The sequence below is a fragment of the Ambystoma mexicanum genome, chromosome 2q (assembly GCF_040938575.1).
Source record: "Ambystoma mexicanum isolate Mex_15411 chromosome 2q, UKY_AmexF1_1, whole genome shotgun sequence".
Classification (NCBI taxonomy): domain Eukaryota; kingdom Metazoa; phylum Chordata; class Amphibia; order Caudata; family Ambystomatidae; genus Ambystoma; species Ambystoma mexicanum.
Window position 1 is genome coordinate 983,433,916 of NC_090924.1, and position 144,179 is coordinate 983,578,094.

Sequence of the window (144,179 nt, forward strand, 5' to 3'; positions counted from 1 at the left end):
ACTTGAGGGAAACACGGGGCATGAGCGGGGGTTGGGGGGAACACGAGGGACACACAGGGCATGAGCAGGGGGGGCAACAGGAGACAGATACGGGGCATGAGCGGGGGGTGGTGCCAACAGGAGAGAGACACAGGGCATGAGCGGGGGGTGGGGAGAACAGGAGACAGACACGCGGCATGAGCGGGGGATGGGGAGAACAGGAGACAGACACGTGGCATGAGCGGGGATGGGGGAACAGGAGACAGATACGGGGCATGAGCGGGGGTGGGGAGAAGAGGAGACAGACACGGGGCATGAGCGGGGGGGTGGGGGGCAACAGGAGACAGACACGGGGCATGAGCGGTGGGGTGGGGGGCAACATGAGAGAGACATGGGGCATGAGCGCGGAGTGGGGGGAACAGGAGACAGACACGGGGCATGAGCGGGGGGTGGGGGGAACAGCAGAGACAGAAACGGGGCATGAGCGGGGAGTGGGGGGCAACAGGAAACAGACACGGGGCATGAGTGGGGGGCGGGGGGAACAGGAGACAGACATGGAGCATGAGCGGGGGTTGGGGAGAACAGGAGACAGACACGGGGCATGAGCGGGGGGTGGGGGGCAACAGGAGACAGACACGGGGCATGAGCAGGGGGTGGGGGGCAACAGGAGAGACACGGGGCATGAGTGGGGGTGAGGGGCAACAGGAGAGACACGGGGCATGAGCAGGGGGTGGGGGGCAACAGGAGACAGACACGGGGCATGAGTGGGGGGGTGGGGAGAACAGGAGACAGACACGGGGCATGAGCGGGGGGTGGGGCGCAACAGGAGAGACACGGGGCATGAGCAGGGGGTGGGGGGCAACAGGAGAGACACGGGGCATGAGCAGGGGGTGGGGGGCAACAGGAGAGACACGGGGCATGAGCGGGGGGTGGGGGCAACAGGAGAGACACGGGGCATGAGCGGGGGATGGGGGAACAGGAGACAGACACGGGGCATGAGCGGGGGGTGGGGAGAACAGACATGGGGCATGACCGGGGGGTGGGAGGAACAGGAGACAGGCACGGGGCATGAGCGGTGGTGGGGGGTACACGAGAGAAGCACAGGGCATGAGCAGCGGGTGGGGAGGAACATGAGGGAGACAAGGGGCATGAACGGGGGGAGGGAGGAACACGAGGGAGACACAGGGCATGAGCGGGGGGGTGGGGGTAACACGAGGGAAACACGGGGCATGAGCGGGGGTTGGGAGGAACACGAGGGACACACAGGGCATGAGCAGGGGGGGCAACAGGAGACAGACACGGGGCATGAGCGGGGGGTGGTGCCAACAGGAGAGAGACACAGGGCATGAGCGGGGGGTGGGGAGAACAGGAGACAGACACAGGGCATGAGCGGGGGATGGGGAGAACAGGAGACAGACATGGGGCATGAGTGGGGATGGGGGGAACAGGAGACAGATACGGGGCATGAGCGGGGGTGGGGAGAAGAGGAGACAGACACGGGGCATGAGCGGGGGGGTGGAGGGCAACAGGAGACAGACGCGGGGCATGAGCGGGGGGGTGGGGGGCAACATGAGAGAGATATGGGGCATGAGCGCGGAGTGGGGGCAACAGGAGAGAGACACGGGGCATGAGCGGGGGGTGGGGAGAACTGGAGACAGAAACGGGGCATGAGCGGGGGTGGGGGAACAACAGAGACAGACACAGGGCATGAGTGGGGGATGGGGGGCAACAGGAGACAGACACGGGGCATGAGCGGGGGGTGGGGGGCAACAGGAGAGACACGAGGCATGAGCAGGGGTTGGGGGGCAACAGGAGAGACACAGGGCATGAGCAGGGGGTGGGGGGCAACAGGAGAGACATGGGGCATGAGCGGAGGGTGGGGGGCAACAGGAGACAGACACGGGGCATGAGCGGGCGGTGGGGGATACAGGAGACAGACACGGGGCATGAGTGGAGGGTGGGGAGAACAGGAGACAGACACGGGGCATGAGCAGGGGGTGGGGGGCAACAGGAGAGACACAGGGCATGAGCGGGGGTGGGGGCAACAGGAGAGACACGGGGTATGAGCGGGGGATGGGGGAACAGGAGACAGACACAGGGCTTGAGCGGGGGGGTGGGGAGAACAGACATGGGGCATGAGCGGGGGGTGGGAGGAACAGGAGACAGGCACGGGGCATGAGCGGTGGTGGGGGGAACACGGGGGGGAACACGAGAGAGACACAGGGCATGAGCAGCGGGTGGGGAGGAACATGAGGGAGACACGGGGTATGAGCGGGGGGTGCGGGGGAACATGAGGGAGACATGGGGCATGAGCGGGGGGGTACAGGGCACACACGGGACATGAGCGGGGGTGGGGGGGAAAGGAGAGAGACAAGGGGCATGAGCGGGGGGTGGGGGGAACACGAGGGAGACACAGGGCATGAGCGGGGGGTTGGGGTGTAACTTGAGGGAAACACGGGGCATGAGCGGGGGTTGGGGGGAACACGAGGGACACACAGGGCATGAGCAGGGGGGCAACAGGAGACAGATACGGGGCATGAGCGGGGGGTGGTGCCAACAGGAGAGAGACACAGGGCATGAGCGGGGGGTGGGGAGAACAGGAGACAGACACGCGGCATGAGCGGGGGATGGGGAGAACAGGAGACAGACACGTGGCATGAGCGGGGATGGGGGAACAGGAGACAGATACGGGGCATGAGCGGGGGTGGGGAGAAGAGGAGACAGACACGGGGCATGAGCGGGGGGGTGGGGGGCAACAGGAGACAGACACGGGGCATGAGCGGTGGGGTGGGGGGCAACATGAGAGAGACATGGGGCATGAGCGCGGAGTGGGGGGAACAGGAGACAGACACGGGGCATGAGCGGGGGGTGGGGGGAACAGCAGAGACAGAAACGGGGCATGAGCGGGGAGTGGGGGGCAACAGGAAACAGACACGGGGCATGAGTGGGGGGCGGGGGGAACAGGAGACAGACATGGAGCATGAGCGGGGGTTGGGGAGAACAGGAGACAGACACGGGGCATGAGCGGGGGGTGGGGGGCAACAGGAGACAGACACGGGGCATGAGCAGGGGGTGGGGGGCAACAGGAGAGACACGGGGCATGAGTGGGGGTGGGGGGCAACAGGAGAGACACGGGGCATGAGCAGGGGGTGGGGGGCAACAGGAGACAGACACGGGGCATGAGTGGGGGGGTGGGGAGAACAGGAGACAGACACGGGGCATGAGCGGGGGGTGGGGCGCAACAGGAGAGACACGGGGCATGAGCAGGGGGTGGGGGGCAACAGGAGAGACACGGGGCATGAGCAGGGGGTGGGGGGCAACAGGAGAGACACGGGGCATGAGCGGGGGGTGGGGGCAACAGGAGAGACACGGGGCATGAGCGGGGGATGGGGGAACAGGAGACAGACACGGGGCATGAGCGGGGGGTGGGGAGAACAGACATGGGGCATGACCGGGGGGTGGGAGGAACAGGAGACAGGCACGGGGCATGAGCGGTGGTGGGGGGTACACGAGAGAAGCACAGGGCATGAGCAGCGGGTGGGGAGGAACATGAGGGAGACAAGGGGCATGAACGGGGGGAGGGAGGAACACGAGGGAGACACAGGGCATGAGCGGGGGGGTGGGGGTAACACGAGGGAAACACGGGGCATGAGCGGGGGTTGGGAGGAACACGAGGGACACACAGGGCATGAGCAGGGGGGGCAACAGGAGACAGACACGGGGCATGAGCGGGGGGTGGTGCCAACAGGAGAGAGACACAGGGCATGAGCGGGGGGTGGGGAGAACAGGAGACAGACACAGGGCATGAGCGGGGGATGGGGAGAACAGGAGACAGACATGGGGCATGAGTGGGGATGGGGGGAACAGGAGACAGATACGGGGCATGAGCGGGGGTGGGGAGAAGAGGAGACAGACACGGGGCATGAGCGGGGGGGTGGAGGGCAACAGGAGACAGACGCGGGGCATGAGCGGGGGGGTGGGGGGCAACATGAGAGAGATATGGGGCATGAGCGCGGAGTGGGGGGAACAGGAGACAGACACGGGGCATGAGCGGGGGGTGGGGGGAACAACAGAGACAGAAACGGGGCATGAGCGGGGAGTGGGGGGCAACAGGAAACAGACACGGGGCATGAGCGGGGGGTGGGGGTCAACAGGAGACAGACACAGGGCATGAGCGGGGGGTGGGGGCAACAGGAGACAGACACGGGGCATGAGCAGGGGGTGGGCGGTACAGGAGACAGACACGGGGCATGAGTGGGGGGTGGGGGGAACAGGAGACAGACACAGAGCATGAGCGGGGGAGGGGAGAACAGAACACAGACACGGGGCATGAGCGGGGGTGGGGAGAACAGGAGACAAACACGGGGCATGAGTGGGGGGTATGGGGGCCAACAGGAGACAGACACGGCACATGAGGGGAACAGGAGACAGAAACGGGACATGAGCGGGGGGTGGGGAGAACAGAAGACAGACACGGGGCATGAGCGGGGGGAACAGAAGACAGACACGGGGCATGAGCAGGGGGTGGGGGGAAGGGGAGAGAGACACACGGGGCATGAGCAGGGGGTGGGGGGAGGAAGAGAGACACACACGGGGCATGAGCGGGGGGTGGGCATTTGGGAGAGACAAACACGGGGCATGAGCGGGGGGTGGGCAGGAGGGAGAGACACACACGGGGCATGAGCAGGGGGTGGGCCGGAGGTAGAAACACACACGGGGCATGAGCGGGGGTGGGCGGGAGGGAGAGACACACACGGGGCATGAGGAGCGGGGGGTGGGCGGGAGGGAGAGACACACACGGGGCATGAGCGGGGGGTGGGGGGAACAGGAGACAGACACGGGGCATGAGCGGGGGGTGGGGGGAACAGAAGACAGACATGGGGCATGAGCGGGGGAGTGGGGGCAACAGGAGAGAGAGCAGGGGCATGAGTGGGGGGTGAGGGGGAACAGGAGACAGACACAGAGCATGAGCGGGGGTGGGGAGAACAGGAGACAGACACGGGGCATGAGCGGGGGGTGGGGGGCAACAGGAGAGACACAGGGCATGAGCGGGGGGTGGGGGGCAACAGGAGAGACACAGGGCATGAGCAGGGGTCGGGGGCAATAGGAGAGACACGGGGCATGAGCGGGGGGTGGGGGATACAGGAGACAGACACAAGGCATGAGTGGGGGGTTGGAGGGGACAGGAGACAGACACGGAGCATGAGCCGGGGGTGGGGAGAACAGGAGACAGACACGGAGCATGAGCGGGGGGTGGGGGGCAACAGAAGAGACACAGGGAATGAGCGGGGGTGGGGGGCAACAGGAGAGACACGGGGCATGAGCGGGGGGTGGGGGCAACAGGAGAGACACGGGGCATGAGCTGGGGGTGGGGGGAACAGGAGACAGACACGGGGCATGAGCGGGGGATGGGGGAACAGGAGACAGACACGGGGCATGAGCGGGGGGTGGGGAGAACAGACATGGGGCATGAGCGGGGGGTGGGAGGAACAGGAAACAGGCATGGGGCATGAGCGGTGGTGGGAGGAACACGAGAGAGACACAGGGCATGAGCAGCGGGTGGGGAGGAACATGAGGGAGACACGGGGTATGAGCAGGTGGGTGGGGAGGAACACGAGGGAGACATGGGGCATGAGCGGGTGGGGTACAGGACACACACGGGACATGAGCGGGGGTGGGGGGGAAAGGAGAGAGACAAGGGGCATGAGCGGGGGTTGGGGGAACACGAAGGAGACACAGGGCATGAGCGGGGGGTGGGGGTAACACGAGGGAAACACGGGGCATGAGTGGGGGTTGGGGGGAACACGAGGGACACACGGGGCATGAGCAGGGGGGGCAACAGGAGACAGATACGGGGCATGAGCGGGGGGTGGTGCCAACAGGAGAGAGACACAGGGCATGAGCGGGGGGTGGGGAGAACAGGAGACAGACACGGGGCATGAGCGGGGGGATGGGGAGAACAGGAGACAGACACGGGGCATGAGCGGGGATGGGGGGGAACAGGAGACAGATACGGGGCATGAGCGGGGGTGGGGAGAAGAGGAGACAGACACGGGGCATGAGCGGGGGGGTGGGGGTCAACAGGAGACAGACGCGGGGCATGAGTGGGGGGGTGGGGGCAACAGGAGACAGACACGGGGCATGAGCAGGGGGTGGGGGTCAACAGGAGACAGACACGGGGCATGAGCGGGGGTGGGGGCAACAGGAGACAGACACGGGGCATGAGCAGGGGGTGGGCGGTACAGGAGACAGACACGGGGCATGAGTGGGGGGTGGGGGAAACAGGAGACAGACACAGAGCATGAGCGGGGGTGGGGAGAACAGGAGACAGACATGGGGCATGAGCAGGGGGTGGGGGCAACAGGAGACAGACACAGGCCATGAGTGGTGGGTGGGGGGCAACAGGAGAGACACGGGCATGAGCGGGGGTGGGGGGCAACAGGAGAGACACGGGGCATGAGCAGAGGGTGGGGGAACAGGAGACAGACATGGGGCATGAGCGGGGGGTGGGGGGAACAGGAGACAGACATGGGGCATGAGCGGGGGGTGGGGAGAACAGACATGGGGAATGAGCAGGGGGTGGGGGGAACACGAGAGAGACACGGGGCATGAGCAGCGGGTGGGGAGGAACATGAGGGAGACACGGGGTATGAGCGGGGGTGGGGAGGAACACGAGGGAGACATGGGGCATGAGCGGGGGTACAGGGCACACACGGGACATGAGCGGGGGTGGGGGAGAAAGGAGAGAGACAAGGGGCATGAGCAGGGGTTGGGGGAACACGAGGGAGACACAGGGCATGAATGGGGAGGTGGGGGGTAACACGAGGGAAACACGGGGCATGAGCGGGGGGTGGGGGGAACACGAGGGAGACACAGGGCATGAGCGGGGGGTGGGGGGCAACAGGAGACAGACACGGGGCATGAGCGGGGGCTGGGGGCCAACAAGAGAGAGACACGGGGAATGAGCTGGGGGTGGGGAGAACAGGAGACAGACACGGGGCATGAGCGGGGGGTGGGGAGAACAGGAGACAGACACGGGGCATGAGCGGGGGATGGGGGAACAGGAGACAGATACGGGGCATGAGTGGGGGTGGGGAGAACAGGAGAAAGACACGGGGCATGAGCAGGGGGGTGGGGGGCAACAGGAGACAGACACAGGGCATGAGCGGGGGTGGGGGGCAACAGGAGGAGACACGGGGCATGAGCGCGGAGTGGGGGGTACAGGAGACAGACACGGGGCATGGGTGGGGGCAACAGGAGACAGACACGGGGCATGAGCAGGGGGAGTGGGGAACAGGAGACAGACACGGGGCATGAGCGGGGGGTGGGGGGAACAGAAGACAGACATGGGGCATGAGCGGGGGAGTGGGGGGCAACAGGAGAGAGACACGGGGCATGAGCAGGGGGTGGGGGTACAGGAGACAGACACGGGGCATGAGCAGGGGGTGGCGGCAACAGGAGAGAGACACGGGACATGAGCGGGTTGGTGGAACAGTATATAGACACGGGGCATGAGTGGGGGGGCAACAGGAGACAGACACGGGGCATGAGCGGGTGGGGGAACAGGAGACAGACACGGGGCATGAGCGGGGGGTGGGGGGCAACAGGAGATAGACACGGAACATGAGCGGGGGTGGGAGGAACAGAACACAGACACGAGGCATGAGCGGGGGTGGGGAGAACAGGAGACAGACACGGGGCATGAGCGGGAGGTGTGGGGGGCAACAGGAGACAGACACGGCACATGAGGGGAACAGGAGACAGATACGGGGCATGAGCGGGGGTGGGGAGAACAGAAGACAGACACGGGGCATGAGGGGAGGGAACAGAAGACAGACACGGGGCATGAGCGGGGGGTGGGGGGAAGGGGAGAGAGACACATGGGGCAGGAGCGGGGGGTGGGGGGAGGGAGAGAGACACACACGGGGCATGAGCGGGGGGTGGGTGGGAGGGAGAGACACACACAGGGCATGAGCAGGGGGTGGGCGGGAGGGAGAGACACACACGGGGCATGAGCAGGGGGTGGGCGGGAGGGAGAGACACACACGGGGCATGAGCGGGGGTGGGCGGAGGGAGAGACACACACGGGGCATGAGCGGGGGATGGGCGGGAGGGAGAGAGACACACGGGGCATGAGCGGGGGGTGGGTGGGAGGGAGAGACACACACGGTGCATGAGCGGGGGGTGGGGGGAAGGGGAGAGACACACACGGGGCATGAGCGGGGGGTTGGGGGAAGGGGAGAGACACACACGGGGCATTAGCGGGGGGTGGGGGGAAGGGGAGAGAGACACACGGGGCATGAGCGGGGGGTGGGGGGAAGGGGAGAGAGACACACGGGGCATGAGCAGGGGTGGGGGGAGAGAGAGAGACAAACATGGCATGAGCGGGAGGGGGAGAGACACACAGGACATGAGCGGGGGTGGGCGGGAGGGGGAGAGACACACGGGGCATGAGCGGGGGTGGGCGGGAGGGGGAGAGACACACAGGGCATGAGCGGGGGTGGGCGGGAGGGGGAAAGACACGGGGCAAGAGCGGGGGTGGGCGGGATGGGGCAAGAGACACGGGGCAAGAGCGGGGGTGGGCGGGAGGGGGAAAGAGACACGGGGCAAGAGCGGGGGTGGGCAGGAGGGGGAAGAGACACGGGGCAAGAGCGGGGGTGGGCGAGAGTTTGCAAGAGCGGGTAAGAGACACGGGGCAAGAGTGGGGGTGGGCGGGGGGGGAAAGAGACACGGGGCAAGAGCGGGGGTGGGCGGGAGGGGGAAAGACACACGTGGCAACAAGAGCAGGGGTGGGGGGGAGGGAGACAGACACACGGGGCAAGAGCGGGGGTGTGGAGGAGGGAGACAGACACACGGGGCAAGAGCGGGGGTGGGGGGTAGGGAGAGAGACACACGAGGCATGAGTCGGGGGTGGGGGGAAGGGGAGAGAGAAACGGGGCATAAGCGGGGGTGGAGGGGAGGGAGAGAGAGAGACACACGGGGCATGAGCGGGGGTGGGGGGGAGGGAGAGAGACACACGGGGCATGGGCGGGAGGGGGAGAGACACACGGGGCAGGGGGGGTGGGCGGGAGGGGGAGAAACACACGGGACATGAGCGGGGGGTGGGCAGCGAGTGGGGAGAGACACACGGACATGAGCGGGGGGTGGGCGGCGGGTGGGGAGAGACACACGGACATGAGCGGGGGGTAGCCGGCAGGTGGGGAGAGACACACGAACATGAGCGGGGGTGGGCAGCGGGTGGGGAGAGACACACGGACATGAGCAGGGGGTGGGCGGTGGGTGGGGAGAGACACACGGACATGAGCGGGGGGTGGGCGGGAGGGGGAAAGAGACACGGGGCAAGAGCGGGGGTGGGCGGGAGGGGGGAAGAGACACGGGGCAAGAGCGGGGGTGGGCAGGAGGGGGAAGAGACACGGGGCAAGAGCGGGGGTGGGCGAGAGTTTGCAAGAGCGGGTAAGAGACACGGGGCAAGAGTGGGGGTGGGCGGGGGGGGAAAGAGACACGGGGCAAGAGCGGGGGTGGGCGGGAGGGGGAAAGACACACGTGGCAACAAGAGCAGGGGTGGGGGGGAGGGAGACAGACACACGGGGCAAGAGCGGGGGTGTGGAGGAGGGAGACAGACACACGGGGCAAGAGCGGGGGTGGGGGGTAGGGAGAGAGACACACGAGGCATGAGTCGGGGGTGGGGGGAAGGGGAGAGAGAAACGGGGCATAAGCGGGGGTGGAGGGGAGGGAGAGAGAGAGACACACGGGGCATGAGCGGGGGTGGGGGGGAGGGAGAGAGACACACGGGGCATGGGCGGGAGGGGGAGAGACACACGGGGCAGGGGGGGTGGGCGGGAGGGGGAGAAACACACGGGACATGAGCGGGGGGTGGGCAGCGGGTGGGGAGAGACACACGGACATGAGCGGGGGGTGGGCGGCGGGTGGGGAGAGACACACGGACATGAGCGGGGGGTAGCCGGCAGGTGGGGAGAGACACACGAACATGAGCGGGGGTGGGCAGCGGGTGGGGAGAGACACACGGACATGAGCAGGGGGTGGGCGGTGGGTGGGGAGAGACACACGGACATGAGCGGGGGGTGGGCGGCGGGTGGGGAGAGACACACGGACATGAGCGGGGGTGGGCGGCGGGTGGGGAGAGACACACGGACATGAGCAGGGGGTGGGCGGCGGGTGGGGAGAGACACACGGACATGAGCGGGGGGTGGGCGGCGGATGGGGAGAGACACACGGACATGAGCGGGGGGTGGGAGAGACACACAGGGGGTGGGAGAGATACACGGGGCATGAGAGGGGGGTGGGCGGGTGGGAGAGACGAGCAGGGCATGAGTGGGGCATGAGCGGGGGGTGGGCGGGAGGGAGAAAGACACACAGACATGAGCGGGGGGTGGGCGGGAGGGAGAAAGACACACGTACATGAGCGAGGGGTGGAAGGAACAGGAGACAGACACGGGCATGAGCAGGGGTGGGGGACTTACTGTGCAGGCGGGATACAAAGCCTCTCATGCGAGGAACAAAGATGGCGGCGTCTCTGAAGCCAGACGCACTGCACGCTTTCACACATCCAATGAGAGAGCACGTCAGATGTCCGCGGACATCATGCAAGCTGCTTGCCCAATCACCGTCCTGTCCGCGGAGCGAACAGGGAAGTGTGTCCGTGAAGCGAACACAGATATCACTAATTTTTTTCACTTACATTTTTGTCATTTTTTTAAAAACTACTGGACGGATTTACACCAAATAAAGCAGAGCATGCTTTTGGGACCAAGCCGCCGCTCCTGCCGCAAATTTGGTGTAAATCCGTCCAGCGGTTTGGGCTGTAGGCGCGAGCAAAGTTTTTTCCCATTCAGTCTATGGGGGGAAAAAAAGTTTTGGGACCCCCCCTATAACTTTGCCCCCCCTGGACGAATCCTCAAAATAATTCAGAGTGACCCAAATACTTTTTTTGCAAAGTTTGGTGAGGATTCGTCCAGGGAGAGCAAAGTTATAAGCCGCCCAAAAAGTGCTCTTCCTATGGAAACAGCAACTTAACCATAACTACAAGGCCACTACCGTGGCCATGTAATATGTGTGTGTGTGTTTTCAAATTCTTTTTTTTTTTACATTGAGGCTTATGGGTTGTGGCCAGCAGCATGTGGCTCTTTATTTCTGGAGTGGCTTGTTTTCTAGCTCAGTGGGTTTAGCGCTGCTGGTGCCATGTGTGTGTGATCTGCAGGTTCGACTCCCAGCAAGGTCAACTCAGCCTTTCATCCTGCTGAGGTTGATAAGTGAGTACCAACACAGGTTGGCTGATACTGTGTGTATATTTGTTCTAAATGAAGCGCTTAAGCATAAGTGCTATATAATAACACTCTATTATCATTTGGCCTTGGACGTCTGCTTGCATTCACAGTCATTTGGTAAAAGGGCATGTTCACACTGATATTAACAATACATTTGTTGATCCATTCTTGCATGCAATGTATATCACTTTACAGTGATATCATAACCATATTTTTAGTAGTGTACTCAGAAACCATGCCACTTCCTGTTTGTCATGGGGTGAAAGATTGTGTTCCATCACTTCCTGTGATGTCACTTCGGGGTGGGGTCAAATGGCATCACTTCCTGTGATGTCATCACAGGTCAAGGGTTAATGTGATGTCACTTCCGCTACCCCTGGCATTTCGGTGAAATGACGTCCCTGGCTCTATGCGTTTGTCATGGTGTGAGAATATGAAAATATGTGTGTATTAGCCCCACACATTTTCCTGAGGTTTGTCTATCATCATTCCAGGTAATACAAATATTTTAAAAAGCCCAGGCGAGTGCACATCCACCACGAGGACTCAAAATCCTCACAGGGAGCAGAGATATCTTTAAGTGAGGGCAAAAGAGGCTCATGTCCAGGTACCCACCCTGCTAGCCATCCTCCAGCGGCATGATACAAAGAAGTCAGTGCATATATTTTGCCATGACGTTGTATAGTGCACTGTTGAAGATCGCACACTGCTTCATGGCTGTTGTTGTCAACTAAAGGCTGACATGAGCAATTCATCCTCTAATGTACGCTGTATTCACTCTATTACATATAATGTGTGCCTTCATCATAGCACAACTCTTGTAGCATACTCACCTTTCTTGGGGGATGTTTTGATCAGGTGCAATAACCGACGGTGAAATGCATTTTGTAATGTTTACGTGTCTAGGTGGTTCAGAAGTTACCTCAGTGGATGAGTACTTGTTGAAAAGATCATGCCAGATCTCCATTCCCACTCCTGGCAAGGCAGACTCAGCATCCCCTCTCCATATAGGTAATAAACTTGAGTATATCAGTTTTTGTGCTAGTAACACATACTCTGCTACAAAACAATGTACCGGCACCAGAAAGCCCTCTTAAGAAACAAACATTGCTGCAACACGGTGCAGTTCTAGAGCTCACGTCTTCCGAACCCTGGTTATAAAAAGTGGGCACCTCAATAAAGAGCATAATGCCTTTTTTGAGAGAGGTGATTAGGTAGCCAAATTCAAGGCTTTAAAGTCAAATCGCACAGGCTCTTATGGTGGCTTAGCCAGTGGGCGATCCTATGATACTGCATAGGGCATTTTATCTCAATGTATGGTACTGTGCTATCTTTGGTTAAAAGGTTTGCCTTCTAACGTTCTGGTGGCATTGCTTAGCACGCTGCTCGCTCTTTATTGTCCTGTCAGCCATTTGAGATTTGAGCAGAAAGGCTCCTAGACAGAAGAGAGCCAACCAAATTCCACAGACCTCTGGCAAGCTAATTTTCAGGTCTGCTTACTTGACACAAAAGAGCTCTGCTTTTTTCCTACGAGTTCAAATGTTCACATCATGAATAACAATATGCAGGTATGTGTGAAGCAATAACAGGTTTAACATCTGTTGTCAGTGGCATGAGGCCCCCTGAAGGGTGAAAGTGCACTCTATAAATGTACATTGATAATTCTCCTTTTGAAAAGCATGTTTCTATAAGGATTTATTTCTTAAATATCGGCCTATTCTCTTATCATGAGATGTGTGTGCTTTCCAAGTGAGTGCTACAAAACAGGATGTTGTTTTAGTTAATACAATTCAATCATTCATACATATGTACACATTGATATATGACAAACACTGGAAAGCAATGTGGTCAAGTGCTGAACTTGCAGACTGGGCTCAAACCCCAGCTTCACCACTCAACCAGATGGTATGATCCTGGCTAGCAGGTTTAATCTCAAAGCACCAAATCTGTCAAAATTGCTGGTCCCTAAATATTTCAAAATGGTTATCCCCTAAAGTGCTTTAGTTATCAGGGTAATTCTTGCAAAAAGCCCCCCACGTGGTTTGCTGGCTGTACTGTTCTTTCATATATAATAATAGGTGCCATGAATATGTTGCACAACAAAGAAGTAATTTGCTTCTTGACTCATTTTCAAGTGTTGGACTGCCTCATCCATGTCCAATTGAGGAAGTACCTTTACTGTCTCTTCCTCAGTACTACAAAAACACAGTTCCTGCTATAGTAATCTAAAGTGCCATTCGTAATCTTAGCAACATCAGTTTGCAAACCATGGCCCTCTTCTAACCTCAGTCTATGTTCGGATATGTGCAGCTTCCTGGTAACCTCTAACTTGCATCCTTATCAGGGGGTCTGCAACCTTTGGCTCCCCGGCCGTTTTGGACTTTGGCTATCATGATCCTTCACCATTGACTATGCTAGCGAGGACTGATAGGAGTTGAAGTCCAAAACATCTGAAAAGCCAATTCCAGACCACCTTTTCATGTCTTGGTCTGTGTACCTTCATTGGTGTTTCTGATTTGTCACTTTAGTCAATTTGTAAATTCTGTGAGGCTGATGTTTGTGTCTATGCTGGGGTATGTGTTCCTTCATCATATGGCTACTGATAGCTACTGATATGCGTCATGCTTGTAGCCGACGTATGTATTCCTTCCGCATGACTTGGACTGTTAAAATGTGTCTTGCTAGATCAGAAGTACCCTCATTGTGGACTGCTAATGTTGCCCTTAAAAATGTCACTTGCTTGTTAATGTGATTCCATCATGAGGAATAGGTTAAAGGAACCTCAAGGGAATTATAATGCTTATTTTTATTACTACCATTACAATATTTCAAGTTATGAGTTCTGCTTGTGTCAAAGTGGGGTCGGAAATTCATGGTCTGGGTGAGACTCCATATTGGTATGTTCCTGGGCTTAGGACTCCTTGCTCCCCTCACCGACCACTGCTTACTTGTCTCTCATGCGCCCTACTCCCTGCTTCTCCCTCCATCCCTGCCTTCTCTTCCATTTGTCTGTGACTACTTTGATGTGGCAGACTGGGAACCAAGTCATGGAAATAGATTTCCCCCATGATGGCAGAGCTCTACGTTGCCCTATGCCAGACGGAAGTAGATCATCCAGTTGCACTACTATTTTCATTCTTAAGTGAAAAAATGAAGGAGGGCGAGGCGCGCACTCCAGGTCCTGGTCAATCAAACCTGTTGCAAAAAATATACATCTGGGTTAAATCCCAAAATGGACAAGTATTCACCAGGGTTAAATCCCATCTGCTGCAAATCCCAAAAGATGAACAAATATTAACAGGGTTTGATCCCTTCTGCTGCAATTCAGTTGCTCAGTATCAACAGGGTTAGATCCCATCAGCTGCAGTTCTGCTGTCTGTAGTTGTTCTCCTCCATTCTTACCCTTGCCTACATGTCCCAAATATCATTTGGGAGAGGGTCATTCATTTCCTTCGTAGAGTTCTGGATGTACAACGGGAAAAATGAACAGGCCCCAGAACCAAAACAAACCAGTAGGACTGTATCAGTATCACTCTAATGGCGTGGTGCACTTTTAGCCTTTCAAGTGTGTGTCTGCTTCAAGTCTTTTTGTGAGAGAAGGACATAGAAGTGTTGCACATGAAGTGATAATGCAAGGAAGCCTTCCCCAGCAATAAGTAAGTATGTAATGGGAGGCAAGTGTTTCTGTATTTTAAAATCATTGCCATAGTGGACTATATCTCACTGCAAAGTCCATGCGCGCACAGTGTGGCACTGCCGTCTGACCCCCCATCTTCGTGTATGCAGTTTTGGCCACCGTGCAACTCCCATGCCATCTTTCTCCACGTTCAAGCTCAAAGCTCCATCACTGGACAACCTCTTATGTCTCTATTGCATCCTATCCAGGGACACATAATGCACAGCGTTCTACTTGCCAGGGTCAATATCCTCTAAGGTGCCTCAAATAATGAGCCTGAGTGTGTTTGTCCATACAATGAAATGGCACGCTGTTTTCCCCCAGAGAACACACAAGCGTTGGCAAAACCACTAGAGTTGGCTTTTGTGTAGGTGTAGGCATTGAATAGGCACTTACCAGGCACTGCCATTGTGGTACTAACTGGCACACAGACAGCATCAGCTGGAATAAGATAGCAGGGGTGGCAAATGCCTATCAAATACTTATACAACTCTTGGCTTTGTCAATGTGTTTTTCCCCCACAGGACTTCTGTGTGAGGAACATATTTAAATCACATGTCTGGAGGCACATTTGGTTATGACATTTATTACACCAAAAGCGTTTTTACAACTGCAGTTAATTCAATATCTCTCAGTAGACTGTTTAGAAATAACAAAAACAGTCTTGGTTTGATGTTACTTCTGGATATATGTTGCTCATAGAGATCCCCAGAGGATTTGTTTTGGGAGGGGTGGGGGCGGGCAGCAAGTGGGTGGAAATATTCATTGCCATGAGCAGTCAATGGCTGGGAAAATGGCTAATTTACCAAACGACACCCACACACAGTGTGTCCCTCCACACATGATATCTATTTCCTAGCTTTACTCCAATGAGTCCCATTCCTCCTTGCTTGCAACACTTTCCATGGATCAATCCAAACATATGCTATACCAGTGAACAACTGATCCCCGGCCACAAGATGCCCGATCATCTGGAAATACAGCAGCATAGTAGTATGGTTGTCCCTCAATACTGTTTTGTCTTGCGGGTGGGTGGAATAAATAAAAAAACATATGTATGGTAAATATACATAGAAAGACTTCTTAGCCAAACTCTCAGCGAAGCACAAGTGGTGTTCTCCTATGCCTTGGTTTGGTGAACGTGTAATTTGCTATGCTAACGGCCTCATCTGAGACTATGTTCGGAGCTGGCATGATGAAATAGCTTTGGGAAGACTTTAGCTAGGAATGCGCAACGTCCAGTGATATCATATGTCAACAGCAATGGCAGTGACCTCCATAGTTCTTCTCGAGGGTTCTGCATCTCCCCCTTCGGGGTCTCATTGGTCAAATAACACGGAATGGCAGAAGCACAAACTTTCAGTTATTCACTTGAACAAACCGCTGAGATTATAGGAGGTCCTTCTATATTTGATCAATCAGGATTCGGTGCGGGAGTGGCCCAATCAACGAGTTGTGATGACATATTGAAACTTAAAAAAAAGAATTTCAGGACAGAACTGCATGGACATTTCCTTCGGGAATATTTAAGAGCGGACACCATTCCGGCAGGTTTAATTGTCCGTAATGAACCCTGTCTATTTTTGACCGACAAGGAATACACAACCACTTTTAGCCACATCACCATCAAATGCAGTAGGGACCTTATGGTCCATACAATTACAACCGCTCAGAGACTTGGGGCCGAAATACAGAAAGAGCTTGAAAGGGAAGAAAAACTGTTCTTAGAAAACACAACTATCTCCAATGAACAATTACAAAAAACTAACAAAATTTTTGAAGACTTTAAGTCAACTACTTTAAGCAAATAAACAAAGAAATTACAGTTTGATATACAGGAATTTAAAGTGGATACAATCTTTCCATATACTACCGACGAATACATTGAAGCTGCTAAAAAACAGGCTACATCTCAACCATGGAACAAAGGCAGACGTAGGTGGGTGTCCTTTTCAAACTCAAGCAGTAGCAGCTCAGACGATCAGGCTAGAAAGAACCGGCAACAACAAGAAGCCTTTGGGAATTTCTTACCTCAGCAACCATTTTTACCACCACAGCCTTTTTTAGGCAGATGCAGGCCAGGAGGCCCACTCTGGGGACAACCATGGTTCCCCCCTTATCAACAACCCCGCCGCCAATTTCGGGGACGGCGCCGCCAGAACAGGTAACTAATCAAACTGACTTACCAATTTTTAATCTAGCAAAAATTGACCTTACCCCTTCTCAGATCAAAGTCCTTTCGAAAGGGCTTTCATTTGTGCCCAAACAGAACTTGAGATCCGTCGGTTTTTGAGAACAGTACGTCTCAAGGTCTTTTTCAATGAACATGGTGAGAACGAGCAAGAAACAGACACAGGCCTACGAGTCCCTTCAAATTTCAAACCACAAGATAATGAGGTTACGAAAGAAATTCTGACATTTGAGAAATGTGTCTTTCGAGATCTGGACAAACTAAAAACCAAACACAAACCCATTAGACACAATCTCTCTAAACTAGAAAATTCAGCTCTGACTGAATTATCCAAGAATTCCTCTATCATTATTAAACCTGCAGATAAGGGAGGAGGAATTGTCGTGATGTCTAAAACCCAATACATTTCCATGATGGATGCTTTATTACAAGATGATGTCAGCTATAAAAAACTTGGCAAGCACCCCACCCATGACATCAGCACAGAGATTGAGAGCGTAGTACAATTCGCTCTAGACCGTAAATGGATCACAGAAAAAGAATCTAAATTTCTTATCACTAGTCAAAACCGCATTCCAACTATGTACGCGTTACCCAAGATACATAAGAATTTGGAAAATCCACCAGGGAGACCAATTGTGTCCGGCTGTGGTTCCATACTAGAACCGTTGTGTACATTTATTGACAAATTTTTGAAACCCATTAGCGTAAAAACTGAGACTTATCTCAGAGACACGACTGACACCATCACGATCTTTGAAAATCTTGAGTTTGACAGCACAACTCAATTGCTGCTGACGATGGATATTCAATCTCTTTACACCAGCATACCCCAGGATCAGGCCATTGAGTGCATGCGAGAAGTTCTCCTGGAGTATGATACCCAGGACCGCGTTCCGCATAACTTCATCTTGGAACTCATGGCCATAGCCCTAAATAAAAACTACTTTGAATTTAATGGCCAATTTTTCTTGCAAACAAAGGGTACGGCAATGGGGGCCGCCTTTGCGCCAAGCTTAGCAATACTTTTTATGTTTAAATTTGAATCTCTCCACATTCTATCCCAAACTAATCCCTTTTGTTATTCAATAACGAAATGGAAAAGGTATATTGACGATATCATCTTCATCTGGACTGGACCTAAAACTGATTTAACACTTTTTCACAACTTGCTGAACAATGTGGATCCCAATATTAACTTCACCATGCAATCCAGCAATATTCAAATTCCATTTTTAGATCTAATAATAAAAGATGAATCAGGAAAATTGATTTGTTCAATTTATCGCAAAACAGCAGCCCGAAATACTCTTCTACATTATTCTAGCAACCACCCCCGGCATCTCCGGGACAATTTACCTTACGGACAGTTTCTCCAGATACAGAGGAATTGTTCTAACTTACATGATTTCTTTGAGCAATCAGACAAACTGAGTAGTCGTCTCAAAGAGAGAGGTTATCCCAAAAGATTGATCACTCAGGCATTTAAAAGGGCCTGTTTTACTGATCGTGACATTTTGCTTATGCCCAAAAAAACTCCAACTCAAAATCTGACATCAATAATTCACAAATGACATGTGTATTAACCCATGGGCCCCAAACTTTTGAGATTAAAAAACTCATCTCGAAATATTGGCCAATTGTTAAAATCAGCTGCCTGAAGTGCCCCTACCACGTTTTGCCTTCAAGAGGGCGAGCAACATCCGTGACAAACTTGTCCACTCCACTTTCAAAAAAGACTCACCCAGAATGAGACTTTGGGACCTTAGGACCACTGTAGGACATTTCCCTTGTGGATCCTGTTCTGTATGCCAATTTACTAAGAAACTAAAGGAGTTCAAAATTGGGCAAAAAACCTGGACTCTCTCTACTATGACAAACTGCAAAACAAAACAGGCAGTGTACTGCATCCAATGTCCTTGCGGACTCCGCTATGTCGGTCAAACTTCTCGACCTGTTCACACCAGAATATCGGAACATTGCTCGAGAATCAGGTGCAGAACAATATCTGCACCTTTAGTAAGTCACTACCTTGAACTCCAACATTCCGCCAATGACATATTCTGGTGGATCTTGGATGTGGTTAAGAATACCCTGAATGTCTCTCAATGTCTCCTTCAGAAGGAGGCAGGTTGGATCTATCGCTTATCTACCCACACAAGTGGACTTAATGAATATTTTATTCCAATCTAGATCACTGTTGCTTCCCTCTCATTCCCCTTTCTGGTTTGTGCTCCTTTCCCGCTCCACACACTCATAGTCTGGGAACCTTGATTCATATTCATTTGTTCCCTCGATCACTTTTAACATAATTTTTTCACGTATCAGTCACGATCGTGACGTTGCCGCTTACTCATCAGCTGACCCTGCAGCGCGAGTCATGCTCGCCACGTTTTTTCTTTCCGGCTGTTTGCAACCTGACTTAGTGCCACAGCTGCAGCTGCCCTGCAGCGCCACAGCTGCAGCCGCCCTCCAGCGCGAGCTATGCCCGCTCACGCTTCTCTTTCCTCTTTTCTCTCCAGCGGTTCGCAGACTGATTCAGCGGCACAGCAGCAACCGACGTATAGTCAGTTTCTAACTCAACCGCATGATCCGAGCACAGGCACGGCATCCTGCTCCTTCTTGAGACCTGCTTTGTAACTCAGAGTTACAGAAGCAGCCGCCACGAAAGTACTTTACTTTCACTCTTGTGAGTGACACGGAGGCACGGCTATCCTTAGCCAATCCGTGCGCTCTCCTGAACAAACTCCAATGGCATGAGGCTACTCAGCCACACGCCCCCTGCCGTCACTGATGACGCACAAGCACATATCTTTAGAAGCCTCATTCGAGCCCCGCAGCAGCAGTGAATCAGGAGCTGCTGGGCTTTCGCTTCTACAGCTATCAATTAGGTAAGACGCCGTGAGTCATGGGCAGTGCATCTTAGTATGTTAGCATGTTATTATACAACAATTGTTAATACGCCAGCCTGTGAATGCACTTAGCAACATCTTTCTGCCTCTATTATTTTTCCTAGTGGCAGCATATTCTCTATGCAAATGTGAGGTGACTAAACAGTGGCTTTCACCTACCTGTAGTTTTAAAGCGATTATTGGGCTGGTTAGACCCCAGGCATCCATTTGATGGTACATCACGGACTTCATTGATAACTCCGCACGCCGCTGTGCAGGATCATCCATTCTGGATACTCGAATGTGAGTACTCTCTCTACAAAGATATTGCTATTTCCACGCTTCTCCCCAATAAGTTTTATCTTCACACTAACCCCATCCTTTTTTATTTCCAGTGAGTTTTTTCTCCAATGTGACCTTAAATTCGATGCAGCTTCCCCGAGGATTACCCTGGTTCCACCTTTCAGGTGCCCATTTCTGGGCTTCCGAGCCCTTTTCACGCCTGTTTTTCTTCCAATTTACCCTCAGCCTACAAACTAGGTAATTTGTTTCCCTCTTTCTCTTTTAAGCAAGAAGGGCAATTTTTACTTTGTGATTTGGGGATTGCCCCTATCATGTTTTAATTATTCTTTTCATGTCTGCTTCCCCACAGGGTCAAATTGTTGTGAGGTATATCGCCCTGAGGAAGGCAACTTTCAACTATGTTATGAACTTATGGCCAGACAAGTGGCACCTTTGCCGAAACATTGTTTTGATGATGTCAATTTGAGCTTTTTCAGTCCATTATATTCTTTTGACACTTACACATAGGCAGACCTGTCAATGGAATACAGGAAACAGAGCAAATTTGGACTTGACTGCTTTCAGAAAAGGAAATTTCTAAAACTCAATTGGTTGGCTTACAATAAGGCCATTTTTTTCACTATTTGCAGTCCATGTATCTAGTTTCCACGAGTATTCCCCTTTTCTTTTGCAATTAAAACTGACAATTGCTTCTTCTGTTTGTTCTTTCTTTAAAACCAAGATGAATCAATAATTGTACTTGTGTGCTTTTTCCAAACTTTCAAACCACTCATGTTTGCAGCTATTTGTTTGTTGTTTTTTGTACCATGTTTTTTATGTTATTGTTGATAAAACATTGATTCACAGTCAATTCAAATTTCTCTCTGTAAAATAAACATCAAAAACTTCTTTTACAAACTTGTCCTCCTTGTTTCTAGAGAAACTCCTAAAAATTGTGTGATACCAGTTTCGGTACATTATTTAAAACATAATTACTTATAAGAATCATTGCAACTTGAGTTTACAGCAGTAGGGACTTCCTTGTTATAATTACACTGTGTTTGTAAGCATACGTCTTTGTATACACACGTTTTACGAAAGAATTGTTTACCGTATTACGCAAAGCATTTTTGTATTCCATTTAGCAAACAATTTGCAACCTGCCAGCATTGGATGCTAGGCATGATCTCAGTAGAGCTTAGACATAGCATTTACAGAATAAGAAAACATTACTAAAACGTGTATTATGTCTAATGAACACCTCAATCAATAGCTCAGTAGGTTAAGCAATCACCTGTGATATGTGTGTGCGACTTGCAATAACAGGTTCGAACACCAAAAGGCCTGACTCATTCCTTTCCAAGGTCAATAACTGAAGTGCCATGACAATTGGATAATAATTCCATTATTAAAGGACTCGAAGTGGCAGGAAATCAATATGAAACACTATTTAAAAGCTTTATATACACATTATTGTCAATATTATTAACACCATTGATCAAGTAAAGAGATGACGAACTGTAGTTGAGGTGTAAGACTCCTTTTGTTGTTTCCTTTACAGGTCTGGCTAGAGGGAGTTGCAGCTCTTTGCGCAGTTCCAGTTGTAGCTCTCTGCACAGTTCCCGCTGCAGCTCTCTGCGCAGTTCCTGCTGCACCACTCTGCGCAGTTCCCGCTGCTGCTGCTCTCTGCGCAGTTCCCGCTGCCGCTTGTTGGGTGTCCTGACCCACGTTTAAGCTATCCTGCTACAACATTTGGTGCTGTGGGCTTAGGAAATTCAAGATGGCGGAAAACCCACATGTGCGCCGAAATCCAGGAAAGCTGCGCAGTTTGTGCGCCCACCAAAATGGTTGCCTCACTTGCCACCCACCAGTGCGAGAATGAAAGGCCGGGTTGCCATGAGGGAAATGGGTTGCCAAAGGAAAAACAGTAGCGCCGGTTAGCTTCAAAGCGCTTTAAAACCACCATTGGACTACCCGCACAGTAGTCTGAAACCATTGGGAATGGCAATGCTGATTGCCAAATGCAACCTAGAAGTGTGGGGAATTCATTTCTTAAATCCCAAAAATGAGTGCAGTACCAGTACTCACCACTATCCAAAAGCCGGCGTTTTAAAACCACTCTGTGTGTTTCTGAAGGCAAGTCAAAATGCCTATTTCTAACAGTGCAACATGTGCAAAATATTTACTGAACACCAGCAGGCATTGGCAGAATGGAGTTTTGTGTGCCTACAGAATCTGGGAAATGAAGATCATAAGACAAGGTTTATAACAAGACTGGCTGAGCTGTGGATTGCAGCAGTTTAAGTTGCACTGGATTTAAAGACACTAAAATCGAAAATGTTTAGATTAAATGAGTGACCTATGTTTGGTGTCACATGCCTTTGTAACTGTTGAAATGTCATAGTTTTGCACTTAGAATCAGCATTCTAGCTGCATGTGTAAAATTGCAAGTTAAGTTAAAAAGCAACAAAAAAACCTGCCAGTTAGCTGAAGGTCTGGCTTAAGGAACTTGATTTTGCCTAGCAACTACCCATCAGGAGTGAAACTTGAGTCACCACTGTTTTCCCAGGCCAACCTTCCTTTTGCTGCCCAAGCTAAGGATATGCCATCTATCTGATAATTGAATTATCTGTGCTCTGCAAGAGAGTGAACAAAGCCCTCTTCACTCAGGCAAAGGTTTTTATTACCGCAGTCGTAAATTGTAGCTTCCTCTTGGCAGGAGCTGGGAGGAGCACTGCCTGTGAGAGCAAGCTGGCTTGGCAGAACTGGAAAGAACCAGAAATTCAACCTTGTGCTGAGGGTAAACCACACCCCTTTGGAGCCAGAACATAACTTTAAAAAGATGAATAACTCATAGTGCGGACATGTGAAAATTTTATAAATGATACCATAATTCTTGTGATTTTTCTGCCCACAGTTTAAGACGTGGTAGGAACCGGTGGTATGTTCAGGGGGGTTTTAGCGGAAAAGTGGATATTACTCTAAATGTGTGCATGTTAAAAATCTGAAACTTCATCAGTTAATGTCCCTACCCCCTGCACACATGTATGTAAAGTTGGGTCCATGTCGGAAATTGAAAAAGCAGTTAAAAAGTGAAATATGTGCCAGTTCTGAATGCAAGCTCCCAGGAAGAGCAGAGTTTGAACAGGGGATACCTCCTGTAATGCATGATGAGTGCATATGATTTTAAAACAATATGTACCTCTGCAAATATGTATTTGTTTCAAATCTAGATTTGTGTGTAAGTTGACAGGAGGAGTGGACTTTCTGCAGGCTGTAAAATGACATCAATCTGACTCACAGTTCAGTTTGCCAATCAAGCGGAGGAATGGAAGCCTGACCAATGACGAATGAGAGGGACAAGTCTAGTGATGCAACACACACACCCATTCTCAAGAAACAGATAAAAGCAGAGAGTCAGGACACATAGAGACATTCAATTTCATCTGCCGCTGGAAGCCCTGCCGGAAAAATCCATACTTACCTCCATCAAACTCCAGAAAGCCAAACTAGAGACTTCAATCTATCCAGAGCAGAGACCAGACCAGAGAGAAAGCAGTGCTGTGCCTAGCAGAGACCAGACCAGAGAGAAAGCAGTGCTGTGCCTAGCAGAGACCAGACCAGAGAGAAAGCAGTGCTGTGCCTAGCCGAGACCAGACCAGGCGCTGTGAGCAGAATCCGGAAAGACCTGACCAGACTGAAGATCGTGACCAAGTCGCTTTCCTGTTCAAAATCTCTTGTGAGTACTTAGCAAAACTCAGAACACATCTCTTAGTTTAAATTCATCTAATTCAATCTATTTAACCTAAGTAGAACTGCCTCCTATCTGTCACCTGTCATTTCTAGTAAAATTTGTCATTTTGAAAAAGTGTGCGTTTAAAATTTACAAAACCAAAAACGACCTTTACTAAATTACTCATATCTCCGCAACCGTTTGGGCTAGAGACTTGCAATAACTTTCATTTGGAAGCTGAGATCCCAGGCTTTCCTAGGACCCCAAAACGGTAGAGATAGTCCTTGCGGTTCCTTTGTAATAGCGCTCGGCGCATCCGCGAATTTTGCCGCGATTTGCAATTTCTTCACATGTAAAAAAACTGCTGCTGCCTGATTTCATTTGCCAGAAATTCGTTTAACCTGCTAACTATCCCTGCATCATTGCTAGTGTGAGCCTGGACCAATATTAACTAGATACCACTCATCCTGAACCTCTAAAAGGGAATTAAGAGCGTTTCCAGCATATTTCTCATTCATTGCTAGCACCTATCAAAGCATTTGCCTGTGTTTTCAAAACTCCTATCTGTTTTCTGTAAGCTTGCTGGGATTGAACTGAATCACATTTGATTGCATTTCTGAGAACTGTGTGATTCCTTCCATTTCCTTGCATTGCATAAAGAGGGGGGGAGTGAATAGCCAGAGAAAAGTGATTACATTGTTTTGTTGAAATCATATTGAGTATTTCTATACTGCATTTCATTCATTCAACCTTGCATCCATTTGAACTCTATAAAGCATTTTGTACCACATTATACTTTTGTTCCTATTTACCAGTGTGATATTCAATTATTAATTTATTAAAAAGTGTGATATATATTTTAATTTATCAAATAAACCTTTTAAACTTGCAAAACAGAATTACTTCTTGGCTCAGTGGGGTCAGGGGGATTCCAAGAGAGGGGTGTTATACAAGGGTAGCCATCCAGAACGCATGAACTGGACCTAAAGATATATCAATAAGGGTTTTCATTCAGTATTATAGACTAGGCGTTGACTTAGCTGTAGTGTTGAATTGAATCCTCTTACAAATTGGGGGCTCGAGCCGAGACGTTGGGTTAGATTTACCAGTTGTGCAGCTTAATACAGTGTGCTAACTGACGGGATACATACACCCGGTCGGATCACCACGCTGCATTACGCTGTGAAGCATTCCTCAAAAGGGACACTCCAAGAAAAGTTCTGTTCTGCAAAAATAAAATACTAACTTCTGTAAGTCAGGACAGAGACCAATCTCTAGAATGACGACCTTAGTAGACATGAAAATAGCCAGAGAGCACCTCTTGCATAAGCTATTTGTGAGAGGTGAATGGACCGAACAGGGCCAGGATGTGTGGTTGCAGGCCATCACACAACAGGTCACTGAAACAGGGTCAGATATATATAGAGATCAGGGTCCCTTACATGTGGCCCTGAGTGAACTATATATGGCTCCTAAAGCCAAAGAGGAACACAATAAGATCGCCAGGATAGCAGCATACCTGTACCTATATATGGGAGACATGCAGGATAGATGTGCTGAAAGCCAAAATCTGGCAAATAGGCAACAGATGGCATTACAGAAGGTCCAATCTGATCTGGACTCTTCTGAGCAGAGGCTGCAGAGGAGCCAGGAGTCAGAAAATGACAGCAGACTGTACATTACTAAAATAAAGGAGGATATGGATGTGCTGCAAAAGGAAAAGTCAGAACAGGATACTAGATTTCTGGCCCTGCAGAAGGAGCACCAAGACAGTTTGGACTCCTTACTGCAGAGCCAGAAAAAGCTGGAGTAACAGATCAATTTCAACAGGGCATGCACAGAGCAGGTAGCCACCCTGCAAATCCAACTAGACAGAGAGAAAGAGGAGAGCAATAAACTGATCCTGAAAGACCTGGATACCCAGGCAGAGTTTGATCAGGAGCGCCAGAAAGCTGGTGCCTTCCAAAGGCAAAGGGACGACCTGGCGGCATAAATGCAGGCTCTTAGTCAGGAAAGAGACGCCTTAGGCCAGGAAGTCTGCCATTTAAAAAGGAAAATGGAAGAAAATCACCTGGCCCACCAGGGACTGGGTGACCTCCAAAAAGAAAACCAGAACTTGCTAGAGCACACCAGGAGGGTGGAGGATGCTCTAGCAAGAAAGGAGCAGGCCAATAGGGACACAGCTCAGGAGGTAACCCTCCTGCAGCAAAGACTGGCCCAGTTCTCCAGGACCAACCAGGAAGCACAGAGGGAAAATGAGGCCCTCTGTCAACACAATGATAGGCTCCAACAGCAGGTAGCGATGCAGGAGAGACTGATAGAGTCGAGTAAGGCCTTAACTGAGGAACTGAAGGCACAAATGCAGGCTCTTGCATTGCAACAGGGAGCAGGGGCGGATAGAGATGAGGTTCGCTGGGAAATGGAAACTCCGGAGCATAACCTCAGGAGCCCTAGTACCAGAGGCCCTCATACCTCTCAGTCCCTGGACTCTGCCACCCCCATGTCCCCTGGCGCACATGAGCACAGGGCCACAGGGATGGCAGATTACTATCCAGCCAGAAGCATGGGGCTCATAGGCCAGTACCATCCAGGAATGGAGGGGTGGGCATCCGGGTATGGGCACCCAAGTACAATACAGTTCAGTGGGGAACCCCAGGAGAGTAGGCCCATTAAGGGCATCCTGAAAACCTCTGCCCAGTTAGGTCAGTGGAGGGGGTACCCATCAAATCCTGACAGCAAGGAGGAATCTGAAGACTCCTCTGAACTGCGCAGGACACAGGAGACCAGGTCCCCACATTCTGCCAGCCATTCCCAGGCTCGCAGAATCCGGGAAAACCTGGAAGAACAGACGGGAACCTCTGGGAGCAGTGCCTCTGAGTCCGACGAAGAATGGACAAGGGTTACCCGAACCAAAAAGGCCAATAAGGCAAAAAGGGCCTTGCTCAAGGACCCCTTAAAGCAGATTAAGGCGATCAGGAGCGTCATCACGCCTTACCATAAGAACGCTAAGTATTCTGTTTGGGAGCACTTAGAGTTGTTTGAACAAATGATGGAGACTTTCCATTTGAAGGACAGCCAAAGCTGCATTCAATATGTAAAGTGGACCTTCTCCCCGGAATACTCCAGTTTCTTTGCGGGGCTGGAGGACCAAAATCATTTAAGATGGTCCACCTATAAGGCGGCCATCCTGAAACATTTTTCTGTTCACAGAAATCCTCAAGAGGCTCGCAAGGCAGCCTACAATTTGCAATGTGGGGAGGATCAGGCCCCACAAGAATTTGTGCAGGAGTTAAAGCGGGCTTTTGCACAGACCACAAGAAGGGTGCGCACGGATAGCCGTGAATTTATAAACACGTTTTTCCATGCCTTGCCCAAATATATCATGACCCAGCTCGTGAGGGATTTTCACGAGAAAAGATCTTTAGACTGGGTCATTGAACAGGCTACCCGCATCTATGAGGTGCAGAAGCCCATAGAAAATAAAAGCAATGCCCAGAAAAACCCCAAAGCCAACAGCACCCCTGCTGCTGCCAAGGTGGCAGAGGTAAAGGTCACCCCCGTTTTGGATTTGGAGATGGGGGGGCCTAAAAACCTACCTGCACCTAATAATGCTAGGCCCAGAAGGTCCTCGGGCCAGTCGCAGACAGGGAGCCAGGGAGGCAGCCCCACAAATGGGGTCCCTCGCTCTCCTGACTATGTAAGTCCTCGCTACAAAGGTAACAGACCCATCCTGGGTTATGTGTGGACTCCTCCAGCCCAAGGGGGGGGATCCAGCCAAGCACCTAACCCAGGGAACTTCCCTCCAAACTTCCCACAGGAGGGCAGAAATTTACCAAACCCTGGGCAGAACTTTTTCCCCAGATATCCACCCGACTTCCAACCCCAAAATCATCCATCCTTCTTTCCTCAATTCCCTGAGCCCAGACCACTGAATCCGGGAGAGGGGAGGCCAAGGGTGGAGGGGTACCAAAATCTTCCCAACCAGGGGTACTACCAGAGGAGGGACAGCTACCCTTCCCGGGATCAGCCCAGGGGAGAAAACAGGGCCCCGTATCAGCCTGAGCGGGTTTCCCAGTTAGAGCGCCAGGTTCAAAACATGGCGCGGGATATGGGTCATATACTGAGGGCACAGCAGAACCCTCAGATCAGCATGCCGGCGCAGAACGCACCCAACTCTGGACCTGGTGCTCCAGAACAATGACGGGGGCAGCACCCCGATAAATCACCGGTTCCCAGGGAGGAGGCACAAAGGGAAGGGGGGTGTAAAGCCTTGGAGGAAGCTTCCTTCCTCACTTGTAAACAGCCCCTGGAAACCCAGGAACCGGAAACAAAATCTCTTGCCCCTGAAAGTCTGCCTCCTAAGGAGCAGAGGGGGGGTAGGAGAAACAAAAGACCCAAACAGACTCAGTTTGAGGAGGAGGTACAGATCTTCCAATTTGAGGGAGAGGGATCCTCAGAGGATCCTGGGAAAATGATCTTCTCCTTCAGAGAGGGGGGAACTCCTCCCAAAGAAAAATGGGTCCCTAGGGATGCAAATCCAGACTGGGGAGATGTGGAGACTGAGCTACCGCCGCCCACCATCTCATCCCAGAACCAACAGCAAGAAAATCCCCTGGTTCAAACCCATCCTGGCGACTGCCTCCAAAAAGGGGGGGGCGGCCCAGAAACGGAGCCAGGGGAACCCACAATGGCTCTGATCTCCAGTTGCAAATTTTTTCTTTCAGATTCCCAAGACTCTCCACAGAATTCTGCCCAAATCTCCTCGCTAGCGATGTCCAAAACCAGAAAATTAGCCCACCAGTTGTCCAAAAATGTACATTATCTGTGCCCCCTTGAGGAGAAGGAGGGAAGATATTATGCCCCGGTACAAGTACAGGGGCAGGGTACAATCTCAGCACTGGTGGACACTGGATCTCAAGCTACCCTTCTGTCCAGAAGGGCCTTTGACGAACTGAATGCAGGAAGGGGAGAGAATTACCAAATTCCTCTCACCTCTCTTCCTGGACAACTGCAGAACTTTGACGGGAAGGAAATTCCCGTCGAGGGGACGGCAGACTTGGACATTAAGATCGGGCGACATAAGTTGAAACACCCGGTCATAGTTGTGACCCCAGAGGGCACCCCTTGTTTACTAGGGAATGACCTCCTGAGAAGGTTGTCACCCCTAATAGATTGCGTAAACAAGGTCCTCTGGACTCAGACTAGCCGACCCATAAAATTAAAACAGAGTGTCAACCATGTTAGTTTAAACGGCACATGCCACATGGTTGAACAAAAATCTGACAAAGTAGAATTTCACTTCCAGAACAACCAAATTCCAGACGTGACGGTAATAGCAGTAGGACAACAGACTGGTGATGGGGGGTCCTCTCTATTTCTGAAAATCAACCTTCCTTCCAGTCTAAAGTGGTATTCCACGCTGGAAGGAAACACTCTGAAATTCTATACTAATCCACAATCAGAAACCCCCACTCCTATAGTCCAGAAAGATGTGAAATCAGCTCAAAGCCTGGCTGATATTCAGCAAATTGGAGAGCAGTTGTTCATCCCTGTTCAGTTAAATGATGGGAAGGACTCTGTTCTCGCTCGAGTGTGTATGAACAACGGTAAGAGCTTCATCAGCGAAGCCATGTTCCACCAACTCCCAAAAGATCCAGCCATTCCCACCTTCAAACTGATAGACAAATGGGAAATGGACCTGGAAGCACCTGACTCCAAACATCTCCTGCCAAGCAGGTGTATGCTCAAAATCTCCATTGGCAACAAGAGCATAGTCCATAATTGTTGGGTCGTGCGAGACGTCACTGCCGCCTTTTACTTAGGCAGTGACATTCTCAATCGCTTTGCCATTAGTTTGGACCTAATAAACTTCAAAGCTTGGTCCCGATTAGCGGATAATCCCATGGGCTTTGATGATCCAGAGAAAGCATTTAGGTCAGCTCAATTGCTACCTTATGCAGTTGAAATTCAGGTTAAAGAGGAAGTCACCATCCCAGAAAGGACCCGACGATTCTCCCTGGAAGTGAAAGTTAAAAGGGGACAAGAGTTGAAAAACCCTGATGCTTACATACATCTAAATGCTTCTCTCCAACAGCAAGGGTTGGGGGTAAACCCGACTCCATTAGTCAACATAGAACATGACCCCATTCTAATAGAGGTGGATAACAGCGACTTAAAGAGTATTACTCTAGCCGCAGGCACCATTATTGGAATGGCGGTTGATGACCGACATTTCTCCATTGATCTTAGAAATTAACTGTTAGGACCAATCCCCAAGGACTGTTTTGACAGTGACAGTGAGGACAATACAACACCAGACAGGATTTTTACCCGGCATGGGGGGAACTTCCTGGTGTACACTTCCTGCCCCTATGGTAAGGAAGATGTGACCTGTGACTCCAGGAGGGATGAGGTGATTTCCCAGGTCCATGAGGGCTGCCTTTCCCACCTGAAGCCTCCGGTCCAAATCAGCACTCTGACCAGGGACTTCTCCACCCAGCTGGAGGAGGCCGCGGAGATAGCCAAACCAGAAGTCTTTCCAGGCTTCAGGCAGATGGTGGAAGAGAGAGTCAACCTAGCTGATGCCTGTGTGACTCTGGAACAAAAGCAAAAGTTGGAACAAGTTTTCTTGGATTTCCAAGATCTCTTTGCGGTAGACTCATATGACTGTGGTCGCACTGACATCCACACAACAACAATCCCCACGGACCCTGGCATGACTCCTGTGTTTGTGAAGCAATATCGCTTGCCTCTCGCATCAATGGAGTCCCTTACTGAAATAATTAAGAACCTTGAGTCCCGGGGAATAATCCGTCCAGTCCACAGCACCTTCAATAATCCGGTGCTGGGAATATTGAAGCCAAACGGCCAGTGGAGACTCTGTGCCGACCTCAGGGAGCTCAACAAACGGGTCCACACTTCCCGATGGCCTCTTCCCTACATTGACCAAGGGCTGGCCCAGATTCAGGGGTCACAGGTATTCACTGCAATAGACCTGACCAATGGATACTGGACCGTGCCTGTCAGTAGGGAGGACCAATACAAGCTGGCTTTTACCTTTGGGGGCCAGCAGTACACATGGACCCGGACTCCCTTCGGATACCTTAACTCCGGTAATGAGTTCAATATTTTCCTACATAAGGCCATGCCCGACCTGGGTACGAGGGGTAACCTGGCTTATGTAGATGATGTCCTCATCAAAAGTTCATCTGTGGAGGAACACATAGCAGAGATCCGTTATGTTCTGACACAGTTGAGGGCCGCCGGAGCAAAACTTTCCTTTCAGAAAGCACAGTGGTGTAGAACCCGTGTTAATTTCTTGGGGCATGAGATTACTCCTCAGGGTCTCTGTCCCCAGGAAAAGAAAGTGGAAGCACTTCAGAAACTGAAAGACCCCACAACTCTGCGGGAACTAAGGAGCCTCCTTGGACTGACTAATTACAGCAGAAAGTTCATTGAGGGCTACGCAGAGATCACCAGACCCCTGATTCATCTCCTGAAGGGGGGGGTCAAGTGGGAATGGGGTCCAGAACAAGCCGAGGCAGTAAAACAACTCAAAAGAAGCCTCTCACAAGCGCCTTGCCTAGCTTACCCTGTCAGAAACAAGGATTCTTCCTGGAGACGGGGTTCTCTAATACGTGCTTGACGGCAGTATTATATCAAAAGCATGACAAGGTCAATAAAGTAATCTCCTATGCGAGCAAAACTTTATCCTCTGTGGAGGAAAAATTCAACGATTGTGAGAAGGCACTCCTGGCAACGGTGTGGGCATTGAAGAATTACCGCCCGTTTATCCAGGGGGAACACATCATAGTGGAGACTCCACACCAGCCTCTGCAATATCTCCAAAGTGACAGAATCCGGGCCGGAAATGTGAGTAATTCCCGAATTACTTCCTGGATTCTGTCAATGCAAGGCTTTCCTGTGGAGGTCAGATATGGCCAAAACAAGAAGAGTCCCCTCGCGCAAGGTCTGGCTGACTTGCATGATTGTGCCAGAGAAAACTGTCTCGAGGACGAAAGTCTAAAAATAAAGGACAACATGGAGGCATACCTTAATTCCCCCCACAAAGTCTTTGAAGAAGACAAGTGTGAGGGAATGCCCACTGTGTATGTGGATGGATGCTCTTACCATGTCGACAACAACGGGGAGAAAGAACTGGTGGCCGGCGTAGGGAATGCATGGGTGAATGAGTCCCCAGAACCCTCCGCTGGATACAAAATTGGTCCCCGAAGTAGTCAGGTGGCAGAATTGATGGCTGTGCATCAGGCCATCCTCACTGCTGTCCAGCATCAACTCCACGAACTGGTCATAATCACAGATTCGGATTATGTACGGAACGGGTTCGTGGAGCACCTGGTTAATTGGAAGACCAGAGGCATGGTATGTGCTAACAACAAACCCTTGAAACATGGGAAGTTGATCCAAAACATTGATGATCTGGTCACCTCGAAAGGGATGACCATCTATTGGAAGAAGATCAAGGGTCATTCCAAAGTAGAGGGACCAGACAAAACTGGAAATGACTTAGCTGATCAGCTGGCCAAAACCGGGGCCATCCAAGGGGATCTAATTGAGATTGAGTCCCTGTTGGGGGAAATCCAGGTCACTGCCATCACTAGGTCCCAGACAAATGCTCACAACGACCTCTCAATTGCACAATGGAGTAAGGAGACCCCTGATGCTGATTTGATTACTGCTCAGAAGGGGGATCCAATAATTGGTAAATTTTACCAGCACCTTGAGGACCCTGAGAACTTTCCCCTGACGGATACCGATTACATTGGGAAAGAGGACCTAAGAGTGTTGATGAAATGTCCCAAAATGTTCCGGATCCAAGACGGTTTGTTGGTAAGGAAATCCAAAGCTGGCCACGATCAGTGGGTGGTTCCTACCTCATTCCGAAGCCTGATGTTAAGTCACGCCCATGATGCGGCCACTGCCGGTCATAGGGGGTTTCACACAACATTGGAAATCTTAAGAGAGGTTGCATACTGGCCACACATGGGGCAGGACCTCGACCAGTACCTGAAGGGTTGCCTTGTGTGTGCACAATTTCAGCCATCATCCCTCACACACCGGGCGCCTTTACAAAAGAGGGGAATGACACTGCCATGGTCAGATTTACAAATCGACTTTGTAGGCCCTGTGATTCGCTCGGCTAGGGGGAATAAGTACATGTTGACCGTGACATGCTTGTTTACCAAGTGGGTGGAATGTCTCCCAGCCCCAAATTGCAAGGCAGAAACTGCAGCGGCCTTGATGATTAACCACATCTTTTCCCGTTTTGGTCTACCTCAAAGGATTGAGTCAGACAGAGGTAGCCACTTCACCAGTGAAGTAATGACAAAGATGTGGGAGATACTGGGGGTCAAGAGAAAGCTGCATATTGCTTATAGACCAGCTTCTTCTGGGGCAGTAGAGAGATATAACCGGACAATTGTGAGCATATTAAAGAAGTTTGTGGCAGATTCTGGGCCAAGTTGGGATATCCGATTACCTCTGGTCCTAATGGCCATCAGATCTACCCCTTCATCTGCAACCAAAATGTCACCATTTGAGTTGATGACTGGGCGCAAGATGGTGCTTCCGCAGCATTTGCTCTACAGGACCCAAGAGCAGACACTGATAAATGCCTCCACTACTCATGAGTATGTAGAGAATTTAAGGAAACACCTCCAACATGCTTTTGCTTATGCTCAGCGGAATCTAGAAAGATCGACTGATAGCATGAAGACCCATTATGACCTGAAAACTTCCAGGAAGGAATATCAGGTGGGAGACCGGGTCTATCTATACAACTTCCAAAGGAACCAGGCCAAGCAGCGCAAATTTTTGCCTACATGGAAGGGACCCTTTGAGATCGTCGATAAGATCTCCCCTGTGGCCTACAAGATCCGCATCCCCAAAGGCGGTTCGGCAGAGGGGGAAGACAAGTGGGTCCACATAAACCAGTTGAAATGTTGCCATCCCAGGCACACTCTGCAACAACTGGAGGAATCCTCTGGAATCCTAGCGGGTACTGTATCAGACTAATTCAGTTCCAATCATAAAACCTACCACATCTAGTCTCTAAAATATTGTGATTTACATGAAACTGTCTCTAGTGATACTGTTTTTTTTTCAAAATAAGAATGTAATGTTTCGTTATGATGAAATGCATATGCCGCCCCACTACCTCAACAGTGGTGGAAAAACGTCTATGAGTAGATATTGCCGCTTTTGCTTTATCATCCTAGGAGAGATGAAACCATGAAGGATGACCAAGAAGGACGATCCGGAGACCGGGAGCAAAGACACAACGGGCCCGGGGTACCGCCCAATCTTCCCATCAGGACCGGCGAGGAGAACTGATCGATCTGACCGGATGGAGAAGAAGATGCTGAACTGTGCCATCTACAGAAGAGGAAGAAGATTATGCGGACAGACCGGTGCATGGGTCAAAACCCTTGTGCACGCGACTCCCCATCGACTCAAATTCAAAGTGCAGTCGCGTGGGGGGGACTTGTTGGGTGTCCTGACCCACGTTTAAGCTATCCTGCTACAACATTTGGTGCTGTGGGCTTAGGAAATTCAAGATGGCGGAAAACCCACATGTGCGCCGAAATCCAGGAAAGCTGCGCAGTTTGTGCGCCCACCAAAATGGTTGCCTCACTTGCCACCCACCAGTGCGAGAATGAAAGGCCGGGTTGCCATGAGGGAAATGGGTTGCCAAAGGAAAAACAGTAGCGCCGGTTAGCTTCAAAGCGCTTTAAAACCACCATTGGACTACCCGCACAGTAGTCTGAAACCATTGGGAATGGCAATGCTGATTGCCAAATGCAACCTAGAAGTGTGGGGAATTCATTTCTTAAATCCCAAAAATGAGTGCAGTACCAGTACTCACCACTATCCAAAAGCCGGCGTTTTAAAACCACTCTGTGTGTTTCTGAAGGCAAGTCAAAATGCCTATTTCTAACAGTGCAACATGTGCAAAATATTTACTGAACACCAGCAGACATTGGCAGAATGGAGTTTTGTGTGCCTACAGAATCTGGGAAATGAAGATCATAAGACAAGGTTTATAACAAGACTGGCTGAGCTGTGGATTGCAGCAGTTTAAGTTGCACTGGATTTAAAGACACTAAAATCGAAAATGTTTAGATTAAATGAGTGACCTATGTTTGGTGTCACATGCCTTTGTAACTGTTGAAATGTCATAGTTTTGCACTTAGAATCAGCATTCTAGCTGCATGTGTAAAATTGCAAGTTAAGTTAAAAAGCAACAAAAAAACCTGCCAGTTAGCTGAAGGTCTGGCTTAAGGAACTTGATTTTGCCTAGCAACTACCCATCAGGAGTGAAACTTGAGTCACCACTGTGTTCCCAGGCCAACCTTCCTTTTGCTGCCCAAGCTAAGGATATGCCATCTATCTGATAATTGAATTATCTGTGCTCTGCAAGAGAGTGAACAAAGCCCTCTTCACTCAGGCAAAGGTTTTTATTACCGCAGTCGTAAATTGTAGCTTCCTCTTGGCAGGAGCTGGGAGGAGCACTGCCTGTGAGAGCAAGCTGGCTTGGCAGAACTGGAAAGAACCAGAAATTCAACCTTGTGCTGAGGGTAAACCACACCCCTTTGGAGCCAGAACATAACTTTAAAAAGATGAATAACTCATAGTGCGGACATGTGAAAATTTTATAAATGATACCATAATTCTTGTGATTTTTCTGCCCACAGTTTAAGACGTGGTAGGAACCGGTGGTATGTTCAGGGGGGTTTTAGCGGAAAAGTGGATATTACTCTAAATGTGTGCATGTTAAAAATCTGAAACTTCATCAGTTAATGTCCCTACCCCCTGCACACATGTATGTAAAGTTGGGTCCATGTCGGAAATTGAAAAAGCAGTTAAAAAGTGAAATATGTGCCAGTTCTGAATGCAAGCTCCCAGGAAGAGCAGAGTTTGAACAGGGGATACCTCCTGTAATGCATGATGAGTGCATATGATTTTAAAACAATATGTACCTCTGCAAATATGTATTTGTTTCAAATCTAGATTTGTGTGTAAGTTGACAGGAGGAGTGGACTTTCTGCAGGCTGTAAAATGACATCAATCTGACTCACAGTTCAGTTTGCCAATCAAGCGGAGGAATGGAAGCCTGACCAATGACGAATGAGAGGGGCAAGTCTAGTGATGCAACACACACACCCATTCTCAAGAAACAGATAAAAGCAGAGAGTCAGGACACATAGAGACATTCAATTTCATCTGCCGCTGGAAGCCCTGCCGGAAAAATCCATACTTACCTCCATCAAACTCCAGAAAGCCAAACTAGAGACTTCAATCTATCCAGAGCAGAGACCAGACCAGAGAGAAAGCAGTGCTGTGCCTAGCAGAGACCAGACCAGAGAGAAAGCAGTGCTGTGCCTAGCAGAGACCAGACCAGAGAGAAAGCAGTGCTGTGCCTAGCCGAGACCAGACCAGGCGCTGTGAGCAGAATCCGGAAAGACCTGACCAGACTGAAGATCGTGACCAAGTCGCTTTCCTGTTCAAAATCTCTTGTGAGTACTTAGCAAAACTCAGAACACATCTCTTAGTTTAAATTCATCTAATTCAATCTATTTAACCTAAGTAGAACTGCCTCCTATCTGTCACCTGTCATTTCTAGTAAAATTTGTCATTTTGAAAAAGTGTGCGTTTAAAATTTACAAAACCAAAAACGACCTTTACTAAATTACTCATATCTCCGCAACCGTTTGGGCTAGAGACTTGCAATAACTTTCATTTGGAAGCTGAGATCCCAGGCTTTCCTAGGACCCCAAAACGGTAGAGATAGTCCTTGCGGTTCCTTTGTAATAGCGCTCGGCGCATCCGCGAATTTTGCCGCGATTTGCAATTTCTTCACATGTAAAAAAACTGCTGCTGCCTGATTTCATTTGCCAGAAATTCGTTTAACCTGCTAACTATCCCTGCATCATTGCTAGTGTGAGCCTGGACCAATATTAACTAGATACCACTCATCCTGAACCTCTAAAAGGGAATTAAGAGCGTTTCCAGCATATTTCTCATTCATTGCTAGCACCTATCAAAGCATTTGCCTGTGTTTTCAAAACTCCTATCTGTTTTCTGTAAGCTTGCTGGGATTGAACTGAATCACATTTGATTGCATTTCTGAGAACTGTGTGATTCCTTCCATTTCCTTGCATTGCATAAAGAGGGGGGGAGTGAATAGCCAGAGAAAAGTGATTACATTGTTTTGTTGAAATCATATTGAGTATTTCTATACTGCATTTCATTCATTCAACCTTGCATCCATTTGAACTCTATAAAGCATTTTGTACCACATTATACTTTTGTTCCTATTTACCAGTGTGATATTCAATTATTAATTTATTAAAAAGTGTGATATATATTTTAATTTATCAAATAAACCTTTTAAACTTGCAAAACAGAATTACTTCTTGGCTCAGTGGGGTCAGGGGGATTCCAAGAGAGGGGTGTTATACAAGGGTAGCCATCCAGAACGCATGAACTGGACCTAAAGATATATCAATAAGGGTTTTCATTCAGTATTATAGACTAGGCGTTGACTTAGCTGTAGTGTTGAATTGAATCCTCTTACACGCTCTCTGCGCAGTTCCTGCTGCACCTCTCTGCGCAGTTCCTGCTGCAGCTCTCAATGATCAAACTCTGTTTTTAAAAGCTTCATTTGTTTTCCTGCTATTTGATGCACTGACTAGTTGTTCCACTTTTCACATGCATTACAGTGTGGTTAAGGACTATAATAACAATGCTCCCTACGTGATTGTTGATGGAGAGAGTGCTTTCCTTTCATTAGGCGATGGTATCTCAACGTCAGCAACATCATGAAGTGTGTGTATGCGTGTTTTATGTGTGACAGCTTTCACCTGCAACACACATTATAGTGAATGACTCACTGCATTCTATTACAGGAGAATATTAGAACTATGCGAGTTTTAACTTTGAGCTGTGATGTAACAATACATTATAGTAAATGACAGACTTCATTATATTTTAGACAGCATTTCTGCCTCCGGTAGTGCACAGCTCATGTATTGTGAGCTCTTGGATTTAGGGGAGAAAAAGGGAAGCAATCAGCACTGCAGAGGGAGGGATTCAATGCAGCGCAGCCTTGTGATCGTGGGCAAACTGCATAGACACTTAGGGGGTAATTCATAGAACTCAGCACAAGTGGCGCACGCGGCTGGCGCACAGTGTGCGCGCGTGGCAGTCTGCGCCAGCCGCGTGCGCCAAAACCCATTTCGGCGCATAGCGTATTCATGGATTTTAACATCCCTAAGCAGCCGTGGCGCAGAGTGGCGCAGCGACCCTGCAGCAGCGCCAGTTATGCCCCCAACCCGCCCTGTGCACCATGAACAGCGCACAAATCCAGTACATGGTGCACGGGCCAGTGGACCAGCATACTGCCCCCCAACCACGAAAATGCGTGTAAAACTCCCTGCGCACCCCTCGGAATACACATATCCCGCTCGCACTAGGCCAATCACGTGTAAAACTCCCCGCGCACCCCTCAAAATACATGTACCCCGCTCATTTGCGGGAAGTTTCAGGTTGGCCCTGTGCGAGCGGGGCACATGTATTTCTGGGGCTCGCGGGGAGTTTCACACGCTGTAGGCCCTGTGCGAGCGGGGCATGTGTATTTCTGGGGTTCGCGGGGAGTTTCACACGATGTAGGCCCTGTGCGAGCGGGGCATGTGTATTTCTGGGGTTTGTGGGGAGTTTCATACACTGTAGGCCCTGTGCGAGTGGGGCACGTGTAATTCTGGGGTTCGCAGGGAGTTTCACATGCAGTAGGCCCTGTGCGAGTGGGGTACGTGTATTACTGGGGTTCGTGGGAATTTTCACACGCGGTAGGCCTGTGCGAGTGGGGTACATGTATAACTGGGGTTCGCGGGAATTATCACACACGATAGGCCCTGTGCGAGTGGGGTACTTGTATTACTGGAGTTCGCGGAAAGTTTCACACGCGATTGGCCATGTGCAAGTGGGGTACGTGTATTACTGGGGTTCACAGGAAGTTTCACACGTGAAAGGCCCTGTGCGAGTGGGGTACGTGTATAACTGGGGTGTGCGCGAAGTTTCACACGCGATAGGCCCTGTGCGAGTGGGGTACGTTTATAACTGGGGTTTGTGGTAAGTTTCACACACGATTGGGGCGGGGTACGTGTATTTAGGCGCGGGGAGTCCTACACGTGAATTGGCAGTGTGGGTCCTCCCAGGTGTGCCCTCTACCCCCTCCACAGCCCCTGCATGCAGCCCACACCACAGGGGACTACCCTGCACCCCTGGTCATGTCCCGCAGGCAGCCCATCCACCATGGGCATGCCCCCCAGCCAAGTCACATGTCACCTTGCACTAGTGATCACCAACTCATGTCCCCCAGCACCCCCACCCAGCATTGACGGGCACCTGCCAGCAGGCCCCCACTCATGTCCCCCAGCACCCCCACCCCCCATCAGTGAGGGGCACCTGCCAGCAGGCCCCCACTCATGCCCCGTAGCACCCCCACCCCCCAGCAGTGAGGGGCACCTGCCAGCAGGCCCCCACTCATGTCCCCCCTACATGAAGTAAAGATGCACAATCATGGCCCACTTCTAAACCAAAATACCACAGCACGCCACCCCATACTTGAGACGCAATGATTTCCCAAACCACCCCACACTGACATGTCTATCTCAAGACACAAACCAAAAGTCAACTATGTACATCAACACATGTCCGTCTCACACACACACACTGGTGGTCATTGATTGTGTAACCCCACATTTTCATATGCATTAACCCAATGAGCGAATCCCACACATGGAACTAAAATATGAAAATGTATTATATACAAAAATAAAGCAATGAAATGAAAGCATAACAAAATAGCAAACATGAAATGAAAAGCATGTGCAAAAGATGAGTAAATGAAACATACAACCAATCCAAAGTAATCCTAAAGAAAAATAGTCAAAACTCTCCCTCCACCTACGCAAATCCAAAGGAAACGTAAAAAGAAAAATCCATTGATCCATGGTGAAATCAAAAGAAAATGTTCAAAATAAGCCATTGTCCAACTATGTACAATCCATTGTCCAAAAGAAAAACCCATTAATCCATGTTCAAAATCAAATAAAAATTTCAAATAAATCCATTGTCCAACTATGTACAATCCATTGTCAAGGGTCCATGAGCCCAACGAAAGAAATGAAACCTACCTAAGAAACTACCTAATAAAAAAAATATATACAAATGTGTGTGGCATAGTCCATTCACCACAAATCAAAGGAAAAGGAAAAGGAAACCTAACTCTAAAAACTATTTACAATGGCAGCGGGCTAGTCGAACGGCTCACTTTTCGATGTCCCGGGCCAGGGCATCATCAAACTCCCGCTCAATGTCCTGGTGGCGGTCCTCTTCCATGGCCCCGAGGGTTTGCATGGATGATGACATGTTCACCTCCAACTCCCTGCAAATTGCCTCGAGGCACTCGGCCTGCCTCAGTACCCTCTGCATGGAGTTCTCCACCCTGACCATCATGAGCCGTGCCTCTTCCGCCCGCTGCCGCTCCGCATCTATGGCGTGGCCCAACTGCTGCCACACGGAAAACACTTCCAATCCTAGGTCCTCCTGCCCTCTGGCCGATGCCTGACCCTCCGATGTTGAAGGCCCCGAGCCATCATGGCTCCCACCTTGTTGCTGCTGCTGTGCCTGTGCCCTGGCTCTTGCTGCCTGCACGTCCTCCTCCGGCTGGGGTGCAGTTGTTGAGGTGGCCACCCCTGCTGGACGTCCGACTCCTGACTGTGGCAGGGATGTGTCCTCCACCAGCCTGGCCGCAGGGTCAGAGGCAGCTCCACAGGGTACCCAGGTGATACATGGGTGGGAAGATGACATGGAGGATGACTGGCGCATAGGGGGTTCAGGTGAGGAGGGGTCGGAACAAGGTCCAGCAAACGGAGGAATCCGGCCCTGGTGGCCTGTCCCAGTAGGTCAACGCAGTCAACGAGGCATTCGAGATGACGTGCAGTGTCCTTGCGAAAACACTGCTGGTCACCTCGCATGCCCTGTTGAAGCAACACCATCCCACTCAGGACAGGCTCAACCCGGTCTCGGATAGCCACGTCCGCAGGGAGAGGAAGGCCAGTTGTTGTAAGCGGATCCCCTACGGGTCTGGACGTAGGCATCCCTGCTGGTGCAGGATGATGCAGTCACAGGATCGGGGACAGGATCACACACAGGCACCGCCGCGGCGGCCTGTGCTGCCTCCTGTACCTGCCCGTGCACTACACCACTAGAACCAGTGGAATCCCCACCTCCAGACCCCGTGTCTGTCCCTTCCACGGCCTCCTCCTCCACCAAACCCCCCTACCAACCTGGATGACTCCGTGCCATCTTCCTCCGTCGGACCCTGTGGGGTCTCAGCTGCCCCTTCTGCAGCCGAGGAGTCCAACTCTGACCTCCACCTCTTGGACCTACCCCCGGCAGCTGCGGCCTGGGACGCGGCACTGGACTCCTCACTCCCTGACGAGATGACAACCTGGGAGGGGAGCCGGGCCTTGCGTCTCCGGCTGGCAGTGCGATCCCTGCCGCCTTTCTCCACAGCACCCTCTCAGCCCTCTTCATCAGTTGACTCTGCAGACAGGTAGAGATAGGACACAGGCATCCGGGCACTGTACAATGGACTGATACACACATGACAGTTGCACATGAGTGGCAGTCACAATCCCCAATACACATGTCATTTCAACTCACACACATGAGCAATTCCACAGCAATATTGCACCAGGCAGCACCATCCATACACATACAACAGCATGAGCAGCCGAAGGTGAGCCTTACATCACATGAAACACTGGGAGTGCACAAGATATGCACACACGCCACCACACTTGCATACATGTGTACATCTCCACCAACTGTCGCAGTGATGAGATCGCCATCCATGTCACATCTGGCATTCAGCCTTCTACATATCAGTGTCACATGCATCCATGTTGCATCACAGTTGCACACTTGACAAATACACACACATGCACATGTACACAGTGCAGATACATGAAGCTGGAACCACCATCCATCCATGTGTGACACCACAACCATGGCAACATACATACACAGAAATTCAAACATGTGTGCTCCCACATCTGCATTCGGCCTGCATGCTTACCAACGCATACACCATCGATGTGTCTCACACCTGAGAGGACTCACATGTGGCAGCCACACGCCCCTGTTCATACACATCCCTACATGGCCCTACAAAAACACATGTGCAACCTGCACACTACTGGCACACCACGACACGCACAGCGTCCAATCAGTATACATGTACACTTACCGCTCGACTCCAGATGGGTCTGCCTCTCAAGGACCTGGACATGGAGCGCTGGGCGTATGCGTTCCAGGACCCTCATTTGGTGGTCGGACAGGTGGCCCCTGCGCCCCTTGGCATCCGCTGCCTTCAAGTGGCACCGGGCCTTGTTGAGGGTCCTGGACCTGAAGCCCTCCCAGCGCTTCTTGACATGTTGTAAGTCGCGGACTGCCACCCCCTCTGCGTTGATGGCAGTCACAATGTCCATCCAGATCCTGGTCCGTCCTTCATAGTCAGCGCGCAAACTTCCAAAGAGGGCATCATACTGCTCCAGGACTTGCTCCACCAGGACACCAACTTCCCTGGCAGTGAAGCTGGCGGCCCTCTGCTTCTCTGCCTGGGGGTTGACAGTGGTGCCAGATGGTGTTGTGCCCCACATGGCAACCCCAGAGGCAGGAGTGGGTGGGCAACTGGGTCCTGGGGCTGGGCTGTGGAGCGATGGTATCCCAGTCGGGAGTCTTCGGTTCCAGCAGGGGTGGTCACAGCAACTGCACCCCTGGCTGACGTGCAGGCAACAAATAGCAGGGCACGTGGGCAGCAGGCAGTCAGGCAGCAGCAGATGGCAGGTGGGAGCGTGCTCAGGGCTCTGGGGGGCAGTAATTCGGCCTTCTGGGCGGGAGCGTGGTCTTCCGTGTGTTGTTGCATGGCCAGCTTGATACGGAGTGATTTGGCACGTGAAAAAATTGCACGTCAGCGTGTAATTGGAGGAAAGGCCCTTAGCACGTAAGCGCGTCAGCACACGTATGCGATTTCATTGGACCAAAGGCCTTTAGCGCGTAAGCGCTTCTGTGATGTTATGCGTGCGGGCGTTTCCCTCGTGACGTGTGCATAGTGCTTCAGCGTGCGTGAAAAAACTGCACGTGTGAATGCGTGTAATCCGAGGAAAGGGCCTACGCGCATAAGTGATGTGACACGTGCTGTCGTTTCCCTCAGCACGGGTTAAAGGTGAGCAGGGCCAGAAGTTCGCTGTACGTGCCTTTCGTGGAGACAGACGTGTGTTGCTGCTTCGTTTTGTTTCGCGCGCCATCACAACTTCACAGCTATCAAGGACGCATCTCTTCTTTTGGCGGGGGTATTGGCTATGCGTGTTTTTCTGCATTGCGCTAGTCAGACAGTGAGTCGCGCACGCTATTTTTCCCACTGCGGGTGCCCCTGTGTATCGCACCCGTTTTCGACGTCATAGTAGCCTGCGTGTCCCACGCGTACGCATTTTTTGTGTTACTGGGTGAGCATTGCCTGACCCGTCACTACATCACCAGGGTCACATACAGCCTTGCAGGTGCAGGGGGGCTGTTAACATCTTGCATCCCACCCCCTTAACCCCAATTGCCCAGGTCAATTGTGGTGTACACCTCCCATTGGCACTACTCCATCTGTGCCGGCACTACTACATCTGTGCCATGGTTGGGAGGCCACCAAAGGTGAGGGGCGCCTCAGCTGGGCATCCTCCTCGGGGCGGGTGCGGTCAGGGACGTAGCCGGGGTGACCAGGGAGTAGGGGGACTCCAGGGTGTCCAGGGTGGCCGCAGAGGGGGAAGAGGCAGGGGTGCGCCATTGAGCACAATGTTGTGGCATGTGTCGGTGCAGTCATGCCACCACCCCTTGTGGTTCTGGGAGATGCAGCTTCTGCATCTGGCACTGGCACCCGTGTGACCCAGCAGTCCGTTTCATCGACTGCCACGGGCCCAAGGATAGTGGTAGCTGCAGGTGCAGCTGTGGACACCACCACCCAGGCTCAGGGTCTGCCAGCGCAGGCTGCGTTGGCACTTGAAGAGCCCTTGGAAGATTTCCAACAGGCCAGGAGGGAAACCGTAGGGGCACGCAGGGCTGCCCTGACCAAGACACGTATCCCTGGGGCAGTTATGTCATCTGCTGCCTCGAACAGCCGGGTGTTGGCAAGTGCAGGGGCAGATGCACCCAACAACACCCCGGTTGTGAGTCTGCCAACCAGGACAGTTGCGGTCAATGACCCTGCCACAGCGGATGTTGTTGTCCATTAGAGGGCACCCAGCTGCCACTGACACAAGTCAGGCCTTTGGTCGTCCCTCCACCTGCCACTCCCTTGGCTCAATCCACCGAACCCACTGGCCATACTGATCAGGGCAGCATTAGCCAGCCAGGGTCTGTGCCACAATCCAAGAAGAGGAAGGTTGCACCTGCAGCACAGGCTGGGACCCCCCACACAGCCACGACCTCCTGCACGTCAAGAAAGAAGCCTTTCTGCTAACAAGAACTGTACTTCCTCATGGACTACGTGTGGGACCACAGCTGTGACATGCTAGTGGGTGCTAATTGTCAGACTACGGCTGCCCTTCATGATACCCACTGGAAGCAAGTTGCGGAACATGTGAGTGCATTCGGCCATGAGGTGCGCATGGTGCAAGAGTGCAAAAAGCGTTGGAATGACCTCAAACGCAGCGCTAAGGCTAAGCGTGCCTCAAATTACAACTTCACTCTGGTTACTGGTAGTGGGCCTGCACCAGAGGAGGAAGACCTCACTCCGCATGAGTCACTCGTTGTCAGAATCGGAAACTACCACCCCTGAAAACTCCTCACCTGACTCCTTAGAAGAATCCTCCTGGGTAGATGTCTTTGGTCTTCTTCTCCCCTCCTTCTTGGTCTCCTGCGGTTCTTCGTCCGTCTTGGTGCTCTTTCTTCCCTTTTTGTCCTTCTTACGCTCGTAGAGATAGGGACGAGCTCCGCTTGAGGCCACCCTGACAGTGGTGGGAGCAAGCTGTCAGGTGGACCCAGGGGAGCCAGTCCCGTTACGCCAGGGAAAAAGCCAGTGATGGCAGAAAAAACCATGTTAGATGGCGAGTCCTTGCTGGCAGGGAGAGTGTCTGAAGTGGAAGAGGCCGGTGAATGGTACGCTGCAATGGTACTAGACTCCAAGTATCACCAGATGAGAACTGCAACAAGGAAACCTACAGCGGAGGCTGCACATGAGCAGTCAAGAGGGAAGGTGAGGCAATACTGCAAGTAAGTGAGAGAGGAAGAGAGGGAAGGCCGGTACAGGAGGGAGAGAGTGAGGAGAACGAGAGAGCGAACAGAAGCGGGAGCGAGCAAAGAAGAGAAAGAGAGGGGAATAGTAAGGGAGAGCGAGCGGGAGCGAGCGGGAGCAAAAGGCGGGTGAACAAGAGTAGGGAATCAAACGCCAGGGAGAAAGTCCAAGAAAGGCAAAGCGGAGGCTGCACAAGAGCAGTCAGATTATACTGCAGGTAAGAGTGAGAGAGGGAGAGAGAGAGAGAGAAAGAACGAACAAAGGCGGGAGCGAGCAAGGAAGGGGAAGAGAGAGAGAGATAGTACAGGAGAGCTAGCGGAGCAAAGGCGGGTGAACAGGAGTAAGGGATCAAGCGCCAGGGAGGAAGAGAACAAAAACCCGGAGTGAAATCGCCAAGGGGCGCGAAGGGAAGCTTGAAGGTACGGAACCCCGTACAACAGGAAAGCGCTGAGGAATAGGGAAGGCTGAAGCGGGCTGAGTACAAGGTAGATAGTAACAAAGGTCCAAGCTCAAGGAGCGGCACTGCAAGCGTAGTTAGCAAAAGCTGACAATGAGAGTTGCAACGCACAGCGTTATGGGCGTGGCTACCTTTTAAAGGAAAAGGACCAAAAAGACTAGAACGGTAAGGACCGCAAGGTACCTAAGTAAGCCTCCATCTTTTCCACAGTGTCCAGGGTCGCGTTGTGACAGTATGCCCCCTTCTCATCTGGGATTCCCCGGGCTTACCCGGATGAAGGCGGTGAAATAGACGTAACAAGCGAGAGGCATGGATGTGACTTCTAGGTTCCCAGGTACGCTCTGCATTGGAGTACCCCTTCCAATGTACCAGGTACTGAACTGTACCATGTCTGTAGCGAGAATCCACCAGCCTCTCCACCTCGTATTCCTCAGGTTCTGGAATATCGGGAATTGAAGATCGTGGCACTGTCCGACCATGCGGATCTGATAGATAGGCCTTGAGAAGGGACGAGTGGAACACAGGATGGATGCGCTTCATACTGTGAGGAAGTTTCAGTCGAAAGGCCACCGGATTGATCCGTGCAGAAATGGGGAAAGGCCCAATGAATCTGGCAGAAAACTTCCCTGGGTGTAACCAGCGTGGCAAGAATTTAGTAGACAACCAGACTTTAGTGCCAACAGTCCATTTGGGGTTTTGAGATCTCTTCCTATCCGCGTACTTCTTTTGGAGCTCCCTGCTAGTCTCCAAGTTCTTCTTAGCCTCCCCTTGTATACGTTTTAGTTCACTAAGCCTTTGGTCAACCGCTGGGACAGCAGTCGAAGGTATACCAACCAAGGGGATATGCATGGGATGAAAGCCATAGGAGAAAAAGAATGGACTAGTTCCTAGGGAAGAGTGAACAGTATTATTGTAGGCGAATTCCGCTGTGGAGAGAAATGACTTCCAACTCTCCTGTTCTTGACCACAGAAACAACGAAGGTATTGTTCTAAAGTGGAGTTCAGACGCTCAGTTTGTCCGTTGCTTTGGGGGTGATAACCAGAAGAGAGAGCTCTACTGATTCCCAGAGTCCTGCACAGTGTAGACCAGAAACGAGAAGTGAATTGGGAGCCTCTGTCGGAAACTATTGTTTGGGGTAGACTGTGAAGCCTCACCACATCTTTCAGAAAAACCTCAGCTAATTCTGGAGCCGAAGGTAGGCCAGGTAGAGGAGAAAAGTGTGCCATCTTACTCAGGGAATCCACGGTAACCATGATGGCGGTAGCACCCATAGAGAGAGGAAGATCCACGATAAAATCAGTGGAAATGTGTTCCCAAGGACGTGCTGGCAATGGTCCTTGTTGAAGGAGACCCAAAGGGCGATGCGTAGAGGGCTTACTGGAGGCGCAAATAGGACAGGCGGCTACATAAGCCTTGACATCCTTGGATAAAGTGGGCCACCAGAAATACCTTGATACCAAATTGGTCGTGGCTCCTTGCCCCTTGTGGCCAGCAGAAGGTAGATCGTGACACCAAGACATTGCTTGAATTTGAAGCTCTTTAGACGGAAGGAACAGGGTGTCCTTGTAGAAATACAATGTCCCTCTTTTCTCCAGCGGAGACAGACGGTCGTTGGGTATCTGGGTAGAACTAGTTGTATGTTCGACCTCTTGTAGAAATGAATTGACCGGCCCTAAGATCCTTTTCCCTGAAAGTATCTCTTCAGGTTTGAGTCCGTCTACAGGGCATTCTTCTCCTCGACTCCGGGATAAGGCATCAGCCAACACATTCTCCTTCCCTGGAAGATACGTGATGTCAAAGTCAAATTGGGAGAAGAAATAGGCCCACCGGGCATGTCTGGAATTGCGACACTCCATTTGTTGGAGCACCTTAAGGTTCCTATGATCCGTTCTCACCAGAAATGAATGGGCAGCTCCCTGTAACAGATGTCTCCACTCGACACAAGCCTGGCGGATGGCCAACAATTCCCGTTCCAACACCGAGTAGTTTTGTTCACTCGGGGTGAGAGTACGGGAGTAATACGCCACCGGGTGTTCGATACCGTCCTTACCAGACTGTAATAAGGCTGCTCCTATGGCACCTCCAGAGGCATCCGTTTCAACCACAAAAGGAAGGGACTGATCGGGTTGAATGAGGATGGGCGCAGTAGTGAAGGCTTCTTTGAGTGCCTGGAAAGCTTGTTCTGCCTTCGAGTCCCATACAAATTCTTGACCCTTCTTTAATAGATTGGTAATGGGTAGCACGATCTCCGAGAAATTTGGGATAAATCGTCTGTAAAAATTTGAGAGACCCAAGAACCTCTGTATATCCTTAGGACAGCTGGGAGTGGGCCATAGGAGTACCGCCTTCACCTTCTCGGGATCCATCTGGACACCTTCCTTGGAAAGAATAAAGCCTAGGTAGGGAACAGACGAGGATTCGAAGATGCACTTTTCTGGCTTTAGCAATAGATGGTTATCTTGTAGTCTTCTTAACACCTGTTCAACGTGTCTGTGGTGTTCGGCCGGAGAAGAAGAGAAGACAAGAATGTCGACAAGATAGACTACTACAAAAGAGTAAAGCAGATCTGAGAATATCTTGTCCACAAACCGTTGGAAAACCGCCGGGGCGTTTACCAGTCGGAAGGGCATCACCCGATATTCAAAGTGTCCCAGAGGAGTTCTGAAGGCGGTCTTCCACTCATCTCCCTCCTTGATTCTCAATAAATGATAGGCTCCTCGAAGATCGAGTTTGGTGAAAATGTTTGCCCCTTCTACTGCTTCCAGTACTTCCTTTATAAGAGGCATGGGATATCTGTCTCTTATAGTCATACTGTTCAAACCTCGATACACGGTCTCAATTCGGAGGTCCCTTTCTTGGGTACAAAGAACATCGACGCTCCGGCAGAAGAGCGTGATTCTCTGATGAGACCGTTCTGAAGGTTTGCATCCAGATACTCCTTAAGAGCCCTTCTTTCTGGGAGAGACATGGGATACATTCGGCCGAAGGGAACAGAAGCATCTGGTTTTAACTCAATGGAGCAGTCTTCAGGCCGATGAGGAGGCAAAGAGCGTGGTAATTTGTCTTCAAAAAGTTCAGCGTATTGTTGGTAGCAGAGCGGCACCATCTGCACCACTGAGGCAAACTTCGGAGTAGGAATTCCCTTACCAGGAACCGGATTGGTCTGGAGAAGACAGGTAGAAGTACACAAAGATGATGAAAAGCATATGGTGTTGGCTGACCAGTCTATAGTAGGATTATGCTTACGCAGCCACGGTACTCCCAATATTATCGGGAAGTGCGCGGCTCTTATCACATCGAATATGATCTGTTCTTGATGTTGAAAAAGAAGCATAGTAGCGGGTATGGTTTCTTGTACAATGGGCCCGGAGGAGAGTGGAGTTCCATCCACTCCTTCTACGGGTAAGGAACAGCTCTTTTGAAGAAAAGGCACCCCCTGATCTTGAGCCCACTGGACATCGATGAAGTTACCCGCAGCACCACAGTCCAACATAGCCAAGACCTCAACGGTGGGATTGGGCTCGAAAGTGAGATGAATGGTGAACACCAACAGTCTGTTATCATCTTCTATAGCCTTCTGACAAGTAATGTTGCAGGGATTGATCGTCTCTGCTCGGTTCTTATCCCTGCTCAAGACCGAGGAGAGGCGTTTCCCGAACGTCTTAGAGGTACTTCGGGACAGTTCCGGAGCAAATGCTTAGAGGATCCACAGTACATGCAGAGACCCAGATCTCTACGTCTCTTTCTCTCCTCTGGAGTCAGGGGGCCTCTAGTAGTTCCGATCTGCATCGGTTCTTCAGTCTGGCTCCGATTAGGAAGAGGAACTGGAGTAGAACCGGCAGCAGGAAGGTTTCGGAATCTCCGCCTTTCTTGTCTTCGCTCTTGAAGACAGTATTCCAGCTGAAGAGTCAGAGTCACTAGTTCTTGAAAGGAGGTTGGATTAGCCACTCTGGCTAATTCGTCTTTGAGATCGTCATGAAGTCCCCGGCGAAAGAGGGTTTGTTGAGCAGAGTCAGGCCATCCTGCATCCTTAGCCAGTCTGATGAAAGCAGAAGCAAAAGTTTGAACATCTTGATTCCCTTGACGAATATCCAAGAGGGCTTCATAAGAGGAAAACTGAACCTCAGGTCTGTCGAATCTGGCTCTCATCTGTTGGGTAAACAGGGAATAATCGTTGACTGCAGGATCGGATTGGGATATCAACGGGGTGGCCAAGCCAAGGCGTTTCCAACGAGATTAGCAACAAGGAAACCAACCTTGGACCGGTCTAGTTCGTAAGCCTTCGGTCTAAAAGTGAAATAGACCATGCAAGCATCCAGGAATTCTTTCAAATGCTTAGGATTGCCATCATATTTTCCAAAAGAGAATGTCTGTGGAGGTAAGTCGCCCTGAGTATCATCTCGTACTGCGATCTGGTGTCGTAGACTGACGTTTTCGGTTCGGAGATTCTGTACTTCAGTCTGAAGGCCTTGGATAGCAGCTACCATCTCCTGGAACTGTTCTAGGGAGGCCATGTTGACTTGTTGGCGTTGCAAACTGTCAGAATCGGAAACTACCACCCCTGAAAACTCCTCACCTGACTCCTTAGAGGAATCCTCCTGGGTAGATGTCTTTGGTCTTCTTCTCCCCTCCTTCTTGGTCTCCTGCGGTTCTTCGTCCGTCTTGGTGCTCTTTCTTCCCTTTTTGTCCTTCTTACGCTCGTAGAGATAGGGACGAGCTCCGCTTGAGGCCACCCTGACAGTGGTGGGAACAAGCTGTCAGGTGGACCCAGGGGAGCCAGTCCCGTTACGCCAGGGAAAAAGCCAGTGATGGCAGAAAAAACCCTGTTAGATGGCGAGTCCTTGCTGGCAGGGAGAGTGTCTGAAGTGGAAGAGGCCGGTGAATGGTACGCTGCAATGGTACTAGACTCCAAGTATCACCAGATGAGAACTGCAACAAGGAAACCTACAGCGGAGGCTGCACATGAGCAGTCAAGAGGGAAGGTGAGGCAATACTGCAAGTAAGTGAGAGAGGAAGAGAGGGAAGGCCGGTACAGGAGGGAGAGAGTGAGGAGAACAAGAGAGCGAACAGAAGCGGGAGCGAGCAAAGAAGAGAAAGAGAGGGGAATAGTAAGGGAGAGCAAGCGGGAGCGAGCGGGAGCAAAAGGCGGGTGAACAAGAGTAGGGAATCAAACGCCAGGGAGAAAGTCCAAGAAAGGCAAAGCGGAGGCTGCACAAGAGCAGTCAGATTATACTGCAGGTAAGAGTGAGAGAGGGAGAGAGAGAGAGAGAAAGAACGAACAAAGGCGGGAGCGAGCAAGGAAGGGGAAGAGAGAGAGAGATAGTACAGGAGAGCTAGCGGAGCAAAGGCGGGTGAACAGGAGTAAGGGATCAAGCGCCAGGGAGGAAGAGAACAAAAACCCGGAGTGAAATCGCCAAGGGGCGCGAAGGGAAGCTTGAAGGTACGGAACCCCGTACAACAGGAAAGCGCCGAGGAATAGGGAAGGCTGAAGCGGGCTGAGTACAAGTTAGATAGTAACAAAGGTCCAAGCTCAAGGAGCGGCACTGCAAGCGTAGTTAGCAAAAGCTGACAATGAGAGTTGCAACGCACAGCGTTATGGGCGTGGCTACCTTTTAAAGGAAAAGGACCAAAAAGACTAGAACGGTAAGGACCGCAAGGTACCTAACTAAGCCTCCATCTTTTCCACAGTGTCCAGGGTCGCGTTGTGACACTTGTTGCGGAGTTCATACCATCTGAATCAGTCAAAGGAGTGGGAGAGATGCCGGACTTTGATGCCCAGTCCAGTGAGTCTTGATGCGTGTTTGTTGAGGACGTGTGTGTTTTACTTGTGTGATGTGTTGTGCATGACTGCCACTACATGTCACGAGAACATGGTTCTGATGTGCAAGTAATGCAATGCTTCACTGATGCATGTCTGCTCTGCTGGATGTTGGACATGTGGAGCAGACGGGGAATGTCCGCATAACCACTATTGCACCCTACTCACTTGCTGGTTACCAGTATGCCCCTCCGGTCCATGTTCCAGCTCACTGGCCCTTCCTCATGTAGCATGGGGTGGCCTTCCTCTCAGCCCAGAGACAATGTCATAGCATGACTGAGGTGCATGTGTCCTCTGCCTGCATGCAGGTACTCCATGTAGGCATGCTCCCTTGCCCCTCCACCCCCCGCTCTGCACCCCAATTCCACCTTTGCACTGGTCTGCTTCAATATTGGCGTTGGGTACTTCTCTGTTCATGCGCCCTGTGTACATGCTAACTTCCAGCGGCCAATCTGCCAGACATATGCTGTGTGGTACATCCTTAGTACTTGATGCAGGGTATCTCACTTGTACTGTGCAGAGGTCAGATGCCCCGCAGGGACATGAGCGCCCATTCATGCTCCATGTGCATTCCACGCATGCCCCTATGTGTCCATGACTGGATGATCACTATAATACAAGTCCTGGGTCACTCATCCCCCTGCAGAAAGTGCATGAAACACATGATTAAGATCAAGAAGAGGTCCCAGATCACCTGAACAGAACTCCATGCCATATAAGAGGATAGCTTCTACCTTTTTACCATAGAATTCAAAAAGAGGCGTAAGAGAAAAACTGCAAAATTTGTGATATATTAATTTAATTTGACCTTTCAAGGGCAACAATTTCGCCATTAGTAATTCCTTCACTCTTTTGAAGGAGATGTCATTTGTCAGCGTGAAACCCAAATATGACAGATTCTTCGAGATGTTTATGGGCATAGAATCAATCGACCAGATAAAATTACAAACTTTTTTACGATTACAAAAAATAATGAGGTTTGATTTTTGCGGATTGACCGTGAGGTTATTTTGCTGACTGTAAAATAAGAAGCTTTCCAATTTCATTTGGAGTCCAGATTGGGTTCTATCAAAGAGAAGGACATCATCGGCATAGGTTAGCCATGATAGATTCTGCAATCCTAGACGGGCTGCAAAGGATTTCTCTTTGTTCTAGATGTTATCAAGGTCAGCCATATAGAGATTAAACAATATGGCTATCCAACTAGGAATAGCTTCAGTCAAAGTCCCTTCACGGTTAATCTGTACTTTGAAATTGGTGTTAAAATGTAGCATAGCAACCAAAGCAATCAGGCAGGATAAAGCATTTTCTGCCACGAAATGCCTCTGATTATGCTTTCAAAGGCAGCTTTGAGATCTCAGGATGCTACAAAAATTGGGCTTTTATCCGAAAGATTAGCAGAGCCTATCAAATGTGCCAGAATACAAGCATTAAGGGGGGTGCCCATAGCTTTACGGAAACATACTTGCGCTTTGCTTAAACATTCATTATTACAAAATATGATTTCTACCTCTTGGAGAATAAGGGATGCAAATATTTTGGCAGCTACATCTAAAAGAGCTATGGTTCTAAAGTTATTGGGATTGTTAATGGGTCCTTTTTTGTGTAAAGAAATGATTATTGAGGTGAGCCAGGATGGAGGAATCATTTTAGTTCAAAACATTTCCTGAAATATTTCAAGGAAGATAGTAGCACAAAAGTGTGGGTCGTATTTGATGACACATGGAGGTAAACCATCGGGCCCTGCACATTTAGATCCTTTTAGTTTATGAATTACAACTAGGATGTCAGTTATCCCTCAGGGACAAATATTTGGAATTCTATAGCATTCAGGTGGCCTTTCAAATGCTGATAGTGCTGCAGGCATAGCAAATTTGTTAAGAAAAAATGAAGTCCATGTTGGGCCATCAACTGCAGAATCAAATTCTAGCTTCAGAACTTTATCTGAGATATTTCCAAATATCTTTAGTTTTGCGTTTGCATAACAATCCAACTAGCTCCTGAATATGTTTCAATGAAATTTGAGCACGTGTTCTGAGCATATCGCTCTTATACTTTAGCAGAATTTGTTTTTTGTATGCAAGTATGAGTTTATACTGATGGCCAAGATGGACTTCCTTGCTCTTCGTAGATCACGTTTTATTTTTTTTTGTTTGATGATAGTAAGCTCCTGAGAGAACGGCAATGCAGAATTTTTGTGTGACTCTTGCACTTTATGTGAGGAAGCCATTGCATGTAGGTGAGTCACGATAATCTTCATGTTCCACTTTAGTATACATTCAGCATCAACTGTGGGAGCAATATGATTCTTCCAAAGATCCTGATTAAAAAGAAATGTGAATTTTCTACATGTAGGGTCATTCCAATTGATCAAAAGCCTAGGCCTATCAGCCTGGATTAAAGAAAGACAAGAATCCTGTTGCAGATGTTTAAACTGCCCTAACATTGATGTTACAATCATTAAATGGTCCCCCAAGTGTGGATCTATGGTACTTACAACAGAAAGCACTCAGGATAAGGTCTTAGAAGTGAACATGTAATCAATCCACGATGAGTATTTTCCTCTTTTCCAAGTGAAAGACTTTTGTTTGATGTCGGGTTGTACCAGATGAACATCCCAACCTTTTAGAAAATTCCTCCGCACGTTTCCTTTTTGTATGGCCAAGTATGAATGGTTTGGTTTGTGAGGTTTGACATTTCTTGCAGACCTGAAAGAGGCATTGGGCCTCATTACGACCCAGGCGGTAAGGGGTTTACGGCGGCGTAAAAGCGCCGACCCTTACCGCCTGATTCCGAGGTCCCTTAGCGCCATGGAGGATTTAACACCTGCTTTTAGCAGGTGTTAAAATCCATGGCGCTAAGGGACCTTGTTGTTAATTACGCCACCGTAATTTACGGTGGCGTAATTAACGCCTTCCCCACTCCCATTATGCCCTATGGGGCAAAAATGGGAATGGGGAAGGGTAAATGGGGATTGGGGACTTACCGCCCCGCCAACCTCGGAATGGGGCGGTAAGTCCGCCAACCACCATGGCGTAAACGTAGTTTACGCCATGGTGGTAAAGGTACGACCCAGGCGGTAACTTACCGCCTGGGTCGTAATGAGGCCCATTGAATTCTCCCCCAATAAGGATTTCAGCATGCAGCGTCAGTTTAAAGGCCTCTAGAAGGGTGCTATCTAAAGCTTCAGATGCTTGATGGACTGCCAACGGAGAAGGATTCCAATATAGAGAAATTAAGAACAAATTGGTGACATGAAATGAATCGAATTTTAGGTCAACAAAAAGATATTAGTCAGATTCATAAATCTGATTCATGGTGAAATGCAGTTTGTTATTAATGAGAATAGCTATGTTAAACGGGAAATCATATTGTGGCTCCTTCTGATATATATATTGGCACAAGCCTAGTCGCTCTGCGAAGAAAACCACGTTGCAAAGTTCCGATTTTAGATCGGCTCCACCACCATTTTAGGGTCATCCGCCATTTTGATTTCTGTTCATATGTGAGTCTGTGTTCTAAAATGGTGAACTGTGTTTCCAACTTGTAACCGAGCATTCCCGATCTTTCAGTCTAGTTAATGGTTACACTATCCGAGGGCCGAATATTTAGACTAGGTAATGAGACCTTGTCCCACGCATGACTTGTGGTCTAAGGATTGTCTGCACTAACAAGCCTCATCCACAAACACATATTGAGGACAATGTAATGCAAATGTCGAGCGTAGACACTGGCAGAATTACATTGAGAAGGGATATGTGCTAAGGCTTACTGCTAAATCCAGGAATACACTTTGCCATTGGAACTTGTTGGAAATGCAAACCTATGTAATCCATGAGCATATTATTGTATGAGCCATAAGTGAACTCGGCACGAACTCTAGACCACAGATTATTAACCTGTGGAGGGGCTGGACAATATTACTGAATTGTATAGAAAGCCGAATGTCTAGATGTCCAGCACTCTCACTCCTCACTCTGAAGGGCTGGTACTCATTGTGATGTATTGAGAGCCAGATATCTATCTGTGTTTCTGTTTCTTTGTAACTGTACAGTAGATTAAAGATCTGTTAATCTTTATAGCCCGTGTTTGGTGTATTTCCTTTTGTGGTACTCAGCCTCGATATTTCCTTGCTTTTACAGTTGGCGCCCGAATAGGGACCCTCAAGATTGATGCCATCTCGTTGAAGTGTTGACGCGGCTATCGGACCGGGATCGGACAGTGAGAAAGGGGGCCCCTTCTTGGATGAGCACGATACCTCAACAGTACTGCACGACCCGATCCCTGGGCGGTGAGCCCACGGTCCGAGGCGGCATCTTGACGAGGGTCCATATATCGAGGCAGGCAGTTTTACTGAAATCACCAACCACGAGGGTTCTTTGTTGTCCTTAGTTATCCGATCGGACCTCCTTTAGTTCTTTGATCAGGTGAGTCGTGACCTGATTCTTAAGTATCCTGATCATTTGTTTTGGCGCATTGTTCTCACGAGCACAATTATTGACCAGGTAACACCAGGAATCTGATATGCCTGAGAAATTGTCTGCCTGCTTTAGGGAATTATTCCGCAGAGACAGAATTTAGCCATCCGGTGCCATTGGAGGGGTCGCCGGCTTGTACTATGTACTGTAATCATGGCATTGGTAGTGTAGTGTTTAATGATATTTGGCACAGACAAACTAGACATGCTTCCGAACTTCAATGGCCAACCAATGGTAGCTTTGAAATTCCTCGTATAGAATATTTAGAGTCTATATTGTTAAAGAAAAAGGCTAGACCTGCAGCATCCGATGTATTACAAAATTGGAAGAAGGAAGCTATGCAGCAACTTAAAAGTAGAGAGAAACATGCACGTCCTCACATGTACAACGCCGAAAAAGCATTGTTGCATGGTCAAAGTAAACAGTCAGAGTCAGTTAGAAATATGGATAGGGCTTTTCAACTTGGTATTCAGAAAATGTATCCATCTAAAGATTTTCATGTGTCTGATGAATTAATTGACAAACTTCTAAATGAACGAAGGCCTGGTGCCACTGCGCCACCTCCGTATGTACCTATTCCTGCTGCTTTACCTCTTTCTGCTGTCGTTCTTCCTCCTGTAGTAATTCCTGCTCCTCCTATCGTTCCTCCTATTGCTCCTCTTCCTCTGGTTATTGTTCCTCCTCCTCTCGTTGCTCCTCCACTTTCACCTAAGCCTTTGCCTACTGTTACGGGTCTGGTAGATTTGCCTTCTGCACCAGTGATAGCACCCTTATTACCAATTGTACGAGATTTGTCTACTCTTCCTTTTCTGAGTGGTTCTGTTCCGCTTGTAGTTGATAAGGGAGCAGAATCAAAGATTGTAACTCGCAATACTGTGTCTAAAGAGAGAAAGCACAATTTTACTGCATGGGCTAGACAGTGCATGGAGAGGGGTGAACAATCTGATGTCTTTGCCACACTCTCTATTTCAGAAAATGTTCCTGAGAAAAATGTTTTATCGAAGGGCTGGGAATTCATTTATGTGTAATATGGAACAGACTGGATGATGTAGGTCTCCCACAAGGGTTAAGGGATATGAATGTTTTAGCATATTCAAGAGATACTGCGGCGAAAGTATATGAGCACGTCGAGAGTGTTTTTGAGTATATAGAGTTGGAAAAGTTACGGAATGAAGAAATTGATAGTGATAGTTTGAGCGCTATTTTTGTTCAGAAAGGGTTCCTTCCTCTTTGTAAGTCGATGAGTGAGGAAACACGAATTTGCACAAGGACAGTGGATGATGTATCAGGGTTAGGGGACACATGGGATAATATGGTTAGACAAGATAGAGATAGACCAGCTGGCGAGAGACCGGCACAGGTAATACTGACTTTGCCTGATAGAATAGTGACGAAACTAAAAGCCATAATTACTGAGAGAAGGATTATTTAGGACAAACTTACTGCTTGTGTCCAAGGGAAGTCTGAGGGTGCTACCGAATTCTTTAATCGGTTTGAACAAGTGTTTTCAGATTTCAGGGGACAAGATTTGAGCACAGAGTCTGGAAAACGATTGTTTGTAGACAAATTTGTGCATGGATTGTTGCCTGACATCCAGTCGCAAATTATGACTTCTGAGAGCGCTTGGCAGGCTAAATCTCAGTCTGAAGTATTGCATATGGCTCAGTACTATGAAAACCGAGTCAATAATGAAAAAGAGAGAATCGAAAAGAGAAAGGGAGACCTGAAAACTAAAGTTCTATTGCAACAGATTGTAAGAGGCCCTAGAGGGGGTAATTCACAATTTAGGGGACAGTATGCTCCACAGGGTAATGTGCCGTTGGGTCCTGTACACGCAAACCAATGTGCTTATTGCAGACAAGAGGGTCATTGGCGAGCACAATGCCCGATCCTCCAGCAGAGGTCGAATAACACATTTGGTACCATGGGTAGACGATCCAGAGGCCGCCCTGGGGCAGAAGGTCCTGGTAGAAGTCAGTTTTCTCAGAATTCACAACCTTTTTCACAGGATAATCAGTCACCGATTTTTGATGACATTTTGTTTCACTAGGATTGCCCGAAGCAGGGTTTGGAACCGATGCCTATTCCCGTTAATCAGAAAGGTCCTTACATTGAAATGATAGTGGGAAATAGGAAACATCTATTCTTGATAGATACAGGAGCGCAGAAGTGTTCCATTGACCATTCACGGGTTCCAAACATTCCACTGTCAGGGCAAACCAATGTTTCTGTAGGGTTTTCTGGTAGACCAGTGGTTAGTCCAGTTTCTTCACCAGTACCGATTACAATGGGTCCATTTACCGATCATTGTCCATTTCTTTTGACAGCGAACTGTGGAGAGAATTTGTTGGGGTTTAATCTGTTGAAAGAATTAAATGCGATAATTCATTGCTCTTTGGATGGAGTGCGTTTCACGATTTCACCACAACAACTTTCTGTCTCTCAGTTCCTGACTAGACCTTTGCTGCTGGAATTTAGTGATGTTCCGGAGTGTTTCTGGGCGATTGATGACAGTGATGTCGGTGTTCTACAAATTGAGCCCGTTAAAATCATTTTGAAACACAGAGTAAAATTGCCACGTATTCCTCAGTATAAGATTTGGTTGATGGTGAGCAAGCTTTGAAGTGTATAGTTTCTGATTTTGTACACCGGGGGTAATTGAGGAAATTGCAGGTAGTTTGTGCAATAGTCTGATTTTGCCTGTGTATAAGAAAGGCGCTAATGCAATTATTTTTCGTTTTATCATTGACTTACGCGCTACCAATAAGATTGGTGCTCCACAATTTCCTATTGTGCCTGATGTGATGATGACACTAACCATGATCCCAACTTCTGCTACTCACTTTAGTTTTGTAGACCTTAAGAATGCTTTCTTTAGCATTCCTATACACAAGTGAAGTGGGAGAATAGGACAAGACCCTCCCCCCAATCTCATCCAGACCATGGCCTAGAGGATCACGGCCCAGACACCCCTCATGAGACGAGTTTGTCTATTTACCAGATGATAAAATACCCTGGTTCAGAAACGTACACATAAGAGGAGCATGCCCACCAGCACGCCAAGCTCAAGCCGATGACTGCGACATGGATGAGCTCGACTAAGAACAACAGCCACAAGTATCCACATCGTTAGAGATGCCATAACGACATAGCCAACAGACGAGAACACACGTGCCACCATGCACAATGGTCACTCACACACCAACCTACACCAACTGACGTGCATTATTGTTATTTTTTTTTACATAGGCCTTTTTACAGCACCGCAGAAATGCAAGACGCCGAAGAGCTTGTGTACATGCTTGCTGACGCTTCTTCCGCCACCCATCCCTATGACGACACCACCATGTATATCTAATGCTACATGTGACACTCTGTCGCCCCGTGATCTCCATGCTATGGATTATGTACTGCCACCCATGAACTAGGCCCGAGTAGGCCACAAGCAAGAGTCCCCCAGGCAGGAGCCTCGCAATGAAAATCCTCTCAGAACAAGAGTACAAGTGTTGACAATGCAGGACGAGCCCCCAGCGAGAGCTCACAGCCAAGGCCACGATGTTGCAACTCGCATGCCGCGAGCCCAGGGCCAAGGTTACACCTGTAAGTGCCAAGCCCTCAGAGACAAAATACAAATCTAATGCTCATAATTCTGCTCCAGCTACGGTCTCTCCACACGTGACCAAGCCAAACTAACAAGGTGCCAAGCTCATGAGACAGGTAGCCGCCAGGATCCCACTTCTGGGACACAGGTTGCAACAACAAAGCGGCAAGATGGATACCTACAGTGATGGGAAAGACCTGTCCCACAAGCCCATGAGCGGACCTGTCCATTGTCTGCACAAACACATAGTTGCACATTGTTGCTAATGACAGGTACACTGCAAGCTGGGAACAGCAATGGTCCCAGGCTTGGGGGCTCACAGGAGGACCAATCAGATACAGGGGGGCTTATTACTGACACCATTACCAAGGGTCCCTACGTAACAATTCTAAAGTAACAACTGCAAGGGACAACCCAAGCGTACCACATGACCCATCCTCGTCCACTAATATTTCTTTCCATATGTTACCTATACTAACCCTACCACTTGGGGAACCAATCCAGAGTGGCGATAGGTTTTGTGCTAACTTTCCCAGGTGATGCGAGTAGCGCATCATCCTGCCGTAAAAAGGGCCTGCGAGCCCCACTACGAGTGAGAGTCCCGTCGGATGCATACGAACCAAGACTCATCCCTGCCGTTATTATAATAAACTGCAGTACCGCCTTGCTTATTGTGTGTGTCTCATACTCCTTTTGGGTACACGGGAGGAGTTGGGGCCTCCCCTGCCCAGAGGTCCGCGGACGGCTCTGCCGGCCCCGGGAGAATCACCCCGACAAGTTGGAGGCACTGCTGAGATCGGTTGATGTCAGTTGGCCTGGTAATACAAGTCAAAGGCCCTTGCAGCGAGGCGACCCGGCAGCGCGGCCCCCTCTGCCGTTGCCCCCTTTGAGGACTACAGGACCATCGCGGAACTGTGAGAAGATCGGACAGCGCAATTCAGATATTGGTCCTCGGGAGCCGATTCAGAAGTATCCCGCCCGCGGTTGGCGAGTGTCCAGACGTGGTCCAGACGAGGTAGGTGGCGAGCCGCTTGGAGGGGTGAACGCAGTCAAGCGGCCCAGCATCAAGGGGATTTGGTGAGTATGACACACTCAACAAGCAATGTGACATTGTGAGGGAGGGTGGAGGAATTGTAATAAGGGCGGCGGGAGGTGTTTTTACGGTGTGTTGCAAGGATTTGATTGATAAGTGTTGACAGACGAGGGAGCGGTAGCAGGACAGGCATGAAGGCCGTCTTCTATCGCGTCACAGAGCAGGGTGGGTGGAGCCAAAAGTCACCACATGCGGTTGTTCGAAGGAACTGATTTGTCTAGATCGCGGGCACCTGTAAAAGGGGTGTGTGGCTTTCCTATGAATTGGCGTTTTGATCAATGAATAAACGAGGATCCCTACTGATTGAGTGTAAAACTTGTTAGGTAGATGACGTTTTCCCGTAGGTGGTAGCTAGGTTGTTGGCAAGTGCGGAGGATGATTGGCTGGTTAAGCTCTCCTGGCGAGGGGCGTACCACATGCGAGGCGACGCAGGGTGTGCAGTCCGATTATAAGAGTTTTTGTTGAGTACCTTGCTCCAGGCGTAGCGAGAGGACAGCGATGGGGTCAACAAGGGCAAAATTATAAAACATATTGCGCGCTCCATTAATGTTGTAAGAGGTTCTTACCGGTAATAGTTTGAAGAAGTTGGTGACTTCACCCATAGGGCTTCAATAGGAAACCGCGGCCACACCGTATTGACCAAGGGGTGGCCAGGGGATAAGTATCGGGATAAGGGTGGCATAGAAGAGGTGGGGAGGCCGCGTATGGAGAATGCCAGCAACCCTCGATAAGGGGAGGGAGAAAAGGGGAAAAGTGGAGGCGCACGGAGAACTCTGTCACGTTGAGCAAGGTGGTTGAAAAGAGGAGGGAGAAGGCTGGTAAAAAAAAAAGAGGTGGGGTGGCCGTATCAGCACGTCACACAGGGCATGCAGCTGCAGGGGGCTCCGTGCACCGCGGCCGTAGGGGGCCATACGAGTGATATCAGAGGAGGAAAAACAATAGAGGAAAAGAACTGTATATCAGCAATTGTGTTACCTTTCAGCGGACGGTCGGAAGTCCCCAATTTACAGGGCCAGGTAAAGACAGTGGTTGCTGAAAAAAGTTGAAGTATAACATAACAATGTCCCACGGGTCAGGGTCCGGATGGTAGAGAAACACTCTAACTACCCCCCTCCAACATATTTGCAAGACACTATCACCTTACAAGGAGAAGCTTATCAAGTATAGTATAGACTGGACACAAGGAACAGACAACAAAATGATGACACCATGGCCGCCTAACGGCAGTGTTGACCCATACGTCCAACACTCGCTATTGACATACATACATAACACGTACAAGGGGAAGAAATTAGCTCATCATGTAGAGATATTTAACTTGTGGAGGATGTTCCAGGGATCTAAGCCAGGAGCAACAGAGATGTTTACTTTGGAAGGGGAAAGAGAGGAGAAGGGGAGCAAAGAAACAAAGGAAGGTAAAGAGGTGAAGGAAGAAGAAGGGGACATGGGCACGGCGAGCAGCAATTCACCACGAGTGAAGGAGGGCATGAAGGAGGAAGGAGGATCGGTTGCAGTGTCAGAAGTAAAGATGGAGAAGGAAGGGACAGACGACACACCTCTGACGAAAGTAGTGGAAGAAGGAGGAAGGAGGATTGTACCCAGTGACGGAATTAAGTGAAGCCGCCAGGCCACAATTAACAGCTGCTGAGGGATATTCAAACTCTGCGTACAGCCCTCCACCTTACGCTCCTAATGATACCTACCAGAGGGGGGCGGCGGCAGAGGCGGACACATTAGGATTGAACACAATACAGGTCGGCACAGGGGGAGGGAAGGAAAGTGGAGAAAACTTTGCAAGCATAGGACCAGATGAGTGGATAGCAGCACAGGTACTCCTAAAGCTCTGAGGGACACTAACAAGGGAGGAGGAGGACACAGTGAGGAAAATGAAAGAGGAAGAAATGGACAGAACACAGACAGGGACTGAGGTGAGTAACGCAGAGGAAGGGTGACTGTCACAAGCAGAGGAAGAGATGTTGGAGGAAAGGTTGGCCGAGCTGAGAGAAGTACAAAGTGACCTGATTCGACAGTACGAGCAAGAAACACGGGGAAGGAAGAAGGAAAGAAAAGAGAGTAAGGAGGAGCAGGAGAGGATGAGGGAGAGTTTGGAGAAGAGAAAGAAGGAAGCAGAAAGGATGAAAGCGATAGCAGAGAGGGTGTCATGTATGGAGCAGCGGGAAATGAAAAGGAAGGTGGAGGAAAAGGAAAAGGAAATGGAAATGTGGAAAAAGAAAATGTTGTTTGAAAGCGCCTGGAAATATGAAGAAGGTAAAGTAATAGAGAGCATATTGAAAAGAGGAGGGCAAACTGGGGAAGACGGGAAGAAGACGAAAAGATACTGGCAAAGGTAAGTAATGAAGTAATGAAGGAATTACGCAAGAAAAGAGAGGAAATAGGGGGTGAAGTATTGGGAAACGAGGGGAGGGAGAGAGAAGATAGGAGAATGGAGCATGAAGTAAGAACTTACACTCGCCGGGACTTGGAGGTACCTACAACATCAACACAGGGAACAACTGTTAAAAGAGGAGAACATAACGAAGGGAACTTGATTGATTTAAAGACGGTTACAATGGGGGGAAAACTGACAGACTGGAGATTGTCTTTCCTTGATGAGTTTTGCAGCGAGGAGGAAGGATGTTCGGGAAAGAGTGGAGGAGATGACAATAGGGAAATCTTAGATAAACTGTACATCACACAGGTAAATTGCGAGTCACCTTGGGCATGCGGGAAAAGGGAGGAGGAAAAGATGAGCGAAGAACAGGTAAGAGTAGTAGCAGGGAGAACCCCACATTCACTAACACCAACGCCGCGCCCACCTCGCCCACCAACACCACGCCTACAGCACACTCCATATGTTGACAGACTCAGAGATCTCCCGGGACGTAGACAGGAAGAAAGGACGAGCATGCCCGCGGTGAAACACGAGGGTAACACAAGAGGGAGGGAGAAAGAACAGGACGACAGAACAGATAACTGTAATGATCTAATGATAGGATCACATGACACGGAGGAAGAGGATGAGTACACTGATATAGCCCCACAAGCACTAGGGGAAACGAGGGGGGGGACTTAATGCCACTCCTAGAAAAGGGAGGGGCCAGACCACAATATGCCCCATGGAAGCATGCCGACAAGGAAAACATAAAGTGCAGACTCCCTTCCCTAAGTGGGGGAGCTGGGAAATGGATATATGAAATGGAGAAACACACTGCAGGACAAAAACTAGCGGTGGGAGACGTGAAAGGGCTCATAATATCAATATTAGGGGATGCTGCAGATGACATCTGGAGAAAGGCAGGCTTCCCAGGGGTCACAGTAACAGATACGTCGCATGATGGGGCACCATTTGCCAACTGCAGGCACGCGCTGTGGCAGGCATTAAGGGTTCAGTATCCAGACACATCAGACATAGGAGCAATTAAGTCGCAAAAAATTAGTGAGAATGAAGATCCTATTGATTAGATCCAGGAGATTCAGGAGAAGGGGCGCTTGGAAACCCGGGAGCCGTGGGATAAAACATTAGCAATTTTCTACCACATACTAATACAAGGTCTCCCTGAACCAGTTCAGAAACAGCTGAAGGGGGGGCACTGTTGCCCACGGGAGAAAACGGCCACTCGTGTGTGAGGTCCGGAGTGAACCAGGGCCGTAGTGCAGATATAACTGTTCAACGGGTCCGGTTCTACTTCTATGAAACATGGATTGAATGGCATCCACTACTGAACGGGACTGCGAAACCTGGAAGGCAACGGTGAACGACTCTCCGAGATAAAGCATTATACGAACTCCACAGAAAGCGGGGAACAGAGCCTGAAGTCAAGCCAGAACGCGAGGGGAGGAGGCCGGAAGAAGTAGGCGGAAGTAGGCGTGCTCGGCGCCCAAAATACTGGAGGCCCATCGATATTGAGGCCTGCTGCGGGTGCTCCGCTCCTCGTAGAGCGCATGTGGGGACCCCCCACTGGCTCCCGCCATCCCCCTCCTTCAAGCACCGCTGAACAACCGGTGCTCGGCCCGTGCCCGGCCATGAGAATCCACCAGGAGTGGTACCCCCTTGGGGAGCACAACGCAGATAAATGGGGCGGCGAGGGGGAGGTGGCAGCACTGCACTAGGCGCGAACCCCATGGCCCCCGCAATATATTTGGGGTGAATTACAAACATACACGGCAGACAGAAATGATTAGAAAGAATTTCGGTTTGTACGTGGCGGACAGTGTGTACGAAGGCGGGAAGTGAGGCCTTTCAGGGACACTCTAGAACCGCATCCTCACAACAAGCGACCAGGGGGCTTTTGCGGCAGACCGTATCGAGCTCCTTCCACAGCACCGGTGCCACGACACCGAATTCGCACTACCTGCAACAAGTATATTGACACCGACCCCCCTCCTCTGATAAGACTTGCCGCGAAACGATTGGTGTGTTAACCTGATCAAGCCTGCTGTGTGCTGTGCACACCGGGGGCCACGACCACACATTGCAATTGCTGCCGTACTTCGATCAGAGAAGTCAGAGCTCGTTAATCCTGCTGAACAATCAACCAGAAAAGGGGGATAATGCCCAAGAATTTTGGTCACAAGAAGAGCAAGGGGGCTATCAACAAATACACCACGACTATCCAGAAAGATTCAAAACCCGAGATGGAGGAGGTAACGATCCCGCTCGACCAGCAAGCTCCGCCGACCACGTTGATGGACCCTCATGCGGTCTTCCTCGCAATGCAACAGGGTTTTGCAGCACTCAATGACAAACTTGACGGGATCACCGCAAAGGTGGCCTCCATTAAAACAAAATTGGACAAAACAACAACACGTATAACGGAGGCAGAAACAAGAATATCGGGCACTGAAGATGCCCTTGAAGCCCTGAAAAGTACGGTAACCACGATGGCAATCGAATTAGGAACTGTGAAGACTAAATGCGAGGATTTAGAAGCGGGTCAAGACGCAACAATATTCGCATAGTGGGGGTGCCGGAGGAAGCGATGAAGGGCTCCATGGAAAAGGGAGTTGAGGCCCTCCTGCGCACACTGCTGGGGGACCCTGGGTGGTCACCAATGTTCATTATTGAGCGGGCTCATAGGTCTCTGGCCCCGAAACCGAAGCCGGGAGCATACCCTAGACCAATCATAGCCCGTGTGATGAACTACAGGGACAGGGACCTGATACTGAGGGCGGCGAGGGAAAAGCAGGAGCTGAGATGGGAAGCCAACGTTATACGGATCTTTCCAGACTTCATACTGGCGGTGCAACAAGAAAGGAAGCTATTCAATGGGGTTAAGAAACTGCTCCGGGAACGGCAGGTTCAGTACGCCATGCTTTACCCGGCAAGACTTAAAATTCAATATCAAAACAAGATCCACTTCTTCACCTTTCCTGACGAAGCCGCCAGCTTCATAGAGACACATATCCTCATTCCGTCGAGGAGCACTGAAGTTAATGAACAGGAGTAGTCTTCACGGGTGCACATTAACAGAATGTTCAACTAATGATGCATAAATCCTGTAACGTCGGCTCCCCCTTTTGGGGGCAGCTCTATGTGGGGGCGGGAATGTTTCAATAAGTGTGATATGCTGGATTGCAATGTCCCCCGCAGACAATAACAAGTGTGAGAGCAACATATGGAACCGGTTACCCTTATTCAAGGTTTAGAAAGGCACAGGCCCTGGGAATCGCCACAGGCCCCCCTGTAGCAGGTGCACATGCAGTTGGAGGGGGGAAGGGTTGGGATCCTAAAAGCAGAGTTGAAGTTAGGGAAACTCTGAGGGTGGGGGGAGAGGGAGAGTTTAACACGTTGGGCGGCAGTTATGTTATGATGGGGAAGAAAATAAAAAGCACACAGGTAATGTACACTGGAAATTCTGAAAGTATTGTAAAGAAATATTCGCAAACACATGTTCATGATCACTTCATGTGGAATGGCTGAAACAGGCATTGATGATATTAAAGTAATGAGCTGGAATGTTCGAGGTCTAGGCTCCAGAGTTAAGAAACAGAAAATTATAGCATACATTAACAGACAGACCCCCAAGATTCTCTTCCTACAAGAGATGCACATTGGGCCACAACGGGAGGGGCAGCTGGCTCTGAATTGGGGAACACACCAATATTACACAACTTATTCGAAAAGGGCTAGAGGTACAGTCATCTTGTTACACAAGACCTTGCGGTTTACGTGCAAAGAAGTGGAATGTGATTCTGGGGGGAGATATGTGTTAGTACATGGTACTCTACGAGATAAAGAGATAGTCCTCCTTAACATATACGGGCCGAACATAGACGACCCGGAATTCTACTCCACAATCTTCGAGAAACTGGCAAACTTCCCCACGGCCCATTTGATATGCGGGGGGGACTTTAATACCATTCTTGATGTGAATATCGACCGTACTTCAACACAAGTGAGAGCGCTAACCAAAGCAGCACAGACAATTATCACACACATGGCAGATTTGAAACTGAAGGATGCATGGAGGACGCTACACCCCTCTGCGAGAGGATACACATATTACTCGACAGTACACAACATGCACTCCAGGATAGATGTTTGGTTGGTGGATAACACAGTATTATCATGGGTCACAGACACTCAGATACTCCCCAGGACATACTCAGATCATTCCCCCATACTGATAGCATTGCGAATACCCGGCACCACGGTGGGCAGGCCCCCATGGAGATTCAAACCGGCTGCACTACGAGATCTGGCCTATAGAAACGCAATGGACCAGCACATTCAAGAATACTTTGATCTCAATGATAACTCAGTGTCCTCTCTCGCGATAATGTGGCAAGCATTTAAGGTGTTTATAAGGGGCGCATCCATATCAAAAGAAAGTGGCATCCTCAAGATTGCAACGATTAGAAGCGCAAATAGCATCAATACAAGCCCAATACGTGCTTACTCCAACACCACAACTCACTTTAGATATAAAGAACAAGCTAGATGAATATACGGAGACAGCGGACCAAGAGATCCGCTACTTTGCCAAACCGGCGGCTGCACGTCGCTACGGAGAAAGCGAATGCCCGGGGAGGTTGTTAGCCAGAGCAGTGAGGGGAGAAAAGGATCAACAGATATCCCATGCATACAAACAGTGGATGGCTTGGTCACCACCGATCAGGGTAAGATACGCGACACATTCCACGAATTCTATGAAGAACTTTACTCACCTCAATCCGACGCTACGGATGCGGAGATTGAACATTATCTCTCCCAAATCCCAATGAAATTACTGGCAGAGGATACCAGGGAGTTGTTGGAGACTCCGATAACTGAGGCGGAAGTTGTGGAGGCAATTGAGGCACTCCCCAACGGGAAGGCCCCAGGCACCCTTAGCATTAGTGCAGAGTTCTACAAGGAGTTTAAACATCTGTTAGTACCCAGACAACTGGCGGTGTGGACCGAAGCCCTAGATAAGGGAGAGCTCCCCGAGACCACAAGAGAAGCAGTAATAACACTACTGCTCAAATCAGGGAAGCCCCAGATGACTGCAGGTCTTATAGACCACTATCATTAATTAATACGGATGCAAAGGTCCTGGCAAAGATACTCGCCACTAGGTTAACACCTTTGATGCCATATATGGTCCATAGGGATCAGGCAGGGTTCATTCTTGGCAGGTCCATGGCCACTAACATCATAAGATGCCATGAGATCCTGACTACAACACCCTCAGATCAGCAGGCTATAGCCGTGTCACTAGATATGCGTAAAGCATTTGATACGGTATCCTGGCCCTTCCTATTTGGGGTTTTGTGAAATTATGGGTTCGGTCCATACTTCCTGAAAGGGATACAATTACTAAACACAGGCCCCCAGGCCAGAGTTAGAGTCAATGGCATCCTAACAGAAAAGCGCGAACTACGAGGGGGCACTAGACAGGGTTGCCTGTTGTCACCATTACTGTTCGCCCTAATAATAGAACCACTGGCGGACATATTGAGGACTCGTTACAGCGCATATGGGCTGAGGATACGGAGTAAACTGCACATTATAAATCTATACGCAGATGACATTTTGCTATACCTAAGAGATCCAGACAGAACATTGGGGAGGGTCCTGGCAGAAGAAGAACGGTTTGGTAGATTCTCGGGCCTACGACTTAACCCCAACAAATCAGAAGTGTTCCCCATTACTGAAAACACGAGTAAACCCCATGACCTGCATGGCCTACTGTGGTGCCCGACACATATTCTGTATCTGGGAGCATGTATTGCTAGGACGGCTCATTTATCGCGAGCACTAAACTACAACCTGCTGGCTGATGCTCTATGTATTAAGTTGAAGCGTTGGAGTGCTCTCCCCATTTCAATGATGGGTAGGATCGCATTAGTAAAAATGATAATTCTCCCAAAGCTTTTTTATCTATTTAAGTACGGTGCTGGTCTGGCCGGGGCGAGCCTTGTTTACCAAGATGTCGAGCGCATGTGTCTCATTTGTATGGGGTGGTCACCCTAGGGTGTGCTGGAGGGTACTAACTGATGTCTAGCCAAAGGGTGGTTTGATGGCACCGGACCTCGAACTATACTACTTGGCTGCACAGGTACAATATGCCGCCCAGTGGGCTACAATATTTCTTAACCCGGCGGGCCCTGTACTGAGCCAGCCCGAAAAAGAGGCCGTGTTGGCGCTCCACCAACTTACGAGGCCAACTCCCAAGCATTACAACGCCATGAAACCATCAAAGGTGGTGACTACGGCATGGGCCAAAATAGTTGAGATATTTGACACGGATAAAATATACCACCCGAGTATGCCACTCTGGGGCGACCCCCAAACACCCTTCAGTATAGATGGGGAAGTAGCCCGCCACTGATCCTCCAGGGGCATATCACAATGGGGTCAACTGTTCACGGATGGGCACTTTATTCAGTGGGATGATATCAAGGGCGTAGTGGGGAATACGCACGGGACCAGACAACAATATACCCGTATACTAGCAGTCATACAAAGTATATGTCCGAATTTTCCTAATAAACCACCGCAGAATATGGGATTGGGATATATGTTCACGGGGGGATCTCAAAAGATAACGGCGTCAGTACTGTATAAGATTATACTCCAAACACGCCCGATAGGGCAACGCACAACTAAGACCAAGTGGGAACAAGACCTGGGAGAGAAAATTGAAGACGATGAATGGTCCCGACACTGTGCACTTACCAAACAGATTTCATGTAATTCTAGATACAGGCTGATTCACTATAAGATAATACAAAGAACACACTACACTCCTATGAAGCTCAAACGCATATATCCGACCATGACCGGGAACTGCCCGAGATGCAATGCTGAAAATGCAAACATTTACTATATGTTATGGGCATGTGTAAAACTGAGGGGATATTGGGAGGAGGTGTGTCTGGCCCTAGATGGGATGGCAGATCAACCAGTGGAATGGACCCCACGGATGTGCATGTGCCTGTTGGGGGTAGTCGAGAAAATGAACCCGATATGGCGGAAACTGTTGAACTTAAGTCTGCTCCTAGCCAAAAGGGCGATTCTGATCAAATGGAAAAGTGCAAATCCCCCAACCAAGGCGGACTGGGATAGAGACATGGTATGGGCAAACGATATGGAGGAACTATACATAGACTCGGTATTGCCTGTTTCCTACTTGAAAAGGCCGACCAAGAACACTGTGACTCTGAAAAGTAATTGAAATTGTATAATGCATGAAAATATCAGTACTATAGCTAAGTGTTTGTATTAATTGTGTGCAACAAAAATAAAGAATATTAAAAAAAAAAGAAACAGCTGAAGAAAATTGTGGGGATGGAAGTTAAAGCTTGGCCAGAAATAGAGCTAACTATAGTGCATCACTGTAGGATGTGGCAGGAAAAGATGAAACAAAAGGAGGAAGGTAGGAAGGCAGAGGAGGCATAACTGGTACTGAAGAAGCTATCCAAATATGCCATGGAGGGAGCACTGTTGACAACACCTGTGGTAGCCACACCAGCACCTACTCAGGCCATAGCTGCACAAGGCACGACACAACAACATGTAGCACAAATTCAGGAGCCAGTGCAATTGACAACACAACAAATGCCCCCACCCCTACCCTACACGGCAAACACAGCAGGGGGATACATGCAAATGGGAAATGGATACTATAACAACTACAGAGGGAGGGGCGGACTGATGAGAGGAAGGGGCTATGGCCAGCATGCACAGCAACAAGGGGGGACATTCTGGGGATACTACTCAACAGGGCAGCAAGGGTATCAGTATAACACGGGGAACTTTCCATGGCAGGCCATGGAGCCACCAACATGTTGGGTTTGTGGAATGGTGGGACACATGTCGCGCACATGTAAAATGAGACCCACCCCACCAGCTTGGGGGGGGCGGGGAAACAAGGGCATATGGGGGAGCAACTAGTTTACCAACAGCAGCAAGGAACAAAACAGTGCACCCCGCAACAACAAGCGTCCACGCAACAACCACAGCAACAGACACAACAGCATATTGCACCACAACCACAGGCACAACCACACGCTGCACCGCAACAACAGGTACAGGCATACACACCGCCACAACAACAGGTAGTAGTAACACAACAGCACCAGGTACAACCAACACAGCAGCTTGCCCAGATACAAGACTATGATGCTGGAAATGCATCTGAGGGACAGGGCCTCTGAATCCTTGTCCTTTTACTGCTTTTTACCGTGTGTTCTGTTATGTTTTCTGCCCCGGAGTCCATGTGGGACTCCTGGCAGTGCAGCTCCCTCTTTTGTTTTGGTGAACAGACCCATGGGATACCCTTATGGCACCCATGGGTAGGGGTACAACCCTGTGCCCCTAGTGTATGTTTTTGGGCACCTGTGGGTAGCCCCAGAGTAGGGTATGGGCTGGTGGCAGCTCCATGCTGAAATTGACAGGTGCTCCGGGTGTCCTCCATTTTGGGATACCCAGGCCCTGCCATTGGGATCTGTTGATTCCTGATAGGAAACAAGATGGCCCCTATGGCCTCTTGCTTTCTATTGCCTGTTATCTTGTTTTCCCAAAGTCCTGGGAAGCCCTGTCTCTGTCCCTTCCCCCTGACTGGCTGTTGGGTGGAAGTTCCATATATGGTGTTGTTGTGAAGGCCCAGCTAGACTGACTGGAGCCTTCCCAGTGACTGTATGTTGTGAGTACCTCCTGTGGGTGGGACCTGGGTGAATGGAGTGTGTGACCAATATACACTCCTTGTTGTGGTTGTCTGGTTTCTGGCATGAGAGACAAAGACTGAGACAGCCCTGCCCGAAACTGGCCTGAATGCAGTGTGTAGTGTTGAATGGCTGGGTACTTGTCCCAATCCACATTCCTTGTTGTGAGTGTCTGGAAGGGAGGAGTGTGGCCTGAATGCACTGTGTGCCTGATTGGCTGACTGACTGCATGAATGCCCTTCTGTATGATTGGCTGCTGAGTGTGTACCCGCAGTGTGGATGAGAGGCAGGATAGTATATCTGGGGACCTCTCACCACTGGTAATGAGTTCAGAAGCAGCCAGGTGTTCAGGAACGTTCAGAAGCATCCTGGAGTGGAGTCTCCACTCTAAGAGTAACTGGAACTGCTGATCCTCGACGTCCAGCTGGAAGAAGAAGACTTGCTGTGGCATTTGCTTCGACCGATCCGAAGGCTGACGAGTTCGTCGAGGGCTGACCCGAGAGAGGACCTGGTAAGGCGCCCTCTTCCCGTGCACCGAGGGACCATCAAGCACCGCTCCATCTTCGCTGAAGCGCCCTGGAAGACAGACCCTCGAAAGGCTGTCGACCCGAGACGGGACCGCCGAGGAGATCGAAGTGAAGCACCCGGACATCGACGCCGTCGAAGTCCATTGCCGTCGACCAGGGTTCGCAGATTTGTGTAACCGCTGGAGGCCCGTCGAAGTTGTGTTGCCCAGCCGTGGGAACCACTTGACGCCGTGCCGCTGACGACCGGAGCCGTCCGCTCCTCTGCCTAAGAACATTCAATCGAAGGACTCTCTCGACCGCATCGTCGACCGCTTATCCTGCCGGAGAAAGTCGAGGACGAGCAACGCGCCGAGGAGAAACCTGCTGGTGGGTTTCCCACCACCAGAAGACCCCAAAGACTCGAACGACTCGACGCCCTTGCTGGGCCTCCGTCTCCACAATCTTTGCGGTCCAGAACTATTGTCACCGAGGTGCCCCGCACGCCTCTGCCTTGCAGGACGCCGACGCTCCGACGCCGACGAGCACCGCTCGGACGAAGCTGCCACCTCATCGACGCCGTTCTACCTTGTTTGTCGACGGACGTTCGACGTCCCGTGCCTCCCGCTTGAAAGGGAAGGCATTCAAGAAGGGCCGTCGATTCCCCGTCGCCGAACAGCGAGTTCCTCGACGTTTGTCGACGCCTCTTCAAGGAGCTCGACTCCACCAGGTACATTGGGGGGGTAAAAACATTATAGGAGGGAATAAGACTTGCAGAGCAATATATGGACTGGGCGTGCGCTATATCTTTGTTTTACAGGTTGCCCAGGTGGGGGGATCGCCACACAGAACTGTGCCTAGTGGTAGGGGCCAGTATTCTGCCTATTGCTCAACCATCTTATTTTCTCTCCTCTCTCTATTGCTGGTTTCACTCTATTGGTCTGTGTGACATTGTTACAGTATTGTTCATGCACTTTAATGAGATCTAATACAAAGGGTGGTACCACTTTAGAGTTGTATATATTTGCCATTGTTGATTTTTCCGGAGTACAAAGTGAGTTATTATGATAAGTGTACATAACCTTGAATATTGATTATATAAAGACTGTGTTCTAACCAATACAGAGTGTGGATATTCCTTTGTGGGGGCTTGGGGACTACACTGTACTTAAGAACCAGCCTGCATCACCTCCTGAGAAGCTAGGCCTTGATTGCTCGACCATTGCTACCGTAATAGAGAATCTTGGCTGGGGTCTTCTGTGCCTCTCCTCTACCATATAGGGAGCAGAAGTACAGACACCCCCCACCGGTCGTTGAGGCCCTTCTCTCACACTGGTGGCAAGCGGTGGGATGCTTATGGTTTTAAGAATCAGTGTATAACCGTGCCACTTACAAAGGATATTTGCCCTTTATTAAATTAAGGTTTAGTTGTGTACAAGATAACTGCATTACAAACAATGGAGTCTATTGCAAATAGCAAATTAACTCGGATGAGCTTGGAGGCTCTCCAGAGTGCTTGTGAAGCCAAGGAGTTAGACTTTGTGGATAAGTCTAGGGCTGAGCTGATAGCTGCCCTGGTGGACTACCAGACTGATAGTGAAACTCTTGATGGGGGGGAATGCAACCAATGAGGACTCTGCCCCTGGGGTTTCTGCTGAATCTGTTTCTGGGAATGCCGCCATTCCTGCTGCCTCAGTTCCAAACCCCAGCAATTCCTTGGAGCTTGAGTTATTAAGGATGAAATTGGCCTTTGAATACCGCAAGTTGGAAATAGATGCTGAACTTAAGAAAGAGGAGTTGGCTCAACAAGTGGAGCTCAAGAATAGGGATCTTGAATTCAAAAATAAGGACCTCGAACTCAAGAGCCAGGACACTGAATGTCAGAGAATCCAGCTAGAGAAAGCTAGAGTGGAGACTTCAGCTAAAACCAGTGAGAGTGTCAGGTCCCCAGCCACCAAGTTTATGAAAGATTTGGTGGGTGTATTTGTGGAGGGTTCAGATATCCTCCAATGGATCGAAGCGTTTGAAATGGCTTGTGCGATTCATGATGTTGATAAAAGAGATTGGGCTAAGTGTTTGTTAAGCAGAGTGCCTCAAACCGGATATGACTGTATTCTGAAGCTGAGTGTGGAAGAAAGGGGTCAGTATGAGTGTATGAAGTCTGCTTTGATTGCCAAGTTTGGAAAGACACCTACCCAATACCTTAGAAGGTTCCGGGATTTTAGGAAAAGAGAGAATGTGTCTTGGGTTGACTGGGTGAGTGCTGCGCACATGAACATGATGGGGTGGATCGATGGATACAAGGTTAAGAATTTTGTTGAATTGTCCCACCTCTTGTTTTTTGAGCATTTCTCTGAAGCCTGTTCACCAGAGCTGCGTCAGTATGTGGCTGACCAGAACATTTTGGACCCCTTTAAGCTGGCTAGGTTGGCTGACAAGTGGGTCTCCCACCGGGTGTCCCCTAAGGATCCCAGTGGGAAGGACAAGGACAAAGAGAAGGGGGCCTCTCAGAAAGCTGAGGAGTCCCCCAAGCAGTCACAGTCGGGTAAACCAAAACCTTCCTCTCCTAAGACCCAAAAACCTAGTGGGGATAAGTCATTTGGGGGTGGGAATAAGAGTAGTGGTCCACCTGCTGCAAAGCAGGCTCCCAGTGGTTCCAGTACCGTACCCCGCACTCCTGGCGCTTGTTGGGACTGTGGGGCTCTGGATCACAAAAGGGGTGACCCCAAGTGTAAAGGTAAGGCACTTGGAGTACAGGCTGTCAGCCTGACCTACCCTTACTCCGTGTCTGAGGTGGAGGCCACTGTCCTCCCCTCCTCTGCCGGGATCACATTTGGTGCTCCGGTGGAGATTTCCTTAGTGTCCCTTGGGGCCTGGGACCAGTATGCAGAAGTACTGGCGACTATCCCACAGAACACCCGTAGGTTTTTGAGAAGTGTCCTCTTGAATGGCCAGCCTTCTACTGGTTTGAGAGACACTGGGGCAAGCATGACAGTGGTGGACAGGACCCTGCTCAAGCCAGAGGACTATGAAGGTGCTCCTCTGCAAACCACCATGTTAGCTGGTGGGCCTCCCAAATTATCACCTGTAGCCTTAGTCACACTCATGATTGGAGACAAGACAGCAAAGCTTCCTGTCCTGGTTCAGGACAATGTCCCTGCTAACATTTTGTTAGGAAACAATCTAGTAGAGTTGGGGTTGATCTCGGATGGTCTTCCCATGACTGCTGCTGCAGTCACTAGGTCACAGGTGACACCGGGTCTGGCTGTGGGTCAGGTACCCGAGCCAAAGGCGAGGCCTAAGGCAAGAAGAAGGAAGACCAAGAAGGCCACCTCTGTGGAGGGAGCATCTTCTCTTCCTGCTGTTCCGACAGCACCCATTGGGATCCATGCTCCGGACGGGCTGGGTCCAGTGGGAAACCCAAACTCAACTCCTGTGGGAGAAGAGACAGAAGACTCTCCTGTGGGAGAGGTTCTCAACCCGGAGGATCATCCTGACCTTCAATGCTTGTTAGCTGAAGGGGGACCCTCTCGGGCAGACTTCTGTAAGGGACAGAGAGAGTGCCACTCTCTCGAGGGACTGAGGAAACAGGCCCTGGCCCAGGCACAAGGAGAAGTGCCTAGGACATTCCGGATTTATTGGGAGGGTGAGCTCCTTGTTAGTGAGCCCACTAAGCCTGAACATGGTGCCCGCAAGAGGTTGGTGGTACCCCAGGTTTATAGGCCCTTCCTACTGCAGTTGGCGCATGAGGTGCCCTTGGCTGGTCATCTTGGGACCAAGAAGACTAAGCAGAGGCTCTCTGCCCATTTCTACTGGCCACGGATGGGAGTAGAGGTGGAGTCCCACTGCAGGACCTGCCCAACTTGTCAGTTGTCTGGCAAGACTGGAGGCAGTGTCATTGCCCCACTGCAGCCATTGCCAGTGGTTGGCACACCATTTGAGAGGGTGGGCATCGACATCGTCGGTCCCCTTGACCCTCCCACTTCAGGTGGACATCGGTTCATCCTGGTCTTGGTAGATCATGCCACCAGGTACCCTGAGGCGATACCCCTTCGGACTGTTACTGCCAAGGTGGTTGCCAGGGCTCTCCTGGGCATTTTCACCCATGTTGGATTCCCCAAGGAGGTTGTCTCTGACAGAGGATCCAACTTCATGTCTAGTTACATGAAAACCATGTGGAAAGAGTGCGGGGTAACCTACAAGTTCTCCACCTCTTACCACCCCCAGACCAATGGTCTGGTTGAGAGATTTAATAAAACTCTCAAGGGCATGCTAGGGGCTTTGGAAGAACCCCTAAGGAGGAAATGGGATCTCCTCCTGCCATGCCTGCTGTTTGCTTACAGGGAGGTACCTCAAGAGGGTGTTGGTTTCAGCCCCTTTGAGTTACTCTTTGGACATCCCGTGAGGGGGCCCCTCGCCTTGATCAGGGAAGGCTTGGAAGCCACCCCTCCGGGTCCCGCCAAGCAAGTGGGGGACTATGTGTTAGGCCTCAGACGGAGGATGACACAGATGATGGGTCAGGCAACAGCACATCTCAAGGCCAGCCAGGAATTGAATAAGTACTGGCATGACCTTAAAGCCTCTCAAGTGGATTGGACTCCGGGACAGGAAATCCTTGTGATGGAGCCTACCAAGCCTAGAGCTTTGGCAGACAAGTGGACGGGACCCTTCAGGATCATCTCCAAGATGGGCGAAGTCAATTATCTGGTTGACATGGGAGCCTCTGGGATAGCCCCTCAGATATTCCATGTCAACAGGCTCAAGCCTTTCCACCGGCGAGCAGAAGTCTCATGTCTCTTGCTAGCATCCGGGCAAGAAGAGGATGAGAGTGAGCCCCTTCCTGATTTGCTGCATAGCAACCCTCAGGATGGCTCAGTGGAGGGAGTACATCTCTCTCCAGATTTGTCAACCGAGCAACAGAGGGCCTGTAGGGCTTTGCTCCAACAGTATGCCTCTCTGTTTTCACTGAAGCCAGGCCTTACACCGTGGTGTAAGCATGAAATTGACACTGGTGACAGTGTGCCTGTCAAAAGCAGGTGCTACCGTATGTCAGATACCGTCAAGAACCACATCCAGGCTGAGGTCGCCAAGATGTTGGATCTGGGTGTTATTGAACCCTCAACCAGTCCCTGGTCCAGTCCATTGGTCCTTGTCCCCAAGGCAAGTTCCCAGGCGGGTACCAAGGATTGGAGGTTCTGTGTGGACTACCGAGGAGTCAATGCCGTCACCAAAACTGACGCGCACCCATTGCCCAGGGCTGATGAGCTCGTGGACACCATAGGTGCTGCCAAGTTTGTGAGCACCTTTGACCTTACCTCAGGCTATTGGCAAATAGCTCTGACGGACCATGCCAAGGAAAAGACGGCCTTCTCAACACCTGAGGGACTCTACCAGTTTAGGGTCATGCCTTTTGGGTTGAAGAATGCCCCTGCCACCTTCCAGAGATTGGTCAACCATGCGCTCAGTGGGCTGGAAGCCTTTTGTGTGGCTTACTTGGACGACATTGCCGTCTACAGTTCCACCTGGGAAGAGCATTTGACACATCTGGATAAGGTGTTGCAGGCCTTGAAAAGGGCTAACCTCACTATCAAGGCCACCAAGTGCCAGATAGCTCAGGGGAAAGTTACCTATCTTGGTCATGAGGTAGGAGGGGGTCAAATCCAACCTCTCTCCAGTAAAGTACAGGATGTACAGAACTGGGAGACTCCCACTACTCAAACCCAGGTGAGGGCCTTTTTGGGCCTGACTGGGCACTATCGCAATTTCATGGCAGACTATGGGACCATAGCTGCACCCCTGACAGCTCTGACCTCACCCAAGCAGCCTAGGAAGGTTAATTGGACCGAAGACTGTCAGAGGGCCTTTGATGGCTTGAAAGAAAGTCTGTGTAGGGCACCTGTGTTGAGTGCGCCTGACTACAGCCGACCCTTTATCGTCCAGACGGATGCCTGCGACACCGGAATTGGAGCTGTCTTGTCCCAGTTAGATGACAAAGGGAGAGAACACCCTATCATATTCATCAGTAGACAACTCAAGGGTAGAGAACTTAGGTGGGCTACTGTTGAAAAGGAGTGTTTTAGCATAGTTTGGAGCCTTATGCGTTTTAGGCCCTACCTTACGGGGTCTACCTTCAAGGACCAAACAGATCATAAGCCCCTGAAGTGGCTTATGCAGATGAAGGGTGAGAATCCGAAATTGCTCAGGTGGTCCATTAGCCTGCAAGGGCTAGACTTCACCATAGAGCACAGACCAGGGAAGAGTCACAATAATGCAGATGGCCTTTCCAGAAGGTATGTTGACCATCTGGATGAGGGTGTCTATCCCGTGGGAGATTAGACACCCTCCACCTCAGTCTGGGGGGGGGCGACTGTGATGCTGGAAATGCATCTGAGGGACAGGGCCTCTGAATCCTTGTCCTTTTACTGCTTATTACCGTGTGTTCTGTTATGTTTTCTGCCCCGGAGTCCATGTGGGACTCCTGGCAGTGCAGCTCCCTCTTTTGGTTTGGTGAACAGACCCATGGGATACCCTTATGGCACCCATGGGTAGGGGTACAACCCTGTGCCCCTAGTGTATGTTTTTGGGCACCTGTGGGTGGCCCCAGAGCAGGGAATGGGCTGGTGGCAGCTCCATGCTGAAATTGACAGGTGCTCCGGGTGTCCTCCATTTTGGGATACCCAGGCCCCGCCATTGGGATCTGTTGATTCCTGATAGGAAACAAGATGGCCCCTGTGGCCTCTTGCTTTCTATTGCCTGTTATCTTGTTTTCCCAAAGTCCTGGGAAGCCCTGTCTCTGTCCCTTCCCCCTGACTGGCTGTTGGGTGGAAGTTCCATATATGGTGTTGTTGTGAAGGCCCAGCTAGACTGACTGGAGCCTTCCCAGTGACTGTATGTTGTGGGTACCTCCTGTGGGTGGGACCTGGGTGAATGGAGTGTGTGACCAATATACACTCCTTGTTGTGGTTGTCTGGTTTCTGGCATGAGAGACAAAGACTGAGACAGCCCTGCCCGAAACTGGCCTGAATGCAGTGTGTAGTGTTGAATGGCTGGGTACTTGCCCCAATCCACATTCCTTGTTGTGAGTGTCTGGAAGGGAGGAGTGTGGCCTGAATGCACTGTGTGCCTGATTGGCTGACTGACTGCATGAATGCCCTTCTGTATGATTGGCTGCTGAGTGTGTACCCGCAGTGTGGATGAGAGGCAGGATAGTATATCTGGGACCTCTCACCACTGGTAATGGGTTCAGAAGCCGCCAGGTGTTCAGGAACGTTCAGGAACGTTCAGAAGCATCCTGGAGTGGAGTCTCCACTCTAAGAGTAACTGGAACTGCTGATCCTCGACGTCCAGCTGGAAGAAGAAGACTTGCTGTGGCATTTGCTTCGACCGATCCGAAGGCTGACGAGTTCGTCGAGGGCTGACCCGAGAGAGGACCTGGTAAGGCGCCCTCTTCCCGTGCACCGAGGGACCATCAAGCACCGCTCCATCTTCGCTGAAGCGCCCTGGAAGACAGACCCTCGAAAGGCTGTCGACCCGAGACGGGACCGCCGAGGAGATCGAAGTGAAGCACCCGGACATCGACGCCGTCGAAGTCCATTGCCGTCGACCAGGGTTCGCAGGTTTGTGTAACTGCTAGAGGCCCGTCGAAGTTGTGTTGCCCAGCCGTGGGAACAACTTGACGCCGTGCCGCCGACGACCGGAGCCGTCCGCTCCTCTGCCTAAGAACATTCAATCGAAGGACTCTCTCGACCGCATCGTCGACCGCTTATCCTGCCGGAGAAAGTCGAGGACGACCAACGCGCCGAGGAGAAACCTGCTGGTGGGTTTCCCGCCACCCGAAGACCCCAAAGACTCGAACGACTCGACGCCCTTGCTGGGCCTCCGTCTCCACAATCTTTGCGGTCCAGAACTATTGTCACCGAGGTGCCCCGCACGCCTCTGCCTTGCAGGACGCCGACGCTCCGACGCCGACGAGCACCGCTCGGACGAAGCTGCCGCCTCATCGACGCCGTTCTACCTTGTTTGTCGACGGACGTTCGACGCCCCGTGCCTCCCGCTTGAAAGGGAAGGCATTCAAGAAGGGCCGTCGATTCCCCGTCGCCTAACAGCGAGTTCCTCGACGTTTGTCGACGCCTCTTCAAGGAGCTCGACTCCACCAGGTACATTGGGGGGGTAAAAACATTATAGGAGGGAATAAGACTTGCAGAGCAATATATGGACTGGGCGTGCGCTATATCTTTGTTTTACAGGTTGCCCAGGTGGGGGGATCTCCACACAGAACTGTGCCTAGTGGTAGGGGCCAGTATTCTGCCTATTGCTCAACCATCTTATTTTCTCTCCTCTCTCTATTGCTGGTTTCACTCTATTGGTCTGTGTGACATTGTTACAGTATTGTTCATGCACTTTAATGAGATCTAATACAAAGGGTGGTACCACTTTAGAGTTGTATATATTTGCCATTGTTGATTTTTCCGGAGTACAAAGTGAGTTATTATGATAAGTGTACATAACCTTGAATATTGATTATATAAAGACTGTGTTCTAACCAATACCGAGTGTGGATATTCCTTTGTGGGGGCTTGGGGACTACACTGTACTTAAGAACCAGCCTGCATCACCTCCTGAGAAGCTAGGCCTTGATTGCTCGACCATTGCTACCGTAATAGAGAATCTTGGCTGGGGTCTTCTGTGCCTCTCCTCTACCATATAGGGAGCAGAAGTACAGACACCCCCCACCGGTCGTTGAGGCCCTTCTCTCACAAAGACAATCAGGTGTCAACAAATGGTACACAACTACAACAAACACAGTTGGGGAAGGTGACCATATTGGGGCATAACCCTTACACGGGTAGTGGTCAGTCACTATATCCACAATAGGACAGCCCACAGATGACTTTGATGTGTCCCATCCTATCGGTAACACCTAACACTGCGGAGGAACCACGCATAAAGGTAGCGATAGGTGAAGAAAAAAACGTCCTTCCTTGTTGACATCGGGGCCACTAGGTCCTGCATAAGGGAGGGTAAATTTAAACTGTCAGGCGAGGCCATGCACAATCAAGGATTCTCTGGGGCTCGAGGGTTGGATCCCTTCACTGATAACATCTCCTTATCTATAGGAGATCATGATATGTCCCTCCCACTCCTGTATTCGAAGCAGTCACCAGTAAACTTTTTTGAGAGGGACATAATGAGCAGATTGAATATGACAATTAACTTCAAGGAGAACACGCCAGGAATAAACATGCGCACAGCCCGACAAATATTGCAAGCTTACTGTGGCCAAACAGTGGCTCGGGCTGAACCTGTAGATGGAGAACTATTTCAATATGGGACAGACATGGCATTTGCATGGATGCCTGGGATTGAGGGCAGAATCTGGAGAAGGCCAGCAGCATACTTGTTCAGACCAGAGACCCGGCTAGTGAACCGGAGGGGAAGATAATTTCAGTGAGCATCGAGAGCATCATGGCAACTGCAGATTACATCGCAGTGCATGCCCAAGACAGCGAGGGGAGGGCCTGGAGAGCAGTAATAGCACTGGCTGAGGGGTGCAGGCTCACACAGGTTTCTGATGAGGAGCTCTTCTCCGACAATAAAGAAGGAGAGGTGGTGTTTATGATGAGTATTGACATCTGGCTATGGGTGACATACAAGCAAGTGGCACTAAAAATGGCAATGGCACCAGAGGCTCCTGCATCCACACCAGTACCATTTTATGAGGAAGACATGGCAAAAGTACCAGCATCACTGTGGACCACTAGTCCATATGACGTGGGCTGCATAAAGAGCATTGGAGGAGTAAAAATAAAATTGAAAAAGGGAGAAATATTACCTAGGGTAAAGCAGTACCCACTATAAAAAGAGGCAGACGAGGGCATATATGAAACAATAACAGCATTGATAAGCAACAGCATATTAGTACCATCAGAGTCACTATTAACACAGCTGTGTACCCAGTGCACAAAGCAAAAGGAGGGTCTTGGCATTTCATCCAGGACATTAGGGCCTTGAATTGCATTGTAGAAGCAGAGCACCCCATAGCAGCAAACCCAGCCACAATACTATGTGGAATACCAGCAGAGGCATCATGGTTTACCGTAATTGACCACAAAAACGCCTTTTTCTCGATACCTCTACACCCAGATACACAAGATCTCACATGCTTCACATACAGGAACACAAAATGGAAACATACAAGGCTGCCTCAGGGGTACTGTGAGTCACCATCCATCTTCAACAAAATAATACAGATGGATTTAGGGAATATCAAAATGAAGAGCACGGTGCTGCAATACGTTGATAACATCATCATTTGCAGCACCACTGAAGAAAGATGTAGGGAAGACTCAGTAATGATGCTCACAGTGTTGGCTGAGAAGGGGTACAAGGTGGACAAAGAAAAGTGACAGTACTGTCATGAACAGGTACTGTACATTGGCCAATTTATCTCTCAGCATGGAAGGAACATCGCACCACAAAGAGCACAAGCAATAACCAACACACCACAACCACAGACAGTGAGAGAACTACAGCAATTTTTTGGGCCTATGTAACTATTGCAGGGCATGGGTTTTTGACTACAGTTCTTACATAGGACCCCTGCTTGAGGCCCTAAGAGACGCACAAAAAGGAGACAAAAAGTTGGGGTGGACTAGAGAAATGAAAGAGGCATTTGATGAATTGAAACACGCTATATCTACAGCATCTGTGCTAGCCACTCCGAACTATGAACACCAATTTTTCATTTTTTCACATTGCGACTCAGCAGTAATGAAGGCAGAAAACAAGCATGGGCCACAGAAAACAAGCATGGGCCACAAGCCTGTAGCCTTCTACAGCAGACCTGGACCCTGTAATGTTAGGCCACGTCCCTTGCGAACAAAGCCTGGCCGCTACAGCTTTTGCGGTGGAAAATTCAGCATCGATAACAATGGAGTGCCCGACCACACTATGCGTGGAACATGCCCTCTTTGCCATTTTGAACAAGCCGAAATCCACACTGACCACCAAGAGAGCTTCAGGTTATGAAATTATTCTTTCCAGGCCAGAATTGACAATTGTAAGGTGCAGCAATGTGAACCCGGCAAGATTCATAGCTGAAGTAGTTGAGGAGGGTGACTATGCTCATGACTGCACAAAAGCCATTGAACTTTACTCCAGCACAAGAAGAGTTGAGGAAAATGCCCTAGCGCGGGGGGAAATAATGTACATTGATGGGTCATCGACGATAGACCAAAGCGATGGTGTTAGAAGGACAGGAGCAGCAGTGGTTAGGTTGATGGAAGACTGGATGTATGTGCCAGTAAAATGTATCCAACTACTGCAACAATATTCGGCACAAGCTGAAAAGCTAGTGGCCCTAATATTGGCATTAAGGGAGAGTTTTGATAAAAGAGTGATGATATACTCTGACAGTGCATATGTCACGTCAACAGTCCACTCAGGATTAATAGAATGGCAGAGGAGAGGATTCAGAAGAGAAAATGGTACGCCAGTACAACATGCTCTACTACTAGCAGAACTAATTGAAGTAATTAATGACCCGAAAGAGATAGCTCTGGTTAAGTGTCAGGCCCACACCAATGGGGATGACCCTATCTCAAAAGTAACGAAACAGCAGGCTCACATGCCACGCATGCTGCGTATTTTGGAGAAATGTAGACCCCCCAGAAAAAGGAAAAGATAGGGGGAGGATGGGAGCGAGACAAATGTTGATGAAGGATGGGTATGCACACATCCCAGAAACACGGATACTAGAATTACAGGCAGCAGCACCTATGGCAGAAAAGGAACTATGGGTAAAAAGAGGATGCACAATGTCACCTACAGATGCATTGTGGTGTCAGAGCAATACAGGAAAAGTAGTGATGCCCCTAGCGTTACTAAAACCAGCCCTAGCTCAGCTACACCATCCAGCGCACACAGGAAAGGAGGTGATTGCAGCACAGATAAAGGAAGCTTGGTTTTGTCCTGAGCTAAATTCACATGTTGCAGCATTTATCAGCAATTGCTTAACATGCCAACAGTTTACAGCCGGTCACATGCTGCAAGTGATAAAAGTTACTATACCCCGTCCTGAAGGACCCTACCTGCACTTACATATTGACTACGTTGACATGATCAATGTATGTCAAGGACAAAGATACATGATTCTAGTGGTGTGCCCATTTTCAAGGTGGATTGAGGCTGGACCCTGCTCCCATGCGGACACGTTCAGAGCAGCCAGATTCTTGGTGAGGGAAGCATTCCCAAGATGGGGAGTGTGCGAAGTGCTGCGGTCAGACAATGGCCCTCACTTTGCTAATGAGATGTTCGAGCACATAACTGCAATGCTCGGCATAAAACATAAGTTTGCATGCGCATACCACCCGCAGGCTAACGGTATCTGTGAACACCTAAACGGCCTGCTAAAAGAAGGAATAGCCAAGATACAGCAGACAACTAAGAAAAGCTGGTTGTACTGCCTTCCCCTGGCTCTGTTTGAGCTGAGGAGTAGGCCAGGATCCGACCACCACCTCACTCCCCACGAGGTGGTGACTGGACATCAGATGCGCCTTCCATTAACGCCAACATCAAGGGCCTTCACCGACCATGAAAGTTCTGCAAATGTATTTGGTGATAAAATGTATCAATACGTGTCTTCCTTGATTACTAGTGTAGCTTTTATCTCCCAACAGCTCGAGTGCACGCGGAGCGGGTCGAAGATCACCCAACCAGAAGGAACAAACGAGGAACAAGAGCAGCAAAAACAGTGCACAATTGCGGAAGGAGACTACGTTCTCCTCCGCAACTTCAACAGGAAGTGGAACGGCCCCAGGTTTACAGGGCCCCACTTAGTGGAAGCAGTAGCTCCCAGAGCAATTAAAATAGTTGACAAGAAGGTCTTGAACCACCTCCACGACGTCAAGCCCTACAAAGGCCAGACCCGCCCTCGCGTTGACGACAGGGCCACTGAAAAAACAACAGCATCAGCAACACCAACAACAGACAAAGACACATTAACCACAGACAAGGACAATTGTGATACTGCCCTGGCCCCTCTCCAGCCACAGACACAGCCATAGACTTTGGACAATCACCCATAGCCCACCCGATGGTCACAAGATCTCAAAGCAAACAAACCTCCGCCCCGCCCAGCCCCGTCCCTGCCATCACCGAATAAAGGAAATTGTCTAACAAACTGGAATGTTGCACACACACATATAGACTAGCGTGGGAACAGCTTTTCGCCTGGGCACTAAATGACTACCTGATAGACAGAGCCTGATTAAAAACACTAACAAAATAACACACATTTTCAGAATTTTCAGGCGGGCATCTTTAATATCGCAAGAATAAGCTGCAGGACCGCAGCAAAGGTAAGAGCAAAAATGCCAGTGAGATTAGCTATTGCAATAAAGTTAAAAGGCGTGTTGGTTGTCACTGATCTGTTGGCTGCCTCTGTCTGGCAGAAACACTATGCTTATGATGTGATGGCTGTACCCCAAACTAACTCACCCCCTCCCACAGCTGCAACAGGTACGGTGTCTGGTGGTACAAGTAACACCAGAAGTAAGGAACACAGGGTTAAACGCAGCACATATGGAGATGATAAGGGAATTGACACATAACTCACAGACTCAGCACACGTCTCAAACAACATGTGGTATCAGCACATGGCCAAAACTGGTAAGCAGACAACTGAGGATAACTGCTATGTTTGCTCGTTGATCCCATACGCTATGAGATCATCAAGAACATTTGTAGCCTCTGAAGTACCAGCAAAAACAGTGGAATGCCTGATATATTTGGCACTCTTATAAACAAAAGGACGGTTTCAAGGGACAGTGGTGACACTTCAATGGAAAACAAGGGATACATATGCATACGAAAATAATTTCATCAAAACATGTTTGATGTACCGCAAAAGAAGCCTCCATACTGAAGCTTTCAGATACATGACAGATGGCCCCGAAAAAGGAGAAATGAAGAAAGTAACGTTACAATACCTGCCGTGTGATTGATATGCAAACGAAGTTGCCGGTGAACAAGAGTGTTGGGAAAGACCTCTAATAACTATAACTGGGAAAATATTTACGAATGAAGGGTGGGAAATAGGTGTTGGTTGGGAGCAACATGGTAACAAGAGAAAATATTACCACCATAAAAGAGCACAACGACAGATGTTGGACGACGTGGGGAAAATATGTACCGATGTTAACATGGCTGGAAAAGGACGATGATCCAATAACTATACTACCTCTCACAACACCCGCACTGTGCTATCAGCACAACTGCGATGTGGATGTGGGATATAACACCAACTCTGAAAACACGGTAGAAATACTAGAGGGGGGTGCCGGCACAGCAGTCATAATGGATCACTATTGGGCCTGCGGCGATAAGGCGTACCACACCTTGCCTTCATCATGGAATGGAATATGCACTATAGTGCACATCAATGTGCCATCCCTGGTTGTGCCTCAGAAACACGTCAACATGGCCAACTTTCCCCAGATGGACGAAGGAAATAAGAGGAGGAAAAGATCAGTAGAAGTATAAGAAGGTGACGAGAACAACAACAATAACGTTTTGACAAGAGCGAAAAGACAAGGAGAACACCTGACGGGAAACTACCTGTGGGGAAAATCAGAAACAGCTCTCACTTCCATCCCACCAGAACACAGACTGTTCAGCAGAGCAGCAATGTTCTTCTCATCCATAATACACCCAGGACTACAGGCACATGCAAATGCAAAATGGTTGCAGATCACCAGATGGGAGCTGATGATGACAATAAATTTGACAGTAAACGGATTCAACACAATAAAAGAAGAACTGCGACCAGTAAGAATGATAGCACTGCAAAACAGGTATGTGCTAGACCTCCTCACTGCAATGGAAGGAGGAGTTTGTGCAAAAATAGGGCAATCATGTTGCACATTCACCCCTGCTAATGACGCAGACAATGGAACACTTACCGAAGCAGTATCACAACTTGCCCTGATGCACTCCAAAATGGTGGAAGACAGAAAAGGAGTAGAGAAAGACGGCAGCTGGTTTTCATTCCTATGGTCATGGATGCCTTCATGGCTATCAGATGCTCTGAAGATAATAGTAGGATGCATAATATTGGTTGCAGCTGTGTTGATTGTAATAAAGTTTTGGAAAGCTAGAAAAGCACATACAACAGACGAAATAATGGAGATGGTAGGCATGCACGCCTTACTGCTAGCCGATGATGGAAAGCACACCTACATGATAATAAAGGAAAGAGAGAGGCTGCGCAAACAGATCCTTGACAACCATATGGATCCGCCATCTGTGAAGGTGAAAAACCCAAGAAACCCAAGGAGCTATGTTGGAAGATGGGTATACTGCAAACCTGGCGGCGGCTGCGTTTACATGTACTGGTCATTTGAAGATCATGTCAACCACTATGGGCACTTGGCTGGAATAACTAAAGTATGGAGAGTGAAAGGAGACAAGGGAAAGGATGAGTTTGTGGTCGGCAAGTCAACCAGAGGGGGGACTGAAGTGGGAGAATGGGACAAGACCCTCCCCCCAATCTCATCCAGACCATGGCGTAGAGGATCACGGCCCAGACACCCCCCACAAGACGAGTTTGTCTATTTACCAGATGATAAAATACCCTGGTTCAGAAACTTACACATAAGAGGAGAATGCCCACCAGCACGCCAAGCTCAAGCCGACGACTGTGACATGGATGAGCTCGACTAAGAACAACAGCAGAAGTATCCACATTGTTAGAGATGCCATAACAACATAGCCAACAGACAAGAACACACGTTCCACCATGCACACTGTTCACTCACACACCAACCTACACGAAGAACATACTCAGTGCTATGACGTAGGTGACTGACACACCCACTGACGTGTATCATTGTTATTTTTTTTTACATAGTCCTTTTTACAGCACCGCAGAAACGCAAGACGCCGAAGAGCTCGTGTACATGCTTGCTGATGCTTCTTCCGCCACCCATCCCTATGACGACACCACCATATATATCTAATGCTGCGTTTGACACTTTGTCGCCTCGCGATCTCCATGCTATGGATTATGTACCGCCACCCATGAACTAGGCCCGAGTAGGCTGCAAGCATTAGTCCCCCAGGCAGGAGCCTCGCAATGAAAATCCTCTCAGAACAAGAGTGCAAGTGTTGACCATGCAGGACGAGCCCCCAGCGAGAGCTCACAGCCAAGGCCACGATGTTGCAACTCGCATACCGCGAGCCCAGTGCCAAGGTTACACCTGTAAGTGCCAAGCCCTCAGAGACGAAATACAAATCTAGTGCTCATAATTCTGCTCCAGCTACGGTCTCTCCACATGTGACCAAGCCAAACTAACAAGGTGCCAAGCTCACGAGACAGGAAATCACCAGGGACCCACATCTGGGACACAGGTTGCAACAACGAAGCGGCAAGATGGATACCTACAGCGATGGGAAAGACCTGTCTACAAGCCCATGAGCGGCCCTGTCCATTGTCTGCACAAACACATAGTTGCACATTGTTGCTAATGATAGGTGTACCGCGAGCTGGGAACGGCAATGGTCCCAGGCTTGGGGGCTCGTGGGAGGACCAATCAGAATACAGGGGGGCTTATTACTGACGCCATTACTCTTGGCCAATCACCAAGGGTCCCTCTGTAACAATTCTAAAGTAACAACTGCAAGGGACAACCCAAGCGTACCACCTAACCCATCCTCATCCACTAATATTTCTTTCCATATGTTACCTATACTAACCCTACCACTAGGGGAACCAATCCAGAGTGGCGATAGGTTTTGTGCTAACTTTCCCAGGTGACGCGAGTAGCGCGTCATACTGCCATAAAAAGGGCCTGCAAGCCCCACTACGAGTGAGAGTCCCGTCGAATGCATACGAACCGAGACTCATCCCTGCCGTTATTATAATAAACTGCAGTACCGCCTTGCTTCTTGTGTGTGTCTCATACTCCTTTTGGGGACACGGGAGGAGTTGGGGCCTCCCCAGCCCGGAGGTCCGCGGACGGCTCTGCCGGCCCCGGGAGAATCACCCCGACCCAAGGATAGCAGATACCTGTTTGCGTTCACCCTAGGGGGGGCTCGTTTACATTTACCCGTGCGCCACAGGGGTACACGGAAAGTCTGAGCATTTATAATAGGGCTTTGAAAGAGCAGCTTGATACACTCGAGTTGCCTACCACTTGTACATTGCTTCAATATGTAGATGATCTTCTTTTAGCTGCTGACTCAGAAAGTGCCTATAAGGAGGGCACCGTGTTGTTGCTTATTCACCTAGCAAAACATGGACATAAAGCTTCACTTAAAAAGTTTCAATATTGTCGACAGGAGGTCGCCTATTTAGGCTATCTCCTGTCAAAGGAGGGAAGAAGGTTGACGCCTGAACGGATTAAAATCATTTCTAGCATGTCTGTCCCAAATAGACTGAAAGAAGTCAGAGCCTTGATAGGAATGGCTTCTTACTGTAGGCAGTGGATCCCCAATTTTTTCGCTAGTCATTAAACCAATGTTGGCTTTGACAAAGAAGGGCATTTCTTTGCCATTGTCGTGGAACTTGGAACACCAGAAAGCGTTTGATCTGCTCAAGACAGCACCGGTTTTGGGCACACCAAATTATGAAAAGGCCTTCGAGTTGTATGTGCATGAACGTGATGAATGTGCTTTGGCTGTATTAATGCAGGAACATGGAGGGAAGAATAGGCTGTGCGGCTACTTTTCTTCTGCCCTTGATCCTGTTGCATGCGCTTTTTAGAGATGTTTGTGAGCTGTCGCTGCTGCTGCTGTGTCTGTAAACAGAGCAAGGGTATGGTCCTAGGCCAAGCTTTAACCTTGTTGGTACCTCACTCTGTAGATGTTCTATTAAACAGAACACAAACGCAACACCTCACCTCTGCATGATTAACGAGATATGAATTGATCTTGTTCGCACCGCACATTAAAATTTAGAGGTGTTGTGTATTGAATCCGGCCGAACTATTACCTTTCCCGCAAGATACTGCTTGCAGTGACGAAGTGTCATATGACTGCCTCTACATCACAGAGCAAGAGACTAAGGCAGTATCGACCTGAAAGATACTCCTGTGAACAATCCACAAGGGCAGCTGTTTTATGATGGCTCCTGTTTCAAACTTACAGTTGGTACATCCACGGCTGCTTATGCCATCACCACATTAAGCACGATTGTGGAAACCAAGAGAATTTTGCATAACTCAGCGCATGCCGCAGAGATTATTGCATTAACTCAAGCTTGTGAACTTTCCGAAGGGTTTTGAGTAAACATATATACTGCTAGTCAGTATGCTTTTGGGGTAGTTCACAACTTTGGTAGACTTTGGGCAGAATGAGGTTTCTTGACCTCACATGGAACAAAGATCCAATATGGCTCCTTGATAGTGCGGTTACTTTCAACGCTTGCACTCCCCACTCAGTTAGCGGTCATAAAATGCGCAGCGCATCAGAAAATCATAAATGATGTAGGAAAAGGGAACACTTTCGCTGACCAGATAGCCAAACAAACTGCCACTGATCTCAATTCAGAAATGTACACTGCAAGGGAAGCCACAAATGTTTGTACCATAGACGAAGGGATTGAATCTGTAAAAAAATCCAAGCCGATGCCACGTTAAAAGAAACTAAACAATGGGCTGAGGGTTTGGCGAGGTTGGATGATGACGGGTGTTGGGTGGATAAGTTAGAGGGGAAATGGATGCTGCCAGACGCGTACATTACAATGATGGTCGCAATGGCTCATGGGCCCGCCCACATCTGTGCAAGGAAGGTTTCCAAAATGTTAGAAAAATTCTGGGTGAACGATAAAATCTTGACAACAGCTGAACGTTTCGTCCAAAGTTGTATGATCTGTGTACAGCATAATATGGGAAAGAGTACATCAACACCAAGGGTTCATTTTGGTCCACCTTCTGTCCCCTTCAAAGTCATCCACTTTGATTTCATTGAAATGGAGGGTTGTAATAATTTAAAGTATGTGTTAGTTGTTATTTGCGCCTTTAGTAAATGGGTTGAAGCCTTTCCTGCGAAATATGCTACAGCAATGACAATGGCGAAAACCATGCTTAAGGAATATTTTGGTTTCTGGTCGGACAATGGTCCACATTTTATCGCTGCTGTAATTCTGCAGATATGCGCGGGATTACAGATCAATAAATGGTTACATTCGGCTAGACATGCTCAGAGTGCTGGATTGGCAGAGAGACACAATGGAATTTTGAAGAACAAGCTCACTAAGACGTGTGCCGGCACCAAATTGAAATGGCCAGACGCCTTACCGATAGTGTTACTATCCATGAGCACCACCCCACAGACTAAGACTGGGCTCTCCCCATATGAGGTGGTTATGGGTAGGTCAGCTAATATTCGGAATGTTCCAAAGCCCCGGGCCCTGAGAATTATTGAACATGTACTTCTTTCTGACTACTGTGACTGGTTAACTAAAAATCTGTATTTGATTTACCAACAGGTGCGAGAAACCCTTCCAGTAAAATACGAGGGGCCAGGTCACAGTATCCGACCTGGGCAGTGGGTGCTCGTGAAAGCGTTTGAACGAGTCTCCTGTCTTGCACCCCGCTGGAGAGGCCCGCACCAAGTCCTCCTGGCCACACAGACTTCGGTTCAGGTGGAAGGAAAAAGGCACTGGATACATGCATCACACATCAAGAGGATTCCCTTCCCTTTGCCACATGATACAGAAGATATGAAAAATCTATGGAGACACTCCCAGAACCCATGGGGCGGGGGGAAACAGCCGCTTCATCTCCACACTCTCCTACAGATCCTTTTTCACCATTGTTAGGTTCTGTTGCAAATTCACCACTTCCATCAGGAAGCAACAACACATTGTTCGCCGATTACACCGTACCAGGAGACACAAGGTACAATCTGCGTCCACAGGGCTAGACTTACTGCACGATTGGGCTGTGCCAACAGGAAAATCATTGTAGGGCTTGTCCTTTGGCCCTGTCTTTTGCATATCAAGGAAAGTTGTTGGCTAGGGATAGGGAAGGACTAAGAAAACGCGCAATCAGGAGATCGCCAGCAAATGAACTCCGAAAGCTTTTTCATTTTGAAGAAACAATGCTGCTACCACCTCCACCCATAGGGAACAAACAAGTGACAGTGTGGCCAGTATAGACAATGGACAATCAAATACATGGTCTCTTAAAATGTATTGTTTTCTTGTAATCATGTTAACCGGTTTCACAATAGTAATTGCTTTAGGATTTTGGTACTTGGTAGAAGTACGTCCTCTTGAAACTCTTTTGCCCACCAAAAATGTACCCACTGTATCTGCACCTTTCATGCATCTGCACACTCTATCTCCTAGAGACTCTCAACACAGACAGAGTTACCACAATAACACACTACTACTCATAATGAATGTAACACATGCCATTTTGAACAGGTCTAATTGCTGGGTCTGCTCTCATTTACCGCAACATGGAGACAGGGGGTTGGGCTGGTATATTCATCCTTTGCGTCTGACTACTGCATGTTATGGTTCTTTAAGGGCACTATTCTTTGGCCGATGGAATGATAGCATCTCGGGGAACTTTGATGGAACAAATTTGAATGAATTTGAAAAACGAGTTCTAACGCCCCTGGGATGCTCACTTTTTGCGAATAGGAGCAAGCTTAATGTTGCTTCCATTAGGCCTTCTGATAGACTGTCTCGACCTTTTAAATCTTTGATCTCTTTCAAGATGGCTCCTATAGGCAATAAGGATGCCACGCCACCTTCCTACACTGTTAACCATACTCCCGATTCAGTTTCTTTCTGCATACAGAGGAATGGTACTCAGTCAATGGGCAATTTCAAGGGTTGCACCAACGTTGCGAACTTCACCAGTGAGGACAGACCTTTGTATGTAGGCGAACCAGTCTACTTCATTTGCGGTAATGAAGCTTTCCCATGGCTACATAGGGATTGACAGGGAACCTGTTATTTAGGAATTCTGTTACCAGGGGTATTCATAGCAAGCACCATAGAAATCTCTAAGGCTCGTCCAAGGCGGGATGAGAATGGCGATACTTCATCACAAGTTCAAAATCAAAAAGTAGCAAAATCTTTTGTACCTTTTGGGGACAAACATTAAACTCTGTGGATATCAGAAGACTAGGGAGAGTACTGGAGAGGACCATCAACCGGACCACTGAAATACTCTATAACATGACTCTAGAACAGAAAGCTATAAGGTTAGTGGCACTACAGAACCAGATGGCATTAGACCTCATCCTGGCTGAGCGTGGTGAAGTATGTAAATTAGTGGGGTCCGCTTGTTTCGTTTTTGTACCAGATTCCTCCCCAACCATCCCCAACCATCCCCAACCATCTTTAAGGCTATACAAAATCTGCACGTCCTTAGTTCAGAAGTGCACGTTCCCGAGGGAAATTGGGATATTAGCGCTTGGTTCTGGGACTTCTTACGATCTTAGGGATGGAAGCTACTTTCAGTCTTATCGATTATTCTGGGTATTCTGTTGTTCTGCTGTTGCTGTATACAATGTCTTCCTGTCATATGTTCAGTGTTAGGAGGATGTTGTGCACAGACTATGGGAACATTAGAACAAAAGGTACGCGCACCGGGAAGAATGAACAATGAATTTGTGCTGAAGGAAATTTCTGTCACAGACCTTATGGCGATCGATATCTTCGATGATTGTGATTCAGGTTGTATGGACATTGAGACGTGGAGTTGCTCGTAAAGTGACTAATAGTAGTTTAGCGCTTGGTTTAGGCCAAAAGGAGGGTTTGTTAAATGGGAAATCATATTGTGCCTCCTTCTGATATATATATTGGCCTAAGCCTAGTCGCTCTGTGAAGAAAACCGCGTTGCAAAGTTCCGATTTTAGATCGACCCCGCTGCCATTTTATGATCATCCGCCATTTTGATTTCTGTTCATATGTGAGTCTGTGTTCTAAAATGGTTGACTGTGTTTCCAACTTTTAACCGAGCCTTCCCGACCTTTGAGTCTAGTTAATGGTTAGACTAACCGAGGGCCGAATGTTTAGAGTCGGTAAGGAGACCTTGTCCCAAGCATGACTTGTGGTCTAAGGATTGTCTGCTCTAACAAGCCTCATCCATGAACACACATTGAGGACAATGTAATGCAAATGTCGAGCGTGGACACTGGCAGAATTACATTGTGAAGGGATATGTGCTAAGGCTTATTGCTAAATCCAGGAATACACTTTGCCATTGTAACTTGTTGGAAACGCAAACCTATGTAATCCATGAGCATATTATTGTATGAGCCATAAGTGAACTCAGCACAAACTCTAGACCAAAGATTATTAACCTGTAGAGGGGCTGGACAATATTACTGAATTGTATAAAATGCCAAATGTCTAGATGCCCAGCACTCTCACTTCTCACTCTGAAGGGCTGGTACGCATTGTGATGTATTGAGAGCTAGATAGCTATCTGTGTTTCTGTTTCTTTGTAACTGTACAGTAGATTAAAGATCTGTGAATCTTTATAGCCCGTGTTTGGTGTATTTCCTTTTGTGGTACTCAGCCTCGATATTTCCTTGCTTTTACAGCTAGACCACCAGCTGGTCTACCTCCTACTACTCTAGCTGCGTGGTGAGCAAATGAGGAAAACCCATCATAGTGGATATTCGCTGGGACATGGTTTCTTGTAGTAAAAGAATGTGTGGAAATTAATCTATATTTGCCTTCGACATCCATTTTGTTAAATTGTTAAAGCCACAACAGTTTCATGAGGTGATCTTAAAATCATGAGACTATGATGTTGCTTGTTGAGGATTTATAGCAGCTGCTGCTTTAATGAGAGGGTCTAACCATGTGAGGCCGTTTAAGGCCGAAGTGAGGGAGGCTAATTGTTCCATCATGTTTTTTGAAAAGTCTTTGTAGAAGCGTGCTGCCAGCTATGTTCAGCAGCTATAACAGGGGCGCGGAGGGTTGGAAATCAAGAAAAGCCTTTGCATCTTCTGTAGTAGCAAATGCATACATATCAAGATCTAGCATCGTTAAATCCATTTTATGCTCCCACAATAGCTTTGTAATTATTGGAGAAAGCATCTTTGAAAGCATCCAGTTGTTATTTTGATTAGGAAGACAAACCCATTCAATGTCGTTTGTGACTAAACTGCGAAGAGAAGGTATTTTGAACAGAGTATTCATTAGGAATGAGCGATTGATACAAACCATTCCATTGATGTTCGGATCACTCTTCCATCCAATTGTGTTTTCATTTCAATGGGAATGTTGTTAAAGGACAACACAGTGGTATCATTCGAAACTAAGGGGGGGGGGATACTTCCCCACTGTCCAGTTTTTTTCCATCTACTATTGCCTCACTTTTAGACAGTGTGGATTTTGTGGGATGAGTTTTCCACTCTACATTTGCTAAACAACCTTTTGGAAGTTCACTAGATTGCTCTATCAGAGATGCTGGAGCTATCCCAGTGATAATAGGGAGGATCACCGGGGGCACAACGTCAACATGATGTACAAGCTCAGCAGTGCCCAAGTCTAGATGAGGTTTAGTTGGGCAAGCTTCAGGCCTAGCACCTAAAGATTCCGGGCAAGTCTGAACATATACAGAGATTTTAAGAGGTTTTTCATCAAATAGAGGCTTATCTAACTTCGCGCTCTCACTGAGTGTTAAAGGAAACTTTATTTCCTGTGTCGACTCCACTACAGCGTGCTTCTCCACTTTCATGGATTTACCAGTTTTCTTCATTGTGATGTTTGAGAAGTACGTGGTTATATTTGCCTGTGTCATGTTTGGGTCTTTAAGACTTGTAACGACCAACAGAGATGCTTTTGCTCTCACTGACTTAGTGTCCAAGTCATTTGTATGATCGTCTGGACAATTATTTATGGCTACAATTTGGTCAGTGCTCTTGCATTTTTTAGTAAGAGAACTGATCTGCAGCACTCTCTTGCTTTCTTCATCTAATTGACTTAGATTCAAAACATGTTCATCTGTAGTTGAGCTGGATATCTGTTTCTCTTTACATTTCTGATTCTTACTCATAACTGAGTGATCCAAATTTTTATTCTTGGGCATTTTCGCTGCACTAAACACCCCACCTCTAGTTTTGTGCCTTCTTTTTAATGCTTTCTGATTTGTTTTGGCTCTTCTAGAGAGGTGGTAAAAGTTCTCTATGACAGATGTTTCAACTTCTGCTTCTTTGAGTATTACCTCTGACTCTTTTTTGTGTTCTATAATCTCGATAAGTGCTGACGGACTGTCAGGAGAAACTACCTGCGGGTCCATTTTAATATCAGATGTTTCAGGGGGCAGGTGTGATTCTCGTTGATGCATCTTTGGATGCATTTTAAACAAAATCTGTTCCACCTGCAACAAGCGATCGGGTTGTAATTTGGCAACTTCAAAATAATCGATGGATTCACAAGAGGAGCCTTCCTTGTGTGGATTTTCCTGTATCTGCATTATTTGGGCAAATGACATGGGCTTTCCATGTAGAAGTAAAGGGCCGTCTGAAGTGACATTTTGTTAGATTAGTGGCAACTTTTGGGAGCTCGTTTTTCAGGACATTCTAAATGAAATTTGTGACAAGCCTCTTGGGCCAGGATGTAACCTTCCAGCTTCGTTAGTTTTTCAGTGTTGGAGACAATATTGTTTTTATCTCTTGTAAAAGCAGATGAGAAAATTCATGCTCCCGGTCAAGGATATTTAGAATTCTTGTGATGACTGGAAATTCTTGTATTTCTTTTTCTAGAGGCTCTGAAAAGTTTTTTTCTGGTACTGATGGGCTCTCAGAGGAATTCGAAAAATTAAATACCGGAGCCGAGGTATTCATGTTGCCTGAAGTAGAGTTAAGGGTTAGCGGCTTTTCTACATTCTCAAATTCTGCAGTTGGAGAGCTGGTTGATAATTAAGTGGGTTTAGGCAGAAATTGAGCTTCATTTTGGGAAAAGCTTTGCCCGGTTCTTACATGATCTTTAATGTTGGACTTGTGCAAATGCACGTGTTCACGAAAATTCCCGAATGTTGATACTGGCATAGACGGGCCTAAGGAAAGGCTTATGCGTTTATCAAGATCTGCCATAATTACAGGCGCCAACATAGAAATGTCTGCTAGTGGAGTATACTTATTTTCCTGTATCCCAGCCGTGACTCAATGTTCAATATTTGCGATTGGATTTGCAGCAAATGGGTCAATCGTAATATCCTCATTTGCTACTTTTAAAGAGCATCATAATTTCAGTTCTGGTATACTAGAACCCAAGTTTGTTTTAACGCTCTTATCAGTGGATGATACGGCTTCCTCTAACTGGGCAGACATGGAAAGAAAGGAGCCCTTCCCATTTAGGGAAGGCCCAGGGCTCAGTTTTTTTTATTTTTATTTTTGGAAGGGCTACAGATTGACTGCGCCTTAGCGGAACTTTCTTTTATTTTATTTCCGTTCTGGAGAATTGTCTCCATGATATACAATTACCTCAGCCTAATACTTGAAATGACACAGTATCTGTTCTTCTTTATTTTTACTGATCTAAAATAGTCAAAATAATAAGTTGTTTAGACTCTGTTTCTCCTAACTATTAGACAACATAAAATATATGTAGAGAGCTACCTTTGCTGTATGACAAGCAACGACCATTTCCCACCTCCTGCCTCTCGCCACACAGCCAAACAGCACAACAGCTACTTGCAAAGCTACTTACGATGCGTGCGGGCGATGCGCACGCACCTCAGCTTTAGCAATGGATGACGCGCACAGGGAGGCGGGCTGGAGGCGGGCAGGAGAAGGTGCAAGAAGTGCCAAGCTGCAATGAAGAAGAAAGATTATATTAGCATATGCAACAAAAATGGTGGTATACGCTAAAGTCAAAGAACAAGCCCACTGTACTAAAGAAGGAATACAGAGAGACCCTAAAGTATTTCCCCTAGATTGAAAACTGGGTTGAACTAGGTTCACTTCAATGAACATAAACAGAAAATGTTTCTTTATCCAAATCGGCGTTTACACTTTTCATTATTAAGCGCAGTCCTTGTTACGCAGGACTCTGTGATTCTTCTTACAGACGATGCTTAGGCACACAGCACGCTCAAATTCCACAAAAGGTCCTTTAGGGAGAAACTTTGCTGGGGAACTATGGGGTCCTGAATTCAAAGTGGCAGCACTTGCAGCACAACAGCTACTTGCAAAGCTACTTACGATGCTTGCGCGCGATATGCGCGCACCTCAGCTTTAGTAATGGATGGCACGCAAAGGGAGGCGGGCTGGAGGCAGGCAGGAGGAGAAGCAAGATATGCCAAGCGATGAGGCTTAGGCACACAGCACGCACAAAGTCTACAAAAGGTCCTTTAGGGCGAAACTTTGGTGGGGAACTCCAGGGTCCTGAATTCAACGTGACAGCACTTGCAACACTAAATACTACAGTTTACGTGCATACCTAATGGGGGTCGGTGAAACCTTTTAATATTACTGCCTCCAATGTGTATGTCTTATAAAAGAAAAACAATCTAGTCTGAAGTGGTCAGACAAGGGAATAAAATAACTTAAAAAACTGATTTCCTATCAACAATTAGTTGTTTAGTTGTAAATCGCTGTGATATTATTCTTTAGGCGAGCCCTTTCGTTTTCATATGTGGGGTATCGGGCCTGGGTTATCAGTCCAGAGCTACTTCAGAATGAGTCAACCGGTTTCAGCGGGATTCAGTCTTTGGCCGTACCAGATTCTTCACGTCACTCAGCGCAACAGTGAAGACAGGTGAATTATCTTCTTATGTCCTGGGTTATCTTGAGTAATTTCGATTTAGTGTAAAATAATGAGTCTAGCCCAATACATTCTTTGACTCCACAGACCCCAGCAAGACAATCAACGCAGGAGTCAAGAAGAGTCCATGCATTGTTCCACCATTAGCATGTCCACATAGAGAATCCAGTTCCAAGTACCTAAGTATAGTTAAGGATTCCTCCAACACGAAGAAACGTGAACGAAGTACCCAATGTCAGAAACACTTTTTAGACTGATGGCAGTTTCCTTTTGTCTTTTCTTGTCTTTTTTAACCCCTTCGGACCAAGGGAACAATTGACTAGCTCTGTGGATACCTGAAGATATCCTCACAAAACTGCATGATTTAGATATTGTATAGAGAACATTACAAACTCAATGCACTTGTCCTGAAGAAAGCGGCCAAAGACTGAATCCCGCTGAAACCGGTTGACTCATTCTGAAGTAGCTCTACTCATAACCCAGGTCCCGATACCCCACATATGAAAATGAAAGGGCTCGCCTAAAGAATAATATCACAGCAAATTACAACTAAACAACTAATTGTTGAATAGGAAATCAGTTTTTTAAGTTATTTTATTCCCTTGTCTGACCACTTCAGACTAGATTGTTTTTCTTTTATAAGACATACACATTGGAGGCGGTAATATTAAAAGGTTTCACCGACCCCCATTAGGTATGCACATAAACTTTAGTATTTAGGAAAGTAATGAGCGAGGAAAGGATCAGGACCTCTACATACCATTTGTAGTCGGCACACCAGCACTGACTAGGGCTGGTTTTGACTGCAATTATTCTGTAGGAGATATCTGACACAGGGCCATTTAACTATCGGTAGGGTCCCAGCTGCAGGAATAACTTTTTACTGATTATCTTTCTGTCATTTATGTGTTAAAAAACTTGGTTATAGAGAGGAGGTGACCACCTTCTGACTCCCATTTGTTGTTACTCAGCACTTGCAACACAACAGCTACTTGCAAAGCAACTTACGATGCAAATTGTGTTTGGAAAGTACCTCCCCATTTAAGAAGGGCTCTGCTTTTACTTGATTATCATGAAGTCCTACTTCTATTTTTAATACACAGATGATTTTCTAGATTCACGGGCCGATTCTTAGCTCATGATAAAAGAGAGTTTGGGCATACAACATTCTCCTCTCCAGTTTCCAGCACCACTATTCTGAAGTGGGTGGAAGTATTGAAGGAGAGATGTTGTGCTTCCGAGGAGCAAAAGCTGCAAAAATCTCTTGTAGGGGAAACATGTGCTCCATTGGCATTGCAAACATATCTTATAGGACTGCCATTTTTCTAATTTGAGAATGTCTTCTTAAACTTTCATTAAACTAGAAAAGTGGTGCTGCAGTCTAAGAAATGCTATATTTATAAATGGAAAAGAGTGTAGTGGAGTTTAACGGCACCTCAAAGGTTCCATATTTTAACTCCTTTTTTGTCGTGCTAAACCAGTGCTGCTGGGAGGAGAATCCCCTTCATGTGGCTGCCCTGCATTCCTGATGGTTGCTAGCATTGCTGTCAAGCCATACATCAGACACATGCAAAAGGCGAGGCTTTTATGCCTCTGCACCACATTCTTTCTTTATCAGAAAATAGTGTTTGTAAGTAAAGTGTTCCTCCTTCATGGAAGAACACTTTCTTACATTTGAACGCACCTCAGAATTGGACCCTGAGTCGAATCTATCCATGAGACATTCCTAGCATAGTGGAGACTGGAGTTTTTAGTGTTGATGGCGATCTAGATGCTTGAAGTTTGGTTCTTTTAGGGGTCTGCCGATGAGATTCTTTTTCACAATGAGGAAATGGAGGTAACAGTATTTGACATGAAAGGAAGTGGGCATTTTTACGTTATTGCAATACTAGATTGGAGTGAGACACACACGATTTAATAAATATTATTTTAGGTACGGAATGCAATATGATGGGTGTATCACTAACAGTTCATGCAGTTGCTTTTTGCACTGCAGGAACATACCAGGTGCACCTTGATGGTAATTTGTTTCACACACTGAGACTAGAGAGTGCTGATGTATATTGTATGCTTTCGCACCCAACAGGCTTGTTATAAAATGTAATAAGAACCTAGAAGAATGTTTATTCAAATAACTTGAATAGATTCACTGGAGTGCTCCGATGGATAGTGTAGCCATCACATGTACTATGGAACTTGTGTTTAGTGTTAGCTTGATGTATTGACCTAAACAAGGTATGCCTTGCATTATTGGCATTCAAAAAACCTCACTTGGCTTGCTGCCAAGAAAAGGGTTGTTGGCAAGAAGAATTAACTAATGGATGTGAATATAGAAGCACCCTATGGACATGATTTTGTTGTTGGCTAAAATAAGCGTCATTGGCAAGAAGAGTTTATACATGGATATTTTTATATAAGCACATTATAGATATGATGAGCATTTCTTTAAACAAAAATAATATAATTTATTGTTAATGTAGGCTCACAAATGTTTTGTCAAGTTGTGCGATGCTATTTAGTTTGTAATTGTTGCACATCTATACATATATATCTATATATCTATCTATATATATATATGTACATATATATATATATATTCAGTAAAAAAACTTTGTTAAAGGGACGTTATGGTTAAGTTGCGCTACTAAAAACCTATGAAATTCAGTGAAAACACTTTGTTAAAGGGACGTTATGGTTCAAAGTAAAACCGAAAACCCCCTGAAATTCGGCAGTTATGGTAACATAAGCAACCATAACTCGCGCCACCGTGCACTGCTAACACTAACACCCAGGACATCAAAGATGACATCACAAATGTCATTGATGACATCACCGATGACATCACATGTGCATTTACTTTTCATGAAAACTCTGTAGGAGGGATTCTTATAATGTTGACCAAAAACTGTCAAGGATCATTGGGATAAATATCATGAGCTAATTAGCGCATTAAGCAATGCATTGATATAAATAGCATTCTATTATGAAGTTCTATCCAGTATACTAAGCTACTCATGCAGAAACATAGGCAGTGTGTGCAGCATACATGATGAAGGTGCCATATTCATAATCTTGCCATGTTGAATACTGAAATGATAACTGCTTTCTTATTAGAGTTTTGCGTACTGTGAAACATGTAATAAGTAGATAATAAAACCCACTTAATACATAATTATTACAGACAAAACACAAAGAGACAACAACACATACAAATATGAGTATATACAGGGACAGTGAAGTAAACAAAAAAGCAGAAGTAGTAGCAGAAAGAGTTCATAACCTAACTGATTGTCTTTATGCAGAGAAACTATTGCTCTGTTTCAAAGCTGCTACTTACCATATGTATGTGTATCACATGATGTGACTGCACCCAAAGGAAAGGAGAGTGAGTATAATGTATACAAATATGAGCATATACAGGGAAGGTAGAGTAATAAAAATAAAACTATGAGAAAGTGCTGATAACCCTAATGATTATCTTCATGAACAGAAAGGATTGCTCTCTTTCAAGCCTGTGTCTTCCGCTATGTATATGTTTCATATGATGTGACTTGACCCTAAGTCTACAAATATAGTAGCTTTTCAATTTTTACTTCCTGACTGTTACTGAAGAAAACTATGTGGCTTCGATATGTCGGTAAAGGATAAAAAGGGAGAGCCAGCCATGTGATGTCATCAGTGATGTCATCAATGACATTTGTGATGTCATCTTTGATGTCCTGGGTGTTAGTGTTAGCAGTGCACGGTGGTGCGAGTTATGGTTGCTTATGTTATCATAACTGCCGAATTTCAGGGGTTTTTCGGTTTTACTTTGAACCATAACGTCCCTTTAACAAAGTTTTTTCACTGAATTTCATAGGTTTTTAGTAGCGCAACTTAACCATAACGTCCCTTTAACAAAGTTTTTTCACTGAATTTCATAGGTGTTTAGTAGCACAACTTAACCATAATATCCCTGACTTCATATACATGTAACATAGAACATACTAACCCCCTCGTAGTGATTTTCATGTCCATGGACTACCGCCATGTCCGCGGACATATCGAAAATCTGTGCGTGGTGAATGTAAATTTAAATAGTGTGCCCCATTTCCCCTTTGAAGTTGGCTCTGAAAAGAGCTGGGTTTTTTTTTACAGATGCTTGACAGACACCTGTTATTTTGTATTTTTTTTCTTGTTTTTTTTCTTACTTTACTCCTAAAATCTTCACATAACCTTCTCCAAAGCAACCCTTACATTCCAAAATAGAAAGGCATTTCCCGTAAAAGATAAAGAAATGCCATCTTCTTTAAAATTAACAGCATTACTGGCATCAATATTCTCATTGTTACAGAAGAACATACCAGCTCTAAGCATGAAGGCACACATGCCTCGGTTGATGACACACCTAGCAATGTTTTGCTGAGGACAAAAAACTGAACTATTGTCCCATATTGCCCTAGGTAGTAATCCAGAAAAAATTACTTTCGCATTTGGAAGGATCTTCATTACGGCTTGAACCAAGCGTTCCAAATCAGCCAACAAAGTAGGGGCACTGACGTTGCCCAAATGGAAAGCACCATAGTGCAAAACTACCACATGCAGACTGTTCATCGCGGCCATATCCTCACAAACGTGTACAATTCCCTGTACATTTCAATCAGGCACAGTGCTCCACACTACCTCCACTCCTTTCACATCAAAGTTCTTTGCAACATGCCTGCATTCAGCATACTGCTGTAAACCATGCACAAACATATCTCCGAGCACCAACACCCTGACTTTCTCCACTTCTGCCATCTTCACCACACACAGTCTCTTTCAACACAAATCCACAACCTCGACATCTGATTGGCTGATCCGTACAGTCTTCTTTCCATGTTGGATTTCCTGGAAAAACCCAGATGTAGCACGCCCTGTCCACGAACAGCCGCGGTGTCCGCGGACGGCGTCCACTTTACTCTCTGTGCCATTCCCTCATTGCATACAGCTAAGCAATCACACAATACGAATAACATCCTCAGAACACCCCCATTTTGTGAATTTTCGAACATTTCAGGACAATTATCATTTCATTATTCAACATATTAACATTACAAATATTATACTTTCATCTTGTACTCTGCACACAATTCTATGTTTCTCCATTAGTAGCTCAGTATACTAGATAGAATCCCATAATACAATGCTATTCATATCAATGCATCGTTCAAAGCACTAATAACGGTATGATATTTATTGCAATATCCTTGACACTTTTTTCGCAACATTATAATAAAAATCCCTAGTACACAAATTCCATGAAAAGTACATACACATGTGATGTCATCAGTGATTTCATCAATGACATTTGCGATGTCATCTTTGATGTCCTGGGTGTTAGTTTTAGCAGTGCACGGTGGTGGCGCGAGTTATTTTTCATAGCTTACCATAACTTGCTATTTTCAGGGGTCTTTCGGCTGTACTTAGAACCATAACGTCCCTTAAACAAACTTTTTTTAATATCATGCAAACAATATACAAACATGGTGTGCAAAAACCAACTTCTCACAGATGGCTTTACACAGAATGTTGCAAAGTAAGAATTTATGCTCGTTCACAGTGAAGGTCAGCTGCTTCCATTTTTTTCTTGGGCCCCAGAGAGGCTCACAAAGCGGACTATAAGGTTGTATTGTGTTTTGACCTTGACAGACAGACATTGTGATGAAAGACTTCTCGTGAAGGAGTGTTGCTAAAACGTAAGAGAAGATAAGGGTGAAATTTCTGAAACGAAACCACTTTTATATATTATATCACTATGCGAAAGATCGTTGGCACACACAGAGTCGTATTTTGGGACTGCACCAATCGTAGACAATGGAAATTGCAATTGTACTGTAAGTAACCCTTTAGATTATTTTATACCAAATACAATTACAATAGCGTAGCATTAAAGACCGCTCAAGTTGAACTTGTTCGTTGAAAGTGGCATAATGTTCTCTACCACGCACTATCACCGCCGAATTGATCCCCAGTTGTTTAGAGGGCTCTGAAAAAAGCAGACGACACAGGGTGGGTTAATAGAAATAATTTAACCGGTCTATAGGCGGTCAAGCGCTCTACTCGCTGTGCCACTTCACTGTATCCTGTCAAATGGCACAGCGAGTACAACGCTTGCTTTGACATCCGTGCACAGCTTGCTAACGCAAGTTCGAATCCTGGCAAGACCAAACTCAGCCTTTCATCCTTCCTTGGTCGATAAATGAGCACCACACACCGGGGTTAATAATAAGCACTGCTTAGATACCTCACGGTTCTTAGCGCTATATGAATGGGAAAATATTTTATTATTAACATACTCCGTTGCACTATCTTCGATAGCAAATAGATTCACGCCCTAATAAATAAAATGATGATTTTTAATGAAGATCGGCTGGTGAGACTAATTTATGTTTTTTAAAACAGGTATGTGGCCCCATTTTGCCTATGTCACGATTTACAGACTCCAGCGGGTGGGGTCTTCAACTGCCAGGTGCAGGTCCAAATATGCAACTTCATGACCCTCACCATTTTATGGGATAATCGCTAAGGACCAATATGCCCTTACGCAGTACTAGCGGCTACAAACAACATACCAACCAATAGGGTGGTCTAATGGCTCGTTTTTGGAGCAACCTTCCGATTATCAGAGCAACCATTTACTGCTTTTATCATAAACCAACAGCCTATCTACCGCAAAGGAACAACGCGTGGCTCCAAATAAACTTTTGCTGATCGACAGCAGAGACAATAGCAAATCGCTGAATATTCACTAAACATTTCATGTGAAATAAATGTACTTTACCAAATGTACAATCCTGCTGTTTACTTTTAAACCACAGTTTCATATTCTGAATTGTGGCGCACTGAGTTGTAAACTGATCTAACACCCTCTGTACCGCAAAGGAACATCGCGTGCCTCAACATGAACTTTTGCGGATCGACAACAAAGACAAATGCAAATTGCTGAATATTCTCTAAACATTTGATGTCAAATAAATGTACTTTACAAAATTTACAATCTTGCTGTTTGCTTTTAAATCACTGTTTCATATTCCGAATTGTGGCGCGCTGTGGTGTGACATAATATGAGTTGTCTTCCGGGTTCCGTGTAAAATCACTTAGGACTGGAGAGGACTGGGCGCGTTTGATGACGCACCCTGTAACGTCACGGAGAGAGGCGGTGAATATGAATGCTTTGATAATATCAGGTTTAGGGGCGGGAGATATGATTTAGTGTCGCAAAAGCAAGTCAGCCAGGTCAATAGCGCCAGTCATAGGATTATCACATAATGTTGGCGTTTCTTTAGTGGACAAAAAGTTGGTTGATGCCCATAGGAAATTGTACTATTAGCGGACAAAAGGAGTGGTCTTAAAACACTTTCACCCTGACAACGAACAATACAAACAACGTTCTCAGAACACCCCCATTTTGTGTAATTGCAACCATTTCGGGACACCGCGAGTGTTCTTAGAACACATTCAACTAGACAGATTACAATACGGACAGCGTCCTGAGGACACCCCCAGTTTGTGTATTCACGAACAATTAAGTACACCGTGAGTTTTCATAGCTCATTTTTACCTTCCTTGCGAACAAAAATGACACATACTCCGTCCTCTAAACACCCCACCATTTAGTTTATTTACAAAATGTCAGAACAGCCTTGTTCTCCGCGGACAAATCGAACGCAACAAAAATGTCTAGCACATAAAAAAAAACCATTGAACCTATCTCATACTCCCCCACCCTCCCCAAACACTCTTACACACCAACACAGGGCACTAAATACAATTTTTTATCCACGTTTCACCGCGCTGTACGCAGTCGACGGCGAATACAAGATGGCGGGCGCCACAGAAAATCTAACGCGCTCCACGCCCCTCGCCGTCCAATCAGCGAACACGTCACATGTCCGCGGACATGACGCAAGGCCATGGGCCAATCGGGGTGCTGTCCGTGGAGCGAACAGGGAAGTCCGTCCGCGAAGCGAACACAGATATCACTAATTTTTTGCCTTACATTTTGGTCATTTTTTTTTAAAAACTACTGGACGGATTTACACCAAATTTGCAAAAGCACGCTTTCGGGACCAGGCCACCGCTCCTGCCGCAAATTTGGTGTAAATCCGTCCAGCGGTTCGGACTGTAGCTGTGCGCAAAGATTTTTCCCATTCTGTCTATGGGAAAAAAAAAAAGTTTTGGGACCCCCCTATAACTTTTCCCCCCCTGGACGAATCCTCACCAAACTTTGCAAGAAAATTCAGAGTGGGCCAAATACTTTTTCTGCAAAGTTTGGTGAGGATTTGTCCAGGGGGAGCGAAGTTATAAGCCGCCCAAAAAGTGCTCTTTCTATGGAAACACCAACTTAACCCTAACTACAAGGCCGCTACAGCGGCCATGTAATATATATATAGTTTTATAATATTTTTTCATTGCTGATTTCAGTGATGGTGACTGTTTTACTGTTGTTTTGAATACATGTGAAGAGTTGGTGCTGGTGTCCTACCCAGCCTTTTATGTCGTGAATACATAATTATGAAGCCCAGGGCAAACTGATTGTCACTTGGCCAAGTGCATGGGGACACATGTTGATGCATTATGCTCATGTACGCTTCTCGGTGCTACAGCATTGGTTGTGCAGTAGTGAAGGTGCTGACCTTCAGTGGTAAGAGGCCATCCAAGCTGGGTTTGACTGGCATGTCCATCAATGCCTCTAGGAGTTCTCCTTTTTTCCAAATGTTAGTGCTTTTGTGTTCACGTCTCAAGACAATAAATATAAAGAAAATGAAGCATGAAGAGATAAAGTAGACAGTATGTCACCCACAGTGTGTGGCTTACGTTTAAGTATGATTGAATATGCTTGGATGGCCGAGTGGATAGGTCTGTGGCTTGTGGCCCATGGCTGTGAATACAATTCCCTCTTTCCACCCTTTGACACCCAATGCCGATTTCTTTTTTTTTTTACCAAATACTAATAATTGGGATTTGGTGCAAATGGGGTGAGAGCATTTGCCTATTGCTGCCTATAAGCAAAATAAAGTGAAAGCTTAATCCACAAATAGAAAGAGAGCCAGGCATGCTCGGACTATTAGGGTATATCTCTTTCATCGTTAATGGCTTTCTGTGGCAAGGGCATCTCACTGACATTAAGATTTTGACCTCGTGCCGAGTACCCAGTACTACCTTTGGCCTTTTGCAAGGGTTTGCCACCTTTTCACATGAATCATTTCAGTCTTATCAGTTTGGAAACAGGCAATGATAAAGGCACCAAGACTTGATGAGTGCATTTAAGATGGTGCTCAATGAAACAATGAAACTGCAAGGTTTTAAACACCTCGAGTGATCCTCCTTCTTCCATTGTGCCATATTTAAAGATATATACAAAAGTCTGGGAGCCCATCTACCGAGAACGAACCAGGTCAAATAGCATGTTCTATGGGTGGGTTCCCACTGGGGAGGGTTGACAACCAGGTTTTAGCTCACTGGACTTTTCACAGGGGAGAAATATCCATTTGCATATCAGTCTGGTCCCACCCGCTGGGGCAGTTAAGCACCAACATGGTAGGCAATTCTCCTGTGAAGAAGAGTAACAACAGCAATCCCAGACACGTGTTTCGGCCTAGTCGGGCCTCAACAGTGACGTGAAGCTGTCCCTGTATCTTTCACAGAGGAGAAATATCCATTTGCATATCAGTCTGGTCCCACCCACCTGGGCATTTCAGTACCGAAATGCTAGGCAATTCTCCTTGGAATAAGAGTACAACAGCAACTCCACACATGTGCTTCACCCTAGTCGGGCCTCACCAGTCAGGTGAAGCTGGGCCCCTCTAATCACAGTGAGCAAGGGGTCCACGTCTGGATTACCCTGGGTAACCTAGGGTGAAACCCCAAGTTCCTAAACATTAAAAAAAGAGGCCGGGGAGCCCCTGTACCGAGAATGAATACAGCCAAATAACATGTTTTCTGAGACGGTGCCTGCTCGGAAGGGTCTACAACACACGTTTTAGCTCACTATACCTTTCACAGAGGCAAAATATCCATTTGAATATAAGTCTGGTCCCACCCACCAGGGCAGTGAAGCACCGAAATGCTAGGCAATTCTCCTCTGAATAAGAGTACCAACAGCAACCCCAGACCCGTGTTTTCTGACTGGTCGAACCTCATCAGTGAGGTGAAGCTGTTCCTCCTCATAGCTCCCTAGGCTCACCATTTACTCACTGGGGATAGTCACTGCTGTGGTGGTGGGTCTCAGAACCAGTCAGGGGACTTTGTCACACTGCCTACAAGTATCAAGATATGGTACCTGTGGATTGTGACTGAAACAACCAGTTTGCTTTCTTTGGCAGTGACTGTTGTTCTCTTTTGCAAGGAGGTGGGGTGGGGTGTTACACTTTGGTTTTCTCATCGGATGAAGGACAGGTGCACCATCCATTATGCCCACGGTATCTATAGTTATACAGACTCGCAAATGACGGTTCAGTGACCTTCTCCCCAACTTCAGCAAACATTTTTTTTAGACAAAGAATATTGTTTTTTAACATTCTAAACTTAACTTGCATAGAGCAAAGGCAATCACATAAATGAGGAATCCTTCACTGTTCCCGCACAGAAGTAGATCACAGAACATTAGCTAGTGGCACCTTTTAGACTACAGTGAGACAGATTGTGCTTGTATGGCACTTTCCCATGATCAGTGTTAAAATCATGGATGTCATTTGGGGGTCGCACCTGTGACCCCTGAGGTCTCCCTTGCTACCTCTGTGGTCTCCCTTGCTACACCTAAAAAACAATCTTTTTTTGTTTTTTTAAATTGAGATTCGTGGGCTGTGAGCAGCAGAATGTGGCTCTTGGTTTTTGGAGTGGCTAGTTTTCTGATAGCTATTGCATTAAGATAGCTCATTGGGTTGAGTGCTTGCTGCTGCAATGGGTGTGTGATCTGCAGGTTGCAGTTCGACTCCCAGCAAGGTCAACTCAGTCTTTCATCCTGCTGAAGTTGATAAATGAGTACTAACACAGGTTGAGTGATATTGTATGTATATTTGTTTTATATGAAGCGCTTAAGTGCTATATAATAACAGATCATTATCATTTGGCTTTGGACATCTGCTAGCATTCACAGTAATTTGGTAATATGGGCCTATACGCACTGATATTAACAGTACATATGGTGATCTATTCTTGTATGAAATGTATATCACTTTACAGTGATATTGTAACCATATTTTTCACGGTGTGCTTAGAATCAATGCTATGTGATGCCACTTCCTGTTTTGTCAAGGTTTGAAAGGTCGTCCTCCCTCACTTCCTGTGATGTCACTTTGGGGTGGGGTCAAATTACATCACTTCCTGTGATGTCATGAGAGGTCAAGGGTCGTGTGGTGTCACTTCTGCTACCCCAGGCATGTTGGTGAAATTACATCCCTGATTAAAATACTGTGTTCATAACACTGTATTTTAAAGATACAGCACAGAGCTTGGGAACCCCAAACTTGAAACCCAGAGACCAGGAATGCAAGTGCTGCACTAAGACTCAAACGGTAGTCTTAGAGCACATGTAATTGTGTCTAATACTGTGTGCCTAAAGATGCATCCGTCACATAATAAGAGACACAAATTCCCCTAATGTTAGGTTGTATTAATACAAATGTAATATACACTTAAAAATCTTTATCCCCAAGAGCGGTGCTGGCCATTATCAGCAACTCCATCTTAATAAACGTTTAATATTTACACACACGGAAATAGAGCAAGAGCACCCCCTCAGAAACACTGCTGTAATCTGTGTTTGATGAACTGAGAAAACACTCACTGCTGTGGACACCCACGTGCTCCCTACTCTGACCACTATCCATGACCAGTGATGCTGGCTGAGACTTCATTAGGGAAGTGATTGGCCACGATTGGGAGCCACTGGCACTGCAATGTCAGTGGTAGAACAATGGTAACAAAGTAAAGGGCAGGTCAAAGGCACGTGGAGCCAGAGGAGACTGGCAATGTCCACTGCGCCTGGCCCACAACTGTTTCTGTTCACTTGATTAATATTTTTTAAAGTGTTTTCATTATTTTCACAACGTGCGATGTGTGAATTCTTTGTGAACAAGATACTGTAAACCTCATGTAGAATTGTAACAATAAAAAAAGAATATAATATATTTTAGATTAACATCAACATTCAGAAATCATGCCATATATGATGCAGTCTAGTACATGTTGGGAATATGTACAATCATTATAATAGTAATGGTTCCCTGGCTCATGGAATAGTAGCATTTCTGTGCTTGTAAAACTTGACATATGTTTACATGAGTTCCTTCTGTCTTATGAAATATTAAAGTCCTGATCATGTCACTTTCCCCCAGAAGCTCACTGTCTCCAGAGCTCTGGTCCTCTCTAGGCTGGATTATTGCAACAGCCTCTTTCTAATCTGCCTGCCTCTACTCTTCGACCTTTAAAATGTATCCAGAAGAGGACTGCAAGACTTGTCCTTGGCCTCAAACCCAGGGATCGTATCTCTCCAGATCTAAAATCTCTTCACTGGCTCCCCATAGCTGCAAGGATCAACTTCAAGACCCTCTGAATTATCCACAAGGAGTTCTACCTCCAACTTTCCCTTCCAAAACATCATCCTTCTCAAGCTCTCCGCCCATCCACCTCCAACTCTTTGAGTGTCAGACGCTTCTCCAAGCAGAGAGTTGGGGGCAGATCTATCTCTTTGGCTGGGGCCTCCCTCTGGAACAGCCTCCCTGCCTCTCTCAAACTTGAGCAGAACCACCTCCAGTTCGAGAAGCAACTCAAGACTTTCCTTTTTGCTTGCGCTTTCTCTCTTCCTCTCCCCTGCTGATGCACCTGACTGCTCCATGCACTTGTCACCTGGTCATCCTCTGACCCCGGGCCCAGGCTCCTGCATGTCCAGTTGCCCTCGCACTGCCTCCAGACTCCCTAGCACTTAGGGTCTATATCGGCAACACTACAGTCCCGTATCTCTGCACTTATGAGCAACCCACTGGCTGCACTTGTGAGTAAACTGCACTTCCCACTTCCCCTCACCCCTGGTACTTCTCCCCTTCCCTCTTCTCTGCACTTGCACGATCTGAATGGCACAAGGCCTAGTAAGATTGTTAATTTGTCCTCTCTTGTTTCCCCCGCTTGTCTTGTCGCACCTAGAAACACTTGTGTACAGGCGTGTTATAAATGCCACATCATATCATAACACAATAGGCAAATGGTGAAGGTGGTCATTATAACCTATGAGTGACCCACAATTGTCGTCTGGCTACTTAATCGTGCAAGGGCATCTTAAGCGTCTAATACGAAAGTCAATGGCAAGTGAATGGATTGAAGTCTAGTGTAAATGTGCAGCTTTTCCACCAGACCAGTGTGGTGGGCAAAATGTGTGTGCTACCACCTCAGCCATGCTGTAATTAGGTAATAACTCTGAAAAACAGAACCAAATGTGTTGCCAGTTGGGGGAATGTGGAGATATACCAAAAGAGGGTGTCCCCTGACAAGTAGCTCGGTGGCATGAGACAAATCTTCTCAGCTGGACTGATCCGATCCATCCAGGGAAAGAACCACAACTCCCAAATCTCACTTTTTTCTCAGCACTCGCCAATTTTTGGGGACCACATCCCCTATGAGCTCTACACAGGACACGTAAAGGGAGAGCTAAAGGGAGTTGGAGTTTTTAATAAACTTGCAGCCCGCAGCCACTTTAGCACTGCTCCCCCTTTCCTGGTATACAGAATGTGTTTGTGTGCAGTATATGAATGGAAGAAACTGAACTGCATCTGGGAGAGAGAGTCTGTGGGCCTCATTAGGAACCAGGCGGTAGGGGGTTTACGGCGGCGTAAACAGCGCCGACCCTTACCGCCTGATTCCGAGGTCCCTTAGCGCCATGGAGGTTTTAAAACCTGCTTTTAGCAGGTGTTAAAATCCATGGCGCTAAGGGACCTTGTTGTTAATTACGCCACCGTAATTTACGGTGGCGTAATTAACGCCTTCCCCACTCCCATTATGCCCTATGGGGCAAAAATGGGAATGGGGAAGGGTAAATGGGTTAATGGGGACTTACCGCCCCACTCACCTCTGAATGGGGCGGTAAGTCCGCCAACCACCATGGCATAAACGTAGTTTACGCCACGGTGGTAAAGGTACGACCCAGGTGGTAACTTACCGCCTGGGTCGTAATGAGGCCCGGTGTCTCTCTAATGAAAGCATGACATGAAAAACACACACATTCATGACGAAATGTCTACTCAAAAAATATGTTGGGGGCTTCCCAGTTGGTGAGGCACAGACCGAATTTGCACTCTGATCCCCAGTCTATCACAAGTGCACTAGGTGTGCTTTCAATCCCAAAGCATCTGCTGCTACAAGTAAAATGGCCACCGAAACATCTGTCTGCTGAGATGACACCCACGACAGTACCTTCTGCCCGCGCAGTGTGATTGTGGCCACAGACAGTGCATGAGGGTGTAGGAGCTGTCCAAGACCATTGAATGGCTGGGAGGTGCAATGATGAACAAGATGTGTGTTGAACGGTTATCATCGATACATTGGGGCAAAAATAGTGTGGAGATGTGAGGGTAATGTGGCTCAATGACCTGATAAAAAAGCAACATTTACAAATGTTGCTGACATGGACAGCACATGTTATAGAGCGCACGGTCGCCGAGGCATCATGGCGCTAGAGAGCACATATCACCCAAAGATTGATAAATGTCATTCACATGTAATTCTGTTCACTATAGACCTCACGTACTCTTCTATAGCCTACATTATAGTCATGTTTTCATCATGCTTCATTGAAACATTACGCATTTTTCTAAGAAATTGTACTCTCTTAGTAAAATATAATACAGATGTTGAAGTTAAAACTATAGAGGCAAACTTAATATGTACACCTCAAAGGGTATTTGTTCTAGTTTAAAAAAAAAACATTCAGGGCTAAAGACCTTCTGCACGGCTCAGCATTTAGCACTCTAGAAAAAACACAAGTTCAACCCTTTGTAATCCGTTCTCTGTATACATGAAGAATGATTTTAGAGAAAGACATTTGAAGTACATAATCAAAACAACAGGGGTGCATGGTTATGCAAATTTCCCAGACTAAATCATCAAACATGAACGATAAATCCTGGTCAGATAAATCAAAACATAAATAAGGCTGCAGAGCCAATCAGGGAACTCTTCAATATGCCAAACATTCTGAATTAGAAACATTGGGAATTATCTTCAAGGATACATCAATAATAATATACATTGGCAAAACCAATAGGTCTGGGCTTGCAAATACAGAGAGTATATCTTTTCTGTAGAATGTATTAAAGTGTGGGAACCCTTACACCGAGAATGTACATGGTTCACATAACTTGTCCTATGGAATTTCTACCACTCAGGAGGGCATACAGCCACGTTTTAGTTCAATGTGCCCTTCACAGAGGGGAAATATCCATTTGCATATCAGTCTGATCCTACCCAAAAGGGCAGCCCAGCATCTACATGCTAGGCATTTCTCCTCTGAAGAAGAATGCCAGCAGCAACACCAGACACGCATTTTGGCCTTGTTGGGCATCATCAGTGATGTGAAGCTCAGCCTTGATATTTTAGTTTGAGGTTTTTACTGAAAGATCTTACCCTCCACATTTACAGATCCAGACGTCATAGCTTTGCCAATGCTTGATGTAAGGGTTGTTAAAAAACCCAGACATAGCCACATAGGCCCTCAGGTGATCTCAGTGTAGAAATATCACTAGTGGAAGATGATGTGGTGATTGAAGTGTCTTCAATTAGATTGAGGCTGGTGTCCGCCTTCCACTAGAGTTCCTTCCAAATGCATTAAGCAACTGGAATATCTGATTCGTAAAGAGATCAACAAGAAAATTGCATACAGTAACTCTTAACAACGAAGTCTATATGTGGATGAACAAATTCCGGACCCCATCCAAAGGGGTTCACACAAGGGTTTTCCTCCATCACGTCCAACTCTGAGTTTGTAGGTGGGATAGATATTGACACAAAGCCTAAGACAATATGTGAGACACAAATTGTATCAACATTGAGCTAGCCACTGGTCAGAATCCATCAACATGAAGTACTGGTTTATTAGACAGGGGAAGAACCAGAAGAGGATGTGCAGGGTTAAGAACGAGATTACAACAGCAGACAACCTTGTGATTAACATATCAGATGGGACTCTTAATGCCTCTGAAATTAGTACACTACAAAAGGGCCTATATTGTGTCCCTACATACAGAACTTGTTTATTCAACACCAATGTTGAACTTTTTCAGTTCATTAGTACACTTAAACTCAAGGTGTTCTTTGATGAGAATTCAGAAATTGGAGATCAGCCAGATACAAATCTGGAAGACGAAATACATGAATTTAGGGCTATGAGCTATATTATGCCCACGATAACTGTACCTGCCATTGACATTTTCCACAAATAAGTCCTAATGGATTTAAGAAAATGATCGTACAAAAGACTCAATTATGTAAAAATGAAACCACATGAATTAGCGCTGATCAGGGAACTACATAGTTACACTAACATTACAGTATGCCCACCAGATAAAGGTTCTGATGAACACTAGTACCTTCAGAGCAGAATGTGTACGTTAACTAAGTGATTCTACTACCAATGTAAAACTTGATTATGACCCCACAGCAGGATTCAATCAGATCTCTCACCGATCCTTAAGTTAGCTAAAGAGAACAAGTGGATTAACCATCATACTAAGAAGTTTTTGTTCACACAACTTCCTAAAATACTCAACTTTTATTTGTTGCCCAAGGTACTTAAAGATCCTGTTAACCTTCCGGGGAGGCCAATCATAGCGGCAACCAATTGCATTTAACAGCCATTTGACCAATACATAGATGATCACAACATATGTTAGAGATACCACACATTTATTGCAACTTTTACAGAAAGTCCAATATAATCCAATACACATTATGTGCACAGTCAAGGTTGTGTGGAATTGATGCATCTCATGATGGCACCCATGTATGCTAACTGTTTTATGCCCAAATTTGAGGATGATTACATTTTGAAGAACCAGGTTTGACATAAATATCTCACCATTTGGGTATGTTTCATTGATGACATTTTTGGTATATGGAACGGTTCTGTAGAGGAATTAAAAGATCTCTTGACCTACATTAATGGCATTGATCAGGGCAAACAATTCACATGTGAGTTTTATCACAAGGAAATACATTTCTTAGATGTAAAAATCACAGCTAGTAATGAGGGTCTTAACACTAATATCTGCAGAAAAGCCACAGAAAGGAATAGTTTTCTGCACCGTTTAATTTTCCACCCAGTAAACCTGTTGAAGAACCTTATTTTCAGCCAACTCTTGAGGGTCAAGATGATAGTAAGCAGTGATAATGAATTTCTTGCACAAGCAGACATGCTCTGTCAAAAATGTTTTGAACGTGGTTATCAAATCAATGAGGTCAATAAATCCATGGAGAAGATGGACCAGTTCACACATGAGCAACCTGTGAACAGTACTGCCAAATAGAAAAGTCAACCCCATTTGTTTTGGGCTTTACCTGTTTTTGCTCACAAATGTAGCACAAATGTAAGGGACAAATTGGTCTGCACAGACCCATCAAGAAAAGGCCCTAGTAAATTCACCAAACTTACGGGCATGCCCTCTGCATTCACTGCACCAATTTCAATGTTGTCACTAAAGGTAAATTTGTGTAAAATCTAAGATCAGACGAGAAGATTTTGCTCCATCATTATGCTGCCTGCAACACAGCAAATGTAATATATGCAATATGTTGATCCCCGTGAGAAGTATTATGTAGGGCAATCAGGATGTCACTGCAAACTTTACTGGAATGAGCACTGCTCAAACATTCGTACCAAGAATATCCAGCTACACGTCATTGGACCGAGCAACAACATAACATCTCACAGGTTTGGTTTGAAGTATTGGAGACGGTTCAGAAACAATGACCTCATGATAACCTAGCTCAGAGGTTAGACTACAAAGAAGCATTCTGGATAGATCAGTTGGGCTCAATAGCCCCATGCGGAATGAAAGAAGCCTGTAACATTATGAGCTATTTGTGATTATTTGCATCTTGAACATCTATGAATGATTATTGTATAAGTTGGCCATTTAATTGCAACAGTCATTACCATATGTGCGTCTTTCCAACATGGCAGCCATCCTTTGAGAATTTGGTGTAGAATATTTCTGAACACTCATGGGTGATCGCTGTAACAGATAGGCTATATCTAGAAACGTCTGTACATTGTAAAAGTCATTAATATGTAAGTGGCTCAATTATGTGGTAGGTACCTTTGCAGGTTCATTGCAGAGATAATATTAATACCAATACATTAGAGCAGGGGTCTACAACCTGTACGTTTCCAAGAGCTACTTGTATTTAATGGGCAATTGGTGAGAGCTACTCATGAGAGCTACTGGGGTGTGATGTCCATGAGTATGATAATTTGCACCAAGACGTTTTTGGACAGTTTATTTGCTATTTATATGAAAAAGGAATAACATGTGTATTTACCATGAAATTAATACATTTAAAACATCTTTATTTCATTATTATTTATTAGTAGCTGTCTCCTAAAAATTGTTGAGCATATCAGAATGTAGGAAACCAATCGAGACATTCCATGTGAATACGGACACTGCATTCTATCCACCAGCACTCAATATTCTGGTATGTAGCTTGAAGCAACAACATAACTCAGATGCTGTTTGACATTATTAGAGTTTTGATTTCAGGAAGTTCATGTCTGAAAGGGGCAGGTTTGCAGTGGTAGACAATCACATTGGCTGATGGTGCAAAAGCGAATAACGTATTAGACGAACATCATTCAGATAGCACAAACGTGTGGTACGACCTAATGAAAGCAATTAGTAGGGCCCTGGTAAATGAGTCATGTTACATATGTGATTTAAGAAAAAAGTGAGCACGTACTCCACTGAGCTACCTCCCCAACAACAGAGATTTATTTTTGAATAGTCCTTCGATAGTAGTACTTCTAATTTAAGGGGACAGACTAGCATTGGTCCAATGTGGTGAAACTAATGTCACTACACACGCAGTAAATTGAACAGTACACTATGCCACTTGTGCCACACCCTATTATTATAATATTGGTATTCTAAATGATTGTATACAAAGTTGACAAGTTCAGTTTGTTGTCCATATGTTTTTTACTGGTAGCCAACACGTGTTTTGACCTCTTCAAAAAGGTCTTCCTCAGGGCTACAGTCCCAATAGACATATTAAAATTATATCAAAATTAACAAAAGAATGTTTTCATTTAGCAAAAAAGACAAATATGTTTTTAAATAAATGGTCATCACAGAAATGAATACATGTCAATAGAGAAAAAACGCAGTATACTTCCCACTCAACCAAAATTAGTAACAAATAATAAAACAATACGAACCAAATGCCGAACCACAAAAGGGTTGAGTTGAGAAGGAAAAAGTTTTACACAAATGAGTTACTACTAGGACAATGTAATAATTGTTATATTATTACACACCATGGCCCATAGTGCATCACCCTATTATTGATGTGTATTTGATCACGCTTTCACCATTGCAGCCATGTTACCATCACCAAAACACCCAGGACATTTTAATTGTGATTATAGCCCAGAGAGTTCCCCTAGTTAACCAAAATGTATTGTACCACACCATTATTAACCCTCACCACAAAAGCAAAATTGCACAATTTGCTCAGCGCAGACTTAGAGAAGTTATGGCTCATAATTACCATATGTCTATGATTACTGAGTCCAGGTCTCTTCCTTACTCCCTTCAATTACGAACTCACCTTATCCAGAATTATCGTCACATTTCTCAGTTCAACTCTTGATAGACACCAAATAGTTACATTAATGGGTTAGCCAATGATGTGCTCTCCTCCTATATGTCTATACATACTCCTTCTAGAACATTAGGTCATGAGGAATCAATCCCTCTACACATTTTCTAAAACACAAAGATACCAGCAGTTCCTCATTATCAACACCCTCTTTCCAAAGCACGGAACCACCCTTCACCAATTAACCATCTGTGTTGGCACGCCTTACCTTATTATCACAAGTAGATACCTCTAAATCCTAATTCTGCTCCCAATACCACTTAATTCAAATAAGATCCTTGTCAAAAATGTATAATACAACAGCAACATGTTAGTGAATCATTTTACCCCAGATTACATCTCTTATACACTACTAATCCCAATGCTCCTAAACCATAGTTCACCTGACTACTTACTTGAACTTAACGTGTTCTTATCCTAATGGAACTTCTTGCAGCGTTCTGCTATGAAAAAGAGCCACCATTTGTTTTACTATTCTATTTATATGTTTGTGATGTCAATGACTTCAGAAGCCGTGCATCTGAAGTCATAACTGCTTTGCATAACATAACACGTCCTACATAGTGTAACAGAACACTGCGTCCCATCAGATACTTCTCACTTGATCGTGCAAGTGTACAGTGACAAGTGTAGATAAGTGCATGCACCTAATGTGCCCACATGCAACTTTAATCAAATTAATTATTTTTATAATATGGAGAGTCTGCAATTCAAAACTAAATCATTTCAGTGTTCAACTATGCGCAATCGTCCCCTACAGTCAAATACTATTAAGTCATCAATCGTACCAAGTGACTGAACTTATCACTACTGTGATGTCATAACTGTTAGGGAGAATTCTCCAAAACGGCTAATTTCACTTACCTACTTAGTCCCTCAGCAGCTTTGCTGGATTTCTAGGATTTATTTTTTTCAGCTAGTTAGTGTGTGAGCCTTTTTTCTGACTGTAACATTTGTTTTGCTGTGTGTGTTTAACATTTTTGTGTTCCTAGACTGTGGAGCCCCACCTACTCCATAGGCATCATCTTTTTGCTGTGTGTTACACAGCACCTTCAGTGCAATGACACAGGGTTGTCTTTTAGACATCCCAACTCAGACTTCATTTTCTGTGACTGACTACTGTCTCCCAGAACATGTAATGTTGCCATTGACTTTATTAGTCTTTTTAAATCCACAAACCCAGTACAAACTATCTTACATAGAGTATTGGAAAGGGTTACTAGTTATCCCTTATTGTCTGTTTCTCATGGAACATTGTTTTGTTCCCTTTTCATTAAGATTTGGCTGGTGGGGTTTTGTACGATCGGACTGAAAAAAAAGGTCTGACCGTACAAAACGACCGAAAAATGCTACCACCAAAGGTTCGAACACCAAATGTTCGAACCTTTGGTGGCAGCATTGCAGGTAAGGCAGGTAAGGAGGCACACCCGCAAAAAAAACAAAAAAACAAAATGGGGGCTGCAGGGGTGTCCCCCACAACACCCCGCTCACTATACTATAAATATAGTATAGTGATCAGGGGGTTGCGGGGGACACCCCTACAGCCCCCGTAGTATGTAAGTGTGTTCGCATGAGAAAGGTGCAAACTGTCGGTAGTTTGCACCTTTCTTATGCAAACTTTCCGGCCGCGGCAAAATCAGCCGTGGCCGGATCACTTAGAATCGGCTGGTAGCAGTAACTACCCTATTTTTCCTACCATGTTTATTTTATATAGCCTTGGTATTGTTTTAGGCTATCTTAGTAGCATCAAACTTAAATCCGCTGGTTTCGGCTGGGTTTATTCACCATTTCTTTTTGTAAAAGTCTTTCTCGTGTTTTACTCTGCGCGCCAAACCAGGTTTGGTTCCTTTGTTCACCAACCTTTCGCGGGCTTCTGCACAGAAGCCCTCCTTAGGCGCCTAAATGTCTGAGGGGGACAGGATGTGAGGGAGGAGTTTGAGACTCCCTGCACAGGGTCTCCGTGGAGACCCATGTCGCACTTGGTATGATTGGCTGTGGTGATTGTCCTGGCAGGACAGCCACCCTGCTGTGTGATTGACAGCCAGGCTGGGTGAATTGGGGAAAACTGCATAAAAAGCCGGTCTCTGGGACTGAGAAGGCAGAGTCGCCAATGGATCGAGAGAACCGAAGAGAAGCTGACAGAAGAGGACCTCTACCACGACTGAACCTCCCGATGAAGCCCTGCTGCAGGTCCGAATCTCCAAACTTCAATGACAGGGAAGATCTGCAAGGAATCTTCTCCCCTCAGCTGGTGGAAACAACCAGTTCGCCAAACTGTAATCCAGGCCTCCCTCCTCTGGTCGAATTTGCTGTGCACAGCTACATTGAACCGGATAGCCAGGAAGGTCAGACCCTGCTTGGGTTTTAAGGAGCCCACCTTTTATTAGTCGCTTTGCTCTGCTGCTGGTTTCTTCCCTGGGCAGTGCAGGACCCTCTAGTCTTCCTCCATCTTGTCAGTCTGACAGTCACTTCAGGAACCGTGAGCCTGCAGGACCTGCCAGGAATGTCTGTTTTAGCTACAGCATTCTTCTGCTCTAAAGGTACTGTACTAACCCGGTTGTTGGTTTCGTTCAGCTGCGGTGAAGGTGTGTGAAATCTTTCACCAATCAGAGGGCTTGTCCTTCTCTATTCTTTAAAGTAACTTTTCATCCGACCAACTTCATTCTGAACTCTTGGCAAAGACTTACCCGCTAACTACCCTGAACGGTGTGATCCTCTGCAAAGACTTTGGTACATTGATTTTGGCCCTGGCCTCTTGATTTGATTTCCTCACTGTAGTTCCTTTTTCTAGATTGCCCTGCTTACTTACTTGTTGGTGCTGCTCTACTTCTGTTCAACGTTGTCTTTCCCTCCCTTTTAAATTACTGGAGTGCCATTTTGCTCACACTTCATTTTGAGCCTAACTGGTCCAGAATATATTGGGTGTGGTGTAGTGTATTAGAATCGTGGTTTTTTAACAGCTTGATAATAGTAAAATGTTTAATAACGGATGTGTAAATAAATGTATATTCTTTTACTCAGAAACCTTGAGTCAGTGTTTGTTTGAATCATAGTAATTGCTGTCCTTTGTGTAACTATTGATACTGCTCACATACTCTTGAGATATGTCTGGCTGCTCAGCCATCTCTACCACTTTACTGTGTAGTACAGGCTTGTACCAAAGGTGAATTTGTACTGTCACTTGGATTTCTAGTTATGTGTGGTGTTCCCAAAGGGTACTGCATATAATTCTGCCTAACAATAACACATGAAACCTTGCTACAAGCCAATTCGAGCATCCTCTTTAGCCCAAACCGTCAGGACCATCAGAAACACATTCAATCTGTCTTCACATTAGCAATGCAGATTCCACAGTTACAACAAACTCCATGAATTCTCTTCTTAGGTATATCATGGGTTTGACATTACGGTCCTGTTGCCGGAGTCTATTTAATTTTCAGTTCCACACTCTATGAACTATAACAAACTCATCTTTGTAATGATCCCATGCCATATAATGGGAACCTGCTTCAAAGACAATTCTTATTAACTAGGCATGGGACCCAGGCATATAATGGGAACCTGCTTCAAAGACAATTCTTATTAACTAGGCATGGGACCCAGGCATTTTACAACCCATTTCATCATTGGGTTCAATCAAATTCAATCATGCTCGAAACAACTGTGGTCCAAGGGGGTCCATACCAGTTATGATTGCTCTGATAGTACAAATCATGCACATTAGGCCTAAATGTGCCTCAGGGGATTTGTTAATGGCAACGTGCAGCAAAATTAGACAGACTGTCCAGTACCTCATGGTATATAGATGAAACAACAATCTGTATAGTCAAACATTTTAGCTATCATGACATCTTCTATTAGGTCTTATTTGTTCCACAGGTGTACCAAAAGCACATACCGTTACACCGTTCTATACTACTTATAAATTAAATAGTACTCTGCAATTTTCTAATCATTCTAGCTATCAATGATTGTCTTATTCATGCTACACAAAAAACAGATTGAATCACATATATTGATTTCAGGCTTATTCACATTTCTCAGTGTCATCATAGATACTGTTATACATCCCTATTGTAAATCATACATCAAATTGTCACCAACAACTTCTTATTTTTGTATTTTCAAAGAAATATTCACATTTCCTGATCACTGTTAAGTCCTTGTAACACCGTTCTATGCTTACAGATGATTTTTGGCTCAGCTTGTCTCAACACTTTTTCTCTGTCTTCCAGTCTGGGATCAATGGTTATATTGTTTAGAACAATAAACCGCAAGTCTGCCTGATTATCCATTTAATGTCATTCCTGCCAATGTATAGAAAGGGGTAAATTGTGATCTTCTTTATTCAGAACACTAAGATGTACCCTGATATGAATCCACAGTTCCCGAATAGTGCTTCCAATATAACTCATTCCACACATGCCATGCACATATACAGCAACGACAAATGTCATACAATCCACACAATCTGTGATCTTAAATTCTGCATCTATATTAATCCTAATACTTTTGCATTCTTTAGTGTATTGGCACAAGCTGCATGCGCCTCATTTATGAAATCCACTTAGATTTTGATGTAACCACGTCTTTGTGGTTTCTAATGGTTTCAAAAATTAAGGGCTCAATTGTGTTCTAAGTGTAGGTGCCTTAGATTATACCATGTTAGGCCTATCTGTTATATAATTAGTTAGATCGAAGTCTAATGTCAAAATATTCCAATGCTTTTGAAATATTCTATATAGTGTGTTGTTTTCAGCAGTTTACTGGGTGGTGATGCTCAACACCTGTGAATCTTGTACAATGTTTCTTTTAGGTAGAAGCAAATCATGACGATTCATATTAGCAATTTTTCTTCTTTCCTGATCCAGTGTCCTCACATTATAGCCTTGTTCTCTAAATCTTTTATCCAGCACTTTACATTGTCTCTCAAATTCAGCGTGTTCTTTACAATTTCTTCTTGCTCTAATATATTCCCCAGTGGGCATATTTTGAATCACACTGGATTTGTGACAGCTATTAGCCATTAAAATAGAATTAGCCTCATTCGGCTTCCTCTAGGTTTTAGACATAGTAGCATTTTCCTAGACCTAAAAATGTACATAAAGAAAATCTATTCCTGTGAGGTGAATGTTGCTGGTAAACTCAACTCCGAACTCGTTATTGTTCAAATACTGTACAAATTGTTACATATGTGAGCTTATCCCACGTGCGGTTGGCATTTGCAGACTGTTCTTATCTGAGGAAGTGCTGACTTTAGAGACACACTGCTTAGCACACTTCATAATTTGTAGAATGCAAGGGCAGTTCCAGCGACACACAGTATGAATAAAAATTGAAAAGAGATCCAAAAGTGAATGTGAAGGGATGAGGAGATATGAAGAAGCATAGTGCCAGCCAAAACCACAAATGATTATAGAAGGAGCAACATTTTTGAATGGATGAAGGGGCAGGGAGTGTTTAATGCCGAGGGAATAATGGTATTTACAGAAGAAGAAATAATGCAAACAGATGAAAGTTGTAGAAATGTATGGGCATTGCATGTAAACTAGTTGACAATTTTGCATCAACATGAATAACCTGTGAAAGTACAGAAACTCACTCGATCTTCATTTTGTTTCAGGGGCAAAGGAAGTGTGCCTGTTGGAACAAACAGTAATTGCAACCAAACACATGTGATGCCAGCACTAAATCAGGGAACCGTCACCATCATGGACTTCCTGTGGCAGTGTTGTATGAAGGCCGATTTCTACCTACAACCTTCTTGGAGCAGACTCTGTTCATCAGTAGCATTGAATGACCCTGTAATGATGATTCCCGAAAGTCATGTAAAATTACCCAAAGGACAATTACAGGCCCTGCATCACCAACAATGATTGTAGGAAAAACAAACTCACAAAGAGTGAGATGAAGGAAAAGATCAAAAGAAGCAGATGACGCTTTGGAAAAGATACCAGCACAATATTGTTTTTTTTTTCAAAAACGGAAGCCTTTTTCATCTCACTGTTAGCTCCTGGAATATAAACTGCAAAAAACACTAAATGGATCCAGATTATTCACTGGAACCTGATGGAACTTTTGAATGCCACAGAAAATGGTCTTAATGCAATCAGAAAGGAGAATCGTGCACTCCGGCTCATAGAACTGCAGAACAGAATGGTGCTGGACCGACTCACAGCAATGGAAGACGGTGTCTGCCGGAAAAAAGACAGCACGCCTCTGAACAATGCTGACAATGGCACATTGACTCTCGCGATCAAACAAATGGCCAATTTGAAAACAGACATAGAAGAAGCAGGAGGAATCATCATGAATGATGATTGGTTAGAAGTCCTCACCTCATCGATGCCCCAATGGCTCATAAACATTTGCCAAGTTTTATTTCCTATCCTTATTGTTTTGATAATAAACTAGTAAATAATAACTTGTTGTGTGTCTTGTGGAAATAAATCTAACCTCTTTGCAATTATGACAGGTATGGAAAGATGGACGCTGCCAAACTGACCCAGAACCAAAGGTAGGGGAAATAAGAATCTACCCAATAGATACCACATTGGTCCAGAGGGCACACTTTGGCCACCACCCCGACCCAGAAAATCACAATGCTATATAGACACCACTGCAAGTTGGGAACATGTTTTCTTACAATGCAGCCCAAGGGGATTATGGCATATGTGGAGGGGATTTAAGAAACGTATGTAAAATATGGGTGCACAAGAGTATATACGGCGGGCGACAAGAAGATGATATATATGAAAATAATATATGGAGAGATTCGTCCTCGGAGGACAAAAGGGGGGAATGTTGGAGAATACAGCCAATGCCCCAAACGCACACAAAAACACAAGCATCGAAAGTCATTGAAAAAAGGCATGAAGTACATAGAGAGCATCTCCACACATAGAAACATTCCAAAGTAGGCCAAACAAGCCTCCATTAGCCATGCTCCTGCAAGCTATAATCAGACCCTCCAGGATACTGCGGCATGAAATGGCAGATTTTGTGGAATGAAAGGACACATTTTGCAGCTCACACCTTTATTTATTGAGCCATTTTTGCAGCACATTTTGTATTGACTGGAGGGTGCAAGATTGGCACATTGCAGGAAAGAGGCAGCATGCAAGGCTACAAGAGAGCCAGGGTGTCATTATTTTTACCTTTTGTATCAATTTAATAGGAAGAGTCACAGATATCTATGGTTTGGCAGGACAGTGTTTGTTTTGGATATGTTTTTGGTTTAATGAGCATGCCTTTAAATATTATTGACAGTGTTGATCATTATCCATTGTAATGCAGAAAATATTCCCCTTGTCCTCCAATCCCAAAACACCCACACACCTCTCTCACAAACACACCTCAAACATTTAACCAATTCCCTATCACTTGCATTCCCGAACCTCTCAATCTCAGTTAATTCAAATACTCATGTGCTCTGTCACACTGTCAAGTCACAATTTGCACTCCCAAGTCTGTGCCACGATCCAAATCATGCTCCCAACTCACACCTTAAGCTCCCCAATTCCTCCTGCATTATACAGTCCTTCATTGTTTCGTTCTACTTCAGCATTGTGCACCCTTTATCCTATTCTATCGCACTCTTCGCTCATCCTTTCTCCCAATCTGCAGTCCTCTTTCCAGCCAACCATTCCCTCTCTGAGTTTTGCCCCACTGCTCCCCCAGAGCCCACACTCCCTCTACTTTCTGTACCGTCACTCCCCCTCTGATTATTGGCCCTATGCTCCTTCTCTGATGTCTGGCCCACCGTCACACTGTTTTCTCTCTGATCTCTTCCCCACCACTTTCTGCTCTGAACCACTGCTCTCCCTCTACTTTCTTGCCTACCAATCCACATCTCACCCACCACACCCTTCTATCCTGTCCCTCTCTCATATTGTGACAATTTGTTAATTTTTAAAATAAGACGTTTTTTGGCACAGATCCTCAAAAAATGTGGCATCTAAAAATACAGCAGAGGATATGCTATTTTTAGATAACCGATATTTGAAATGAGCCGGTCACCTTATTCTCAAAGGTGACCTGCGCGTTTTCACGGGGCTGAGCTCTAGTGCAAATAATGCACTGGCCAGCTGCCTTGAATATAGTTATGTTTGAAGCAATCTCCTGACAATGTTGTACAGGCTCCCATCACATTTCTCCATGATGAGCCTTTAAGGGGACGGCCACTGTAAAATATGACCCAGAAAAATGCATTTCTATCAAATTTGAGTAACAGAAATGCATGTGCGACAACAGAGAAAGACCCTATCATGCAGTGGCACCCACTGTGTGCCTATTCCGAGTAGGCACATAGGTTTGCCTCCAAATTCTACACATTTAACAGCACATCTTGTTTGTAAATGTGGGATGCACCTTTAAATGTGCAGAAACGCCCCTGATTTGCATAAAGGTGTGAAATTTGCCATCTGACTGGCGGATATAGGATGTGTCCATTCAGATGCCATAGTGGATTGGGCTACTCTTTTTTTGGGTGCAAGTGATTAGATGTGCTTGTGCACTTCATTTCTTGCGTCAACATCTGTTTTGTGCTTTTTTTAAAAACAGTGTTTGTTGCCCTTTTTTATTAAAAAATGCAGTGTTTGCCCCATTTTGCGGGATCGCAAAATCGTTATAAGCTAGAGGGTCTGTATAATGCACACACCTTACATTTGAACATTGCCATGTGTCCATAATAGATGGAGCAGCATTTAACATTAGTCAGGAAAACATTGAGGGGCACTCATAATGAAAGTGAATTATATTAAAGGCATGGTCTAGTAAAAAATGTTATTGTCCCTACGGGTCGGCCATGTTTTTTTAAGCCTAAGTGGCTCGATTTTAGAAAACTTTCCTATGGACCTTACCCGAGTTTTCGTCCATTGAACGCACGCGAAAACAGACACCAGGGCGCCGCCATTTTGTGATAATCCTATCACTTGCCGCATCGCCCTGGCTGACCTGCTTCTGCGGCACTAAATCAATTCCTCGCCCCTGAGCCTGACATTATCCAAACATTCATATTCCCCGCCTCTCTCTGTGACGTTACTGTGCTGCGTAGGCAAACACGCCCAGTCGTCTTCTACGCGACTCCACACAGAACCCGGAAACCAACACAGACCATCTCACAACACATCGCGCCACAATTCGGAATATGAAACTGTACTTTAAAATCAAACAGCAACACGGTACATTTGGTAAAGTACATTTATTTGACATTAAATGTTTAGAGAATATTCAGCAATTGCCATATGAACTCCGAAAGCTATTTATTTTCTTTTATCTGTATCCGCCATGGTACACAGGGTGTTGCTTTTCGTTAAAAGAAGCACTTTGGAAGCACGGTGAACCGCAAGGCTGTTACATCAGCTAGGCACTAGTCCATCGTAAAGGTTGATATGTTGCTTCTAGCCACTAGTACAGCGTAAGGGCATGTGGGCCCTTGGCGATCATCCCATAAAATTGTCAGTGTGCTCCAGTTGTTCACATGAAGCTGCAGGTGTCTACTGTAAAAGCCATCTGCTGGTGTCTCAAACCGATGGCAGTAGCAGAAGGGGAGCAAATACCTGTTATGAAAACAAAAAAATTATAATTAGTCTCGCCAGCCGATCTTCATTAATATTACTTATTTTATTTATTACAGCCGATCAGAAACTATTTGCTTGCAAGGATAGTTCAATGGAGTATGTTCGGCTCTAAAATCAATGCGAAAAGTAACGAAATAAATCAAGGCCAACACACAATGATAAACGACAGTTAGTCTACATGCGTGAGGAATGATATGATATATGATATGGCATTTGTAACGCACCTATACTCAAATGTTTCAAGGCGCGACGAGGCAGGTGGGGAACAAGGGCAGACAGACAACGATCCTACTAGGCCAGGCGTCTTTCTGATCGAACATGGGGAAGGGGGGGGGGTAAAAGTGCTGTACATGGTTAGTTGAATACAAATTAAATAATAGGGCCAGCTGGTGGCAAGTGCAAGGGAAATGCCGGGAGAAGGGGCTGAAGGATACAGAGACAGTCCCGTAGTGCAGGTAGGCAGTGCAGGGAAAAGTGGCTGGGCCAAGGACCAAGATCGGTGAGACCAGTGGACCTGCATGCCCATGTGCCCACTACGAACACGTTTTCCTTGCTTTTCCTAGCTCTTCATTCATTCATTTATTCATGTATCCATTCATTAAATCTTCATTCCAGTATAAAAGCGTGTAAAGATTTACTTACATTATATTTGAAATTTCCATTGTGTCTCTTCGTAATGCAGTCTGTAAAACAAACCATGCTCTTGACAACGATTTTTCGTATACTGAACTAAAATGAAACTCGGTCTAGTTTCTGAATTTTCTGCCTTATCGTCTCTTACGTTATTGCGCACCCCCTTCAAATGTAGTTCTTTCGGCATGGTCCCTGCCTCAAGGTCAAAAAACAATAGACCCTTATGCTTCCAGTGCGACTTGTGGGCCTCATCTGGGCGCGAGCTGAAAATCAAAGCCGCTGTCCTTCGCATTCTTTATTTGCAACATCACGTAGTATAGGCATCTGTGAGAACTTGAAGTTTAGAATCCGTCTATGTAGTGCGCCTCAATGTGCAAATGCAAACTGGCTTCTCTCCCAAATGCCACAGCCCGATTGGCGCGTTCTAAGTGTCCCAATTTTGTCCCCGTTGTCTGCGAGCTTTGCAGCCCAAATTGAGACATTTAATTTTTGGCGGAAGGTCAGGGAAAGTATAAAGTACCACAGGAGTTGAGTTAAAAGTGAGATTTATTGTTTGTTTGTTTGTTTTATTATTTGCAATACGCAAGCCTCCCCTCCGTTAACAGTGCGCAGCATTTACATTTACATGAGATGAGACATGAGAAAAATATATACATACACATATATGAGGTGAATAGAGAGAATTCAAAGATGACACCCAGCTTGTTCGCCACCCATGATGGTGAAGGTAGGGGTTAGGGTTACAGGTACACTGTACAATAACATTTATTTACAAAAAGACAATCGTATTGCAATTATTTAAACTGGGATTTGTACTTCACAACCAGCTGTTCGGTGGCAATGGATCACTGCTCTGTACAGAAACGTCCAAAATTCCATATCTGTGCTTCTATAACACAGCAACAATAAGGCCTTTCACAAAGTCGAACTGCATTTCATCATAGACTGGTTTGATCACCCATTGCTTACTTTGTTTTGAAAACACCTTAGTGTAGCGAGGCATCCTTACTTTACCCCTAGTCCTAGATTGTTCACGTCCGACATTGCTGTTATGGGCCAAGCCTGCTAGTAGAGTGCGATGTTTCATGCCCCGAAAGCTAAAATGCAAGCGCTTTGGCCTGTACTTTAGGCACATATTGTGGAACACCTCCAAATCTCCTGTGTGACAGAATTCTGTCAGTCCTCTCAAATCTCCTGATAGAGTTTTGTCGAAAACAATCTTCTCAATGGCTGTGTGTGTCGGTGAAGATGGAATCAACCACTTCTTCTTCTGTGCCTCCTCTGGGGACAAAGGGCCATGTTCACATTGGTGGAAATGTTGATTTGCTGTCCAGCGTTGAACGTTGGTACAGTGGTGCATCAGTGACCGCCATTTTTCAAGTAGTATTTCCACTGACCCTTCACAAGTTTCTGAGCTCCACCAAAGATGGTTGGTGATAGAATGGGACCACTGCAAAATACTTTCAAAACCTTTTTTTTTTCCTGCAGCCGAGATTTTCTTACTGATTGATTTAGCAAGATGCCATATGTCAAATTGATGATTAATATGTGGGAACTGCTCTCTCATTGTCTTGGCAATTGAAACGTGTCAGTCCGTGGCTATGAGGTCGATGTGCATTCCCCTTGATTGTAGATATTCCACTGATTTTATAAATCCCAGTTTCTCCATGGCCACTGACGATGTACATTGTGTTACCTGCACGACCACCGAACTCACAATTTTTTTATTATCCATGTCCTGAAAGTGGTAGGTGCAATACTTGGCAGAAAATCCAGGGCTGTCGCACTGTCCATCGCCAGCTAGCCTGAATCGTTTGCCTTAGAATGTACTTGCTAGAGACAATTGTTCAATTTTCCAAGCATCACTAATGGCCGGAAACAGATAATCACGTTGGTATATGTAGTACAGGGCTTTAGAAATGAAATGGAGTCCCACAAACTGAAAGAAAGCCTCTAACTTTCTAAAACTGGAGCCACTAAAAAGTGATGCAGCTGCACACAGTAGATTGCCTGCTGGCAGTTTCCCCAGCATCGGTTGTGCAGACCATGAGAACCTATGATTTAATCTACAGGCGGCATTTATTTTGACGTTACTGCCTTTTATTTGACGAGTCACATTAATCAATGGCTTCCCACATACTTTCCCTCTAATGGAATGCACACATTTCAGCATACTTATAATTTCCATCAAACAACTGTCGAATACAATGTATTTGCTCTCTTTCATTAGACTGTCATCCTGCGTCAACGTTGTTTCGGCCTGTGACGTTGTGGAGATTTCAACACATTGGAAAGTAATATCGCTGATATCAAGTTCTGATGCATCTATGGATGCTGCGGCTGGTTCAATCTCTGTCATTTCGACATCTATTACTTCAACATTGATGGGAGAACACAACAATGTCGACAGGTTTTTGGGTGGCAAATTTTTGGCGGGTGTAGATTGTGTGAATTGATCTGCAACTACTTCAGAGCTATCTTCAATACATTCAATAACATCTTCTTGTGGTGGTGCGGTCGCACTGTAGCTATGGTCCAATGCAACTTTGCTGTAGTCTCCAAACACAGTTATTTCATGTTCTGGCCATTGGACATGAGCATCTCGAGCCTGAACACGCCTCGCCTCAATTAATAGTTCCTCCATAGTGTACATGGTCTGGCAAGCAACATCTCTCATTCGCTTCACTGTCTGTGTATGTATAGTTCTGACACCCACGGGTAACTGGAGGAGAGATTGGAAAAGGGATGTTCAGTTTAAACACAAGATAAAGCGTAGTCCAATTGACTGGAAAAAAACATAAAATAGTCCCCAGCACAAACATTTTTTTAAAGTTATGAACTGTTTGTAACTAACCTTTTTTTGTTTTTTTATTCTTTGCAACTTTTTTGACTCGACCTTCAACATCTGCACACTGTAGCTCTGTTTCGTTTCCGCATGTCCTCCCTTCCTCTTGCGCTGCAACGACTATATTTTCTGTATCCGCATAGACAGCACGGAATGAGGCTCCATCGTCTCCCTGAAACATAGTACTTTCATTACTATGTATCAAAATATTGTTAGCATAAAACACACGTGAGGATGAACACACGGGTACATCTCAATAGCCAAACACGATTTAAACATTGTGTGCAACAATCAAACGACAAGTATTAGACCAGTGATGATCTATTTCGATGGAGCTGTCAGTATCCATACCTCTGGCTCTGCATGGACTGCCATGAATGGTTGTATTGGAGAGGAGGCAGCCGCATCTCCCTGAAACACAGTACTTGCATTAGTATGCTTTTCAATATTGGAAACATAACACACACTTGGGGTCGACGGCACAGGTACATATAAAGAGATAACCACAAATGATGCATTGTCTAAAACAATCAAGGAAAACTTAAGTATGCAGATTTCATCGACTTATTTCTCCGATTCCTTTACATCTGCATTATCTAAATGAGATGTTGTGATTGTAGTGGAAGCTCCGTCGTCTCCCTGAAACACAGTACTTGGATTAGTATGGTTTTCAATATTGGAAACATAACACACACTTGGGGTCGAACGCACAGGTACATATAAAGAGATAACCACAAATTATGCATTGTCCAAAAGAATCAAGGAAAATCTAAATATGATTCCATTTCATCAACTTATTTCTCCGATTTATTTACATCTGCATCATCTAAATTGGATGTTGTGATTGTAGTGGAAGCTTCGTCGTCTCCCTGAAACACAGCACTTGCGTTAATAGGGAAGAAAGTATAGCAAATGGAATCACGTTATATGATCACGCATGATGGAGCTGTCAGTATCCATACCTCGTGCTGCTGAAGAATATCTATGGATGTTGCAAATGTAGTGTGCACTTCCAAAAGCTGTTGCGCCGATTCGTATACGCATGGTCCCGCTTCCACTTCCCCTGGAATTACTTGAATGTCAGGCTCTGCATCAAGTGCAGGGGTTGACACTCCATCAACTGCCTGAAACATTGTACTTGCATTAGTGAGGATTACAATAGTGAAAACACAACACACACCTGGGGTCGACAGCACAGGTACATATCAACGGCCAACCACGAATAAAACATTGTGTAGAACAATCAAACGACAAGAATTCCAGCTCTGATGATGACGCTCGATGGATCTGTCAGTATCCATACCTCCTGCTGGTGAAGAACATCTAGAAATGTTGTAGATGTGGCGGACGCTTCAGCATCTCCCTGAAAGACAGTACTTGCATTAGTATGGATAACACTAATTATAACTGAAAACAAACACCAGTGGACGATAACTAAGGTGTATATCAATTGGAAAGCACTAACCAAACATTCGGTAAAATAATTACACGATAAAATAAAACTATTACTTGACATGCATAAAACAAGTCTGTAGCGGATTAGCCTAGTAAGATTACCTGATATGCGCTAGAAGTGGTTGATAACTGCGACCACGTCAAGGATGTAGAATGTTCTTGCTTCAGATTCAAGGGATAGTCAAGAAGTTGTAAAGGTAAATTAATGATTGATAATGAAATGCCAATATTAAAAATAGCCATGTAAGGCGACAGAATACTTGAAAAATGCTCACTACAGCACTGTTCCCTGTTCCCATATATATACATTGCGTTTGTGGGTTATGAAATCGAAAAAGAATATATTGATAAATGTCATTATTCAAAAACTATACACTCATATCAATATTGAAATTATTACAAGGGATAGAACACCTACAACATCAATTAATCCGTTTGGCTATCTACACACTACCGCAAGGCCTAAAGCTAAATCCGGACACTTGACTCACCGGTGGCGGAATGTGGACGAATAGAGTGGGAATAGCGTTTTCGAGCAATTTCCGTGTCGTTCGCCGTTTATTCTTCTTTGTTACCCAAGATGTTGTGTACATGTCCAAGGAAAAGTGCCGGCTGCAGATGCGTTATGGATCACCCCTCTTGTCCTGTAAGACTTGTTGGACTCTACTTTCCAGCTCATCCAGTGGATATCCGCAATGTCTGACCCATTCTCTTATTCGATCAACAGTTTTCAGGAATACATGCATTGTAGTGCCTTCAGATTTCGCATGGGTCTTCGAAGGGCAACCGCTAATCGAACAGGCAGGAATTGTTGATAAATCTGAAAAGTAAATATCGACATTATTATACAATCTTCAAGAATAAAGATTTGATACAAAAGTAAATGAATCATACAATGATCAATAAAAGGTTTGTTTTGGTCGCAGGAACTATACCAGTTCATTATGTGCGGCTTAGTATTTGCATAAGTTGCAGAAATGTATAAATGATGTGACTAAAATCTGAACATGTGACTCGTCCCTTGGATGTTCTGTCTTGCACGAGAAGGAAACATGCTTACATTATAGACTGGACCCCCGAAGGATGCAATTCGATGACAATAGACACAGATGAAAATAAATAGATCTATTGATAGCATAGCAATGGAAACTCAAGTCAATAGCAATGAGACCAATGAACATAGCACTATTGTGTACTCTACTCGCAAATAGGTAGAAATTTAAAAATCTGCGAAATATGTCTAAGATACATGGCCTTACCTTGACCAACAAACAGTTGGATTCAGCAAGCAGAGCAGTATGCTGCAGGAGAATAGGGGGGTGGCCACAGGTAGCACACTGATGGGTTTGCTCTAAGCGGTTACAGAAGTTCACGGATAGCACGACGACGAGCAGATTAGCGTAGATCTCAGTGGTTGCCAGGTAACACGTTCAGGAGTTGACTTGAAAAGCACAAAGATGTTCTCATGAGACATATCAAGTGGTTAATAAAGTATTAGAAACAGGGGTGTGTTTGTGAATGAATGACGCATGTATGTCGTGGTCTTAGGGGGGTGGCCTGCTTGAAGGGGAGGCCTGGCTGGAGACACGGGGTCTGAGGAGGCCATGTGAGCGATGGCCCCTGGGCGTGGGATACCTTTTGAAGTGTACATGTTATTTGGCACCTTGGCCGTTTGGCCCGTCACAGCCCCCCATGCCAGCGCTCTTCCCCAGGTGTGAACCGCGTTTGATAGAGGGGGGGATGGATGGGCCTGGGGCGTGCAGATAAGGCACAGGAAGACTGCTGAATGGAGACACACTTATGTGGGTTGCAGGGGGGCGGCCTGCTTCAAGGGGAGGCATGGCTGGAGACACGGGGTCTGAGGAGGCCATGTAAGCAATGGCCCCTTGGAATGGGATACCTTTTGAAGTGTACATGCAGTTTGGCACCTTGGCCTTTCACGCCCCTGACAGCCCCCCATGCCAGCGCTCATCCCCGGGTGTGAACTGCCTTTGATAGAGGGGGGGTGGGATGGATAGGCCTGGAGCGTTCAGATAAGGCACAGGAAGACTGCTGAATGGAGACACACTTATGTGGATTGCAGGGGGACGGCCTGCTTCAAGGGGAGGCCTGGCTGGAGACACAGGGTCTGAGGAGGCCATGTGACTGATGGCCCCTTGGCGTGGGATACCTTTTGAAGTGTACATGCAGTTTGGCACCTTGGCCTTTCGCGCCCCTGACAGCCCCCCATGCCAGCGCTCATCCCCGGGTGTGAACCACCTTTGATAGAGGGGGGTGGGATGGATGGGCCTGGGGCGTGCAGATAAGGCACAGGAAGACTGATGAATGGAGACACACTTATGTGGATTGCAGGGGGGCGGCCTGCTTCAAGGGGAGGCCTGGCTGGAGACACGGGGTCTGAGGAGGCCATGTGACCGATGGCCCCTTGGCGTGGGATACCTTTTGAAGTGTACATGCAGTTTGGCACCTTGGCCTTTCGCGCCCCTGACAGCCCCCCATGCCAGCGCTCATCGACTGGCGCGAACCGCCTTTCATAGTATATTGTTGCTTATCAATAACAAATGCCACATACCGGAGATTCTTGAGAGCACAGACCCACACTTCAACCGGTGTATTATAGTGGTCAAGACCCTAAGGCCTGTATAATCCAATGGTAGTTGTTAGTATAGATATATGTGTGACTTTTATAGAGACATAACCTACTGAAAGACTTTGAACAAGTGTTATTTAGTGCATGCATTATCGAGAATATGTTATGTTAGCTTAGATAGATAGTGACCACCCTGCTTCACAGCGACCAGACCTTCACCCATTCGGAGCACAGATGTCTGACGTCCATCCTTGAATGGAGACACACGTGATTCATTTAAAAAATCAAAACAACCGTTGTTAAAATATATGTGGTGTTTTATTTTGTATCTTATTTTCATGACACAAAAATACAAGACTTTAAAGATTATACAGGTCAGGTTGCAGCACAGCGAGAGAAAATCCCCTGTACGGACCGCTGTCACTCGGGAACGTTTCTCTAATGGCACGAACGGCACAGGCGGGTATCACTCTTCGAACGCGGTGTCCAAGCCTCCCGTGAAGCCACCATGCAAAGGAACGATAGGCCACCAGCCTGTACCACCTGTGAAAAGGAATGAAACAAACTGTTTTTAAATGACCAAGATAAGTTTAATAAACGTTTGTTGTCAATTACAATTCTTGTAACTAATGGCATTCTGCACGGACAAATGCTATCTAGACAATGCATACTATTGAACGACTTACATGCGTTACAATGATATGTAGATGTAATTTTGGATATAGTAGAAGAACATGAAATAGGAGTGGCATGACAAGCAGAGTATACGTACTCGTTAATCGGATTACGAGGACGAACAGTTGCGCGAAGTTCGTGCATAAGCACCATCATTATTCTCAACACAGCCCGTGTGAGGTAGGCTGCCCTGAGGTCTGGCAGCTCGGTGATGCATTGCGGTCGTGGCTCACCTTCCGAAATGTAGGCCAGTCATCCTGAGTTTTCTCGGCAGCAGCAGTTCTCCTCCTCGGTTGGCATTAGCTTGCACCGATTGCATGTGCACCAGGTGGAGACGCCGTCCATGCGACTAGGCCCAGGCTCTTCATCTGTTGATTCGTCCTGCCAACTGCCGTCCGAATCCCCATCGTTTTTGCGTGCTTCCCTTTCCAGTAGTTCCTCCTCGGTATACTCGGGCTCGTACATGTAGGGCATTATTGTAGCCATTGTGTGGTAAACAAAGTAAAATAATTTACCGAGATGGTACAGGTGTTCACATGACCTACAAGCGGCGAAGGTAGCTGACCAGAGCACAGAAACGAGTCACAGAATACTCTAAGTAACACAGAGAGAGGAATGGAATCGAAAATCTGCTGCTGTGTGTTGTGAAACGGTCTGTTTATACTTATTGAGGAAAGAGGCGTCCTGCCATTTCCATGGCGACACGTCATTATCTGAAGCGCAGCGAATGTTGACACAAGACGTGCTTTGGCGTTGGGAAATGGGCGGTACGAGTCTGCTGATGACAGGCTCAGGGGCGGGGCATATGATTTAGTGCCGCAAAAGCAGGTCAGCCAGGGCGATGGGGGAAATGATAGGATTATCACAAAATGGCAGCTCCCTGGTGCCTGTTTTCGCGTGCGTTTAATGGACGAAAACTCGGGTAAGGTCCATAGGAAAGTTTTCTAAAATCGAGCCACTTAGGCTTAAAAAAACATGGCCGACCCGTAGGGACAATAAAATGTTTTACTAGCCCATTTCTTTAACCCTTTACACTAATTGAAAAAATAACACATGTAGGCCTCAAGACCCAGTTAGAAATCTGCGAAGCATGAAACCCCTCTCCCCCTCAGCAGAAAATGGCAGAGTCCCTTGCAATGAAGCGCACACATACCAAGATATAACTTTCCACAGTAAGACAGAATGATGTGCAGTGATTGCTGGAGGCAAGGGGGGCAAACATGTTGCCAGGCCTGATTTGCGGTAGTGAGATCATGGAAAAGTTGCAAAGAAATATCAGATTATAGAGCTAGAGAACAGAACACTGCACAGGCATTGGTCAAATTATGTCACCTTAGCTGAAATTACAAGCCTGTGTTTGTTCAAAAGATATATATCAATTTATGTTACTAGTCAGTACATCAATTATCATAAAGAACGTCACAAGTTGGTACTTATCTAACAATGAACAGAGAAGAGTGTGCCTGGTAAGACAGAATGATCAAGGAACAACACTGCCCTCTGTAAGAAAATTCTCACTGAAAGAGCTCGAATTTCTAAAGAAGGAGCCACACAAAACGCCATTACACATAGAATAGAATTAGTCAAGTATCCATTACCTTGATGTAAACCAATGTACAACACTCACAGCACATGTACAATACTAGTGAAAAGTATGTTTATAATATTGTAGACTGCATACATTTATTCATATCAGTGTAAAAGAATCAAGTTTGCAAGCAACTAAGCCCCCTCATAAGGTCAGATGCAGGGCAAATGGAATCATGAGAATGGAAGGCGAAGCAAGTAATGTTCCCAATGACGAGTTGCAAAGTTGAACTGCTGATGAACAGTTCACAATGTGGGAACAGTAAGACTGTGCCAACCGATTATATCAATGGAATGGGGATGTAAAGGTTATAATTTCATTGTTACACTGTCACATCCTACACAGGGATTGGTGGACAATTACTCAGTCACTAATTCCATGCATACTCCTTCTGGAACAGCCAATCAAATATCAGGTCTAGACGATACAAAATAAAAAGAGTATCATCCAATCAGCACCATGGGAAAGGAGATGATCTCAGTGCTAGGTAAATGACAAATCGATATTTTGATCTGGTCACAAGGGTAGAATAAGCCAATAGGGCTAGTTAGTGTATAGATTCACCTATATTGTAAATGACAGTGTCAGATCAGAGGTGGGGGAAGTGTGAATAATCTGTAACATTTGTTGTCATTTCGCTTCTGTAAGCTGCTATAAAACCAGCCATTTTCTTTCCTAGTGTTGAATGTATTTTTGATAATTCCCCAGCTGAGGCTGAGTTGTAATAAACCTTTTGTTTTTCTCACATCACGTGCAATATTTTTTGGCTGTTTGGATTCCTTTTTTATTATGGATGTCGGACTTGCCTTACATTACGGACTAACAGCTGAATTGTTTTGTGTCGTTGATCAAAAGAAACTTGAAGAACGGAAATGCTTGAAATACAAGGAAGAGTGAAGAGAAATCCAGGGGAACGGAACCACTCTCTGGAAAAAGTAACTTTGTCATCCTGTACCATTTTGTGTTGGAGTTACGCATTTCCTTTTTGACCATTTGTGCACTACTGAAGGCCAAAGACATTTTCCCTTTTCAGTTATTTTTCCTAGAGGTGAGTGCCAGAATAATACTTTGGACACAGTACGATTTACTTTAGACATCCTGACCTTGGAAAGACCCTTAGTTTTGGTTTTAGGTAGGGAAAGAGCACTCTTACTTATTAACGAGGTTTAAGCTATAATAATCCTATGCATATCATATCAAAATGTATACATACAAACCGATGCTCACTTTTCTCACCTATTTATTTCATTCCTACTCGTATTTAGTAAAACAGAGGCTAAAACAGTATCCTCAAATCAGGTTTTGTAAGTCCTGGCATTGATAGCACATGCCATTTTATATTCCTGTTTAGTTTTATAAATGTAAGATGACAAGCACTAGAATGCATTTGCAGCCAGTAGTTTTCCATATTAGCTTAAATGTAAAATTGCTGTTAGCGCTTGAATTCCTTCATTACGGCACACATAGAGGTGGGCTACCCCATATGACAGCAAATCCCATCTTAACCTTTAAAAGAATTGGAGTACCACCACCTTAAAACAGAGATATCAGTATCTTCAAATAAAAAATAATAATTCAGTTTTGCCATAAACAGCAACACGTACTGCTAGGTTTACCTTTTACTTGCATGAAGGGACTTACACGGATTGTCTTTTTTCTACAAACACACACACATACACACATGCTACAATTACCGGCATTCAAATTAATGCTAACTGAAATAAACTAACGAACTACAGTGAGACTGAAGTGATCACAGCTCCCGGCTCTGTATCTCATGGCATGCAGATTTATGCACACTTCCTTTCTAATCAGCCATCATTTGCACCTCTTGTTGGCAATGGCCACAACACGCATTTTCCATTTACTTTTGTTATTGATTGTTAACCCCCTGCTGAGACACTGCAAGGAGCTTCTGGGAACCCTGAGGCGAGCTAACAGTGACTCTCTATCTACTTGTTGGAGACCCTGGCATTAGAGGGTTTTCTACATTTATGTCAACTCTTATTCACAATTTTATCTGTTGCAATTTGAAATTCTACATGCGGTTTTCATGTACACAGTATACAGCTGTTAACATATGTGCTTCTCTCCAGCATGGCAGGCATCTTTTGAGAGTTTGCTCTATGACATTTCTGAACACCTGTGGATGACAGCGGCAACATTTGGTTATATTCAACTATGCTTTTAAATATTATAATGGCAATGATATGCACACTAATACTTTAGAGGGTTTCAAGCTTTTATATTTACATGAACTCTCATGCAACCTATACTTCTACATATGGTTATTGTGTAAAGCAAGGTCTGCACTACGCAGACCTTTGTTTACATTTGAGCAATGTGTCGGTGAAGTCACACATTATGACTTCACATCACCGTCGCGTCACACGTTATGAGGTTGCCGCGATGGGTCCGTCTGTATTCATTTTGGTTATGATTTCGCTACACTTTGGTGGTTTTGATGTAAAAGGTTGCCCTGTATGTCCTATGTAAAATATTTGTTTACTCCCTCTGTCCACACAGGCCATCCACACCCCCTCTGGTCCCACCATGAAGTTCCCTTGTGCTCCCCCTTCCCGCACACAGGTGTTGCCTGTTTTGCTTGATTCTCGTCTGTCTCCTCCCCTTACTTGCTTTTTTCCACCCGCCGCCCCACCAAAACCCCCCCTCTGGCACTATCTGAAATGTTATCAGGCCTAGTACGATAGACGTTTGTTTTGTTCCTCCCCTCCCTTTCTGCACCCCTCTCCCTCACCTTTTGTTTTACTCCAACTGTAGCAGAAATGTTGTCAGGCCTAGTACGGTAGTCGCCTGTGTTTCCATTTCCTTCCCACTCTCCCCACCCTTCCTTATCTATGTCTTACCTCTTGCACTATCTGAAATGTCGTCAGGCCGAGTACGATAGTTAATGTCCCATCCTTACTGTTCATGGCCTGTAAGAATGTCATGCCTCATTACGAGGTTGGAGGTAGAAATCTGGCACCCGCGAATGGGCAATTACCGGGGTACACCAGCCACGCCGGACCCGGTAATTGCCCTTTCGCGGGTGCCGGAGCCGGTATATCCCCATTCCCATTTGAGTACCATAGGGCTCAATGGGAATGGGGATGCCTGTAATACCGGCACGGTTCATTACCGTGCCAGTGCTACAGGCTTGCTCTGCTCGCGGGTGCATTTCATTCCGCCAGGTCAGACCTGGCAGAATGAAAGGCACCCTCGGCACAACTCAGAGTTTGCCGGTCCGGATACAACGGTACCAGTAAAGTTACTGGTACCGTTGTATCCCGACCAGCAAACTCGTATTGAGGCCCATTGTGTTTTCCCTTGTTCCTTCCCTTGCCTTGAAGCGCTTTGAAACACATTGTGTATAGGCGTTATATAAATAAAGAATCATATCATATCACATCAAACTATCATATCCCCCTCCTCACCAATATTAAAGTTTCTGTTCAATTTTTAATGCACTGTCTTACTTAGCAGTTGGAATTGCTGGCGTACTCATTATTTGTCCTTTTGGTATTTTATCATGAATATTGCATTATCTCTGTGAGCAAAGGTGGTTGAGCATGCAGTTTCTCAGGACAGATATCCTCAGATTTGTGCTCTTATGAAAGTCTAGACATAGTCTGTCGAGATATGGTGCTCATTCATTCAGATGAATGGCAGTTGTTTGAAATGAGGTACAGACACGACTCTCATGTTGTAGGAGATGAATGCATCAAAAGTACAGAAAACATATTCCAATTTCACAGCGGCTGGGCATCAGTTTAGGATGGCAAAGGCTACATGTACTGCTGATTTCATAGACCACTGGGAGACGCAATATTGCAGTGTATCATTTCCCTTACTGAGCTGGAAAGTGTCACTCAAAAATGCATATACCATATGTGTAGCAGCAGGCCTGATACCACTAGCTGCTGTAAACTCAGGCAAAGATAGTATGAACAATGTAGAATCAGAAAAAGAGTCTCACAGGGGTGTATACAGGAGAGTTGCACATCCTATATAGGGTACCGCTGTACCTGACGCAGTCGTACTTGGTAAGGAGGCACTGGGCCTCATTATAAGTTTGCCCGTCCGGTAACAATGGTGCCAGTAAGCTTGCCGGTACCGTTATTACTGGACCGGCAAACTACGAGCTCTGCTCGTGGGTGCCCGCCTGCCAGGTCTGACCTGGCGGGCGTACTGGCACCCGCGAGCAGAGCATGTCGGATGCACCGGCACCATTTTGAATGGTGCCGGTGAATCCGACCTCCCCATTCCCATTGAGCCCTATGGAGCTCAAATGGGAATTTGAAGCATTTTTTTCTGGTGGCCGGCGAATGGGCAATTACCAGTCCGGCAGGGACGCAATGACCCCGTAATTGCCCATTTGCGGGTTCCGGAAAGAAAATTATACCGGCACGACTAACGCCAGGGTCATAATGAAGGTTCTCTGCAGTAGCCGGCGAGGCCATGCCAAGATGGCCGCCGAGCTTCCTTCTTTGTTTGCACCGTCCTCGGTGCGTGGAGGCATGTCCCTGTTTTCTGCCTCCTGATTGGCCCCTGCCCTCATAAAATGCAGAGACCCGGCCTAGCCGTGAGGCGAAGCCGGGTCCGCACATTTAAGGGCAGCGCTTAAGGGCTCCTTCCTGTCTTTTCCCGGATGACCTCCACCCAGAAGGATGGCCCCCTCGTCCACCGTGGGACCTTGCATGCTGTGACTACATCCTCTGCAGTAGTCGGCGAGGCCATGCCAAGATGGCCGCCGAGCTTCCTTCTTTGTTTGCACCGTCCTCGGTGCGTTGAGGCACGTCCCTGTTTTCTGCCTCCTGATTGGCCCCTGCCCTCATCAAATGCAGAGACCCGGCCTAGCCGTGAGGGGAAGCCAGGTCCGCGCATTTAAGGGCAGCGCTTAAGGGCTCCTTCCTGTCTTTTCCCGGATGACCTCCTACCAGAAGGATGGCCCCCTCGTCCACCGTGGGACCTTGCATGCTGTGACTAAATCCTCTGCAGTAGCCGGCGAGGCCATGCCAAGATGGCCGCCGAGCTTCCTTCTTTGTTTGCACGGTCCTCGGTGCGTGGAGGCACGTCCCTGTTTTCTGCCTCCTGATTGGCCCCTGCCCTCATCAAATGCAGAGACCCGGCCTAGCTGTGAGGCGAAGCCGGGTCCGTGCATTTAAGGGCAGCACTTAGGGGCTCCTTCCTGTCTTTTCCCTGTCCTTTCCATGGACTTGCCTATGGATTTTTGCCGGCAGCCTACCCTCCTGGTCACCCAGTGTTCTGTGTGACACCTTTATGCAGGGTCACGGCGCAAAGATAAGGTGTGCCCGTACCTCCGCTTTCCCCTCCTGTTCCATGTCTACCTTCCCTTCTTGAATCCACTGAATAACCCAGCACCCTAGTGCTCTTGACTTTGCAGCACCAACGTGACTCTTTTTCACTGCCCTCCATCACCAGTTGACTCTTATTTCTGCCTCTCTACCTGCCAGTGGACCTTAACCCTCAGTGCCACAAGAAACAGTTGTGTTTTTTTTGGCACATGTTTTATTGTTTGCCATCATCTTCATGAGCTGGTCATCTACAGTCTCCAATTCCACCTCAGTGGAATCTTGTAACCCAACACTGTTAATACTGCTTGTAGTTGTCTGTTTCACTAATTTTGTATACCGCACATCTGCCCTCCTTTGCTTGGGG